The 141,278-nt window shown below is 48.6% G+C and overlaps 5 protein-coding genes across 8 annotated transcripts; 3 read left to right on the top strand and 2 right to left on the bottom strand.

Annotated features, from left to right (window-relative positions):
* The first annotated feature begins 44,843 nt into the window (after positions 1–44,843).
* On the top strand, positions 44,844–49,878 carry FPGT (fucose-1-phosphate guanylyltransferase). Its single transcript, XM_040073008.2, has 4 exons — positions 44,844–44,913; positions 45,340–45,507; positions 46,343–46,435; positions 47,204–49,878. Exons 1-4 carry the CDS (start codon positions 44,844–44,846, stop codon positions 48,664–48,666), a joined length of 1,794 nt encoding a protein of 597 aa, XP_039928942.1. The 3' UTR covers positions 48,667–49,878.
* A 3,250-nt stretch (positions 49,879–53,128) lies between these two features.
* Positions 53,129–79,708, top strand: TNNI3K (TNNI3 interacting kinase). 3 transcript variants are annotated; one of them, XM_040072864.2, is made up of 25 exons: positions 53,129–53,345; positions 53,934–54,042; positions 55,364–55,449; positions 56,900–56,997; positions 57,484–57,594; positions 61,072–61,170; positions 61,489–61,627; positions 64,046–64,190; positions 64,277–64,381; positions 64,978–65,072; positions 65,677–65,826; positions 66,928–67,014; positions 67,387–67,443; positions 68,455–68,547; positions 68,628–68,685; positions 68,789–68,983; positions 69,301–69,405; positions 73,476–73,528; positions 73,689–73,741; positions 74,870–75,002; positions 75,848–75,957; positions 77,515–77,574; positions 77,758–77,927; positions 78,805–78,884; positions 79,001–79,708. In XM_040072864.2, exons 1-25 carry the CDS (start codon positions 53,306–53,308, stop codon positions 79,075–79,077), a joined length of 2,508 nt encoding a protein of 835 aa, XP_039928798.1. In that variant the 5' UTR covers positions 53,129–53,305; the 3' UTR covers positions 79,078–79,708. The 3 variants fall into 3 exon arrangements, with proteins under 3 accessions (XP_039928798.1, XP_039928799.1, XP_039928800.1); XM_040072865.2 differs by having other exon boundaries at positions 53,235–53,345; positions 77,758–77,885; XM_040072866.2 differs by lacking the exon at positions 57,484–57,594 and having other exon boundaries at positions 53,235–53,345.
* A 5,364-nt stretch (positions 79,709–85,072) lies between these two features.
* ERICH3 (glutamate rich 3) lies at positions 85,073–103,845 on the bottom strand. The gene is made up of 16 exons (XM_058421747.1): positions 103,749–103,845; positions 100,854–100,947; positions 100,125–100,250; positions 99,444–99,515; positions 97,630–97,761; positions 96,926–97,009; positions 96,318–96,467; positions 94,958–95,170; positions 94,173–94,347; positions 93,240–93,426; positions 91,030–91,316; positions 89,469–89,648; positions 87,880–88,332; positions 87,458–87,604; positions 85,290–86,704; positions 85,073–85,102 (listed from the first exon to the last, which is right to left on the bottom strand). Exons 1-16 carry the CDS (start codon positions 103,766–103,768, stop codon positions 85,073–85,075), a joined length of 3,765 nt encoding a protein of 1,254 aa, XP_058277730.1. The 5' UTR covers positions 103,769–103,845.
* Positions 103,846–106,964: 3,119 nt separating this feature from the next.
* CRYZ (crystallin zeta) lies at positions 106,965–113,184 on the bottom strand. Of its 2 annotated transcripts, none has more exons than XM_040073121.2 (9): positions 113,117–113,184; positions 112,302–112,426; positions 111,832–111,984; positions 110,474–110,637; positions 109,814–109,865; positions 108,574–108,723; positions 108,079–108,180; positions 107,833–107,928; positions 106,965–107,571 (listed from the first exon to the last, which is right to left on the bottom strand). In XM_040073121.2, the coding sequence occupies exons 2-9, from the start codon at positions 112,410–112,412 to the stop codon at positions 107,410–107,412; spliced, it is 990 nt and encodes a 329-aa protein (XP_039929055.1). In that variant the 5' UTR covers positions 112,413–112,426; positions 113,117–113,184; the 3' UTR covers positions 106,965–107,409. The 2 variants fall into 2 exon arrangements, with proteins under 2 accessions (XP_039929055.1, XP_039929054.1); XM_040073120.2 differs by lacking the exon at positions 113,117–113,184 and adding an exon at positions 112,828–112,847.
* Positions 113,185–113,261: 77 nt separating this feature from the next.
* Positions 113,262–117,909, top strand: TYW3 (tRNA-yW synthesizing protein 3 homolog). Its single transcript, XM_040073122.1, has 6 exons — positions 113,262–113,435; positions 114,087–114,167; positions 114,903–115,001; positions 115,799–115,870; positions 116,132–116,265; positions 116,453–117,909. Exons 1-6 carry the CDS (start codon positions 113,277–113,279, stop codon positions 116,646–116,648), a joined length of 741 nt encoding a protein of 246 aa, XP_039929056.1. The 5' UTR covers positions 113,262–113,276; the 3' UTR covers positions 116,649–117,909.
* Positions 117,910–141,278: the final 23,369 nt, after the last annotated feature.

Genomic DNA, 141,278 nt, shown 5'->3' with positions numbered 1-141,278 from the left:
ACACACCCCAGTCCTCCTCCTGATGTTATCTCCAAGGTAATTGTGCAAATACACCTTGCTAACCTCGTATTTTTTCAGATTAATTTCAGCAGCATCAGCATATTGGCAATTCACTTAACTAATTATTGAATGTGTTTGTTTTCTTCTAAAATATCCCCGGTAATAATTGTTGGCTCTCTTGTTATAAAAGATGCCAGAATCTATTTCAATTATTATTACTTTTAGAGTACAAATGACATTTTTAATATCCTCCTGGCTGCTTATTACCACAGGAAATTGCCACGGGAGTCCAGTGTCATCCTTTCTGTAACTGAAATTCAGATTCCTCTCATTTCTCCCCCGGCCTCACCAAGCACTCCCAGAGCAGCAATCACACCGGACCAGGGAAATCATCCTGTCCTGTTTTACTGAGCTGCAAGGCAATGACAAGAGCAAGAGTTTTCCATAGGACGAAATTTCTGACCAACAGTAAAAAGCATTAGAAATCATCTTTACGGTCCCTTGCAACCCTAGAACCCATTCTGGGATTCTGTGATTCAGCGTGCACAGATCTGCTGTGCCGAGAGCATGAGGCTCAGCCCTGCCTCCATCAGGAGGGTCACAGCTGCTCCACAGGGTCCCCACTGCCCAGGGTGTTTCCATGAATGCTGAGCTGGAGAAATAAATACTGAAAGGGAGAAAGGGACTTGGGCCCTACTGTCACAAGGGCCCCTCATAAAGTTGCTGGGACAAATCCTCATTGCTCCACTGGCTTCTCCCAGCAAACACAAGGCTGGGTAAGTAGAGTACAAAGTGTCCCCCCATCCAAATCACATTAAAATTTGGGTCTAACAGGTGTTGGTACAGCCAGAGCATCGTCTCGGAGCAGCAACTAAAATCAGAGTCCGCAACGAAATTAAGAATCAATACACAAAAATAGCACACTAGAGAAATGCATTGAAAAGATCCATTTTCAAATGCACCTTTTGGTACCTGCACCCGCCTCGGCAGTGCGCAGGAGGCCGTCTGTTCTCCCTTGGACTGGAATTCTGTCTGTGAACTGAAGTGAAAAGAGTGGAGCTCGATGCTGGTGATACGCTGGTCATCACAAATTTCTCACCTCACTGCCCAAATTGCTTTCTCAGGACCCAACCCAAAGCCTATGGAAATAAACGGGAGTTTTCCTATGATGTGCAGTGACTTTGGATGGAGCCTGGCCTCTTGCAGGGCCAGTCGCTGAAAGACATCAGTGCATAGGAATTGAGTCATGATTTTATAAACTGGATATTTCATGAATAATGTTCTCAGGCTGAGCCCCTAAAGCGCAGAAGAGATTGGTTTTATGCAGCTCTAATCATGAAGCCCGGTGTCTCTAATCAGAGAAATGCGTTCTCCTTCCCCACCCTGGGAAGATCAGACCTCCAGCACGTCCCCCCACAGCACAAACTCGTTCCAGCCTCTCTCCTGATTCATTGCTCCTGCTCTGCCCGGGTTGCATTCACCCTGGGCTGTCACAGCCTGGGACAGAGGTCTGGGAGGATGAGTGCTGAGGGTCCCATGTCTGCTCCACATCCAGCCCCCCTGCAGGGGTGAGTTCCCATCCCTCTAGGCGCCTCCAGCCACCTCTGCAGCGCAGGGATCACAGGTGACCCTGCACACAGCGGTGCTCTGACTGTCCGTGGAAATAACAGGTGTTTTATCCATTTTCCTCCAGCGTTTGCTTAGCCTGATCCTCAAACACAGCCCTGCTTGCAGAGGCCAGCTGCTACACTTCAAAAAGAGTCTAACCTCTGTGAGCTGAGCTCAGTAATTAAACATGAGATGGCATTAAAAAGAGAGACTTTCAGTGGAGCTGGCCCAGATTCAGCATCAGGATATGGATTTCAAGCACAAGACCGAGTCCTGTGTCCTACACGGCCTTGCAGCTATTGAGATGTATCTCTGAGCTCCTGCCAAGGTGAACAGCTTTCTACCTAAACTTTGTCACGTCCTCATCTCAGGGGATCTGCTCTGAACCCGGAGCTGTCTGTGGCTGTAACTCGCTGCAGCTGCACGTGTACCAGCAGCGCTGGCAGTGCCAGGCTGGGGCACTCTGAAGGGGCGGCATCAACGCTCACAAACAGCTCCTCTGCTCCCCGAGGGAGTCACACGCATCTGGCAGCCGAAATTAGCTGTGCAGATGAAAAGCTACCAGGACTCTGTCCCTGGGATGGATTGGCAGACTTCTATCTTGTGATCAGCTTTGCAGACTGCCGTGTGAGCTCCTCTCCCTTCCCTCCCTGCTTTCCCACTAAACCAGGCTCACGCAGCACTTGCTGGCAGCAGCAAGGATCTGTCTGAATCCCAAAGTTATGCACACATGAAATCAAAGGCACTGCTCCCAGGTGAACTGGCTTTAATGATGCTCTCTTTTGACATCACTAAGACTGCACCTGCCCGAGCAATCCTTCAGATGCTTCCAAAAGAGGAAGAATGAATGCTGCAGCCCAGGGATGTGTTCCCACTGGCCCCGCCAGGGACAGGGGAAAGAGCAGAAGGAACATCCCTGTGTTCCATTCCTTCCCTTCCTCAGACTCATTTTCTCATTTGTCCCCTCTTCTTCCCTCAGAGACCATTCCTGGATGTCTGTTTGCTGCCTTCTCCATTCCTGTAACTATTCCCATCCACGTGGCAGAGAGGTTGCCTTGCACATCCTTTCCTGACTCTGGGGCTCAGAGCAGTCACACAAGGTGACTTCCAGAAAAGTATGGCACCTGCTCAGCACCCCTGGGTCACACCCTTGCCTGCAGTCCCCTCAGCAAAGCTGGACACCATCAGTCCACAGCAAACAGCTCTTCCCTTCCGAGCCACCCTCCTGCAGGACACCCCACACGCTCTCTTTCCTTTCACATCTCAGTTACAGCTGCAGCAGAGCCCTTGAAGCACACAGTCCTTAAGGCTGGAAATTACCTCCAAGATCACCAGGTGCAACCAAGACCTTTCCTGGCGAAATGGAGGGTGGCTGTGAGTGCCCTTGGCTCAGGTTGTCACTGCTGCAGACCCGAGCTCGTTTCTGCTCCCCTCCCAGAGCGAGCAGGGAGGAGGCAAGCACACCACCTGCAGTGGGCAGTTCTGCTGTGTTTATTCTGCCCATAACTGCTCCAGTTTATTCCTCATGAATCCTCTTGTTCCCTCTCATCTCCTCGGACAGCCCCAGGCACTGGAGGCACAGGTGAAAGCCACCAGTGCCCTTGCACCCGCCCTGACGGCAGCACCCCTGACCCTCCACCAGCCCCCTGCTCTGCTCCTGGGCCTGTCCCAGGGCTCCAGTGCTCTGAAAGCTCCCAGAAAAGCACATTCCTTCATCTCTCCCATGAAACTGCAGCTCAGGGGTGAATGGCTCCTGTCCTGACAGGATCTGCCTCACCTCCTCTGGCACGGCCTTCTCTGATGAGACAGTGCTGGGGACAGAGCGGTGCCACGGTGGGAAATTATTGGAATAGCAGGGCTCTATCAGCCCCCCGACACCCTGACACTCTGACACACTGACACCCCAACACCCTGACACCTTGACATCCTGACACCCCAACACCCCAACACTCCAATGCCCCGACACCTCGACGTCCTGACACCCTGACATCCTGACACCCCGACACCCCAACAACCCGACACTCTGGCTCCCCGACACTCTGACAACCTGACACCTCGATACCCTGACATCCTGACACCCTGACACCTCGATACCCTGACACCCCGACACCCTGACATCCTGACACCCTGACACCTCGATACCCTGACACCCCGACACCCCGATACCCCAACACCCCTCCCGGGTCTGAGCACAGAGCCAGGAGCGCTGAGCACAGAGCCCACGCCTGCTCCCCAGGCCTCCAGGCATCCCTGCCTCCCTCAGGCTGAGGGGCTTCTTCTCAGACTGACACTCAGCACCAGCTGAGGTAACCCGGTATGAAAACTGTTCGTGATGAAAGATGCTTCTAACTCAAAAAACTTCCATCGCCTTGAAAAGTGTGAGAGTTAATTTGCAACCACGTCTGTGCAAGAGGCGACAAAACAGTTAAGTGAGGAAATAATAAAGATATTACCATCCTCTCTCGAGGATCTTCTGTCTCTAATTTAATAGTTTCAAGCTTTTTAAAGCATTTGCCAGCACAGTTTTCTCACTTCAGCTGGGCACAGCTTGTGACCTCCATCTGAGTCGTGTCAAATCACAGCGCTGGTGAGCGTATGAATAAAAACCTGTTTTCTTGGTCTCGGCGTTCTGGACCCCGTTTGCTGAAGCAGCCGTGGCACAGGGGCCAGCGGGGCAGGGCAGGGAGGGACCCTGCAGCTGCCCACACCTGGCCCCTCGGGTCCGTCCTGGGCTGCAGCGGTGACTGCTGCCCGGCCAAGAGGAGGAGCCTGTCCTGGCCCAGGGGTGACCCCACACCCTGGGGGGGTCACCGAGCACCCCCAGCCCCGTGCTCCCTGTGCCAGGGCCCCCGAGGGTTCCCCATGGCTGCACCGCACGAGATTGGGGTCTGGCACAGGATTTGGCAATAATCCCGGAGTCTAGGAGCAGCCTAGGCAGGATACAGCCAGGGTGTAACTGTCCCAGTGTAAAAAGGAAAAGGGGGGGTCAAGAAGCCAAGAAGAGACATTTCACCCAGGAAAACCCTGAGTAAATTACAAGAGCATCAATAAATCCCACATTATTCCTACTCAAATAGGACCCGGCCCCCACTGCTGGTTGATTGCACTGGCTGAGATCAGAGACACAGACAAGGGAACAGAAAAGGGATTTTTCACATCTCCACCTTTATTAGGCAAGAAAAATAGCCCCAGGTGCAGGTGCTATGCACGGGACTGCTGTGCCGATCCCTGACATCCTCCTGTTGTTCTGCCTTGGCTCAGAAGTTTGAAGGATTCCAGTCCTTTACCTTCCTGCAGGAACCTGCTGAGAGAGGCACTGCACTCCTTCTCACACCTGAGGAGAACCTTACACGTGTCAAAGGCACACGTTTGGAGGGGGTTTTCCCTACAAAGGCTGAAGAAGAGGGAACTCAGAGATATTCCCTTTAGACTCTCATTCCTCAGATAACCTCGTGTGAGCAGCATCCTGTTTCCAGGGCTATCAGCAGACTCTGTGCAAGGAGCCAAACCCCACAGGAGGCAGAGAGGGCTCCGGTGAACTTGGGGAGCAGGATTCCAGCACCCTTCACCCTTACGGTGTCTCCAGTTCTCCGTTGTCCCGGCAGAGAGCCTGGAACAGCCCAAATTTGTGCCAAGCCCTCAACTGTCCCTTTCCCCAAAAATGGGTGTTTGTGTGCACGGGGCAGAGCTGCTGCCGCTCGTTACCCCCTCCTTGTGCTGCTCACTGTGAATAAGCAGCAACACTTTGATAAAGTTTGTAAAAGCATAATTAGTCCTACAGGCAGAATATTTTCCCATTTCAAATGCTGCTTCCCCAGCTGTACTTTGCAGATTTATGATTTCAAAAGCAGCTGATCGCAGCCTCTGCTGCCGCTCAAGATATGAGAGGTTTGGGCTTAATGACATTCAAAACCTTATTAAAATACAAACAGAGAGAGATGCAGTACATGATCCTCCATTTTCTTTGTTATGTGCGTCTGTCACAATCTAAAGATGTGAGGGGAAAAAAAATCTAATACAAACACAGACATTATCAGGAATTCTGCTGGGATTCTATAGCATGTAATCTTTTTTTTTCATGCAGTGCTTTATTTCTGTAATGAGCTAAAAAGGAGAGGAGAGGAGAGGAGAGGGAGAGGAGAGGAGAGGAGAGGAGAGAGGAGAGGAGAGGAGAGGAGAGAGGAGATGAGAGGATCTATCTCTTCTCTTCTCTTCTCATTCTCTTCTCTTCTCTCTTATCTTCTCTTCTCTTCTCTTCTCTTCTCTTCTCTTCTCTTCTCTTCATCTTCTCTTCTTCTTCTCTTCTCTATCTCCACTTCTCCCACCATCTCCGTGCCCAGGTGCAGCTGCAGGGGGAGGAGGAGAGCTCTTACCTGGTGCTCTGGTGCTCGCTGACGTGGGGACACCAGTGCTGACACAGTTCAGAGCCACAAGGGTAGAAACTCCCTGGAAGCTGGAGCTTTCGTGGCTGTGAGGTTCCGTGATGTCAGTTATAATCAACCCCCTCTTGCAGAAACAGACTACCACAGTGGGCTCCTTTTCAAACAAACCCAATATTTTCCTGCTTCGCTTGACTTTTAGGTTTATTTCCCAATTGACTTGCCAGTAACAACTTCCCTTGTAGTCAGATTCCTGGGCTCCAGGAGCAGGGCCGGCTCTGCTCAGCCTGTGCTGAAACAGTGAGCAAGTTTTTGTTGATTTTACTCCTCTAAAATGTCAAGATTTAATACAGCTTCACCCCTAGCTCAGCTGCTGCAGTGCAAGAGTTCCTGCACTCTTTGCCAGAGCTGGACGTTCTGACAGCCCTGGCCTAAATCCACGCACGGGGAGATGAGATCTTCCCCCAGCCAGAGGGAATTTTCCAGCACCACTGTGGCTTCTCAGAGGTGCTGGTGACTCCTTGGGGTCCAAACAAGCTTCTTCCAGAGCTGAAAAGCAGCATTTTCCCAAGGATGGTAGGATGGAGTTGACATTGGACAAATTTGTAATGTGCACCACTGGAACAGCCTCCATTTTAATTTTACATCATGTTTAGAGTTTCTTATCTGAAACTATATTTTTTATTGAAAAAAAATATATATTTCCACCTGAACAGACATTTTCATAAACACTCAGCAGCTTCCTTTAACACAGTTCCTGCACTCAGGGTTATTAGAGTAATTCCCTGTGTTTCATATTGGGAATTCTCTGCCTATTCTGAACGCCGGGTGCTGGATTTGGCTGTGCCCAGGTTATTTGAATTCGAATTGTGAGCACTGCCCCTGGCTCATCCCTGGGCCTGGCGAGTTGCCGCTTCCCAGAGGGAACACTGGAACGTGCTCCCTGCTGTCCTGAGCAGATTTATCTCCTGTGCCAGCTGATGGAAGCAGCGATTCCCTTTGGAAACCACGCAGGATTTTGTATTTGCATCTGAAACCCAGGGCTGTTTCTTCGTCCCAGCCGCAGGGCAGGGACGGACAGGGATGCACATCTGCACGACAGACGGACAGACTGACAGACGGACAGACGGACAGACGGACAGACGGACAGACGGACAGGGAAAGCAAAGCTCGCGGTCAGGAAATTGGTGATGAGCAGAGAGGAAGAGACAGAGGAGAGGAGCATTCAAACCAAGAGGAGTTTGGAGAAAGCAGAAACCTGGACAGGTGCTACACTAAACCCGTGCTCCTCTCCTCCAGTTCGCAGACACCTTTTTGTAAAAAATTAAGTAAATAACGCGATAAAATAGAATAGATTTGGGGTGTGATGGTGCCACTCTACCTAATACCTTTACTTTCTTTTTTGGTTTTTTTTTCTGTGACCTCTGGAGGGCCTGGAAGTCCAGGAGCACCTCTAACAGCCCCTTGATGTGGAAATTCCTTGCTGGGAGCACCGAGAGGTAAAGACCTTTCCCCCAGCCAAAACTAAGGAATGGGCTTTCTCCGGGCGGTTGAAAGCGATTTGGTGGCGATTAGGCGGAATCCTCTCTGACGTGTTTGTTTAACTCACAGAGGAGTCTGCTGCTGCTTTCTGCAGATCAAACACTTCCAAAAGTAAAACGACCGAAATATAGCCAGACATTTAAAAAGGAAATTAACTAAACATAGTAAAACGCAAAAACAACCAAGAGCAAAAATAACAAACACTTCGATCAGGAAAAATAACCAAACATTTCCAGGGAGAGGGAGGTCTGGCAGCAGCAGTGGAGATTTACCGCCGCAGAGGAGCTGGACGTTAATTTTTATGAAAATGACTTTGTAAATGGCAGCTTATTGAGATATTTATTGGCGGTAATTATTCAAATGAAGGAACGAAGCCAATAAATTTGGTTCTTCAGGAAATTAGTGCTGATTTGCAGCGTGAATAAACACAAGTCCCCTGTCTCCTCCTGCGCTCAGCAAGGACACAAGCAGCAATCCTGCCCCGCACGAGTTCGGCCGCTCCGGGACGGGCTCACATGGATCTCTCCCGAGAAACATTCCCACCTCAGCGATCAACAAACAGCCGGGGAAGCACCCGAGCCCCTTCCTCCTGCGGGACCCGAGGAGCTCAGAGGAAACTGGGGCACGTTAGGGATGCGTGAATTATAAAGAAGGGAATGCTGATGGATCCCTGCGATGCTCCGCAGTGACTTTAATTCCTCTCCAAAGGCAAGAGGCTTAGCGTGATCCCTGTAAATCAGCACGGAGCACCGGAGTGGGGCCAGGGCCGAACCTCAGCAAGCAGAGCCCAGCCTGGGACCCAGCACCACGAACACATCCTCAGAGCAGCCACAGCCTCCCTTCCCCGCCCAGCCTGGGACCAGCACCACGAACACATCCTCAGAGCAGCCACAGCCTCCCTTCCCCGCCCAGCCTGGGACCCAGCACCACGAACACATCCTCAGAGCAGCCACAGCCTCCCTTCCCCACCCAGCCTGGGACCAGCACCACGAACACATCCTCAGAGCAGCCACAGCCTCCCTGCCCCATCCACGGAGCCGCTTGGGAAAGGCCCAAAACTCAGGGTGCTCCTCCTCCTCCTCCTCCTCCTCCTCCTCCTCCTCCTCCTCCTCCTCCTCCTTCTCCATCCCGTGGCCTCCCGTTTCCTCCGTGTTTAAGGCCATCCTCTAATTATACACACGGGAAATGCAACATCTGAAAGGACGGGGTTGAAGAGAAGCAGACACAGAAGGGAAGGTCCTGAATCTATTAATTAAATATCAATATGGTCTAAAATACAAATATTCTCTTTAGACATGCACAGATACCAGGGTTTCTACGCAAAAGAATGCATGTTATAGGAGTGAATATGTGTTATAGGAATATAAGAGGTTTCAGGTACCTTACTTGATAATAAAAAATAATCTTTTTGTCTAGTTTTTATTAAATTGCCTGAACACCCCAGGCCCAGGTATGGGCTGCACCACAGTGTGAGGCAAAGCATCACCTCGTGTGGCTGACTAATGGGAGCAGTGAGTCCTTACTGTAGATTCCCATCTGGAAATTTATTCCCGAGCAAATGGTAAGTAAAGATTTTGACTTCGGACTCATCAGTCTGTGATGATCAGCAGCCTTAATCATGAAGATAAATTTCTGAGCATGTCAAAACATTTATGGAAAAGAATTGAAGAATTAAAAAGCACACAGTGATTCCTTAGCCGCTCAGGCTGGAGTCCAAGCCACTATCCCAGCTGTAAGATTTAGTTTCGTTTCAGTTTCAATTATAAGATTTTATTCTTGCTATTAATTTACACTGTCATCTGAAATCTAAAGATTTGACATAGTAAGACTCAATTATGGTGGGAACTAAAAACTCCTTCAGCATTTTCTGTGTTCAGTAAAGGGCATGGTTTTAGAATTGAACAGTGAACATATTAGAAAATGTTATACAAAGATGTAGAAATGTGGCTTTGCATAAAAAAATTAATGCTCTTGGTTTAGATGAACTCCCACTTGCATTGCTGACTATTTTCTCTCATCTTCAAATCCCTTTTTTCGTGCTGAAATGGATTTACCCCTGCTGAGTTCCGGTTTGTGCCCACCTTGCTGCTGCTCTCTCCTCCCTCATGCGTGGTTTGTCGCTGCAGCCTCAGCTCTGGGGACATCCCAGTCGCTCGCAGGAGTCTGGATTTTGTGCTCCCTTCCCTTAGAAACTAAGAAATGAGAGCAGAGAGCAGAGAGCAGAGAGCAGAGAGCAGAGAGCAGAGAGCAGAGCTGGTTTCTAGTGCAGATGTAAAGGAGCGGTGACTCCAGACTCGGCTCTCTGCAGGGAACTGAGATCAGCCTTTCCCTCTGCGCCCCGACCAACACCAACCCATTCCCCAGCAGCACTGGGATCAGCCTCTGGATGGGGCCTTGCAGAGCTGAATCCGTGCCAGAGAGAGAGACGAGCACCGGGATGAAGACGCTTTATCGGGATGGAAGCACAAACCATGGGCACATCCGTGCTCCAGGTTGAAGAGGGAATGGGCTGAGATCCACTCTGGAATACTGCTGAGCACAGGGAATGGGCTGAGATCCACTCTGGAATACTGCTGAGCACAGGGAATGGGCTGAGATCCACCCTGGAACACTGCTGAGCACAGGGAATGGGCTGAGATCCACCCTGGAACACTGCTGAGCACAGGGAATGGGCTGAGATCCACCCTGGAACACTGCTGAGCACAGGGAATGGGCTGAGATCCACCCTGGAACACTGCTGAGCACAGGGAATGGGCTGAGATCCACTCTGGAATGCTGCTGAGCACAGGGAATGGGCTGAGATCCACTCTGGAACACTGCTGAGCACAGGGAATGGGCTGAGATCCACCCTGGAACACTGCTGAGCACAGGGAATGGAATGGAATGGAATGGAATGGAATGGAATGGAATGGAATGGGATGGAATGGAATGGAATGGAATGGAATGAGATAGGATGGAATGGGATGGGATGGGATGGAATGGGATGAGATAGGATGGAATGGAATGGAATGGAATGGAATGGAATGGAATGGAATGGAATGGAATGGAATGGGATGGGATGGAATGGAATGGAATGGGATGGGATGGGATGGAATGGAATGGAATGGGATGGAATGGAATGGAATGGAATGGGATGGGATGGGATGGGATGGGACGGGACGGGACGGAACGGAACGGGACGGGACGGGACGGGACGGGACGGGACGGGATGGGATGGGATGGGATGGGATGGGATGGGATGGGATGGGATGGGGATCCACTCTGGAACATTCGGGTGGCAGTGCCCGGGCAGTACTGGAACACTGGGATGCAGGGCCCAACCGTGGAGCACAAAGCCAGGAGCGGGGTGTGGAGCAAGGCCAGACAGGGACAGGCCAGCAGCAGACACTGCCTCCAGTGTGGGTTATAACAAAGTCGTCAGCTCTGTGTTCAAACCCCTGAAGACGTGATCCTGACAACAGAACAAATAAATTGGGTGCCTGATACAAAAACACTCCTGAAAATTTTATATTTACATGGCAACCAGCTTATTATATTTGCATGAACATCTGCTGCAGGTTCCCTAAAATCTTTAAAACAGATGGACATGAAGAAAGAGCTGGTAATTAACAAAGCTATATGTTGATTAAATCAGTGTGTGGTTAATTTTAATGATTACTGATCTTTATTGGGGTCCATAAGACTTCTCATAATCCAATCCACTTTAGCTGCTGTGAGGATGAGGTGCAGAGCTGCAGGCACTGGTGCTGTGCTGCAGTGCTGGGCTGCACCGATGGCTGTGACACCTCTGCAGGTCCAGGCCTGACCCTGCTTCCAGCAAAACTCGCTGGAGGAGGTAATCCTGGGCTCCTAGCCAGGGTGGGCTCCTGTCAGAAGCCTGTGTGGCTTGGACACTAAACTTCACAGGATTAGCTCCTTTCCAAGCACAGCACCCTGTAAATACCAGGCTCTGGGATCCAAAGGCTTCAGCACATCCAGGGAAGGCAGGATCGTCACGGCAGCTCCCACCTCACTGGGGATGTGACACCACGGAGGGAATGTCACTGCTGGGGTAACCACCGAGGGGCTGAGACCATGGCACTGCCGCTGCTGGCAGCAGCCTGGCCTGAGCCAGACAGGTGCTGAATTAGAGGGTGTTACCCTTTATTCAGAAACAAACCACCCTCAATACTTCAAAACAAGCCTGTGCACCCCAGAGCTGCCTTTCACTGCAGCAACAGCCAGGGATTTGTGAGTGAAGTTTCCTCCTGCAGAAGTCTGGGAACGCAACAGGATTTCACAGAACATGAAATCCTATAGTTTTATCAAAGAAGAAACACACAAAACCAGCCTAATCCCTTAGCAAGTAGACAACTCTGATTAAAAGGACGAGGACTTGAAAAAAGCCTCTAAAATGCTAAACTGAGCCATCGCAGATAAGAAATTCTGCCATATGCTACCACATCGCTTCTCTGGCAGTCAGCAGTCACAGGGATCAACAGGACATTGTCAGGAATTATTTCGGTTAGCAGGATGACACTGCAGAGATTAGATTTATTAAACCAGTAAATCCCGTGCACGGATCAAAAGCACCCAAGACAGAGAAGGAAAGAGAGCGGGAGCCGGGAGGTGCCGCCGGGAACATTTGCAAAGGTCCCAGCAAGGCTGGCAAGGCTCAAGGGCTGGGATGAGGAGAAAGAGAAAGGGAAGAGGCAAAGTCCCAGGTAACTCCAGCCTCGGGTCTGACTCGGGCACCAAAGCCCCAGCCTGGAGCAGGGATCCCACCACTCACCTGGCCCCAGTGCATCCCACTGCACAGCCAGGAGAGCTGACCCCATAGTGCCCAGAGCCACCAGAACTGACCCAACAGCACCCAGAGTCACCAGAACTGACCCCACAGCGCCCAGAGCCACCAGAACTGACCCCACAGCACCCACAGCCAGGAGAACTGACCCCACAGCGCCCAGAGCCACCAGAACTGACCCCACAGCACACACAGCCACCAGAACTGACCCCACAGCACCCAGAGCCACCAGAATCAATCTCACAGCACCCACAGCACCTACAGCACCCAAGCACCCACAGCTCCCACAGCACCCACAGCCACCAGAATCAACCCCACAGCACCCAAGCACCCACAGCTCCCACAGCACCTGTGCTGGGGGAAGGGCTCAGCGGCACAGGGGATCCCCTTCTCCCATCCCACACTTTCCTCCCTGGTCAGGAGTCACCCAGGCTCCCCATCCTTTACAATGTACTTTAAAATGTGGTTTAAAACAGACTCTGAGCAAATGCAGTGTAAAATTCAGGGAGGATGTGCCTTGCAGCTCACATTGCACTGTGGCACCCCAAATAAGGGACGCCACGTTAATGACAGTCACAAGTGACAGCTCTCTGGGAAATTAGCAAACCAGCAAAGAACATAAATCACACCAGTACCGTCAGAGGAAATACTCTGGACACAGACACCCAAAAACCCTCCAGAATAAACCTGCAGAACGCATTGCCAGTGGGTATTGCTGAGAGGAAATATTTCACAGGATTCAGAAAAACACGGATATGCAGATTGGTGCCAAAGTGAAACATTTATTTCAGCTGGGAAGAGGATATAAACCCCCCTGCAATGGCACAGAAACACACTGAGAGCTTTTCCTGCAGATAAAGGTCCCCATGATGATCCATTTCTGTGTATTCCTGCGTCTTCTGAAGCATCTGAGCCGGGAAAATTATAGAAGAAAGAATAACAAAAGGGATGTATTGTCAGTCTGATCTCCCGTATCACTCCCTAAACTTCTGAGTAATAAGATGAGACTTAATGGGGGAAAATGAAACCTATGAAGCAAGGGGAAAAGCACATATTGGACAGGAAATGGAAACCTAGAAAAGCAGCAAAGCTGGAGACCTCGGGGCTGGGTTGAGCGGTAAATTAGACATGAAAATGCAATCGAATTTGGCAGTCCAAAAGGTCAATGCAATTTGGAACTGTATGTGCCAAGACTCCCGTCACCAAGCGGGGATAGAGCCTATTACCCAGTTTTAGATTTAAGCAGCTTGAATAAGTTTCAAATAAATATCCAAACATTTGGATGCCTAACCAAATCAAGCCTCAAAATCCTTTTGGATTTTCACTTTGATTTCTAACATCTTTATGTTTGGCCTCTTTTCTGAGAATTCAATCTGTTGTTAGAGCGAATCTCTCAAGATAAGCATCTGCAGTTGCCAAGAGACTGTTGTGTTAAGCCGGAGGATGATTTAGCATCTCACAAACTGGGATTTTGGAATTAGAAAAAATTGCTTTGCTCTTAACAGCAGATATATTTCAATGCCTAAGGAACAACCGTGGCTTCACAGAACTTTTGATTTGGTTATTCCCCCCCAAAACCACAGCTATTTTCCTTAAACAACATTCTTTCTGAGGCCCATTACCCAGCTGGTGGGAAACACACACCAATAAATAGAGAAAAGTCTCTAAACAGACACAAAATAGTCCTTTCCTTTCCAAACACTCTGCAGCGACCTCCCCATCGCCAGAGCTCCGTTTACTGCCACTCCTGGCTCCAGAGCAGGGTGACAGCTCTGCCAGGGAGCAGTTTCCTGCACAGCTCTCCCTGGGAAGCTCCAGGGTCTGGCAGGCTGCGTGGGGACTGGGTTTCAGAGCCATCAGCTGACTCTAGGAATAAGTCTTAACTGTAGTAATGCCGTGTGTATTCAAATATTATGGTGTGGTGAATAGTAAGAATTATTTTGTCTTTGAATATGTATTTGCTGTAGTCTTTTTATAACCAAAATTGCATCTTTCAAGTGCTCATTGTTGCTTGATGTAACTAAAGCTTCCCTGCCAAGGAAGTTAAAATCACTTCAGCCTCAACATTCACTCACAATTTTCTTTGAAGAAGGAGGAAATTTATTCAGTTTGACCTTATGATTGAACAGAGCAGGTTTATCCAAGCTGCCTGCCAAGCTCGACGTGTTTACGTTGGGTGCTCTGAAGTGGCATTAGAAATATTTATTTTAAGTACCAGAAGCTTGGGAAGCTTTGGAATGACTGTTGTGGAGATAAATCCAGGGCTAAAACCTGGGCATCTTTTTGAGTGCGGCCTCAATGCAGGAGGAAGGCAATTCCCTCCGTTTCCCTGGGACGCTGCAGGATCGCCTTTTCATGGGCACTTCACCTCCCCAAGCAGCCGACACAGCCACTTAGAAGATGTGATCACCTCTAAAAAGCGTCTTTTCTGATGCGAGGGGGAAACATTAGGAGTAAAATGCACTGAAGACATCGTTCAGAACGTCCAGGTCAGACGGGGACAGCGAATGGAATGTGCACCTCCCGGGGGCAGCAGGGGCTGGCACCACCGACAGGTTCTCCTGGCATTTCCCAGTGGAATGTGCACCTGGAGCGCAGGCAGCGCTGGGGCAGAGCTCTGCCCTGCAGCTCCCATCTCCCGGGGGCAGCAGGGGCTGTCACCACCGACCAGGTTCTCCTGGCATTTCCCAGTGGAACGTGCACCTGGAGCGCAGGCAGCGCTGGGGCCGGGCTCTGCCCTGCAGCTCCCATCCCTCGGGGCAGCTGGAGCTGGCACCACCGACAGGTTCTCCTGGCATTCCCCAGTGGAATGTGCACCTGGAGCGCAGGCAGCGCTGGGGCCGGGCTCTGCCCTGCAGCTCCCATCCCTCGGGGCAGCAGGGGCTGGCACCACCGACAGGTTCTCCTGGCATTTCCCAGTGGAACGTGCACCTGGAGCGCAGGCAGCGCTGGGGCCGGGCTCTGCCCTGCAGCTCCCATCCCTCGGGGCAGCAGGGGCTGGCACCACCGCCAGCCTCTCCTGGCATTTCCCAGTGGCAGGAACGGTGTGGGGTTTGTTTCCCCACGCCCCCGGCCTGAGGGAGTGAGGATCGGTTCCCAAGGACGTCAGAGCCGCCCTGCTGATGCCACAGCTGTGGCGCTTGTTTCCTTTCACCCATGTTCAAACAAACTCACAATTATTTCTCACCGGTCCAACTTTTTGATGTTCTGGTTGTTCCTTTTGACCCAAACTGCAGGTTAGCTGAGCTGGTTAACCCAGCCTGGCTCCAGAGGGGTCCCAGGTGCTGGCCCAGCTGCAGAACCTTCCCCTGCTGCTGCTGGAGAATGAAGGGGGTTTAGGGCACCAATTTTTTCTCAGCTGCTTTCTATGCCAGAGTTCCTTTGCTAAGTATCAACTACGCTCTGTGACAGCAGCGACGGCTCTTGACTTCTATTCCCTGGCACTTCATCTTCCAGCCACGCCAATCACATCCTCCTGATCGCATTCAAGAGATTCCTGAGATACATGCACATATCATTTTCTCCCCAAGAGCTCTGATGGCTTTGCCAGTTAATTAAAATAGAACTTCAAAGGGTTTTTGTAATAGATTATAATATCTTTGGTTTCATGACATCTGTTAAAATTTACAACTGAGGATGTCATTTTTGGTGAAAAACATGTTCTTTTACACCCAACCCATTTATTTGTGTATTTATTTAGTGACAGAGCATCTCATTTATAAGAAACACGCAAAAGCAATCATTAATCATACTTTTGTCACAAAGCAGCTTCCCCAGCAGTTCGCTGAAAGCCCACAGACAAGCTGCTGGGGTGTGGGTGTTCCGAGAACAGGCGAGGAGCCTTGCCAAGAGAGCTGATGGAGGCACCTCTACGCTTCAAGTGTCTAGCAGGGAGGAAACAAAGAGGAAAACAGAGAGCCGGCAGAGCAGGCACTGCAGTTATCTGGGAAGGACGCAGCTCCATGGATGGGAAAGAAAAGTAAATCCAAGGCAGCCAGTGGGACCAGGATTCTCGGTGTACCAGAACCGCTCAGGATAAATTCACCAGTGTTTTTCTATCACGACACAGCTCACGGGCTGTGTTACAGCAGCGGCTCTGTGCACTCCTCCTCAAGACACAAACAAGTGATCCAGCCACAGTCAGCCTTCTCTGAGTGACCCTGTGCTGGAGGCCACGGCTATTTCAGTACACGGGTATTGCCCGTCCCCTCCTGCCCCAGTGCCCCCTGTGTGTGCCCAGGGTACAGCTCTGCAACCTGTACAAGACTGATTTCAGTACCCAGAAATGCCAGACCCCTCTCTGTGTATATCAGTGCCTCAAGGAACAATCTCACGTCCTCCGGTTGGTGCGGAGCTCCCAGAGCTCTCAGTTCCACCCCACAGCCCCTGGCCCCCAGGGCGGGCAGGGCCAGGCCAGGCACAGGTGGGCACGCGTGGCACTGGGGGCTGGCTCTGCCAGCACCAGCCTGCTGGGCACTGCTGCCACCAGCACCCTCCCACTGCAACTGGAACTGATCCCGTTGTGTCTCTGGCGTTGTGCTCTGCACACCGATCCCGCTCTCCGTGGTGCTGTTCCTCTGTGCCCACCTCTGGAGAGCGTGGCTGCTGCTCACCTGGGCTGGGGACAATCGCTCTCTGGTGTCACCATGCCTCGCCAGGGCCAACCCCTGCCATCAAGAGACGGGCACAAGGGCCATTACACATCTAAGGGATTCACAGACCGATGTCTTCCCTGAGCTCTCCTCTACGCCTCAAAGAATGCACTCAGTGCTCAGCAGGAACCAGAGGGTTTGCAGCTCAGCTGATGAAAGTCATCTTCAGAAATCAGTGAAAGATGAGAAGCCCAGTGTCCATTACCAGAAGGCTGAGATACCTTCACAGAAACAGGGGTAGGAGCCCCTAACGTGCCATCCTATGTCTGCAGGCTGCTGTGTGTGAAATGCTAACCAACCTCGTGTCTGTGCTGCAAACTAGAAATTGTCCCCATCAGTCCTCGATTTAAAGATAAAAGAGCACAACTATATCCAAATCCTGCATTATGAGTTTTAGAGAAAACCAGATCCTGCTTCTAAAACTTGTGGCCAACAGCAGCAGCTCCTTCCAGCGCCATTGGGACTGTGAGTGAACACCCCGGGGTGGTGAGGAGCAATCCAGACCTCGGTGGTGGGTGGCTCTCTCAGGCGACAGCCTTTTTCTCTAGGAGGGGACTTTTGGTCAGTGCAGGGAACAATCCAGAGCAGGATTTCTGGTGGGTTTTGAGGCAGGGTTGCCAAAGGAGCTGGCGTCAAAGGACAGCAGCAAAGTCACTGGTGAGAGCCGTGGGCTGCAGTGAAGCATCACTGGGGTCTGGCAGACCTTGACCAAGGCTGCCTGAGGCGGGGTGGAAGGAGAGGAGCTCCAGCCACCTTCCTGCCCCAGGTCTGACACTGCTTTCAGCCACAAACACAGGTCACACCTGTGCAGCTGCGATTGTCACTGTTTCCCACAAAAAGCTAAAAATATCAGCTGCGTTACAGGCGCACCTCCAAAAGGCAGTAAAGATTCATGCTAGTGCTGTAAATATGTCCCAGGCCTCCCATTTAAATGAGCTGCTTTCAACCTCTCACACTTTGGCTCCTGAACTTTTGTGCTTTTTAATTATGTATCCATGAGAAAACAGCAAAGGCCATCCTAAAAAAAAAAAAAAAAAAAAAAAAAAGTTTGAAACTGAAAACGGGTTGGATCTCTCCTATTCTGAAGTACAATTATAGACAGTGCCAGATTGCCTCGGCTACCTACACCACCTCCATGCATCACAAAGCTCAAATGGCCTCAAACTAGCCAGATCTAGTGGAAAAACATTATAAAAGCATAATTCTGCTTCAGCTACTTTTCACTGGAGTGGCAGGGATATTCACAGCCTCAAACCCTTTGAGCTAATTGTAGATAAGGACTGTGTGAGTGAGGAACGACCAGGAATGATTTGATCAGGAACTTCCCCTGACTATCTCTCCATGCTGCTGCACACAGTGCTGCAAACACCAGATATGCCCAGGAGCACGGAGCTGTAGCAGCGCTCTGGAATCTCTCTGGTACTCTCCTGTGAAGTGAATTGCAACATCTTTTGTGGTAAATAAAAGCAGGAATAAAGCCAGCTCCTAAAGAAGCAGGATGGGGGTACTGGGGATGCTGAAGTAGTTCAGTGGGGCACGTCTTTATGTGACATCAGCACAGGTACAAAACCAACACCTCAGCATCCAGAGGCCTGCTGGGGACAGTGCTGAGCGTGGCACAGGGTCAGTGTCACACCACAGCATGGACACAGCCGTGGGGCACAGGGACCCCAAACAGGGCAGCGTTGTCACAAGGGTGCGTGAGCCCCCACTGAGCCCAGGGGCGACCAAAGGGCCCAGCTCTGCCCAGCTCTTACGGAACTCGCCTTTGAACTGCCAAGAGACCCTCGGGGGTATGGTTTAGGGGTGGTGATGGTGGTGGTGGGTTATGGTTGGATTAGGTGACCTCCAAGGTCCTTTCCATCGCTGGAATTCTGTGATTTCACATGATGCACCGTGCACAAAGGCCAGAGAAACAACCATGGTCATGACCAGCGACCACCACCAGCAGCCTGCTTCAGTCCATGTACGCTGTATTTTCATCCAGTACACAGCTTCAGACCTCCTGTGACCTTCACCCGTTACCACAGTGAGGATTTAAGTGGTGCTCCAGCCCTTGAGAAGGTATTTGTTACTTCCTCCCTCATCTGTGATGCACAGAGCCAGGGCTCCTCCCCGCAGGACGCGCTCAAGCTTTCCCAGGGCACCTCTGCACCAAGCAAACCAACCCTTAGAGCAGTGAGAATCCCCTGGACGGGGACCTTTCCTAGGCTGGGCTCGAGGCTACAGAAATCACAACAGCCTCTGCTGCTCACCCAGCTGGAGGTCACTTTATTTTACAATTTGCCCCTAAACATCCAACCTGAAGAAAAATTGCTGCAAATTAAGGGCTTTCATTCAACCATCTCGTAGAACTTGCTTTTATCTCCCCTTCCCAGGGCAGTTCATGCGTCCATAGATGCAGAAATGGGTCACTGAGGTGAGAGCCCTTGGTGCAATTTCAGTCATTAATCGCAGGCAGCAGATCCGGTGACCCACAGGAGCCAAGCAGAGGTTTGGGGGACGCTCTTACCTTGCCCTTCCTCCAGCACGGAGCCTCCGCGGGCCGGGGGCCTCTCGTGCCACGATGTTCTGCAGGATCAGATCAGGATCAGATCAGCGTTTCGGCTGTGTCGGGCAAAACATACCCGAATCAAAGGGCATCTGAAGCAACAATGTCAAATGTGACAAGGCAGGCAGGAGCCAGAGCTAACAGCTGAGGACTTCCTGACTTTTTAAGCTGTTCAATTGAACATTTAAAAGGTTTCGTCTCCTCTCAGGTCTCGAAAGCACCCCGGGGCAGGCTTAAGTAACTGCGCCATTAGGCAGCGAGCTGCAAATTGCCTATTAAGTCTGACTGAAACTGTAAAATTGCTTTTCACAATGCAAATTAATGTAAATAAGAACAATTGGTTACACATATCACAGACTATCAGATTGACGACAGATGATGCATACTGGTTTTTCCCCCTGAATTAGCATTGCTTTAAAGTTAAATTTAGCGCGTGTTTAAGAGGTCTGGATGTTCCCGTGACAAATTCCACCAGTGCATCACAGATGCACATCGGGATGTATAGCCTCCATTACATGAAATATAAACCTCCTCTTAGGCCAGGCAGCGATACTTGCTTTCGAGCCTAATAGGAGCGCCACAAAGCGAAGCCGTTTGCTCAGCAGCACAGTCAGTCACATCTTAACCTCGCTCTCAAGAGCGAGACCATGAATTTGTTATGAAGCCTTTAGGATGGAGGGAGCAAATCTGTGCATTTCAGAACCATCCACAGATGATCAAAGCTCCATCTGGAGCCCTTGGGCCCCAGTCAGTCACTGGTGGGAGCAGCTGCGTGCCAAGCTCTCCCCGTCATCGCCAGAAGCACTGCCCGGGCATTGCATTTCCAGATTTATTTCCCAAAGATGCAACAGAATGTGCTTCGGAAAGGTAAATCGGGATGTACATCAGAAGGGTAGATCAGAATATACATCAGAAAGGTAAATCAGAATGCATATCAGAAAGGTAAATCAGAAGAGTAAATCAGAATGTATATCAGAAGGGTAAATCAGAATGTATATCAGAATGTATATCAGAAAGGTAAATCAGAATGTACTTCAGAAAGGTAAATCAGAAGGGTAAATCAGAAAGGTAAATCAGAAGGGTAAATCAGAATGCACACCAGAAAAGCCCCTTCTCTGCCTCATTCCAGGCTAAACGGAGGCACCACACACAGGCACAGCCCACGCACCCGCTCGGGAAGAGCAAGGTCTGTGTCAAGACAGACACTTTCAGCCTCGTAGCCACTTCTGCACAAATCCATCCCTCAGGGAGGCTCCTGACAGCAAGGGGCAGCAGCACTGCAGCAGGCAGAGCAGTTTTCCTCTCTGGTGGGGAGTGCTCTTATCAGAGGTTTTGCTTATCATTACTAACATGTGTTATCCGAAAATTTACATTCCCATTAGCTACAGAAATAACTGTTGCCGGTTTATTACAGATTCTCGCATAAATCAGATATCCTGATAGCTCCCTGAGGATTCCAGCTCACCTTGGGGAGGGATGGAGAGCGGCGAGCGGGACAGGGGCACTCAGAGCCCTCGGCGCCAGCCTGTGGCCGTGCCTGGGTGCCCCGGAGAACGGGACTGGGGAGCGTCCCGGGGGAATGAATGCTGAGTCGCCTGCAGCTCCACACGGGCAGGCTCGGTGCAAGCAGCAGATGCCGTGAGACCTGAGGGGAACCAGCGGGGCTGGAAACTCAGCCCAGGGCTCCCAGGGCACGAGCACCTCGATGCAGCCAGCTGTGATTCCAGGCCATGCCCGTCTCCTTCCCCCCTCGCTGTGCTTCCAGCAGCGTTTTCTTCCCTGTTTTTAGTGTTTTAATTGCTGTTTTAAAGAACAGTATTTGGAAAGAGAGTCTGATACAAGGTGCACAGGTCAAATAAATTCCATGTTTGCTTATCTTCCAGAGGAAAAATATAATTAGCCACAAGCTGGGGGTGTTTTCTTTCAGCCTCAGGGAACTTTCAGCAGCAGTCAGCTTTCTGCATCTCCCTCTCATTACCATATAGGCAGATATAGATTAATTAGGCAAAAAGAACTTACACCAAACTTGAAACCATTGACCTGTATTTCAGGACGGCTGTCCTGGTGTCCTCAGGGGTTTGCTCAGGTCTTGCTGTGCTTGGCTGTGCTGAATGCATTAGAATTTTTTGTATCACATTGCTCACTATCTGGACATAACATTCAAAGATTTTAATCCCTGGGTCAGTCAACCCACTCCTCACAGGGTCACCCTGCTCTTCCCCACGAAAAATCAAAAGCCCAGAAAGTAACAAATGCCTGAATCTGTAGGATTTCTGTAGCCCCAGGTCTCAGCTAGGAACTTCTTCAGCCGGGCAATAATTCCATGGAAGCTGTTGCTGTGCTCTGCCCCTGAAGGTATTTCTTTGATGGCGGTGCTCAGCACAGCGCCCGCGCTGCAAACCTGTATTACTCAACAACGAGGTACAAAACGACCCCTGAAAACCACCAAATCTGAATGTTAAAGGCTGCTCCCCGGGCGTCCCGGCATTCCTGTAAGTCACCAGTGCAGGGCTTTACAACACTGTCCCTACAGACACGGGTGTTTATTGGGGTCTGAGATGCTGGAAACAGGACCCCTGCGCACATAAAATCCCAGTGATTTATTTTAATGCGTTTTGTAAGTAAATTCTTGACAGATGGATGAGGCACCAGAAGGGTGACACAAGGGAGTCAGCAGGTGGACAGAGAAGCCAAGAACGGACTGGCACTGATCGGATTATCCACTCCAAATACCTTGAGACAAGCACAATCTGCCCGCACAACAGACTGGCGCTGACCAGATAAGGAGCAGGAATCGCGAGGAGCTGCAGCCCTGCCCAGCTCCAGCCCTTTGCCGATGTGGCTCCTTCCTGGGGCAGCCATGCCCAGGTGCCCAGGGCTGCATGGTGGGACACGAGGGCTGTGACCCCAGGGCTGGCGTGGCCCCTGCCCTGCCCTGCCCTGCCCGGGGCACAGCCCCTGCCCTGCCCTGCCCTGCCCAGGGCACAGCCCCTGCCCTGCCCTGCCCTGCCCTGCCCTGCCCTGCCCGGGGCACAGCCCCTGCCCTGCCCTGCCCTGCCCAGGGCACAGCCCCTGCCCTGCCCTGCCCTGCCCTGCCCTGCCCTGCCCAGGGCACAGCCCCTGCCCTGCCCTGCCCTGCCCTGCCCTGGGCACAGCCCCTGCCCTGCCCTGCCCTGCCCTGCCCTGCCCTGCCCGGGGCACAGCCCCTGCCCTGCCCTGCCCAGGGCACAGCCCCTGCCCTGCCCTGCCCTGCCCTGCCCTGGGCACAGCCCCTGCCCTGCCCTGCCCTGCCCTGCCCTGCCCTGCCCTGCCCTGCCCTGCCCTGCCCGGGGCACAGCCCCTGCCCTGCCCTGCCCAGGGCACAGCCCCTGCCCTGCCCTGCCCTGTCCTGCCCGGGGCACAGCCCCTGCCCTGCCCTGCCCAGGGCACAGCCCCTGCCCCAGCTCTCGGGCACCAGCCTGTGCACACACACACCCGGTGGGAGGGCTCCCCATCGCCCAGGTGTCCTCACGAAGGCCCCTGCAGCGCAAATCCAAACAGAATCATCAGCTGCCATTCGGTTGTTACAAATATTCCTTGTCATTCTGCTCGAATGAAAACATGGAGGGTTTGGAACAGTTACAAAGCTAATCACCAGATATGCCCGTGTCTCCTCACCTGTCCCGTTCAGCCTCGTGCTGACCCCTCCAGCCACCCGTGCCAGCTCTCACCTAGGCCCAGGTGCCAGTCCAGAGGTTTGTCAGTCCGTACCAGCATCACCAGGTGAAGGTGCCCTCCCTCCATCTGGTGTGAAGAGCTGGCCAGGACTCGGGCCTGAGTCCCTGGGGGGCTGAAGGGTTTGAAATGTGTTTCTGATCTCCAGCCTTCCCTTAGAAGCACCAGCTGTGGCGTCCTCAGATCAGGTTATTCCAAGTACATGGTATGCCATGATCACTGTCAGGTCTCCTTCGCCACTTTTATTGCCTTTCCATCCCATTGCCCTACTGAAAAAAATAACTTTCACCTTCCCTGTAACACTGTCTTCAAAAACTGAGGGAACCTGTGGCTCCAGACAAGCAGAGCCCTTGCCCACGCTCTTGATGCACAGCCCTTGTCAGGAATGCTGGGCTTAGGGGGGTCTCAGCATGCAGAGCAATGGCCTGACTGAGAGACAGAGAGGAAAAAACCTCACAGTGTTAGCTGTTCAAAATAAAGAGACTCAAACCCTGCAGAAGAAATCAATCCTTCCGGGTCTGTCTTCCCCTGTAACCATGGCAGGTGTCGGTGTAACCATTACACCTAAGATTCCATTAAAACCCTGTAGCGTGCGTGTCAGTGGCGCCTTGTAACGAGCTCAGCCTGAGGGACAGCCCGTGTGCGCTGTTCCACTCGTTACCTCACGTCTTCACAGATGTCTCTTGACAGGTCCTTCCACAGCTGAACAGATTGTTTATGATGTTCGAGAAGAACAAGAGCTTCGACCGGTGAACCCAAAATCCTAACCAGAACTGAAGGTTTGTTCCCTTCTTCTATCCTTGAAAATAATGATTTGCACAAAACACATTTCCAGAGATTATTACACCCACATTGCACTTCTGCAACATCTCAAGGAGTTTTGCTCACCAACAGAGGTAAGAGCTTCACAGATTGAAATGCAACCGAAGCGAGGCTTGGCTACGAACATTTCCTGGACTAAACCTTGCCTCTCCCATCTTGTGAAGGCAGAGGCACAGGTTGATAGCTCCTGGGGAGGATCACTGTCGCTCCCTGTTTGCACTGCCCCTGCAGAGGCTGCTCCTGGTGCTGGACGCCGCAGCTTGGACCCCTCTGAGCAGGGCCAGCGCCAGGCTCTGCCAGACCCTCCCGAGACACAGCACAACCCTCCCCACCAGCTTCCCAGCAGGAAGAAGCGTGAGAGCACATCACCAAACGGAATTCTGAGCTGCACACTAAGATCACTGGGGCCTCGACTCAGCCTCACCTGCTGCAGACCGAGCACCTCCTCTCGTTAGGGCTGCTCACCATCAGCCCTCACTGAGATGGTTTGGACAGCGCACTGCGCCCTCCTGTTTTGCACATTTACTGCTTTCCTGTGGCTCCTTCTCCCAGACCTTATTTTTCTCCATTTAGCAGAAAGATTGGCCTCATCTGCCTAAAATGCAATTTTCAGCCACAAGTTGTTTATTACTTTCAATGTGACTGTGGCAATATTCCCTGAGTGACAACAGAAATAAATAAATAACACTTTTTCATGGTGCTGTAAAGACCGATTTCTGCCCTTGGCTGAGTTCTCCACATTCATTTATTGACTTAATTCTCAGTGATCAAAACACGTATTGGGTCCAGGACATGGCATTAACACGTGTAAGCTGAGCAGAGCCAAAGAGGGAGAAAATATTGCTGGTCAAGATTTCCAGAAACGATTGGGGTTTTGTGCAACCAGCTTGCAACTTTGTCAGCATGTCATTTCTCTGTTTGTTTGTTGGTTTGTTTGTTTGTTTGTTTGTTTTAAAATGGTAGCTCTCAAAACAATTATTTATTTCAAAAATATTTTTTCTGCCCTCTGGGTGCAAGCAGCATTCCCACTAAATGGGAAGCTCGAAGTGTTGATATTTATGTTTAAGATAAACCAAAGGACAGCCCCAGAGGTGGCGGAGCTGTGGGACACAGCAGGTCCTTCAGCCCCCAGGCCTCAGTGAAAGAGCCCCGTGTGTGTGCCCGGTCACTGCCACCAGGGCTGCTGTGCCACCCCAGCACAGGAGATGCACGGGAAGCCAGATGTGCAGGGAGAAGTAGAGGATTTCCATAAGCTAAGGAACACCAGGATACACCTGGAAAAACACACAGCTCCTACCTGAGAAGAAAGAAAGGAGCAGTAAATGTTATTTGTTGTCACCATGTAGGGAAGAATTCCCCAGCCTGGCTTTTCCCAGGTGATGGGGTGGATCGCTGGGTCTGCAGGCGCCGCTCCCAACGCGTCCCAGGGACTGTGCCATCGCGGGGTTCCAAACCCGCACTGGAGGAGCAGGGAAAAGCTCTGCCCAGGGAGTACAGAGCAAGGACAGAGTGAGCTCTTACATCTGACTAAGTCAGTCTCACCCCTCAGCAGCTGGTGCCAGGGTGACACAGCACCAACCCAGCATTTCCCCTCGCTGATTTCTGAGCACCGCAGCACCCACAGTAAGTGTCACTGTTTGGCTGGACCAGCCCTTCCAGACCAACTCCCCGTGGCTCCGTGGCCAGGGAGCGCCCAGTGACACAGAGCCCTCAGCCTGGAGCCAGGAACAGAGAGCAGCCTTCAGCTGGTGTGTGCTGTGGGGCGGCCGCGTGGCACCAGGGGAAGACTCCAGCAGCTGTGCAGGATGAGCTGCCAGCAGAGAGCTCGTCCTGGCGCCTGTGCACACAGGCGAGCAGGGAATGCCTGTGGGGGGCTGGAACGTGCACCTTTGAGGTGACAGCCTGTCACCCCTCCAGCCCCGGAGATGTGTCTGCTGCAGTGCAGCCAGAGCTGCCATTCATGGATTACGGTTAATCCTGGTAATGGACACCCCAAGGCACCATCCCCTACCAAAACAAAACCCAAAAAACAAACAAATAAAAGCCCTGTATGCACACAACTGCAATGTGTTTTAGCTTTTACACAATAACTAAATCCCAGCTCCCAGGATTCAGGATTCAGGATTCTGTATCAGCAATAATGACTAAAACTATTGAAAGTCATTAAAGAACTTGCTAATCAGTCTCTTAATTGAGGCTATCTGTTTTGCTTTACACAGAGACAAATTAAGCAGGTTAAAGCAGCTCCCAGCAAACATCTGTTGAAGCAATTCAAAATTAATGACAAATAAAACAGAGTTCCCCTTGTGGTTGATTTTTCTCCCAACTGTACCTATAAACACGCTGTCACGGCTTGTCAATTCAAAACAACTTTGCAGCACATTCCCATCCCCTCACAACATCTGGGAATCACAAAATCGTTTAGGCTGGAAAAGCCCTCCCAGACCACCAAGCCCAACCATCCCCCAGCACCGCCAAGGCCACCACTAACCCATGTGCACGCCTGCCACATGCACAGGGCTTTTAAATCACTCCTGGGACAGGCAGCTGTGCCAGGGCTGGACAACATTTCCATGCAGGAATATGCCCAAATACCCACCCTGAGCCTCCCCTGGCCCAGCCTGAGGCTGTTCCCTCTGCTCCTGTCCCTGTTCCCTGGGAGCAGATCCCAAATCCCCCGGCTGTCCCCTCCTGTCAGGAGCTGTGCAGAGCCACAGGGTCCCCCCCTCACGGGTCAGGGCCAGAGAGAGACATCGGTGTGTGGAGCCCTAGACCACAGCAGGTGGGGAGCTGTGCCTCAGTGTCCCCAGTGTCCCCAGTGCCCCAGTATCCCCAGTGCCCCCAGTGTCCCAGAGTCCCCAGTGCCCCCAGTGTCCCAGTGTCCCCAGTGCCCCAGTATCCCCAGTGTCCCCGTGTCCCTGTGTCCCAGTGCCCCAGTGTCCCCAGTGTCCCCAGTGTCCCCAGTGTCCCCAGTGTCCCCAGTGTCCCAGAGTCCCCAGTGTCCCAGTGTCCCCAGTGTCCCAGTGTCCCCAGTGCCCCCAGTGTCCCCAGTGTCCCCGTGTCCCCAGTGTCCCAGTGCCCCAGTGTCCCCAGTGTCCCCAGTGCCCCCAGTGTCCCAGAGTCCCCAGTGCCCCCAGTGTCCCAGTGTCCCAGTGACCCAGTATCCCCAGTATCCCCAGTATCCCCATTGCCCCCAGTGTCCCAGTGTCCCAGTGTCCCAGTGTCCCAGTATCCCCAGTACCCCCAGTGTCCCAGTGTCCCCAGTGTCCCAGTACCCCCAGTATCCCCAGTGTCCCCAGTGTCCCAGTGCCCCAGAGCCCCAGTGCCCCTTCTCTCCAAGCCCTGCCCTCTGCGGCGCAGAGCTGCACAGGTGAGCTGTGCTGCAGGAGTCTCTGCAGCTGCGGGCTGCTCCCTGCACAGGCAGCAGCAGTCAGACAGGTGCTGCGGTTGCCAGCTGCCGAGCAGGAGCCAAAGATGTTTTTTGAAGGAAAAGCAGTGAAATCCCAGTGCTAGGTCCGGTAGGAAAGCACAAGGAGCCACGGGCACTGCTCAGACACTAATTGGGGCCCCGGAGAGCTGGCTGCAGCTCGCCATCGGGGCAGACCTTAGAGGCGTTCTGGAGCAAGGCAGGCGCAGCGCCGCAGGGCGCAGCCAAGGCTCCTGCCCACCTCGGCTCTCCCCTGCCCCACACGGCTCGCTGCGTGTGCTGCTGCTCCCAGCAGCTCCCCACAGGCCTCCTTGCCCTGGAGGAGCTCCAGACGTGTCAGTACCTCAGACAGTCTCCTTGACACCGATGGACAAGTTGTCACGGAGTTGTTTTTCTCTCCGAGGGAGCTGCAGAGAGCTCTGCCCATGGAGCTGGCTCGTGACAAATGGCCCGGACTGTTCATTTGCTTGCTCACGGATTACTTTGCTCGTTAGTGCCTTTGCCCCCCGTACCTGCACTGCCGAGGCAGCACAGCGCCGAGTCCCACACGCCCAGGGCAGCAGCTCTTCTGACAGTGAGAAACTCAAACAGGCGCCAGCACCAGAGAGCTTCTGCAGCAGCTCCTCTGTCCAGCAGACAGCGACAGGAGCAGCGTTCCCCAGCCCAGGAGGATCTCCTCCAGCCCCAGCAAGTCCTGGACTCCTGGCAGCACTGCCTCCCTCCCAGCTGCAGACACAGCTGGGGCTGGGGGCCGTGGCTGAGCCCCCAGCCGGGCATGGGCCGTTCACCTGGAACTCCTCTTGCCACCACGGCTGTGTCTACAAGCCTGGCTTTGGAGGGGGTTGGGTAAAACCCTTGCCCATAACTCCTCAGGTGGATTTTCAAACCAGATCGATGTCCAGCTTGAACAGAAGTTGATGAAAACATTTCTGTTAGTAAGAATTGAACGTATTTCCAGACAGAGTAAGCCTTGGGAAAATCCCAGTGAGCACCTGGCTGCACTCCAGGAGCCCATCCCCTTTTACACCGTGTCTGTCAGTGACATAAACTGCCTGCTCTCCTTGTCACCCTGGTACAAACACCCAGGTAAAACTCCGCAGAGGATGGTGAGGGAAAGGGTGCCCTGGAAGCTGGCTGGTTTTAGTGACCACCGGCGCTGGAGCTGGAAGGTCGCTGAGGTCCCCTGGCTGCCAGCCCGCAGTCCATCGGGGCAGGGGGTGTGAGCATGGGGTGACCCCCATGCAGCCAGAGCTCCCCTCTGCCACAGGAGGTGTTCAACCCTGCTGGTAATTTGGGAATCGTGGTTATCGCTGAAACGAGGTCATTCAAATCCCCTGAATTCGAATTACGGAATCCTGGCATTTATATTTAACAACAGTTTTCCCCTCCCCTGCATGTTTTACGTGTGCAGATGGCTCTGACACATGCTACCCAATGCTTTTTTGTGGATGCAGGTTTTGGGTTGGGTTTATTTGCCTTTGCAAACCAGAAAGCTGCTCTAGGAAACCTGATGCATGAATTGTCTGTTCTCCAACTTCATGGAGCTGGTGCCAAGTTTCCAAGCAAGAGCCATCAGGAAGCTTTCAACCACAACGCTCCAGAGAGAGCTTTCACATGTGAAGTGGGACAGAGATCCCGGCGCTGTCCCAACCCAGCAGGGAGAGGAGAGGCTGCGGCACAGCTGGCAGCAGCAGCGCAGCTGGCAGCAGCGGCACAGCCGGCAGCAGCGGCACAGCGTCACCTCACTGCCCAGCAGGGCTTGGGCACGAGTGGGCAGCTGAGCTGCAGCTGGGCAGCAGCACGGTGAGGAGAGCTGTCCTGGGGAGCGCTCAGCTCCCTCTGCCCGCACACCCTCGGGTGAGCCTGCAGCAGGGGCGCTGGGCACAGCAGCTGGCACGGCCCCGTCCCAGGGCTGCTGCTCACACGGGGCATTTCTCATCAGAGACCTGCCCACGGAAGGAACTGCTGCTAGCACCTTCCAGCCAGAAAGAACTGCCCTCAGTTACTGCCCTACCTCAACAAACAGCAGGCCAGAAGAGCTCCCCAAACCAGTCTCAGCTCTTACCAACCTCATCAGACGCCTACGAGCACGCCCTGGTGCTCAAACCACGAGCTGAGCTCACCTGCCTTTTCCTGGGAGAAGAGAGGGTAAGTCTGGAAACAGGGGTTTATCCCAGTTCTCCCACCGCTCCGGGGCTGGCTCAGGGTCTGTCACTGATACCTGGGTGATGGTGGGGTGGCAGTGGCCGAGGGCACAGGAGATTGAGGTGTGGCTTCCTGCAGGGACAGGCAGAGCCAGCCCTGGGGTTCTGCTGCACGGGGCTCTGAGCCCCCAAACCTCAGGCTGAAAACAGCCCAGGACTGTTCTGGAGCACCGCTCACAGACAGGATTCCAGCAAGAACGAGGGAAGCACCTCTCCCTTCTCCTCTCTTCTACACCAGCAGCGTGCCAGACTGGATTCATGCTGTGGTTCGTCTTCTCCTCCTCCTCCCAGGTGCCAGCAGATGATTTGCTGCCCTCAAACACATCCCAGCCACATCCCAGCTTGACTGCACAGCTGAGACACACCATTTCCTACAGCAGGAAGCTGCTTGGGCATATCAAATGGGGCTAAATAAGAAGATAAAAACACTTAGATGGTGGAAATTCTCCAGCTGGACTCTCTGCTGCGTCTTATTACAGCCTCCATGTCTGGAGAGTTTTGTGTAATCATATTTTACAGAATATTGGATAAAGGTGACAACAGGAGAAACAGTGAGGAAAATGAGAATAACCTCAGGGAAAAAAAAAAAAAAAAAAGGCAGATTTCTGATCATAAAACTGGGACAGCTACAGATTTAAAATGAAAGTTTGGTTTAATTTCTCATGTTCTCCACTCTCACAGATCCCAAACAAAATCTCTGTTTGATTATCTGAAGTGTTTGATTGTTTAGATGAAAAGATGAAAATCTTGGCTCTGAGTTTATCCAAGAGATACTGTTTTACCTTCACAATGAAAGTGCACAAGGTGGAAGCAGCCTGGCTGAGCAGGTCCCAGCACCCCACAGCAATCATCCTGCCTCCCACAGACTGGTACGAGGGATTTTGCTCCTCGATCCACCACGAAGTGTCTGTAACCACTACTTCTGATGGCTAAAAAAAGTTAATTAGAGCTTCTGAAACAATGAGACATCCAGTTTTTCAAATATGATTCATCGTGCGTCTGCACAAGTCTCCCGAGGGTCATTTTCACAGTAAATTAATCTCTCTAACATCAGTCTGAAGTTCTCAGCAGTGACACCACGGCCACAATGGTGGCAGCAGCAGTGGCCGTGCTCAGAGGTGTGGGGGTGACGCTGATGATGCTGACAACATAAAAAATTAGCTTAAAATTAAAATGGCACCAAGTGCAAGGGAGGCTTTTTCAGCCCTGGCCCTGTCTCTGGACACAGCTCTGTCCCCTCCTCCCAGCTGGGATGGATGGGAGTAACACCACCGGGCTGTCCTGCAGTGCTCAGAGGAGACCGGCACAAAACCCCCGATTGCTGCTGCTCCGGCTGTGGCGACAGGAGCTGCAAAGGCTGCTGCTGGAACCTTCCAGGGGGGTGGGGGGCTGCCTGGCCAGCTGGCACTGGGCACGCAGCGACCACGCTGCCCTGCCATCGCTCAGCCACCGAGGACACAGCCCCCGCGCTGCTGAACTAAACATCGCTTCTTTAGCTGCCCTTCCAGCACCGAGCATTGCAGCTGCAGGTGCTGAGCTGTGCCCAGCAGGGAGATTTTAGCAGTCACAACGTGCACTGGGAGCCGGGTAAATAAAATAGAGCAAGTAGCTGTTCTAACTCCTCAGCAGCCCTTGCCCAGGAGACACCGTGCTCCTTCGTGGAGCTCTAGACCATTCCCTGAACACATCCCGGAAGGAAATTTGTCTGCTGCCTGCTTGCAAGCGAGTCAGATAATAGTTCATATTTTTCTTGGCAAGATGAACTTCATAACTGGGTTCTAGCAAATATACTCTGGGATTTATACCCTCATTTCATATGCCGTCGAAATTCTACAGTATTTGACCAAATTTTTCTTTTTTGGCAAGTGCTCTTGCCAGGAGGTTCATTAGCCAGGATTTGCAAAACTGGAGGGAAAAAATCAATGTTAGCACAGGCAGAGCAAATGAATTTGCTGATTAAAGCAGGGATTATTGGTGTTTTCTGGAGCCCCAATTGTCGCTGGCAATACCCTGGATGTGGCAACTGTTGAATCTCAAAGCCTTAGTGTCACTCACAAACCAAGCTGAAACCATTGCCAGGCTGGAATTTCATTAAGGACAGGCAGGTATTTTGCTGAAAAATCCCATGTGAACCGTCATTTTTAAAACCTGCAACATTTCAAAATAAGACACGTGGCCTTTTTCCTCCTGCATTTTCAGTTTTAATTTTCTGGCAGCCTGGGCCCCTTCTTCCCAGTCCTCACTGCTCCATGGCCACGCACTGCATTCCTAGAACTTACACGTGCCGAAGAGGCAGATGGAAATCCTGTAGATGAGAGGTGGATGCATGATGTGAGTGCCAGTGTGTCACATCACACTCCTTGGCAGCACCTGGGAGGAAAATCCTGCCCCAGCCACGCTGCTGGAATGGTCCCAGCTGCACTGACAACTTTAAAACCAGTTTGAGTCCTTGAGGCTGAGCTGTGCATTTGGTGTGCAGGGGATCCAGATGAAGCAGCACAGAAGGAAGCAGAATGACCAGCCCTCCTTCCAACCAGTGTCCAGGCTGGACAGGGCTCAGTCTGCTGGAAGGTGTCCCTGCCCTGGCCGGGGGGGGAAATGAGGTGAGATTTTATGTCCAGTGCAAAGCAGCGTGTGAGTCCATCGTTCCATGGACCAGACACATCCAAAAGGTTGTGCCAACAGTCCCCTGAGGGTGACCAAGCCCCAGGGCCGTGTCAGAAACATTCACCATTCGTGAGACAGAAACCCACCAGAGCCCGAGAGCCGCCCCACCAACAACCACCCCCCTCCTCCTGTAATTACAAAACAAACTATGCAACAAAATAAATGAGGTTGGCAATTTGTTATCGTTCTGCTGCTCCAGCAGCGTGCTGAGGGTTGTAAATTAGGTGCTGTATTAAAAATGACAGAATCACTGCGAGTTCTGCACAGACAGGGGGATTTCACTGAGGTGTTTCTGCATCTCAGCACTTGCACACAGCAACAGCATAGAGAGAAACAGCAACACAGGAACACTGAGAGGCCACGATACTGCTTAATAATGCACAAGAGCAGAAATCAGAGGGGGAATTATTATGTGGGTGCATTTATTTATTGAGGAATTATGGCGCGTGTGTTGGGGCACGGTCCTGACAGCGGCAGCAAGGCAGGAAGGTGATGTGAGGTGCCGGGGCCCCAGGCAGTGGGAGGCAGGCAGTGGGCATCCTCAGAAAGCCACATCCCCACAGAGATCCCTCCCGAGCTCCACTGCTGCTCCTGCAGGAGCAGTTCTGAGCCATCCTCAAGCAGTGCATCACCTCTGTGAATGCCCTTGCCACCCTGGCCCGCGGGGCACAGGGAGCCCATGAACAGCCCGGGGCAGTCAGAGCCGCCACCTGAGCAGCACCTGGGGGGCAGAGCACCCAAGGGCAGCACAAGCACAGCAAAACGGAGCACAGCGACAAAATCCCGACTGCTCAGGATGACGCTGGGACTGCAGAGCAGTCAGCCAGAGCAATCCACTGAGCACGGAAAGCAATAACTGAAGCGCACAGAGCCGCAGCTCGGCTCGTTCAGGAAGCTTTGCACTTCCTGAAGGGCTTTCTTGGGGTGAGCCCACACCCTGAGGCAGGATTGCCCTCCCTGCTCTGCCGAGCACACAGCCCCGGGTGTTTTACTGAGCTCCTCCTTTGCCACCACCCCGGGCAGTGGCAGTGTGTGTGCTGAGAGGACAACCCGCCGATTACTCAATTTGCATGTGCATTATTAACGCGGCACATGGAGCGCACACACATCAGCAGCCCGCGGAAAACCCTGTTTGCTTTAGACTCACGCATTATGCAAAGCAAAGAAATTATCACAAAGAGGGCTTCCCCCCATTTGTTAGCAGGTTCAATTACTGGGCCACTTAACCTGTTTAAATGTTCACCTCCTCCTTGCTCCACACGAAAGCTTTATTGCCAGCACTGCAGTCATATAAATATAAGCTGAAGCCGGAGGCTGCTGAGGAGTTTTGGTTTCAGAGCTGAAGTAGAGGAGCACAGCAAGGGTTACTGAATGGGAGGGAAGCCGGCGTGCACCGTGCTGTACATCTCCAGTGCCACTGCAGGGGACAAATTAACTCCTGGGATTAATAAAGGGTGAAAGTTTTGGTTCAGCTCTCCTGATGCCAGCACGCAGTGAGGCTCAGCGTGGCCGCTGTCCCCACTGTGCACAGAGATTCTGTTTGTGTTTGCCTCTGCCAGCCTCACATACCCCAACGGCTGGTAGAAACTATGGCCACACCTGATTTCTTCCCAGGGATCAAAGAGGAGCTCTCAGGCGCTCTGTGCTGTTTCCCCAGCGAGAAGCAGGGCTGCACTGAAGGATCCCAGTGCCCCCGCCCTGCAGCCACAGCATGCTCACACACACCTCTGGGTACCAGGCTCACCAGGCAGCCCCTGCCCGCCGCTGGGGGCCCACACGGACAGGTCAGCCCCGGGCTGGCTTCGTGATCAGCTGCAGAAATTAAACACATCTCACCTCAGCAGCTCTTTGACCACACTCCTTTGGAATGGCCACTACAGCTTGGTCATACAGAAAACAAATGTTCATCGAAGCATCGAATTCATTGAAGCAGCACCAGAATTTCAATCTGACTCTGTGACTTTCATGCTGTTCCTTGATTCCCTTTTAGACTTCGTTCTTCCAAAGATTTAAGCAGGTGTTTCATAAAGTGCCCTCAGGGGAAGCAGTCAGGAGGGAGCTGAGAGACATAACCAATTCTGGACGTGTGAAACACAGCTGGCACACACGACATTGCTCAGGTGTGCAGGAATCCTGCCAGACCAGAGCACCACACAGGGTCCCAGCTGTGGGTGAGCTCCTGAGGGTGCTCCGAGCAGCAATGTGCTCCAGGAGCTGCCGCAGCCTGACATGGGCTCAGCTGGAACACAGCCCTCACAAAATACATGAAAACTTTTTCCTAAATTTGAAGGGGGCATCCATTTAACGAGCCACAGAGATGGCATCGTGGCTTAGTAGAACAATACATATAAAATCAAAATTTTCAGTAGACTTACTCAATCACACTCTGTGTTTACATATGTAGAAGAGAAAGATCTACGTATTTGTTCAACACTTCACTTTTCAAGGAGTAACATAAGTGAATTGAGAAGTAGTGAAAGCATTAACTGTCATATAAAGATTATTACTCTGTTGCTTGGTCATACAATTAAGTTTAATGTTTGTTTCTCTGTCTCTGTGCAAGACAGCAAGATTTCCCTTGTGAATATCTAAGCAGTGACTGATAACATGAGAACAACTGCTCTGGGTGGCCAATGCAGTTCATTAGTAACCATGCATGTCATTAAAACAAAATTTTGCAATTACCTTAAGTGACCTCAAATGCTAAGCAAGAGAGTGATGTTTAGGTGTGATTACAATAAACATGCATAAAACTATCCCCAAACCAGGATACCCATAGAATTAAAAAAAAAAAAAAAAAAAAAAAAAAATCAGAACTCATTTGAATAATACAGCAATGTAAAGCTGCATCCATTTTTTGTTGTGTGTTCTGTGATGGACTGTAATAAAGGTGTGATTACACCCAGAGATATGAATTTATAGTTCTCATTTCTGGATAATACAGCCAGGAACGCATTAATAACAACTGAGGATCAATCAAAAACAGAAATGCTTTCTGAAAAAGGGGTAATTGAGAAACAGAAAACTAGACACCTACAGCAAATGGTTCTTGAGAGAGAGACATTATTTCTGAAATATGTTGACTGTTACCTAATTAAATAGAGGAAAACATGCCTGTGGCTGGACTCCCAGGAGCCAGGCTCGCCGTGCTCGTTCTGAAGTGCTCATTAGGCAGAGAAGCAGCGTGTGCGCGCTCCAGAGGAGCTCGGTGCCTCGCTGACGCTCACCCCTGGGACACAACGGGCGCCTCTCCGAGGGGCAGCGACCTCGGGGCTGCATCCCCAAGCTGTCCATTTAACAGAGATCGTTCCTCGCTCGCCTTGGGATGTGTGCAGCGCTTCACCCGCTGTGTCTCGGGTTACTTGGGCAGCCTCAGCGCTGTCTCACGTGTCTGGATGAGACCATCAGTCTCCAGCCATGACAGCGATTATCACCCTGTCCCCTGCTTCACCAGGCTGCTTTTCACCAACTGGCACAAAAACTCTGTGATAGCCCTGGCTGCAGCCCGGGCTAACGAGGAATTAGGCAGGCCCCAACCATTGGAAGAAGCTGATCCGATTCAAGTCAGGTCAGCTGCAATTGCGCTGTGTGAATGACCAGGTTTGTCCTCCCAGCAAAGTCGGGGTCTGTGGTGCTGCTCCTCACGCCTGCTTCTCAGGGCTGCTGTCACGTCCCGCAGGCACCTGGTGTAACTATTCCTGTCTGGTTTTCCTGCCCAAGCTCTTCTTTTCCACCCATTTTCACCACAGCATCCCTGTATACCCAGGCCTCAGCAGCAAACCGCCATTGCACAGACAGCTCAGCACTGCCACACTTATTGGATCCATGGAATGCCTCCTTGATCACCTGAACTGTTGGTGATCCAAACTCATTTAGTGTCCCCAGGAGATTCACCTCATCAAGGCAGTACAATATGTGATCTACAGGATGTGACTGGTGCTGTTAAATTAACTACAAGATAATGAGATGCTGATGTCACCATTGTGTCCAGACGACAAGAATGCCACCCTCCACCACATCCGTGTGATTTCTGAGTGACTGCAATGTCACTGCCTTGGAGGTGGTGTGAGGCACCCTGATGGCATGACTGCAGGGCTGCCCCCTCAGGGGGGGCTGTTCAGGTGCGAGCAGGCACCACGGCCGCTGCAGGGTGGAACACTGCCTCACCTACCACAGCACAAAGCCTGCATAAGGGTGAGGACATAAACTCTGGCCTCAAACACGTTAATTAATGTCCCCCCGAAGAATGAGGACACAACCCGAGGTGTTCTTCTACACTGCTTATTTAAATGACAAACACATACAGAAATATAGAATCACTGGCTTGGGTTGAAAGGGGCCCTGAAGTTCATCCAGTTTCACCCCCTGCCGTGGCAGAGCCACCTTCCACCATCCCAGGCTGCTCCAAGCCCCAGTGTCCAACCTGGCCTTGGGCAGTGCTGGGGAGCCAGGGGCAGCCACAGCTTTTCTTGGCACCTTGTGCTTTCTGAGCTGTCTCCCGGGCCAGACACGTGGAATTTCCAGGGTGGGTTTGGGTGGCAGCTGCCTCTGGGAGCCCCATCTCCTCACACCTGCAGGTGTCCCCACCAGCTGCAGCCACAGGACCCCAGCACCAGCCCCTGCCAGTACAAATGGGGAGAGTCCAGACGGCAGCAAACAGCTGGTGTGACCAGGAGAGGCTGCTCCCAAGGAATTCCACACTGTCAGCAAGGATTTCACATGGGTGACTCCATCTCTGACTCCTCACTGAAGCAGCTGCAATAAAAGATTACAATGGCCTTTGCAGCATCTGGACCAAGACCAGCTCCCGTCCCATTTGATCTGATGAGAGGGTAAATGAGAGTTCAGCACCCACCACGCATCCGTAACTTCTGCTTTTATGAGGTCTGATATGTAGAAACTGTTCTCTTTTCTAGCACAAACCTGAAGTCATTTTAATCCCAGTTGGATCTTATCAGCTGTGATGTACCCATCAGCACTTTGACAGAGAAATCAAAGAAAACACTCAAAATAGAAGTAGACAGACATAATATGAGAGAGGAAGGGTTTATCTATAAAATATTATGAACTTTAAACTTTAAATGCACAAATAAATTCCAGAATCCTCTTTTTTTTTATTTTTTAAATAAAGATTTGTTACAGACAGATGTCCTGTTCAGAGCAAACATCATCAGGAGGGGCCCCACTGCCTGAAACAAACCCATTCATACCTCCCCTGACCTTGAATTTAACTGGGGAGTCAATATTGGCCTTGGTGTTTTAATTGTACTCTGAAATCTTTCTTAATTAAGGACATGTAGAAGGCATATGGGCGCTTAGAAGAGCAGACAATCTCAGTCTAACAGATAAATTTTCCTGTAGTTTGTGAGATCTGGGCATGTGCATGACCTCCAGCTCCCCTGCAACACCTCCAGATCCTGTCCAACACCTCCAGCCCCTGCTCAGCACCTCCAGCCCCTGTCCAACACCTCCAGCTCCTGTCCAACACCTCCAGCCCCTGCTCAGCACCTCCAGATCCTGTCCAACACCTCCAGCTCCTGTCCAACACCTCCAACTCCTGTCCAACACCTCCAGCCCCTGCTCAGCACCTCCAGATCCTGTCCAACACCTCCAGCTCCTGTCCAACACCTCCAGCCCCTGTCCAACACCTCCAGCCCCTGCTCAGCACCTCCAGCTCCTGTCCAGCACCTCCAGCTCCTGTCCAACACCTCCAGCCCCTGCTCAGCACCTCCAGATCCTGTCCAACACCTCCAGCTCCTGTCCAACACCTCCAGCCCCTGCTCAGCACCTCCAGCTCCTGTCCAACACCTCCAGCTCCTGTCCAACACCTCCAGCTCCCCTTCAACACCTCCAGCTCCTGTCCAACACCTCCAGCCCCTGTCCAACACCCGTCCAACACCTCCACCCCCTGTCCAACACCTCTGGCTCCCAGGGACGTGGCCTTGCCCACAAACACCATTTATCCCTCGATGTGACCCGTTAGATACACAATTACCACTTTACATTCACTCTCAGCGGGAGCTTTTGAGTGCTGGGCATGTTCAGAGGCTTGACACTAAAACATGCAGAGCCGTGCATTAAGGCATCAAAAAGGGTAACATAAAAGTCATTGCTATGGCTACATGACAACTTATTTCACAGTATAATACGTTCTGTGAAATATGTATGATCCTATTCAATATATATCATTTGGTTTTAGCATTTCATTTCTGGTAATAACCTTTCCATGATAATCATGATCTTTTAATGATTGTAATAATTAGACTTGTATAAATCAACAAGTTTTATGTTAAATATGCTGAAGTCCTTTAAAAATATTTATTTTTCTCTGTGCTTTAGAAAGTGCTTTGCTCATTTGCAGTGTCTGGAATCTCTTTAGAGCCACATTAAAAAGTCTTCCGGGAGCCTCACTTCCTTCCCTGGCTGCCAAAGGCTCCTCATGTCTTTTTCTTCTTCCTTTAAGGATGTGATAAAGACAAAAAAAAAAAAGGCAAATAATAATAAAAAAAAAAGCAGACTTTTTTTGCATCTAAAATGTAATTGATAACGTTCTTCATCTTTTTACTAACCATAAATGATTTCAGGATTATATCCTGGTGATGAACTTGTAAACAAGGGTCTCAGAACAGCAACACAACACTGAAGTTGTCCTGTACCCTTCAGCTCCTCTGACTTCTGGATGCCCATACAACCAACAACAGCTCTTTCTAGATTTTTTCTCCTTCCAGAGGCAATATTAGGCAGCTATGTAGTCTGTAACTTTGTAGTCTGTTCTTCAAAACTCCACATCTTTCAGTCTTTCTTGGTAAAAATATTGAGTTTTCAGTGAGGTCATATATCCAGAAGGGAAACTCATGGTTCATTTGATCTTGCAGTGCCCCAGATTACACTGGGAGGTTTAATTATACGTCTAAGAGTTACTTACTCATTTTTGACACAGCTTTGTTAGGCTTTCATTAAAGACATGGATGGAAAAAGAGAAAATTATTTGTAATTCTCTCCATTTTTTTCTACTTTTAAAGGGAAGAGCAGACGCTGTGGAACCCGCATGTCTGCCCACTGACACAGACCTGACCCATCTCCTCTGTTGGTCACACAAGAGTCAAGATTAATTGTTTTTCAGATAGTTGGGAAATATAGCAAAAAGTTTGAAATGCCCTTTGCCTTGTGCCTGCCCTGCACACCCCTGATGGCAGGAGGAGCAGGACACGGAAGCACATTTCAGCCTGGCCCAAAACCAGCACCTTTGGTCAATATATGTTCTACCATTTCCAATTATTAAAAACTCAGTTTAAGCAATAATTATAGCAGATCCTCTCTATATAATAGCAACGGAAGGAGAACATTGTCACAACTGCCCATGGCAACAACTTGAACAAAAGTGGGTTAGAGGGGAAAAAACATAATTAAAATGAGACACACATGCCTGACTCTGAAAGAAAGAAAGACAGTTTGTGCCTAATGCATTTGAGAAATTGCTCCAGAAGAGCTCAGCGAGCCCCAGGCATATCTGTCCCACACAGGACATGGCACACAGGCTCCAGTGGAGTTGTCCCCCTGGCTGGCCAGGAGCACTGACCAGTCCCAAAAGCAGAAGAAAACCTCCCTTCTTTCCCTCTTTCCTTCCCTGCCTTTGAAGAAAAAATTCCCAAAAGACATTTGTGCAACCAATAGTATATTTAGACAATAGACAATAATATATTTATAACAAATAAGTGCAACAGGAACAAAAGCGATGTACTAAAGGAAAAAAACTGCAGTATTGAAAAGGGAAAGTGCTGGGAATGAACAGAAGATGAGAATATTGATATTGCTGCCAGGAGAAGTACAAAATAATCATTCCTGTCTGCCTGCATCAGCATCACTGTTCAGGGAGCACACCCGGAGAATGCAAAACCAGTTTCTGCTACGAACCCCTCCTTCCCATACAAGTACAAAGCTGCCAGGTCAGACCTCGGGGGCTGCAGGAGTCAGCCCTGCTCATGTCCCCCCAGGTGGGGCCAGGGGAGCCCTGGGGCTGAGCCCAGCTGAACCCAGCATGAGGCCACCACCCTGGCCATGGCGACCCAAGGGGAGACCCTCAGGGGGCTTAAACAGCAAAGAACAACCCCAAACACTTCAAAACTAACAAACGAGGGAGAAACAAACAAACAAACAAACAAACAAATTTAAAAAAACACCTCTAAACATTTCTCCGGTGCATTTGCCATCAGGGAACTTGGATGCAATCCTATCAATCCAACTAAAAGTACCATCACTTTTAGAGTAAAGCCTGGGTTACAGGACCTTATGTTCCCGTAGGAACAAACCAGCCCCACACCCCTGTCTTGTTCTTTTGTGTCTCAGGCCCAAAAAACACACTACAGTCAGAAACAGAGACTTTCTCCCGCTCACTGAACACTCCACTGGAGTCCTTCTGCTGAACTCCTCCACTCTGCTTCTCACCAGACATTTCTCAAAGAATGATTTACACTAGGAGTAATAGCTAATATCAAATATAGAAACTTGTGCACAAGACTGTAAGGATGATACACTGGGCTTCTGCAAACATTTCCTCCACACTTTTTGAATATTTTACTGTAGTTGGGGTTGGGTTTGTTTTGTAAAAGAAGCCTGAATGTATGGTGCCATCTCCTGGACAGTATAACCTAGACCAATGGTTAAGCGTTTTTCTCAAAAAACCTTGAGAGGGTGGAGATCGATTTTACTTCCCAACAGCTCACAGAATCACAGACAGGTTTGGGTTGGGGAGGACCGTAAAGCTCATCCCACCCCTGCCAAGGCAGGGACACCTCCCACTGCCCCAGGCTGCTCCAGCCCCAGTGTCCAACCTGGCCCTGGGCACTGCCAGGGATCCAGGGGCAGCCACAGCTGCTCTGGGCACCCTATGCCAGGGCCTCGCACCCTGCCAGGGAACAATTTGTCCCTAATCTCCAATCTAAATCTCTCCTCTCTAATTTAAAACCATTTCCCCCTTGTCCTATCACTATCTGCCATGTAAAAAGTCACTCTCTCCCTTTTCCTAAGCTCCTTCAGAGGCTGCCAGGGGCTCGGAGCTCTCCCTGGATCCTTCTCCTCTCCAGGTGAGCACCCCCAGCTCTCCCAGCCTGGCTCCAGAGGGGAGCGTTGGAGCATCTCCAGGGCCTTCCCCGGGCTCTTCCAGCAGCTCCACGTCCTGTGCTGGGGATCCCAAAGCTGGGCACGGTGCTCCAGCAGCCCTGCAGTGCCAGGAAGGTGCCAGCTTGCCCACGCCGAGGGAGGGGGAAGGAAACCCAACACCCACCCATAATAGGACAGCACAGCTCAGCTTCAGACTGTTTACATATAGAGAGAGAGACTTTTCTTCTGGGCATCTAAAATTTATTTCAAGCAGGTATCAATGTCTGTTTAATTCAAACATACTGCCCCCTGGGACTCATTAGCAGTTTAACAAACTGTCCGGGTACAAATACACAGCAGATAAAAAGACAGAATCTTAAAATATTGTGTGTATGCCTACAAAAATAATCTGGGTGAATGATGAGGGGTGTCAGGGAAATGCTCAACCACATCAAACATTGAAAACATTCCTGAGATGGGCTGTTTAAATATTAAATAAATACCCTTAACTTCTACAAATGTCAAACGGGAGAAATGATGGAATGCTGTTTTTCCTAATCTGTTTCCCACTGTAATTATGGACTCTATACTCCAGCTAAAAAGATCATTCATCTTCTGCTGAACATTTCAATTGCTTTGTCTCCAATAAATTGCAGATATTACCTTTGACAGATAACTAAGCCCAGCACAGACACAACTGATGTGCCTGAAAAATACTTAATGTTTTTCTTACATATGACTTTAATAAAATGTTTACAAAATGTTTCATCTCTATTTTTGTGAAAGCTTTTTCACCAAATTATGCATTGTTAAAAAAATAATTACTTCTACCCAGAAAGACTAATTTTAGGGAGCGAAAGGTTATTAACAGGCAAATGTTCTGAATTGTATCCCCTTTTTTTAATAACACGGCCAGTGTAACAATGTATATACTAATATACACTAATATACAAATGACAATACATGTAAGTCATTTTCCCATGAGCTGACCCAGCCACAAGCATGCAGTGGGGACATTTCCACTGCGACACAGTTACAGAGATAATTTATGCAAAAATAAACCCAAACCATAAGTAACTGCATGTGTGAGAACAGGAAAACTAATCAAGTAGAGACAGCACTAACGAGCGTTGGCAGCCAGGAACAACGGCTGTGCCAGGCGTGGGGATAGAGGGGAGGGCAGAACTCCTCCGTGGGAACAGAGCAGGGCCACGCTCTGCACGTCCTGGGCACGCAGTCACAGCATCAGAGAGGCTGGAAAACACCTCCAGGATCACCGAGTCCAGCTGGACCCCACCTTGTCCCCAGCCCAGGGCCCTCAGTGCCACCTCCAGCCCTGCCCTGGACCTCCAGGGATGGGAGCTCCAAATCCCCCTGGGCAGTTCTAGTGCCTGAGCTCCCTTTCAGCGAGGAAATTCTTCCTGCGTGACACAACCTAGCAGCACACCTGTTTATTTTTGCCACCTGAACCATGTCGGCATTTCCTCCCATTTTTATGCAGCATTTAAAATCTAGTTCTAAGAAAAAGGACCAGTGAGAGCACAGATTGACAGCACTTACCAAGGCATTTAATTCGCCTTGAAATACCAGGTATTTACTGTTCTGGGTGGGATTATAGGAAATCTGAGCTAAATCAGAGGCTTTAGCAGTTGTTTTTTGTTGCTATTTAAGCCAGGCAAAGCTGAGCAGCGGGTTGGGAGTTACAGGTCCATCACTGCTGAGAACAAGTAGTTTCTCATTGTGCCTCTGCAAGAGCTTAGATTGTAAAAATGACATCAAATCTCAGCACTTCCATAAATATTCAGAGCTTGAGCATTTTCCATCTGAGGTATTGGAGGGACTCAGGCTCTTCCACTGGTAGCACAGGTCACTGCTGCTCACACCACAGGCGTGGGAAACTTCTTCCTGACACAGTTTGGTGGAATTTAATGGAATAAGTGTGCTCAGAAACAAATGCCTGTGCTTGTTTTATTACTGCATTGTTCTAGCACGGCAGCGAGTGAAGGGTTTCCTGTTTAATGATGAATTTAGCTTGGACTGTGTCCTTTGTAATCACCACACAAGCGCGGTGCCAGCGCTGTGGGGGCTGTGCAGGGACGTGCACTGCCAGCACATGGAGCAGGGAACATCCCGGGGATGCTGGCTCCAGCTCCCCAGTGCGAGAATGACAGCGATGCTGCAGATACTGCTGAGATACTGCAGCAGAGATAATGCACTGCCCGGCAAGGGGCCACAAATATGCGGGGCCTGGAGAATCTGGGCTCTGAGCAGAAAAAAAAGATTCCCAGGAAAGCCAGGACTACTGGGCAGCATTGCTGTCAGCGATGAAAACCCAGCACAAAAGAGCAGAGGTGTAGTTCCAACAGAACACACCATCGTCCTTACTGGAGCGAGTGGAGAGCACAAGGAAGGATCAAACGGATCTTTGTGGTGTGCGCTGCTCTGATGAGGACTGTTATCGCCTGCATCACAGCCTCACACTGAGAAGGCGCAGTGAAGCATTTACCTTTTTTTTTTTCTTTAATCTTCTCTGTCAGTGGTTTACAATCATGAAAAACTATGGATTTATCGTACATTTTTTTAACTTCATAAATTCTTTTTTCTTTTTCCTCAGTAGCTCCTACTGTGCTTTTACAGCTACTTTTTATAGTAATATTTGTGTATAATGAGATCTTATCACGACAAAGCCTTCTTTCATTCCCCTCTGATTGCATTTGTTATCTGTAATCCCAGCAGACTCTGAATACAAACGGAACCCGCAGATCAAAACACACAATATCCGAGGCAAGGAACCGCAGAGGGAAAACCTTCAGCTGGGAAAACCTTGAGCTGTGCCACTCCTGCCGGTCGCTCTCAGAGCAAACAGGCGCAATAGCAGCCTGCACTGAGCGCTGGTGGGTTCCGCTCCCCAGCTCCCGGAGCGCCCCGAGCGCTGGGGGTGAGCCGGGAGCGGCCCCAGCAGGGCGGGAGACGGTGGGCAGGCGTGAACGGGCCAGCTCAGGTGCGATTCGGACCCTGTTCCTCACCGGATTTACAAACCGGGCACCCGCCTCCACCCCCGGTGGGTGCACGGAGGTGTCCCCGAGCTGCGCCCGGAGCCCGGCAGATCCTTCCCCGCCCCGCCCGGAGCCCGGCAGATCCTTCCCGGCCCCGCCCGGAGCCCGGCAGATCCTTCCCCGCCCCGCCCGGAGCCCGGCAGATCCTTCCCGGCCCCGCCCGGAGCCCGGCAGATCCTTCCCGGCCCCGCCCGGAGCCCGGCAGATCCTTCCCCGCCCCGCCCGGAGCCCGGCAGATCCTTCCCCGCCCCGCCCGGCCGGGCGGTCCCGAGGGCTCCGCTCCGCCCCCGCCCCGCCGGCGCTTCCGGGCCGCGGTGGGGCCCCGCCGCTCTCCCGGCCATGGGGGAGCGCAGCGCGGCGCGGCGGCGAGACACGGCCCGGCGGCTGGCGCGCTTCGCCGAGCTGCGAGGTGCGGCGGGGCCGGGGCTGAGCGGGGCCGGGGCTGAGCGGGGCCGGGGTTGAGCGGGGCCGGGGCTGAGCGGGGCCGGGGCGGGGCTCAGCGGTGCCAGGCCGTGTCCGGCAGGGCTGAGCGGGGCCGGGCAGAGCCGGGGCTGAGCGGGGCCGGGCCGTGTCCGGCAGGGCTGAGCGGGGCCGGGCCGTGTCCGGCAGGGCTGAGCGGGGCCGGGCCGTGTCCGGCAGGGCTGAGCGGGGCCGGGCCGTGTCCGGCAGGGCTGAGCGGGGCCGGGCCGTGTCCGGCAGGGCTGAGCGGTGCCAGGCCGTGTCCGGCAGGGCTGAGCGGGGCCGGGCAGAGCCGGGGCTCAGCGGTGCCAGGCCGTGTCCGGCAGGGCTCAGCGGAGCCTCTCCCCCCAGGGCTGAGCGGATCCTCTCCCCGCAGGCGCGGCCGCCCGGCCCGGCGAGCTGTGGGACGCGGTGGTGCTGACGGCGGCGGACGCGGCGCAGGCGGACGCGTTCCGGGAGCAGCTGGCGGAGAAGCTGCGGCGGGGGCAGCTGCCCGCGGCTGTCCGGTACCTGGTGTGCGCCGACCCGCCGGGGCCCAGGATCGGTGCGTGCGGCTGCGGGGCTCGGGGGGTCCCTGCCCCGGCCGGGCCGCGCTCGGATCCGGGCAGCGCTCGGTGCGGGGACGGCGCCGGGAGCAGCGAGGGGCCGGGGAGGGACTGCAGAACGAGCGGCGCCGCTCCTGAGAGCGTGTCCTGTGGGTATGGGACAGCGCTAACCCGTGCGTTAGGTATTCGTGCTTACCTTGAGCTGCTCGTTTAAGCAGTTTGGTTATGTTTTAGTACGCTGCCCAATGGTGGTGTAAAACTGGTCTCACTGCTCATAATACCGTCTTGTAATTCTTAATTCCTGTTCGGTTTGATGTACAGAGTAAGTAATCTCAATATTATCAGCAGTGTAGAGTAATGTTCAGAGGCTAATTCTTGGGAATCTGGCAGTTTTACGTTGTAGGAGCCCATAAAAGTTCCCAAACCATTTCCTCAGATCCCAAATATTCCTTATTTCCATATGGTAAATGTCAGAAGTACTTCAGAACACTGCCTTGAATGCATTAGAAGGCTTTTATGTGACTTGTTTCTTACAGGAGCTGGTTTTTGTGGCTGAATTATGGCCTATATAATTGATTAAATGCTTCAAATGGTGGGGGTGTGCAGAGGTGACTGGGAGGGGAAATCAGAGTTTTCCCTGGAGCTCTCTGCTCAGGATGAAATCCCCTCAGAGAGCACAGATTTCCAGAGGGACTGTCCATCAGCTTCTGTGCGTGATCTTATCAACCATGATACGGTAGAAAGACAGCCCCATCTCTCTGGCTGGGCGCCTCAGCTGTCAGGACAGGCGCTCCTGGAGCTCTTCTCACAGGTGCTAAAATACTTCTTCTTTAGGAAATGGTGGATCAACTCTTCATGCTCTTCAGTGCTTGGAGGAGCAGTATGGTGATCAGTGGGCTTCCTTCACTGTGCTGCTAATCCATTCTGGTAACTTCAGTTTTATGTATTTTGCTTTAAAATAATACCTTTTCTCTTTTTTTCTTGCTTAAAAGAATAAAATGGCAGAGGAGCTGGAGGTCCAAAGTACAGTTCCTTGAGAAAAGTGACCCATGTGTCTGATTGTTTGAAATTAGGTTGGTGCTTACAAGCTGTTACTGTCACTTCAGCATTTCTTCTCAGCGCTGAAGTCGCTCAGTCAGTGAGAAAGATGTGATTCACAGGTGTGATTTAAGTTTCTGCCTTGAAACATCCATTTAAGGAACACAACCCTTCCTTGGGGCACCTTGGGCTCCTCTTACCTCTGGGCAGCCTGAATACTTGCCTTATCCACTGAGTCAGGCCTCTCCCAGATGTGGAAGAACATCATTTCTGTAGAAGAGAAGGAAACTAAGTGATAACAAGTGTTGTGAGCAAACGTTTGCCTTTTTGACTCTTCTCTGGCATAAAATTCCCATCAGGAATGTGGGGGTTCTCCTCCAAGCAAAAAGTATTGTCTGGGTTATTGCAAAAAGTATTATTTGGTATTGTTTGCTTTTGTCACTTCAGCGACAGATAGCTCTGAAACAAAAAGGTAACAAAGCCAATCACAGTTTTAATATGAGCTGGGTTTTGGACATAAGGTCAGATCTGCTTTGGGGTTTGGTTTATGACCAAGGTGACAGGTTTTTAATGCCTTTGTGTACTGTGAAATAGCTGCCTCGGTTTAGTTTTTTGCTCACTTACAGTGTCTCTGCGTAACTAAAAGTCTTTTTCCAGGTGGTTACAGCCAGCGTTTGCCAAATGCAAGTGCCCTGGGCAAGATCTTCACAGCCCTGCCCTTCGGGGATCCCGTGTACCAGATGCTGGAGCTGAAGCTGGCCATGTACATCGACTTCCCCCGTCACATGAAACCAGGGGTGCTCATCACGTGTTCGGATGACATCGAGCTGTACAGCACTGCAGTCACAGAAACCATCACCTTCGACAAACCCGGGTTTACCGCGCTGGCTCACCCCTCAGACGTGGCAGTCGGCACCACGCACGGGGTGTTTGTGTTAGATCCCGCCAGTTTTTCAGGAAAAGGAGGACTGGAATACGGATCCTGCCGTCGTTTCCTGCACAAGCCTGACGTGGAGACCATGCAGCAGAGTGGTGCAGTGTGTGTGAGGGGGCACTGCCCTCAGCTCCTCTCCCCTGGGAACTGCGGAGACTCGGGCACGGCCTCGGAGTGTGTGTACACGGACAGCGTGTTCTACATTGACCACAGCACTGCCAAGCAGCTGCTGGGGTTCTACAGGCAGATCGGCACTCTTCGCTGTGAAATAGATGCATATGGTGACTTTCTCCAGGCCCTGGGGCCTGGTGCCACTCCAGATTACACCAGAAACACAAGAAATGTCTCCAGGGAGGACTCAGGGTTGGTGGGAGTGCGGCAGCAGCTGTACTCCCTCCTGCAGGGCACCCCCCTAAATGTCATAGTCCTCAACAACTCCCAGTTCTACCACATCGGGACTACTCAGGAGTATCTGTTTCATTTTACTGCTGAGAGCAAGCTGAGATTTGAGCTTGACTTGCAGCCTGTGGCTTTCAGCATCTTCCCTGACACAGCCAAAACCTCGGATGGGTTGAGCATCATCCAGAGCGTCCTGGAGCCCGGGTGTGCGGTAGGGCCTGGCTCTGTCATTGAGTACTCCAGGATTGGGCCTGAAGTCTCGGTAGGGAAAGGCTGCATTGTTAGTGGGTCCTACATAAATTTCAGTGTAGACATTCCCTCAGACTGCTTCCTGAGTTCAGTGAGTGTGAAAATTACTGATCAGGTGGAGTATGTCACCATGGTGTTCGGGGTGGGCGATGACTTGAAAAAGAGCGTGAAATCTCTGTGTGATATACACTCCCTCCAGTTCTTTGGAGCCAGCTTACCAGAATGCCTTGACCTCTGGAGCATAGAGCCTTCGGACCAGCTCTTCTCCAGTGAGGACTCACGCTTGGGGCTGTGGACCGCAAGGATTTTCCCTGTTTGTCGTACCCTGAGTGACTCGGTTAGGATGTCACTGGACATGCTGAATTCGGTGCAGCACAGGTCAGCTCTCCAACTGAGCTGCTTTCAGCTTCTGTCTGTTGAAGAAATGCTCACCTACAAAGATGTGAAAGACATGCTGAAGTTTAGGAAGCAAATTTATGATGAAATCTGCCTACAAAGACAAAAAGAGAAGTCTGATTTTAGAATGAACAGTACTTGAACAAATCTCCTGTTTTCATTTGTGGATTGATTACTTCCCAGCATGTAAGAATCCTAAGGGAAAAGTACACAGATCTCTTCTCTGATCTCATTGAAGTAGAAATAAAGAAATAGCATAACATTGGTAAAGCAGCAAATGCAGATAAACTGTTCTTTTGATTAAAGTAGGGAAATATTTCGGGTCCGAAAACACTAACTGGTGACTTTTTGTGGGTTGCATGTTATGTCTTGTAGTTTTTGTCAGTAATGATATGATGCAGAAAAAATAATTGTCTATTTGGCTAAAAATTGCTTTAAAAGCTTTTAAAGGGTAGAATATTAGCTCCAGCAATGTGAAATAATACAACCACTTATGTTTCTCTCTTTTCATGGTGCCATTTTACAATACATTTTCAGTTAGGTAAAATTATTTAAAGTGCATTTAATTCAAGACATCTTGTCTTAGGCATTAATAAATTATTCTCTTTTACTTTGTAAATTTTTTGTCCTTTCCTGGTTTTCATCAGAGATTATTCTTCCCCTTGTGACTCATAGTACCGGGCTCAACACCTGCCACAAGACATACTGATTTATTTTTTTTACTGGTAGTTGTTGGAAGCTGGCAGGGTGATGAAGAGGCTGCCAGCTCTTTGTTACCCACGGATTGGATGTGGGTAACAGAGACTGTTGACTGATGTGGCCATGCAGAAAGCAGCATTTTGTATTTCTCTGAAGCAGCTCTGGGGGTTCATCCTCCTGCGGGGCGGAGCAGCCCCCAGAGAGGTTCACTGTGAGTGGCACCGCAGTACCTGTCTTCAGAGGAACTCTCTTCCCCTTCTCCCCTTCTGCAAATGAAGTTTACAACAAAGTCCTCCTGTTTCTAGTCCAGATGCCCAAGATCCAGCTCCAAAGGGGCGAATCTTCTATTTTTGAGAGTATGCTGTGGAGTGTATCAGAGTGATTTGTCTGTAAACATGATGCATTATTTTCTCTTCAATGTCTCTGCAGGTTTTCATGTTTTATTTAATGTTTCATGATGACAGTGTTTATCTCCCTGCTGACTGAATTCCCAAATGGCACCTTTTTTATGCCACCTACGAGGCAGCAGAGGAACATCCCCAGGGCATTACCCACCCTTCTTTAACCTGCACTGGGTTTCTTCTTTGTTCATAAACCTTCCAAGAAAAAATACAAAGAAGCTAAACGTGGAGGTTGGGAATTGCTGGAGTTGACTTCAAAGGAATAAAAATTTCTGAGTCTAAAAATCAGTATGAAGTATTAGTTAAACAACAGAAGCAGCAGGTTTGGGAGCACTCAAGTCCAAGATAATCGCTTTAAATCACAAAGTGGAAGTAGTCAATACAGCATGGAGTCATTGTATATCATTCTGTGCGCATGATTTATTCATCTATTGCTATACAAAAGATTTTAGGAGAAACGTGTTTGACAGACTTTGCATTTTGAGTTGGAGACCAAACTTTGTTTGGCACAGACTTTCCTGAGGGTTGCTGAGCTGCCAGGCGAGTTCTCTGAGTGCCTGGTAACAGCAAAATGCATCCTTTTAACATGGTTGTCCACTTTAACTGTTGCAATTGCATTTGTTCTGAATTCCCTGAGCACCAGGTATTGATTTCATTCGTGAAAGCAAACTGGATAAAAATAGGAAGTGGATTTGTATCCGGTACATAAGTATTGGGAAAAGAGGATGAGGAAAAGCGGTGACGGAACAACTTGTGGGAAAGGTTGTGGTAGGGTGGGCCAGCAGCAGCTGCTGTGGTTTAGGGAGCAGTGTGAATTCCAGGATAAAAAAAAAAAAGGAGTGTCATCCTGGTGTTAGCCATGGACTAGCACAGCTAGCCCCCAGGTCAGATCTTGAGGCAAAGGTTTTAATAAAAAAGAATCTGTTGTAATGGAATAAGCATAGATTTACCAGGTAAGAAACATTACACTGCTTTAAGTCTGTGTGTCACCCAGTGCTTTCCTCTTACTCTGAACATTTTTGTCTCAAATTGAGAAGGCGGATTTTGGTCAGTTTTAGCCCTGGATAACATCAGCAGGTTTAATGGATTTACTCCACAGGTATGGGAATATCAAGTGGTGTGCCATTCTTCATTTTTAAACTGCAATCAAGTTTAATGTGAAATGTTATGAAGAACATTACAATATGTGTTTTATTTATAGACAGCTATATTGAGTATTTTCCCATATGGAGGGATTTAAAAGCCACGTGGATGTGACACTTGGAGGCAGAGGTTGGTGTGGCCTTGGGGGAGTGGTTGGACTTGATGGTCCGGGAGAGCTTTTTCAGTCCAAGTGCTTCTCTGATCCTACAGTTCTCTGTATTGCAGCTATTTACGAAGTGTGTACATTTTTGGCTATAACAAATTGCCATCCTTAGAGCAAGGGTCATGTCACAGTGTGAGTACATCTTATTAAAATCAAAAACCTGCAGACCAGACCCTTCCTGACAATAATAATCCAATGCTGATGTATTCAATCCGTGTATGTATTTTATCTGTGTTGCATTTACAGCTCCGGGTATTCTTTGTATTCCACAGTCTGCTGTTAATGTAGATGACAGCAATATTCTCATGCAGCCAGCTGGGATAAGTGTGTCCCAAGCTGAGAAACTTGTGTGAGGCCACCCAGTAAAACTTCACAGCGAGGTCAGTAATTTGGGGTTGCTGGTTTCCAGTACCAGGCTCTTGAAACAAGACCATCAGAGCATCCTGGCCCATGATTTTCCTGCAGTCTGCATGATGAAGGATGCAGTCCTGAGAGTGCCAGGCACACAGGACCTCTGTGGAGGAATCATCTCCTGAAACCTGGAGTTGGATTTTGGTTGATCCTCACAGAATTTCCCAGATGGGTGCAATGTTCGTTTGTCCTCTAGATCACTGGCTCCATCTATCCTGAAATGCAGTTCGGGCTGGTACAATCTCAAACAAACTCAAGATGAGCTTCTAATGGTTTTTTTCATGTCATCTTTCTTTATTTAATTAGTTTTGCTGTGTAGTACAATAATAGGGCTCATAATGAACATGATTGCAGTGATTTCCCTGAATGCCTTGAGCACGTGCCGTGATCAGCAGAGGTTTAGCCCTGCTGTCTGTGTGATACTGGAACCTGAGAGGGGTTATTTCAGTGACCTTTGGAGCAGGAAACTGAAATCTGAGAAATTGGGCACTTAACAAAGAGCACAAGGGAAGGCAGCTGAAATAAAAACGAGCAGCTGAGAGGAATGTGTGCCAGAGGGATCCGGGGAGCTGTCGAGAGGAAGTAAGCTCCAAGGATCAGCTGGATCTGCAGAGCAATGTTCGTGCCTTGTCAGGGTATTTCTGCTCGAGCTCAGAGGTTCCAGCCTCTCGTTCCCAAACCTCTGATGCAAGAGCTTCATTTTTTGCTCTCTACAATCGAGCCCCCATGCAAAGGCCTCCCTAATGTTGTGAGAGCAAAAATACCAGCACAGAGCTGCTGCTGCTGTTCATCTGCTGCCATGGGGGAGCCGCTGCAAACACCTGCTCCCTTAGCAGGGCCACAGGGCTCCTCTGCTTTCTTCTGAAAACACCGATTTCCTTTTAGCACCCTTTTCATGTCCTCGCACATACCTGAATGTCACAGAACGGCAATGAAGTTTACGGGAGCAACTTGAGCAACTTACAGCTTCTTCAAGTAAATGATAGGTGTGGATACATGTTAATTGTGGATATGTTCTGATTAATTTGAAATAATTTCGAAAGACTTACTCTTGTAAACTCCCCCTGGGAAGGACATTTAAGACCTCAGCTCTCCCAGTTGTTTGGTGACTGGATGTGGGAATCAGTTGCCCAGCTGGAGCCTTTCTTTAAATCATTGGTGAAATATCGCAGGATGCATTGTCACAGCAGTTCAGACTCTTCTGAACTAGATCCTTGGACTCATGTGTGAATTTGTGCAAGGAAAGGGACAGGCTGGTAGTGCCAGGAGCTGCCAAGGCACGAGGTTATTACAGCGGGATGCAGCATGTGGGAGGTTTTAGAGGTGTGTGTTCTATTGGCATGTCTGCTTGCCTGAAATCCTTCACTGGGATGGGAGCTCACACACAGAACAGCTGCCAAGGTCAATCACCACACTTTAAATGCATAAAAATATAAATACATCTATGTAAATATTTATGTGTGTATATTTGCATTTCACTTTGAACGATGTATTCCTAAGGGCCATCCCCAGATGCTCCCGGTGCCTCCCCTGTGCCGGGGGGTCTGAGCTGCAATCATCCCCGGCCTCTCTGAGCTGGGGACCCCCTGCACTCCTCGGGGACCCTCACAGAACTCCTGGGGTTCAGCCGCTGAAATTCCCTTTTCTCTACAAAATCGCTAGCAAGCTGCCAAATTCCCACTTCCCACTAGCTGCAAGTGTTCAGCAGATGAAGGCAAGTGCCTGTGTGGGCATGAACAGGAGATTTCTGAGCAAGCTGGGGGGGTGTTCCTGTGCCTTTACCTCAGTGGACTGCACAGGCTGTTTCACTCCGTGCTATTGTTGCGTGACATTCCTCTTGGCACAGTGTTTATTTTTAGCCAGAGACTATCACAAGTATTTTTCAGCAGGAGTGTCACTGCCCCTGAACAGGGAATCATATTACTGCAAGAACTTTGCTGAAACAAAGAAGATATATTGGACAAATGGGAAATTATAAATCTAGACCAACCCAGACTTGCACGGGTAACTAATGTCACTTTTTTACAGGCAATGTGCCATCCATCCATCGGCGAGGAGCAAATGGTATTTCAGGAGATAACTCATTCCTGCTTTACTCTTGAGTTCAAGGCTCAGGTATTGTTCTTGACTTAACCCAGATACAGGCTGTGAAAAAGACAAAAAAGCCAAAAAAGCTACTGAACTAAATTTATTTGGGCAGTTACATAAGGTCATAATAACTTGTATGCTATGTTGATTTAACTCATACTTATGAGAAAACCTTTAAATCTCCAAGCCTTTTTCTGCTCTGTGTCTGTTGAGGAAAAAAGAGCTAACAATTGTAACCTGAGCTTTAAGTTTTCTCTTGAATACTATTTAATATTAAAATATTTCAGGTAAGGATTCATACATACAGACTGTCTCTGAAATCCTTGTATATGTTTCTGTATTGGCTGCAGCAGGAACAATTTAATAGCTGTAATATTTTAAACTTTAATAGTAATATATATGAAATTGTACAATTGGGTGTTTAAAAATCGAGTGTTTTGGTTACTGGGACATTATGATTTTGGTGCTTTGCAGCGTTTTATCAATTGGGAGTTTTTGTTGTAGATGAATGGAAGAAGAAAGTCAGTGAATCCTATGCCACAGTCACGGAGCGCCTGGAGGACGACCTGCAAATCAAGGAAAAGGAGCTGGCAGAGTTAAAGCATGTTTTCAGGTAAAATATTCCGTGGATCTGTTCATTGATTTCTTTCAAATGATTATTTGCTACAAAACAGTAATTTCAGGTGTTTTATGTGGACGTAGTTTCTCACGTGTGGAATGCATGTTCCTTATGTCTATTTTTGGGAATACGTCATCACAGTGCTGGGCAGAGCCCCACAGCAGAGTACCAAAATTAGTGGCTGCTGATTGTTAATGCCAATATTTTACAACAAACGCCTATATACTTTTGTAAAACAATTAGCTCCAGTACAGTGTCTGAGTCTGCTGTGCACTTTGCAGTTTTGCTGATGTGTTTCTGCAGCCAGGAATATTGCTGAAGTGCACCAGTGTAAGCAAACACAAAAGTGGTGGGTTCAGAGCCGGGATTGTAGTGGTTTTCTCAGGGTAGCTCATGCGGCTGAGTAAAGCACCGACGTGTTCATTTCCTGCAAGCTCCAGGGCAGCCAACAGCCGGCTCACAGGCTGGACATGAGTTGAGAAAAGTACTGAAACATCACTTTTTTATAACTGTAACCTTGTTAAATATGTTCAGTGGCTGCTCCTCCCTCAGCGTGGGTTTATAGCTACAGAAATCCAAGTGTTCTGCAAAATCAGGGTCGTGGGTGGGCTGATACTGAATGGAAAATCCCAAACTTCTGTGGGCAGGCCAAAAGCGAGATTCTCCAAAGAAATATTAACTGTAGCTGTATTTAGTTTTCAATAAGTGTAATTACTTAGAGTGTTTGATGGATCCGTAACAAATCAGTCTGTGCTGAAGCAAACTCGCAAGGCTCGATGACAAAAGAATGCCCAAGTATTGTCTCATTTAACAACCTGTAAGCAAGCACAGTGACCACTGTCCCTGTGATCTCATTTGGGGAGTATAAACTCACTTTTTGATAGGCTTTTCCTGGTTATTCTTTTCATTTAGCAAGACGGCCCCTGCTCTATGCATGTCCTGTTCACCATTTTAAAATCAATACAGGCATTTTAAAAATACTTCTTAGCTATGATTGCATTAATACAGAAGCTGAGCTTTGTAGGGATTGTTATATTTTTAAAGAGTCTTTCCTCTTATTTCTCCTAGTTTAGATAAATTTAGAATGTATATATTGTGATTGCATAGCAGGATTTCTCAGAAAACAATAAATCTGGACCACTCAGCCTGATAGTAGTAAAGTATTTCTAGATTTACAGACTGTAAATTTGGTATAAATTCGGCCTCGTGTCTCAAAAAAATTACACTGAGATTTCTCTTTTAAATGTCTCCCACATGCAAGAAGCTCTGCTGAAAGATGAAAGCAGTAATCATCTGTAAAATGCCTTTTTTTCAGCTCTGATGAGGCCTTCTGCAAAGTCAACCTGAATTACCGCACGGAGAGCGGGCTCTCGCTGCTGCACCTGTGCTGCGTGTGCGGGGGTAGGTGTCAGAAACGGGCTGAAGCCCTGGGACAGCCGCTGCACTGCCAGAGGGCTGGAGCGAGTTACAAAGAGCCCTGCCAGAGCTGGTTCTTCATTCTGAGCAGAGTTCTGCTTGGTGATGCAGCATGATTTACTGCAGGTGTTCAACTCGTCCAGAATTGCTGCTGTGTGCATTCCTTAGCCCAAACTCATCCAAACAGAGCATTTCTGGCTCCACATTTCTGGATTCTGCCCGTGGCTCAGGCTCCAGGACAGGGACCCTGTTGTAGCAGCACTTTGCTATACTCACACCACCACCTTTTTAACTGTAATGAAAATATCTGTACTTTATTTCACATTGATTAAAAGAAGAATAACTGATGTGCTTTAGTGACAAACATCAGCTGATGGGGCTTTTCCAGACAGCAGATCAGAATACACGAGGGAAGAGGGAAAGATGTGTTCTGGGATGCTCATAAAAACATACTCATGGCGGGATTTTCCACTTGGATCCACACAGCTGCTCTGTTATCCACACCAAGTCTTTCGTTCATGCACTTGCTTTGCTCTTGTTTTACAATTTTCAGCAGAAATTGGCTGAGAGAGGCAAAGAGACTTTTACCCTGAGGTTTCAGTTCTGCAAAGTGCTGACTAATGACATGCATAAATGATTTTATCAACCTTTGTTAGATGTTCACCGTGAGGAACAACCTGATCCTGCCACTACTCAAAAATGAGTGGATCCTTAGTTGTCATTTTCGAGTGCAAGATCCTTCCCAAGGATGGCATCAATACATGGGAACATCAGAGCAGTTGGGGTAGCTGAGAGGAAGTTTAAGAAAACACACACAAATTATTAGTTCTGGTAATGCTTGGAGGAGGGCAAAGAGCTACTAGATCTGACACTGTCCTTGGTCACTGTCCAGAAGGCAGATGAATTTATGGAATTTATGTATTTATTCACTTCAGTGCATCAAAAAGGTCAGAGCAAAGCTGCTTGCCTGGACCACATTAATGGACTCACACCAGCACTCCCTGAAATGACTGTCCTTGTGAGGATGTCCTGTGTAGGGAGGGAAACGCTCCAGTTCTGAGAGGGCAGAGGAGCTCAGTGCCTGAGGAACCAGAGGTTCCAGAAGCACCTTCTGCTTCATGGAGCTCTCTGCAGCACGGTCTGGATGTTAAAGGAGGAGTTTGCTTCTCTAGAAGCTCAGCTGCCCCTACCAAACCCTCATTGAAGTGTGAACAAACAGTGACCTGGTCTGTGGCCAGACCCACAGCTGTCCCGGCCAACGAGATATTCCCATCAACCTCATCATTTCCAAGTTTCAAAAGATATATTTTATTTCTTGCCTCAGGTCAGCAGTTGAGGTATCTATTTCTCTGCTTTCAAACTCACACAGGAGCTTCTTACCTCATCTGCATGTACTTTCCTGTAACTGACTTTTTTTCCACTTTTCTCTCTAAAGGCAACAAATCACACATCAGAACGCTCATGCTGAAAGGGCTGCGCCCATCCAGACTAACGAGAAATGGATTTACAGCTCTGCACTTGGCAGCTTATAAGGTAAAGTATTTTAAATAGGATTGATGACAGGAAATCAGAACTGAGCAGCTGACTTGTCTGAACTGTCTAGATGAGCTCTCTAGTCATTATTTCAGGTGCAAATCTAAATTCCACATTTGTGGTGCGTAGGAAAATGCTCCATAAAGAGCCCGTGCACAGGAATCAGCCCGTGCTTCTGCAGTGTCATCCATGGGGTAGGATAACGCTCCGGGATTACTGTTGGGAACATCCAAACAACTCGAGGGAGAGGAGCTGTCCGGTGCCACCATAAAATCAGAGACATTTTTACATCCAGGCTTCAGTACAGCAGAAGAGAGGCAGCTCAGGTGCCCGGGGCAGAGCTTGCCCAGCCTCTGCTGCACTCTGAGCCCGGGTCACGGCTGGTCCCTGCTGTCGCGGTGTCACGGAGGCCAGGGCTGGAGCCGCTCCCTGCAGCTGTGGGAGCCGTGGCCCGGGGGTGCAGCGGGTCAAATCCGTGTGTTTCAGGACAACGCGGAGCTGCTGACGGCGCTGCTGCACGGCGGGGCTGACATCCAGCAGGTCGGGTACGGGGCGCTGACAGCCCTGCACGTCGCCACCATCGCCGGCCACCACAAGGTCCGTCCGTCCGTCCGTCCATCCGTCTGTCTCTGGCTGTGCAGGGCTGGAATAGGGGAGGGCTCGTATTGGCAGGTCGTTCTGGTTTATGTTGATGTCTTTCAAAGGAAAATTCAGAACTGGTAAAGTACAGCTGGATTTTATTTAATTTTTTCCCGCATTTTGGGAAAATCACGTCTGTGCATATATTTTTACACTGAACAAACATGCACAGAGGACACAGATCAGAGGCTGGATTTGATAGGTCTCAGAGGTCTTTTCCAACCTTGGTGATTCTTTGATTCTGATAGCTGTGATGGTGGAGCTGTTAACCTGAGCCCTGACTCTCATTCACAAGTATTTAATGTCTCCTCTGTGGGCAGTGCCGAGTGGTCTTGTCTGAGCACTCTGGGGTTTCAAGTAATTTCTAAAACATTTCTGGGCCTTTCTCTGTAAATTCCAAAGGCAGACCTGCTATTGCTCCCATGTCCTGAGCTCCTGCTGAGGTTATGGGTAAGTTTGTGTTCTCACAACCCAACAAGGATGAGTCTATTAACTCAGTAAGAAATAAACAATTAGTAGGATTGAAAAGTTCCTTATTTCTTCCTTGGGAATGATCAGCTCTGTATCAGAAGCATCTCCATAAATGGAGTGGGACTCCACATAACTCATTTGGTTCATCTGCTGCTCTGGGGACCAAGGATTTATAGTCCAAGCTCTTGCCTTCCTTCTTTACATAGCTGTGAATTTTTCAGTCAGCTTGGAAATTCCTCTGACAGATAAAGTAGCTTGTTTTATCCACAATTTCATTAATATTTATGGAAACATGGAATAATTTTTTCAACCCCTCTTATAAGGATGAGTTTTTTATCCCTTGCCCTTTTCCAAAACACAAAGTCCTTGTATCTGTCTCATGGGGTTTTTTGTTGGCTCCTTCTAATCTTCAGAGTGGCTTAATTAATTGTCTTCGAAGTGAACACCATTGACTTGAGTGTTCAAAAGACTTCTGAATAAACCTTTTTAAGGGAATTTTAAGAAAAAATGCAAAGTAAGCCTATTGTACAAGTTGTTTAAAGTATTGTTTTGAAATAACATTTGGTTGTACAAGGGAAGCATTAGTTCCCCTTGTTCTCCAGGCTGTGCTGGTGTGAACCCCGCTGCTGGCTGCCTTTGACCTGCCCACCCAGCTGCTTTCTCTGCAGCTTGGGAATGCCCCCTGGGCTACAAGCTTCACCTTCACTCACTGTCTGTCTCCTGAGGATAAAAATCTCTCTTTTTTTCCTCCTTAGTTTCTGAAGTATTTCTATCCTTGCACATCCCTGCAGCATAGCCTCCTACTTGTGATGCCTCTGACAGCTTTCAGTGCTTTCTAAGACTCCTTTTTTCTTTCCTAGAAAGACATCTTGTCTGCGAGACTATCAAGCCTGTCTCTGTACCCCTCTCATCATTTACACTTGAGTGGAGTTTGCTTAGTACAGCGCACAAAATTCTATTTATCAGGAGATCACAAAGCAGCGAGCACGGCTGCCATCGCTGCAGCCTGGAAAATGTGTCAAAACCCATATAGTTTTATGTTCATCATCAGGGATGGATCCACATCACTCAACACAGTTTTTTTATCATGAAGATCCACCTTGAAAGCCTCTAGATGAATCTAAATTTTGAATTCCAGCTCCCTGAGAGTTTAAGGAGAATTGGAGTTTTGGTCACGTCCCTGAATGTGTTACAGCCTCACAGTTCATGGCTAAATTAAAATCAGGCTAATCCAAAGACATTTCAGTCATATTAGTGTAAAAGCCACAGGCCCAAACGTCTCTTTTTGGAGACAACAGCCACAACTTCAGTTTTATCATGGTAGTTTGCTGAAAAATGTCTTAGACGATTCATTTGAAAGCCACCAAACCATTAAATCCCTGGCTGGCTGGCTCTTGTGTTCCCACGTCTGGCCCTCCAAGATATTGAAAATGGGCCAGACATGAGAAACGCAGTGGAGAAAGACACGCAGTGAACTAAATAATTGAGTGTGTTCTTTATTTCCTACCTGAGCATATTCCCACCCATGCTGTGAGTGCCTGTTGCTGGAGAAGAGCCAGCAGCTTCTTCAAAGTTCTCAGAGGACCTTTCTGGAGATTTTTATTATGTACTCAAATGCTTTTTTGAGATTGGCAGTAAAAGGATCCACCGCAAAAGGATGCCAACACACGTGACATTTAGCAAGGGAAATGGTGACTGTGCATAAAGGGGGATCCCACTGAGAGTGACACAGCGCTGGGAGCATTCCAGGGAGGGTGCAGAACTTCCACCCTTGGCCCTGCAGTGCTGCCTCCGGGGGAAATCATAGCTGATGCCATAGAAAAATGGTTAAAACTAGTGGGAAAGGGACACATTTACATATGTTCAGGGCACAGACTTTATGCAGAAAATATCTTCAGGCCATCATATGAAAAAAGAATAACTGAAATTGCGTAAAGAAGAAGTCCCTGTACACTGATGTTGCTTGGGAAGAGTTTGTGTTCTCTGAGCACTGGAGAGTTGCAGGGATTGAGCTGACTGTCCTTGCTGCTGCAGGTTTGACACGATTTGGAGGTCCCAGCCGAGAGCAGGTGACAGAGAGCATCATTACAGCTGGCACAGCTGGCATCCTCCGGGGGCTCTCTGGGCAGGCACCGGGAGAAGAGCACCGTGCAGGAGCCGCCCCTGCCCCATCCTGCTCAGCCCTGCACTGCGCTGACCCAGGGTCCAGTGCTTTCGTCATCGTGACATTCAAAGCTTTGCATCCATCAGACTGATATGCAGAACTCCTGAAGTAATCCCTAGCACAAGCCCGTGGTGTGCCCAGGACTCCCTCTGCTTCAGAAGAACCAGCTGCCCTCAGGCTTCGGTGTAGAACCCAAAGTGGTTACATTCATTTGGGCAGCTGTGCAGCAAGGCGTTTCTTGAGGGTTCATAGATTTGCAGAAACACATGGGCCTCCTGAAGGACCAGAAAAAGAGTAGAAATTTGAAAAAAAACACTTAGGGTTATTTATTGAAGCCAAAGAGCTCTTATCTTCTAAAATACAAAGAAATCCTTCCATGTTTGAGGATTTACCTTCACACATTTGAATTTAAAAGGATCTTTCATTTTGTGCTACTTTTTCACTTCTAAAATCTCTGATATATTTACAGGTCTTTGTTCATAACGGCTAAAAGAAAATTAAAGGTTGTTCTGAGAATATCCAGCCAGCCATTTCTGCGCCTTACTTCATAGATCAGTTTTTTCAGTGGCACACCGATTTTCAGGCTCATTTATAAAGCATCAGTGACATTCAGTGTTCAGTTCAAGTACTGTAAGCTAATCGCTTGTACGTGCTGTACACCTTTATAACTCGTTTGTTTGGGGCCGTTTGACCTTTTTTAAGCTGGAGGCATGCTGTTTCAGAGTCCCGCTGTACCAGCTGAGCGCATTTCATGCAGGCACAGCGCTCCTAACCGGCGTGTGCTGCTGCTTTCCTCGCAGGCTGTGGATATCCTGCTGCAGCACGGGGCCTACGTGAACGTGCAGGACGCCGTGTTCTTCACCCCGCTGCACATCGCTGCCTACTGCGGCCACGAGCAGGTAACGGGGCATTCCCCCCCCTGCCCTGGGGGCACTGCGGGTGTTCCCTTCTCGTGCCGGTTGCTCACCCACACAAACGCGCCTGGTGTTCCCTCACCTCAGGGAATGTTTATCAGGGTGAGCACGAGCCTCCCTTTGAGGATTTTAATATTTTTATAGACACGTAACTCAAAAATCAGTTTTCCGTTGAGCCTCTCCTCCCTGTTTCAGCTTTACCGAGGTGCTCACGTATGGTATTTCCCGATGCAGTATTGTATCTGGTTTTGTCAAAGTTTTATTTTCATGGGATCTTTTAATTAGCCTTAATTAACTATTTAGGTAACCCACCTCTTACTGAAGTTCGGAGCCGATGTGAATGCGAGTGGTGAAGTTGGGGACAGACCTCTCCATCTGGCTGCTGCCAAAGGCTTTCTCAGCATCACAAAGCTTTTGGTGGAAGAGGGAAGCAAAGCTGATGGTAAGAAAATATATTAAAAAATCATCTTTAACATTGTGTTTTCTAGACAGAGTCTTAGCTTCTTAACACACACTCTTTGTTTGTGTGTCTGTGTATCATCTTTGGACAACTGGAACAAGAAAATGGCCATTGGAGTTTTCCTTGGTTGAATATGCTGTTTTGTCATCTCACGTTTACTCTATTTTCAGTAATAAGGTAGAAGTGAAAACCAGGCAGAAAACAGGATTCAGATTAATATACAGAGGTGTCTCATTATTTAGACATTGATCCAGGCAGGGAACATGTGGCCATCTGGTGCAGATATGTAGTCAAAGTGATTCCAATGCACAGAGAACTGTGAATGAGGTACAGGAGAAGGGTTTTAAGTCAAAATTATGCAACAAGTAATTTAAAATAATTCGTATGGAAGTCAAAATTCCACAGAAAAGGGGATTTTTTAGCGCATGATTTATTATGCTACACAAGCTTCCCCCTCTTCACTGTGAGCCGTTTTCTGTCTGAGAAGCTGCCTGTGTGAAGGCTTGGTGGGCTGGACAGACACAGAGGTCTCTCAGCACTCTTTGGGCGTTGTGTGAGCTCTTTGTCCGGGTGGCCTCACAGTGATGTCACCGGGGCTGGGACATTGCCCTTCATTGCTTACACTCTGCATGAGTACAATATTTAAAATGCATTCTCCTGTGAGCAGTGTCAGTGTGCAGCTGTGGTCCTGCTGCGTTCTTCCTCTTGCTCCGTTCCCTCTGCTTTTGCTGTGTCAGTGAGGCTGAGGGCACCAAGTGTGCCACGCTCCAGGCTCCCTCCTCCATTGCTGTGACACCTGTGTCACATCCCACAAGGGCATACAAATGTTACAGCCCAGAGGTCACATTTCACCATGTTGTGATTATCAATGCAGAGATTCTTACCTGTACCTAGAGGAGCCTTAAAGAAAGATGGAGAGAGAGAATTTGCAGCGGCCTGCAGTGCCAGGACAAGGGGAATGGCTTCACACTGGCAGAGAGCAGGGCTAGGTTAAACACCAGGAAAGAATTCTTCCCTGGGAGGGTGTGAGGCCCTGGCACGGGGTCCCTGGCAGTGCCCAAGGCCAGGCTGGACATTGGGCTTGGAGCAGCCTGGGACAGTGGGAGGTGTCCCGGTCCACAGGGAGGGACCTTAAAGATCAGCATCCCTTCCAACCCAAGCTGTTCTATGATTCTGTGAAATACTGAGCAAATTTCAAATTATTTAAGAATTAATTTCTTTTCCTCAGAGTAAGAGACAGAAATGGTTTTTTGGAAAGTAACAGTACATTTCTTGGAAGCGTACTGCTCTTTAGTACATCAGTGCACCACGTTCTCTGTGAGCCCTGCTGCAATCACACATCCTCCTCATGCAGTACAAAGCATGGAGGGAAGCAGCATGGTCAGGTCTGTGCGTGCTGTTTCCAGTAGCAAGCTCAGGGCGTTTCAGCCTCGTGTGTGTGGACTGAGCTGATATAACTGCAACAAAGGGGGGAAAAAGAGACATCCTCTCATCCTGACAAGGCAGTGGGAGGTTTGCTCTCTGTTAGAGAGTTTATTCCAAAAGGAAAGAATCTGGGGCACCATTTCAGGTCCTGTTCTTTAAACTCAGAATCTTCAGCACAGAAAAAAAGAAAAGGGAGCCTGGAAGCGGGAAGCCTTTTGCTCTTAAAGTAGCACACTTTGAAACTTGCTGTAAATGCAGCAGCAGAGGAAAAGTCTTTAGTGCCCAGAAATGAAAGGAACTGGGGAAAAAACATGAATAAATTTGGCACTGTTCAGTGCAGACCAGTAATTGGGGTCACAAACTTGAACTGTTTCTTTTAAGATAACATGAGTCGCCAGCCAGCCCAAAACCGCGTCTGCTGCCCGTCCCGTGAGCAGGCAGGAACCTCCCTGGCATGGATGTGCCAGGCAGCTGCCAGTCTCCAACATCCCCACCTGCAGAGCAGGGATCCCCCAGGGACACTCTGTGCAACTGCCCTTGGAATATTTTGCTACTGCTGGTAGATGCCAGCAGTTCTGTGCTGCCTGGACTTTCCCAGTTCTGTTGAAGTTGTTATTATCTCGCTGTTGCTTCAAAATTGCTCTTTTGAAGGGCCATTTGTAACTCACAATTCCCTCATGGGAAGTTTAGTCAAAAGACTCAGTAAGTTTGCAGCGGGAGGAAAACAGTCACGCCCCAAGTTCAGAAAATCACCTTGACAGTGCACTGCAGATGGCACAGAGCAACGTGGGTTTGATATACAAAAGATCACAGAAATTTCAATTGTAAACAAATACATCCACAAACATTTTTCCAGGAGGTCTCAAAATGCATAGACACAACGCATAAAATTCTACGAAATTTCTGAAACAATCCCAGACACGCTGTGTTAAGGATAAAATCCTTTCTCTGGTCTTTTTCTGGGTCAACCGGCAGTGAATGCTCAGGACAACGAAGATCACGTGCCTCTGCACTTCTGCTCTCGATTTGGGCACCACGATATTGTGAAGTTCTTACTGCAGAGCAGCTTCGAAGTGCAGCCCCACGTGGTGAATATCTATGGAGACACACCTCTGCACCTGTGAGTGCCCCGAGCAGCTGCTGGGCAGGTCTGGGGCTCTGGGAGGGCTGCCTTTGCTAACACCCCTCTGCTGGCTTCCTCTTCAGTGCCTGCTACAACGGGAAGTTCGAAGTTGTCAAGGAAATAATCCAGCTCTCAGGAACGGAAAGTCTCACTAAAGAAAATATATTCAGTGAAACAGCTTTCCACAGGTGAGGTGTTCAAGTGCCATCATCAGTAGAGCTCCACTTAGACGTGCGTGCAGCACAACGCCCAAAATCACAAACGTCTCACCAGCAGCCGGGTGAGGAGGGGCAGAGCGAGCAGGGAGCTGCACAGCCAGGGCGAGTTTGTGTCAGGAGATACGTGACAGGGCACGAAGTAAGAAGCAGAACCAGGCAGTGGAAATCAGGTTCACCTGCACCTGGTTCCTCTCCTCGTCCAGTCTGGGAGCTGAGATCAGAGCTTGTTCCACCTGGAGTTCTGCTGGAGCCGGGTGCTCTGAATGAGAAACCAGGTGGCAGAACTTGGTTTGGTTGGGGTGCCGGAATTTTGTAAAGAGCTTTTTAAGAGGCACTTTGCAACACAGACTGCACAAGGGTGCAAATTGAGGAGATTCAGCAATAATTAGAATGTCACTGAAACAATAAAAATTAATATGCTCTGGTGGATTAAACATGCATTTGCACAATTCTAATGATCCTTTCTTACTGCATTTTTATCTCTGTGTAATTCTTTGTAAATTTTTGGCTACCCAAAGTAGTTCTTTTATGGACTATAGCACTCACCTCTCCCTGTACATCTGCAGCGCTTGCACCTATGGAAAGAACATAGAACTTGTCAAGTTTCTCCTTGACCAGAACGTTGTAAGCATCAATCACCAGGGGAGAGATGGGCACACAGGTAACATCATCATACCTACTGTGTGTGAGGGTATATACCAGCACCAAAATCCGGGGAGGCCGTACACCATCAGGATTTCCAGGGTAATTCCAGCACCCCAGTGCCCTTCAGACAGAGCCCAGCTTTCTTGAAGCAGTTTTACAGGAGGCACGGAAGTGTTAAGACTTCAGTGAGGATGTATCGGGCTCATTAGGGTGCATGTGAGTAACAAAACCTGGTGTAAACTGTTCCTCCCATGTTGGGGCTCTAAGTAGTGTTAGAAATTATTCTGCAAAGAGATGGGCTTCTGGAAGGCGGTGTCTGAAGGGCTGCACACCTTTCTGTCCCCACTGCACAGAGCTGCCTTTGTTTCCGTTTGTTTTTTCTCACATACAGGGCTGTTAAATGTGGTTTGCAGGTGGCAGAGTAAATGGTGGCACATTGTGCAGAGGCTATAGATTAGTTCTTGCGGCCTTAATGTTTAATTTTCACCTCTTGCCTCAGGTATTTTTTTTTGACAACATATGTATTTATTGGGGAGATCAATTTGCACTTTACCGTTGTTGCTGCAGTCCCGTTGCCACGCTCTGACAGCTGTGCTCCTCACACTTCTCTGATGTTCCAGGGCTGCACTGTGCTTGCTACCATGGCCATATTCGCCTTGTGCAGTTCTTGCTGGATAACGGAGCTGATATGAATCTTGTAGCTTGTGATCCCAGCAGGTCCAGTGGAGAAAAGGATGAGCAGACCTGCTTGATGTGGGCGTATGAGAAAGGTATTTCAGTTTTCTGGTTTCTGCTACAAAACCCACAGAAGCTCTGTGGGAAGGAGAGGGCAGCATGGGAAGGAGATAATGCTGTAAAATAACCTGCCAGTGCCTGCAGAGAGAGCTCCTGCCATCTGCTCCCCAGGGAATGGCACCAAGGGTTACAGACCCCTGCCCTTCCATTTGTCATCTCAGATCTCTGTTAAAGATCTTTTAATCCAGCACAAACCCCAGAAGGAGAATGTTTCTGTGCTGCTAAAGCAGGAGACACACAGCCTGTGCAGCAAGGGCTGCTCTCCTCTGCATGCACGGGTTCTCATTTCATTGCTGAACACTGTGAGGGGCGATGAATCAGCCAGTAATCCTGAATTCCTGCAAATCTGGGTCGAAGTGAGGCATCCTCTTGTACTGTGCTGCATGTGCAGCCAGGTAGCAGCTCCCATCTTGTTTCTGAGTCTGTAGCTTCTGGGACATTTCCCCGCAGTGCCTTGTGTTGTGAGAGTGACTGTGACATATTAAAACTGTGAGTGTGCAAGGCTTTTCAAAACATGATTATTGGCAAAATAATGCATATGAAATTACTGAAGGAAAACTCATCTTGGAAGGGTTTAGGAAAGAATTTTAAATGCTGCCGGGCAGAGTTCTGCGCATCAAACACCTGAGCAGGTGACCCCACTGCCAGCTGGTGTCTCCCAAGGGGCAGGGGCAAGTGTAGATTCCATCTGCAGCAGTAGGTGTGCAAACTTCTCTGGGTTAGGACTACAAAAAGAATGTTTACAGGCACTGGTTTTCCTTGTCAGGCCCACTGAGGACTGTTGTCAACTTCCATTGCAGGATTTCTGCAGCAGGGTTTTCCTTTGCCGTATCTTGCATTTTTAGGAGTAGGTGGACTCTTGAAAATAACATGCTTGTTTTTACTGGCTGAAATTTCCCATATTTCTCCAGTTAAGTGTCCCAGTAGCTTTAGATTAGCACCACCATGTCTTTGCATATTTTACAGGCACATTTTACTTTTTTTTAAACTCTCCTGATTTTGTATAATTTTTTTTTTTTTTTTTTAAAGCCTTGTGAGTTTCCTGCAAATCCTTGTATTTCCTCTTTCTTTCCTAGGTCATGATGCAATTGTGACTCTCCTGAAGCATTACAAGAGACCTCAGGACGAATCCCCCTGCAACGAATACTCCCAGCCTGGAGGAGGTATGGGCTGAGCAATCATTTTATTCCAAGGGTCTGATCCAAAGACTGCTGAATTCTCTGGAAGTGCTCCACCCATGTCAGAGAGCTTTGTGTCAGTCCTGTCTGTCACAAATAAAATCACTGTCATGGGACTCACCACTTTCTGGCCATAGACAGGTTCCTTTTGAGGCTGCAGCCATACAGCACCCCAGTGTGCTGTGCCTAGTGGGGAAAATTAACTGTACCCCAGCTCCCATCAGAGGTGTTGGTGTGTTTATCTGGATGCTCACCTTCATTATTAATTCTTTCTGGCATCACTGACTCATTAATTTATCAGCACCATCACTTTTGTTGTCGCTGAACTCCATCATTTCACTCTGTTCTTTATTTCAGACGGTTCCTACGTGTCAGTGCCATCCCCTCTCGGGAAGATTAAAAACATGACAAAAGGTATTTGCAATGGCAGGGGAAAACATGAACTTTTGTTGTCCTTTTATCCAATGTGTTTGTCAGCCTGAACATCCTACACAGGATTCATTATTCCTGGGCTTTTTATGGTACATTGTTCCATTTCCCTGGGCTAATTTTAGCAAACAATATACTTAGTTTTGTTACTCAGTATATTGACAATTCCTGTATTTGCCTTGTTTTCATTCACTTTAAAAAATATATGTTTCTTTTTATTTCTTTGAGAAAAGACTGTGATGTGAAGTAGCACTAATGAAACACCCACTTTACCGTGAATGCAAATAAATATCATTTAAATCACACTGTGAAATGCATGGATTATCCTTGTAAGAAAAAATCTGTCCAAAGATAATTTGTGTTACTCTGAAACAAATACAGCTGAAACATTCAGATAATAATTTAAGGTATTTTAAGATACTTCTTCTTTGTTTTTAGGTGGTACTTTCAATTTTCCACTTTAAATGCTCACTCTGGATATAATCAAATCCTTACATCCTTTACAATGCTCTGTTTAGATATATTCTGATAAACCTTATAGCCATAAACTAAAAAGATCAACAGGATGGAGACATTTGACAACTAAATTCAGTTGCAAAGTTCAGGTTGCGCATGTCACCAAGAGGCAGTCGGCTCCGGAACAGCATCCCCAAGAGCAGCAATGAGCACTGGCTACACAGAAGGAAGGAATTAATTCTCCCTGAAAGGAATTCTGTGCTGCCATCCCATGGTACAGCAGAGTTTGGGAATGTGGGACAGTGCTCGCTGCTGAGAGGCGCCAAAAGCCAGGAGTGCCGGGAGCACCTCTGGATTGCGAGGATGTGTCTGTGTGTCGCTGGGCTTTGCTGCAGCAGGCAGCAGGACCAGCAGTCAGTTTGCAGGGAAGAAGCAGCTTTCCCCGTCCAAGTTCTGTGACCTTCACTGAAGTTCAGTGCTTTTGTGCTTGGTCCTCTCCTTGCCCGCGTTTCACAGGTGGGATGGGTGTTTCTCTTGCAGAAAAGGCCGATGTCCTCCTCCTCCGCGCTGGTTTGCCATCGCACTTCCACCTCCAGCTCTCCGAGATAGAGTTCCACGAGATTATCGGCTCAGGTACCAGAAAGTGCGTTCACTTCGAAGGTTTGGTGTTCATAGCAAACATATTTGAGCTTATTTGTTTTAAACCATTTCAGGGTCTTTTGGAAAAGTCTATAGGGGACGATGCAGAAATAAAATTGTTGCCATCAAACGGTAAGTTCACATCCTGCTTGGCCAATGACCTGGTTTGAAGTATTTCAAAAGCCCGTATTTTATGATACCTTTGCCTTCTGCTTGCTCTCCTGTGAATTGTAAGTTACCGAGCCAACACCTACTGCTCCAAGTCCGACGTGGACATGTTCTGCCGTGAGGTTTCCATTCTCTGCCGACTGAACCATCCCTGTGTCATCCAGTTTGTGGGGGCCTGCCTGGATGACCCCAGCCAGTTTGCCATTGTCACCCAGTACATCTCCGGGGGATCGCTCTTCTCCCTGCTCCACGAGCAGAAGAGGTATTGCCCTCATCCACCTTACACAATTTGGAAGAGGAGGGAATCTGTGCTGACATAAATGCTCATTTCAGCACAGGACAACAGAGAAAGGAACACACTAGAGAATATTGAGCTTTGGTTCAGTTTATTGGGTGTACACGGTAAATGAATAAGTGATCACAGAGTTATTGGCATTATTTTACAGTATGTAGATTTACTTTACACAGATTATGTAACATTTTGTATGTAAAACAATTTTAAACTTTCCATTATTTAGAATAATAATTTTCAACTGTCTATTAACTTCAAGTAATCTTTTATTTTTTTACAAAATACAGAATTCTTGATCTGCAGTCTAAATTAATCATTGCTGTAGATGTGGCCAAAGGCATGGAGTACCTCCACAATCTCACACAGCCCATCATACATCGGGATTTGAACAGGTCAGTTTCTGTCTTTAACCTAAAAATTTAGACAACATGAAAGCTCAAATCCACAGGGAACACCCTGCAGCCTCCTGCAACCCCTGTGTCTCATTAGCACTCAACTGAAAATAATCTCAGAGGTTTTATGGAAACCCCAAAAGTCAGTTTCGGAGCTGTGATTGTCCTTGAAGGCTGCAGTGTTTACCTTCTTCTGTTTGTTTTCCTGAATCTCTGTTTTCCACTGCTCAGTTTCAGCCTAACAGCTGCTGTCAAAGAGCACTTGGTCACATTTCCTCCTCACTTCATCTCCGTCTCTTTGCTTTGTCTCTTTCACTGTAAATATTTCCCTCTGGTCATGGAGTTGGGTGTTTCTCGGTTTGCTTGGCTCCTTTGTTACAGCTAACAGCAGCTCTGATTGCTCCCCTCTGGGAGCTGAGATCTCCCACGGGACTGGGACTCATCCATCTCTGGTGGTATCCCAGCGGGAGCACTCGGTCCTTAGGTACCTGCAGGGAAAATCCTGTTCTCTCTGTTCTAGCTATGGAGGGAAATCCTGATCTTTCTGTTCTAACTATGTAGGGAAAATCCTGTTCTTTCTGTTCTAGCTATGGAGGGAAATCCTGTTCTTTCTGGTCCAGCTATGTAGGGAAAATCCTGTTCTTTCTGTTCTAGCTATGGAAGGGAAATCCTGTTCTTTCTGTTCCACTATGCAGGGGAAATCCTGTTCTTTCTGGTCTAGCTATGGAAGGAAAGTCCTGTTCTTTCTGTTCTAGCTATGCAGGGAACCGCCTGCTCTTTCTGGTCTAGCTATGGAAACTGTCTTGTGCATGTTTCAGCAACAGGGGATGAAATACCTGAGCTGCACTGATTGCAGGATTGGAGATGAAAATGATCCTTTTGCTAAAGCCAAAACACGATCCTTATCTCTGTCAGCCCTTGAGAGCAACAGGCACGCTGGAATGGCATCCTCACTATCCTTCGAGCCTCCCTCAGATCCCTGCATCCCTGCCCAGGCCTTCCAGGCCCCAGACCTGTGTTGTTCCAAGGGAGAGCCTTGCTTTCGGGACAGTGGCAGGAGCCCAGAGCCCCGTGCCTGACGGCAGCCTGTGGAACAGCTCCAGGGCAGCCAAGGCTCGGAGCTCCCAGCGCAGCTCCCTGCCTTGGTGGCCATTAGAAGAACAGTTCTGCACTGAAGGATTTTAAATAATGACCTCCACAAAAGAAAACCCAAACCAGCATCTTTCTGGAGAGCCGGAAAGCCCCGCAGAACTCTCACAAATGGTATTTGTGAGGGTCAGAAGAAAATGTGCTCTAGGGTCGTTGGTGCCATTGATGTGTGCTGCTGGGAGAGCTCAACTTCTGAAAGTTTAGTGCAAGAGCAGGGGTCATGTTTGCAGCGTGGGTCCCAGCCAACCCACAGGCACAATTACCAGATGAAAATCTTTGTGACAGCTTAAGAGAAAGACTAAGAGTAAAATTCCATGTTAAGTTTTGCCAGTGGCTTCACAGGGGCCTCATATTTTTTATCTTAAATTTTCACATAACTCATAGCCACCTTTGTGAGTTCTGAAATCTAATGCACTGCACACAATGCATTAAATAAACCTGGAATATGGCTTGACAGCATAGAGAAGAAAATTAATCTTTCGTGTCTCTACCCTGGAAAAGGGGTTATCCTTCCATTTGAAGAATAATTGGGAGTTTTATTTTGCTTTTCACTTCTGACAGCCATCAGAAATGGTGACATGCATCAATTTATTACTACTTACGCCATGGTGAGGGATGGCAGCCACGATGATTATAGCACTTTAATAAAAGAGAGACCATTTTAGTATCCATTCAATTTAAGCCACAGCAGCTGAACATGGCTGGAGGAAGCCTTTGAGCCACTGACCCGCTTTTGATGACTCTAACTATCTGTGAACACTTGTGAGAGCTGCTTGGTGAGGGAGATGAAAGAGAGGATGGCAGCCTGGTGGTAATGGGGATGGAGTCTGCGACTCCTCTTTGTTGAAATATCCCTTGTGAAATCTTAAAATATCCATTGCTTTTCATTACACCCACAGCGTCTGAAAGGCAGAAGGATCTCTTAATGGCCCGAATCCCTGGGAAAGGGACACGCTGAGCCTGTCACTTGCCCTGGGAGAGAGAAGCCTCCGTGCCTGGCAGACCCCAGAACCGTGTCCTTTCACAAAGCCAGGATGATTGCACACTCCTCGTTCTTATCTCGTTTTCCTCCTTCATGAAGAGAACTATGCCTGCTCTCACTACTGCAATGCCTTGTGTGACCTGAACAGAAGAAAATTAATTTCTGATTTTGCTGGATTCAGTCTTCTGCCAGCTCAGTTCAGCTTGGATTTTTCTTGCTGTATTTCTCAAAACACAAGCTTAAGAGTAGCTGCTTCATCCGAGGTTTTCAAATGCTGCTGGGGCAATAACAGCATTTTAAAGATGCATACTTTCCAAGCCTTATCTCTGCAAGGTGTATTTTTAACTTGAAAAATCAGTAGCTGTAGTGTTCCCTGGAGGTACCAGACTGACCAAACACTGCCAGAGCCTGCTTCCTGCTCTCAGTTGTGCCCATCAGCGCACTCAGCGCCAAGATGAAATATTTTGGCACCCTTTGTTGGTTCCTGGGCCAGGGGAGGTTCAAGCTCGGCATCAGGGAGAATTTCTTCCCTGAAAGGGTGGCCAGGCATTGGAAGAGGCTGCCCAGGGCGGTGGTGGAGCTGTCCAAGGAACAACTGGACGTGGCACTCAGAGCTCTGGGCTGGGGACAAGGTGGGGATTGGTCGCAGGTTGGACTCAGTGATCTTGGAGGTCTTGGAGATTTCCAGTCTCAGAGATTCTGGGATTCTATGAAAGGCTGAGGCGTGCCATGAAGAAGAAGGGAATTTCAATTGATTTCTCTGCTTCTCCACAAAAGCTGTCAGCCTAGGTCTTGCTTATGTCTCGACTTGTCAAGTTGGATTTATTGAAGTCTACAGAATCCTGGAATAGATTGAAGTTGAAGCTAGGGCTGAGTGCAGTTTATTCACATTGAGACATGGTGATAATTTTTGTCCCTACTGACAGAGGCCGAATTTGAGCAAAGGCCACAGCAAAGGCTGTGTCTCTGTGTGGCTCGTGTACCTACACCCAGCCTGGGGCACAGCCTTCAGGAGTCTCTCTGTTCAGCCTTGTGCCCGATTCATATTTTCATTTGGCGTATGCTGTGGGTCTCAAAACAATTCCATATGTTGTACTAAAATCACGTCAATATTTTGATGGAAAGTACGAATGAGAGCTAAAATCAGTTTAAATATAAATCAAGAGAGCCATGGTTACATTTTTATGATTAAATTTATCATCCCAAGGGCTGGGTTTAGGTGAAGGTGGAAATCTTGAAGACAGTGATTTGTAGGAGTCCTGCTTGGGAGAGCTTAAATTTTTTCTGTCTTAGAACTGTTATCTGGTAAAATTTGTGTTCCTCACTTGAGTGTTCTTGTTTGTATCTGCAGCTTTAATATGAGCAAGTTGTGCTTTTTGTAGAGACCATCAGTATTACTTCCATTTTCCCTCCTCATGTAAACTCTCGCCAACTTTTTCATTTCGGTTTTTCATACACTTTTCACTCTTCTGAATTTTCTTGGCTCAGTCAGCATTTGATAAATTTCCTGAGAGCTTTGTTGTGTCCACATTCCTGCACATCCGTGTTGTGATCTGCTCAGCCCTTCCACTGCCCTGTGCCATGAAGGTGTAGTGACTGGGCAGGGAAACCTTTATCTCCAGGGGTTCTGGAAGCTCGTGGCCTAGCTAAAGCAACTTGTGGATCATTCCCCAAGTTTCCATTTTGTTTGAAACCCTGTGTTTTTGTTGCCAGTTTCTAAGTCTCTCCCTGGATTTGTTGCACACAAATCAAAGGTTGCTTTGCCCTCTCAGGGGTCATGTGTACTTTCTGGCAATAACTATGAGAGGCACCTGTAGACATTTAGCTACCCAAGGAGGTGATTTGAACTCAAATGCTTAGCTGTGACCCAAAAACTGTAACATATTCACCATCTTTAAGACACTATCAAACAATTACCTACAGTTTTCTTTTTCCCCAGTCACAATATTCTCCTGTATGAGGATGGTCATGCAGTAGTTGCTGATTTTGGAGGTAAGGAGGTTTTATGAAACACTTATAAATTAACCCCAAATTCTCTAAAATTAAACACGTGGTTACTGAGAGGGTCCTGTAGGACTTAAAATGGGACTTTTGTATAATAGGGTGTGTCTGTATTGGCCTGAGAGTAATTCTTTTTCTTGCTCTGTTTCAGAATCTCGATTTCTTCAATCCCTGGATGAAGACAACATGACAAAACAACCTGGGGTTTGTTTCTTGTTTTGTTCCACATAATTAATATCAAACATACAGGCAAACGCAGTTTAGGAGAAGAATACATTGGAAATACGTTTGTTGGAAAAGATGGACTGGTGTAGTATTTAATCTGTCTCAAAGTTCCTCTGTCATGGTTTTATTTTTTTCCTCTGCCTTTAATAGCAGAGATGAGGGATATAACATCTGCAGCAGAAAACAATGCTTTATAAGGCTGTGTTTGGAGCGCTACTGCTCCAGTTCCTTACTAAAGAGTTATTTTTAATCCCCTCTTCCCACTCACATGTTGCTGGCAGGTGGTTTCTCTTTTCTAACAGGGAATTAGTTACTCAGCACTGGTTCCCTTATTTTGCTGTTCTTTTCTTCACAATAGCCCATTGCTCACAGTCAGATTTACAGGACAGTTGTTGTCTTCATGGGTCTGAGCCCAGATGTGTCCTGTGTGTCCCTCCTTGGCCAGGAATGTTCACATCATCCCAGCTGTTAATGTGGGGTGGGATGGGTGATGGATGGGATGGAGTGGGCAGTGCCAGACGATGCCTTGGCAGCCAGCCCTTACACACTCTGTAGTGGCACTCACTGTGTGGGTGGGGAGCAGGGAGCACAAGAGCTCTATAAATCCACCCTGAAGCCGTCACCCCAGGGAGAGACGGGTGGTTTGTGAGGAGCCTCAGCACTGGGGTGTGCAGGGAGCAGCAGGACCCCAGGAGAGCAGCCCCCAGTCCAATGCAGCTATTGTCAGCCTTTACCTCTGCAGTGGGTAATTCCCATTACGTGGCATGTATGCATTGTCTCTCACACCATGTGATGTGGTCTCCAGATCCTGAGCCTGGGGCTCTGTTCTTATTCTCACTCTGCTGTGTTGTTCAAAGCCAGCTCAGCCTGGCCCAGTGGAGCTGAGACAGCACCGAGCCAATGCAGTTACACGTCATGCACAGTGACACAGAGACCAGATCTTGCAAGCCAGGTGAAAGTTCTTCCTGGCACATTTCCAATTATTTCATGGAGTGATGGAGGCAGGAAATAAGGAAACAGAGGAAAACAAACGTACAAATACAGGGATAGGTGCTTGTGTGAGGAAGCCAACCCTGCTGATGTGTGATTGGTGTTTCCTGGTGTCAGAACCTGCGCTGGATGGCCCCCGAGGTGTTCACCCAGTGCACGAGGTACACCATCAAAGCCGATGTCTTCAGCTACGCTCTGTGCCTCTGGGAGCTGTTAACAGGGGAAATTCCATTTGCTCATCTGAAACCAGGTAACATGCTCAATGAATTAATATTTAAAACGTTTCTAAACTCGAGAAGTGGCTACACTGTGTCATTTTAAACAATGACTTGCTGAAGTGTGTTATTAAGTGCTGAGATAGTGCGTTTGGTGGAAAGCACAGAGCTCTCCTGTCTGGGTCTAGGACCAGGAACAAGACACTGACTGCAGGATGTCTGTGTCTCTCATGATGGTTGGGATTGCAAAGCCATTTCTTGGTACACGTCCTTGGTGTGCCTCGGGACAGCTTCCACAGACTGGGGAGGAAGGGGGTGTACAACAGCAGAGCAGCATTTCCAGGGCTGCGCTTTGCCCTCCTGAGATTGTGAGCCCTGGATGTCTGACAAGAGTTGTTAGAGGTCACGAGTGCTGCAGGACGGGGTCAGAGCCAGCACAGGTACAGAGAGAGGGTTCAGCCCCCTCTGCCAAAGAGACCCTCGCTGCTGTCTGACCTGAGCAGGGCTGGGCCTGTGCCCATGGTGGTGGGCACGTCACTCTGCTCTTGGTCGGATGGCAAAAGCCTCCTTTAGCCTCCAGCCTCCATCCAGCCTCCTTTATTCATCAGCTGGATGGCCCAGCAGCAGGTTTACGTATCTGCTGGGTGTCTCAGCGGTGGGTAGGGGGGTTCCTGGCTCCTGTGGATGTTCCTGGGTGTCTCAGCAGTGGGTAGAGGGGTTCCTGGGTGCTGATGGGTGCTCCTGGCTCCCATGGGTGCTGGCGGCTCCCGTGGGTGCTCCTGGCTCCCGTGGGTGCTGATGGGTGCTCCTGGCTCCCATGGGTGCTGATGGCTGCTCCTGGCTCCCGTGGGTGCTGACTGTCTCCAGCTCTCCCCTGCAGCGGCGGCGGCGGCTGACATGGCGTATCACCACATCCGCCCGCCCATCGGCTACTCCATCCCCAAGCCCATCTCTGCCCTGCTGATGAGGGGCTGGAACGCCTGTCCTGAGGTGAGTGGCCCTGGCAGAGGGAAAGCGGGCACACTGCTCTGCCTGACACCCCCAAATCCAAAATCTCAGGCTCTGGGGGAAGGGTCACTGCAGAACGCCCCCAGGCAGACAATGGGGTGTGTCGGGAAATAGGAGAGTTGGTGAATTGAGGAGGAAAGTAAATTAACATTTAGCCTTTTGACAAAACTTAATTAATTATGTATTGCCGATTATGACTTGAGCTTAACTAGAGTTACAGAATGAGTAGAAAATTCCTTGCTGCTCTCAGATTTTTGTAAGGAATGGCTAATGATGGAATGCAACACACATTCATTTTGAATTTGTTAATCAGGTGTCATATCAAAGCGTTGACTTAAGCGAGCACTGAGACGGGTGCAGTCCCTGGGTCTTGTCAGCATTCCCACAGCCACTCTGCCAGGAGAAACCATTTTTTCAGGTCCCAGTGCAGTTTGTCACCCATCAGTGTGACTCCAATATCACTTCATCTTGCCAGTGTTTTAGAGACTCAGGACAGAACTATAAAACACTTGATGGCTCAATCAGCCCATGGATGGCCAGAACTTTGCACAAGACGTGAGCAAAAACTTGTCAAAACTATTTCTATTAAAAGTTTTTTGCTACTGTTCTTTATTAGGCTCTATTTTGCTTTACTAAAAGTGTTTTGCTACCATTTGTTATGGAAAAAGGGTGAGTTTTGGGGCTCAGTGGGTGCTCACAGGTCAAAACTCTCCACAAGGTCAGCTCAGTTTAGAGAAAAAAAAAGGCAGAAAATGGAGCATACCTGGAGGGGTTTTGCTATATGGCCATGAAATGCCTCCAAATTAGAATATATCCTTTTATTTGTCTTTAATTTCGTTCAAGGCTCATCCCGGTTGAAAACTAGTTCCCATGTGCCATGTTCCTGTTTCTATTTATCAGGTGCTTGAACATCTGTTTCCCAGAAACTTTTGACAGCAGCTGTTTCTAAAGGAGAACTGGTGATTAGAAGATTAGCAGCATCTCCTGAGAAGCTTTTTTTCATTGGCTAATTGGATTTGTGAGCTTTAATTAAAGCCAGAGAATCTGCCATAAGGCCTGAGCTCTGTAAAGAAGTAAACATTTAGCTTTATCAAGTGCAACTCTCATGGACAAGAGAGGGAGGAGGTTGGCCAGGAAGGTTGGCCAGGAACTTGTCCACTGCTCATCACTGCTGCTGTTGTGTCTGCAGCCCTCTTCAGGGGCAAAGAGAAAGTCAACCTAAACAGCAGAGCCAATAATTTATTGGTAGTATTTTTGTGAACTAGTCATCATTAGCTCAAATCTAATTGTTACAGAAAAAGAGATGAAGTTGCAGTTGAAGCTCAAATGCACACACATCTTCATGTTGTCGCTCAGCACTGAACTTGAAGATTTCATCAGATCCCCGAAAAGACTGACACTGACAGCGATGCTGTGAAATTCAGAGAGGGGAAATGATGGGGACTGTGGCTCATCCCTTCCCTGTGTGCCAATGTAATCACATCACATCTGCCACCTTCTGTTTTTAACCCGGCTCTGCTTTTCCGGTTGTGTTCACAGGGGAGACCAGAGTTTTCAGAAGTGGTCACAAAGTTAGAGGAGTGTCTGTGCAATATTGAGGTGAGGACCCGGCTCCCAGCGGGGGAGATCTGTGCGTGTGCAAGCAGCGGGGAGCGCAAGCGGAGACAGGGACAGCGGTGGCTTTGGAGCTGCTGGAAAAGTGGGATACGACTTAGAAGAGAGATGCGAAAGGGCTTGCAAATATACAGTAATGATACTTTTTTTTTTTTTTTTTTAATCTAGTTAATGTCTCCAGCCTCCAGCAACAGCAGCGGGTCCCTGTCGCCGTCCTCCTCCTCGGACTGCCTGGTGGCCCGCGGTGGCCCCGGGCGCAGCCACGTCGCCGCGCTGCGCACTCGCTTCGAGCTGGAGTACGCCCTGAACGCGAGAGCCTTGGCCGCGTGGTGCCAGGGGTGGGTACGGGCAGACGGGGGGCTGCGCCGCTGGGAGCCGGCGCTGTGTCCATCACAGAGCCCCGGCTGCCTTCGGGAGGGCGGCGGGGGAAGGAGACAGTGTCCTTGCTGGGAAGGGAAGGGGCAGGTGCACAGACAGACAGACAGACAGAATCCAGAGCCTTCCAGCAGGTGCAGAGGTGGGAGACAACTGTGTAAGGAAGGAACTCACAGAGGTTCGTGGGAGTCAGCGCTGCTGGGAGTGCCCCTGCCAGGGTACATCCTAAAAGCTGGGAATCACTCATTTCAGGGCTGCAGGACAGTAAGAACTGCTGATGTTTCTTAAGGCAGGGACACACATGGGCTCTATATTGTTGTACTGTTCAGTAAATACCTGAGGTATTATACCCTGCCTCTGGGAGAACTGATTTCAAGGGCACACAGCAATTCTCATCTCTAGAATCAGGGATGAACCACACTTTGGCAGGACAGTGGGTCTGGTCCGTGACTGGAAGATAATTCCACAATCTTCCTTGCCTGAGAAAAGTATTTGCAAGAACCTTTTAGCAGTGACACATAAAATACATGTCACTGAGCCCGGATTGATGCCTGGAGTTGTTTCCAAGATGGCAATCCAGAGAGAGTTGTGAAGCCCCAAACTTGGGGGTATTTGCGGGCAGTTATCTGAGAAGGGTGGCTGAGTGCAGCATGCCTGGGGGTCATGGTCTCACTTCATGACTTATTCTTGCTTTTTGTTTACACACCAGCTGTGGTCGGGCCCCAGGCTGATGTCTCATGGTACGGTTCTTTCCTTCCACTCTGGAAGAAAAGTTCCCATGGTGTGGAGAGGTGCCGTCATCAGTCTTGCCTAAACTGACACCTCCTGTTTAAATTACAGCACTGGGCAACCCCCTTCTCAGGGTCTGTCTCTGGATGACATGAGAAGGAACTTCCAGTACCCACCCGTGGACAAGAACGGTGAGGTGCTGCAGAGAGCTCCCGGAGCTCTCGGAGCCTGGGACGGGTTGTTGTGCTGGCACTGCAGGGCAGGGAGCACGCTGCCAGCTGCACCCACCCTCTCTCTGCCCCTGCAGGGTACGTGTCGGACCCCTTGAGCACCATGAGGTTCCACTCCTGCAGCAGCAGCGGCAGCTTTGAGGACAGCAGCTGAGGGAGGGAGCGTCCACCTGCCCCAGCCCGGCCATCGCCCTCCCCACGGGCCCTGAGTGTCACACGGACATCCCTGGCATGAACAGCTTTAGTGCTGATGACAAATGTCCCTGTCCCGCATTCTGCTTTTGCATCCCCCTCAGCTGACCACCCCCTGCTCTGCAGCAGCAGCTCTGACCGTGGGGCATTCAAACAGAGAAGAGAGGCAGGGCAGCAGAAGTTGAGCTCCTCCTCTAGAAGCAATTACAGAGTTAATCACACCGTTATTTTCTGGGGTCTTTTTTCAAGTTAACAAAATTCTGTTAATTTTCAAATTAACAAAATACTGATCCCTGGCTGAGCAGGAATCAGTATTTCCCATTGAAGGCAGGGTTCTGTGATGTTAGTGAGGACGTTGTTTTCTCCAGCCCTGGTCCCTGAAGCAGGTCTGCAAGGAGGCCTCGAGCAGTGTGGCAGACATGAACTGCACGGTGCGCTGTGACAACACTTCTGACACGCCTGCCCTTACCTCAGTACTGCTGAAGCAATAAAAACGGGGAGGATTTCACTAAGCAAAGCTTAGAGGTCGTTTTCCATTTGTTCAGTTTCCCCTGCTGAAAAGCTGAATGGGGAGGAGCAGTTTCAGCTCTGTTACAGCTGTCCCACCACTGCCCCGGTACCAGTCAGGGACCACGGCTGCTCCGCCGGGCTCGTGTCTCGGGTGCGGTTCCATTTACACCAGCAGCTGCTGGGACAATAGAAACGTCAGAATAAATGCACAGGAAAGCCTGGGATGGGGCTCACAAGGAGACCTGCTGCACCCTGTCTGCCATCTCCTGGCCCAAGAAGTCACGAGATTTCCACAGAAGGGTCTGAACAAGAGGAACTGTAAAGCTCCAGCAAACCACAACAAAACAACATCCAGATTTGTCCACAGCTGGAGGAAATCTGTTGTGTTCTTCCTAGAAGTCCAAGCATGGTTGGTGGTTTGCATGCTGTGAGGGAAGAGGGGCAGGGCAGAAGGGGGAGGCTGCATCTGGGGTGCAGATGAAAGTTACTGACCTGACTCTAACTGGCTGCTGATGATCTGCTCCACACAGCCGAGATACAGAAGCACTGGCGGGGAATAGGGCTGATGAAGCTCTGGGGACAGAGATTAGGTCTCGTTCCTGGCTCTTTGATCGTCCAGAAGCACCAGTGGTGCAGAAAGGATCCATTCTCATATCTGAAAAATCAGTTCCAGCACTGACTCTTTTTCAAAAGGAATTTTTTTTTTCTTACAAATATCTCTGCATTCTGTCTTTTTCCCTTGCTTAAAGTAACCATGCAGTGACTCTGCATTTAGTGACTGGGCCTGAAAACCAGAAACTGGATTAGAGAAACAAAAATGGAGCAAGGAGGCAGACTTCATGTGCATTAATACCTCTGTGTACTCACTGATGCCTGAGCTGCTGGTGTCACCCCTGAGCACCTTGTCAGAACATGTCAGAGGGGAACACATGGAAACAAGAACAAAAAAATACCAGAATGCAAAACCTTTTTAGTTTAAAAGCTCTTTACAAAGACAAGTGCTTGCAAATAATTTTAATACTAATTAAAATTACTGGTTCCTTGAAGGGAACAATGTCTTAGTTAATTGCTCTCTATAGAAGAAAATCAGGCTCAGGGGGAAAACATGTTTCATAGGAGTGATCAGTTCGTAAAACAAACAAAAACTCTGGAAAATGTAAATGGGTAGAACATGTTCCAGAGCAGTTTGTGGGAGTGCAAGTGGCCTGTGCTGTTCCCAGAGAAGCCCCAACACCGAAATATTTACCAAGAATGAGATGCTGAGAGGATTCCTACCCTGCTTTGGAGACCTGCCAGTGCCTGGCAGCTGTAGTGATATTTTAAATTGTTTAACATATCAGCAATAGGTGATCTAGATTAAAACAATCTGCTGTCCAACCAGACAAGGGTTTGGAGAGCAGCCAGAAATGAGCCCAGCATCCCTGCAGCAGGCCCCAACACTCCCCAGCACGGCACAGCACAGGAGTGCTGGCATGGTCTGGCACAGGACAGGACAGGATAGAGCAGGATAGAGCAGGACAGCCAGGAGAGAACAGCTGGGACAGCACAGGACAGCACAGGACAGGATAGCACAGGATAGAGCAGGACAGCACAGGACAGCTGGGATAGCACAGGACAGCACAGCACAGCTGCGACTGCACAGGACAGGACAGGATAGCACAGGATAGAGCAGGACAGCCAGGAGAGAACAGCTGGGACAGCACAGGACAGCACAGGATAGCCAGGACAGCCAGGAGAGAACAGCTGGGACAGCACAGGACAGCTGGGACAGCACAGGACAGCACAGGACAGGACAGCCAGGACTGCACAGGACAGCACAGCACAGGATAGCTGGGACAGCACAGGACAGCACAGGATAGCCAGGACAGCCAGGAGAGAACAGCTGGGACAGCACAGGACAGGACAGCACAGCTGGGACAGCTGGGACTGCACAGGACAGCACAGCACAGCTGGAACAGCTGGGACTGCACAGGACAGCAGAGCACAGGATAGCTGGGACAGCACAGGACAGCACAGGATAGCCAGGAGAGAACAGCTGGACTGCACAGGACAGCACAGGATAGCCAGGACAGCTGGGACAGCTGGGACTGCACAGGACAGCACAGCACAGGATAGCTGGGATAGCACAGGACAGGACAGGATAGCACAGGATAGCCAGGACAGCCAGGAGAGAACAGCTGGGAGTGCACAGGACAGCACAGGACAGCTGGGACAGCACAGAAGAGCCGCCCCAGAGGCTCAGCCCCAACAGGCAGGCAGAGGGGTCAGTCATGTCTGGTTTGTACCGCTGAGCCTCAAAACCACTCAGGCAATTCCCAGCAGGAAACCCACCTTGCAGCCCTCATTCCAGACAGATGGGTGAGCTGCCTGTGCTGTCCACACCCTTGGTGGTGTCTGTGAGTCACCATTCCACACCTCTGCTAGCAATGCCAGGGCTTTGTGCCCAGTCCCAGGAGCTGGACTTTAAACTTTTCCCATCCTGTGTCCACAGCTGGCACGGTTTTGAGCTGATGAAATGCATCTCTTCTGTGGAATGTCACCAGGTTCCAGCTGTGTGAGACACATCTGAGGCACAACCATCAGGAGCCAGCGACAGGCAACTGAAAATACCTGACACTTCAGGGAGTTAAAAAATCCTTCCTGATGAGCCAAGAATGAGTTTTGCCAGGGGCAACACTGTTGGATAGTTTGCTTTGCTCACATATGCTCGCTTTAGTAATTAGTCTTTTTTTCTTTTTTCTGCACAACTTGTTTTTCCCTAAGTGCAACCTACTTTTCACTTTGAAGTTAATTACTAATTAGCACCACATAGGAGAGCAGAAAGGACCATGGGAAGCTTTTCCAAACCTATACAATTATCCATTTCCATGATTCTGCTTATCACCAAACTTCTGCCTGCTCAAATGACAGGGACACTAATGTTTTGGAAGTCCACATATGTGTTCCTAACCACAGGATTCTGACTGTTACAACCATACACACAAGTGACACTTATAAATATTTCAAGAATGTTAAATAATGAACTGCCAGCAGTCCAGCTCCTCACAGTCACACTGCTCTGTTCATCAAGGCCCTCTCTGATGCTCTGGGTCTCCTGCAGCCCTGGAGGGGCTCCCAGGGAACCTCTGCAAAGGCAAATCCCTGCATGCCTCTCTGTCCTTGCTCGCCTGTAACCCTGGAATTGCTGCCCCTGTGTCTGAACGCCCAGGTGTGGCCACGCCCGCAGCCCTGGGCACGAGCTGTAGAGAGGTACCTGCACAAGGTACAAACACTTTGGTGGCACGAACACTCAGCCTAACATCAGGCAGCTCATTGGCAAGCAGAGACAGACACCGAAGCTCAGGCCCTGCCCCACTAGCAGGGGTTATTCCTCCAGTTAAAGCACCGGCACAAACTGAATGAGCTGCACAGACTGGTACAGGTATTTAATAGACCTGAGTGTAGGTGTGGGTATGGACACAGAAAACACAAACCTCTGAGACAGTCCTCAGCACGAATGTGTGCAGACTGAACGTACAAATGCAAGCATCTCTAGTACAGGGATGTCTCTAGGAGCTAACACACAGCAAACACTTGATCACATTTGAGTTCCCAGTTCCGTGTATATTGATCTGAAGTGACTCACAGCACCAATCCACTTGAAATCCTGCTCGTTCCAGTGTCTTTTCCCTACCTGAAGATGCAGTTACAGTCCCGCACTGTGTGGGGCTGTGTCTGCTGCACGCACCAAGCTCAGAGTGCCTAGAGGCTGCTGCACACCCACCCCAGTGCCTGGCCCAAAGGGGTCCTCGGGGCCCCAGAGGTGCAGCAGAGCTGAGGAGAGCCTTGGGCAGCAGAGCTGGGCAGCCGGGATCCCCCAGGAGAGGGAAGCCCCCAGAGGGCCCCCGGCACAGGGGGCACTGCCATGCAGGAGGGCTCCACTCCCCTGACATGGGTGGGGAGGATCCCGGGATAAAAGCCCTGCCCACCTGCAGGAGCAAGTGGTGCCTGGGGGAGGAGGGGAAGTTCAATCAGTCCAGTATTTCTCCGGTCTTCAAGAAAAACGAGCCAGAGAGCTGTGGAACAATCCCTGTGGTTACTGTCGTCATCCTTCCGAAGGAGTGCTGTTCCCTGGGCTGGCAAACACAAGCTGGTTTCAGTTGTCCGCTGCACGCTGAGGAGCTGCTCCAGTGAAACGGGACAGGTGGTTGTGGTACCCACAGAGTAAAGAGAGGAGTGACATCCCAGCGGGCACAAACCCGCTGAGTGCATGTTGAGGGACACAACACTGGGGAGCTGCAGAAAAAGCTCAGAGCAGAGTTTCCTCCCCATCCCGAGGCTGTCCTGAGGACACGATGAGCGGGTCAGGGTTTGCACCGTCCTACAAAACAGTGACCAAACATCACAAAAAACTCGGAGCTACTGAGGTACTGCTGTGACATCTCCAAGGAGAGGCCAGAGTAGCAGGGAAGCCGAGTGCTCCCAGGGTTCACCCAGTGCCACCAGAACGGCGACGTGCTGGGCAGGGCGAGCTGCTCCGCACGGCCGGAGGGCGGAGGGGAGGTGAGAAACGGTGCCACAGCAGCGAGATTTATTGGTACGGGATTTGGGGAGCAGAAAACAATGCAGAAGCCACCACCCAAAAGGATTTATCATCCCTTGATCCAGCTACCATCAGCAGACGTGTAAGGAATAGGTAAAGAATAGGTAAGGAATGGGTAAGGAATGGGACGAGGTGGTGCATCCCCTGTCTCTGACAGGATCCGGCCTGGGGAGCGCTGGGGCCGGTGCCTGACCCACGCAGGACTCACCTGATGGGGACTGCGGCTCCTCTCGCCCCCGTCAGCCGCTGCCGGGACCCCTGGGCCCGCTCCGACGGGACCGTCCTTCCTCTGCTCCCCGGCTCCAGCAGCGCTCCCCGGCCACATCCCTGCGCTCTCCGGCACATCTGCCACCTCGCCCTCTCTGGTGTCTTCACAGGGGCTCGCCCGTCCCCCCTCGGCTTTCACTCCTGCCTGCTCCATCCCGTCCCTGCCCGGCGCTGTCCCTGTCTCTGGAGCTGCCAGCTGCGGCTGTGTGCCCAGGCACAGCCCCTCGCCTCCCGTGGACCCTCTGCCCCTCGGTTCCTCTCGCCCGCCCCCACGGGCAGGGCTGCTCGTGGGGGTTTCTGCACTCGGCCGTTCCCCCTGTGACATCGCTCCCAGCACCTCTCCGTGCCGTGGGGACCCGAGCCGCCCTGCGCCCGACCCCCGCTCCGCCTCGTCCGGGCCCCCGGCTCCCGCCAGCATCGCTGCCCTTCCCTCGCACCCTCCTGCTGCCTCTCGGCTCGCCGCTCGCCCACCGGCCACAGATCCATCGGCCACCCCCTGCCCGTCCCTCCCAGGCCCCCCCGACCGCCGCCCGTCCCTTGGCTGGCACCTCCTGTGCCACTGCAGCCCCTGTCCCGTTCTGTTCCCCCAGCACTGCTCCTATCGCCCCCTCCCGTGCCACTGCAGCCCCTGTCCCGTTCTGTTCCCCCAGCATTGCTCCTATCGCCCCCTCCCGTGCCACTGCAGCCCCTGTCCCGTTCTGTGGCCCCAGCACTGCTCCTATCGCCCCCTCCTGTGCCATGGCCCCTGTGCCCGTCCCTGCCACTGCCGTCCCCGCGGCCAGGGCTCCTCTCCCGGCCAGGGCTCCTCTCCCGGCCTGGCCGCCCAGCACAGCGATGGCCACCAGCCCCGGCTCCCCTGCCCGGGGCCCGCACAGCCCCGGGGGCGGCAGCGCCTCCTCGCCCGCCTCCCCCCGTCCCGGAGACCTCCCCTTCCCTCCCAGCTCTCCACAGCCCAGCCGTCTCTCTGTCCCAGCTGCCGGCTCTTCTGAACCTGCTGCTCTCTCTGTGGCCTCTTCACCTCCCGGGCCCGCTCCGGCCGCCCCTGCAGACCCTCCCACCGCCTCTGCTCCGGCTTTCCCGCTCCCTGCTCTCTCTGTCTCTGCTCTGCTGCCCTCAGACGGGTCTCCGCTCCGAAGTGCTTCTGCCGCACCCTCCTCCTGCTGTGCTGCCGGCGTCTCCTCCACCTGTACCGACCCTTCAGTGCCAGGATCGCCCCGAGCACTCCCCGGTGCCCCTAACGCAGCTGCCACCTCCAGTACAGGACCCTTGCCAGGCTGCACAGACTCTTCCATCGTGTCCTCCACTCTCCGGAGGGCGTTCCCTCCCACCTCCCGTGCCTGGGCACTCTCAAGTGCTGCTGCTCCTGTGACAGCTTTCCCCATCTCCATCCACTCTTCCCCGGACGCTTTCAGCTGGGAAAACTCACTTGGCTTTACAAACCCTTCCCCTGCAGGCACTGCCTCTCCTGTTTCCATATCTCCCAGTGCTCCCCAGAGAGCCCCAGGCTTTCCCACAGCCCCTTGTCCCTCGGAAATATCTTCTTTAACAGCCTGTTCTCCTTCAGGGCCGACAGCTCTGGCAATCCCATCTGCTGCCACGTCAGCATCCTCCGCAGCCTCCTCTCCCGCTGTGGCACCCACCGCAGCGTCCTTCCCCGCAGAGCCTCCCTGCCCCAGGCACCGCCCTGCCTCGGGCACCGGCTCACCCACCTCCTCCTCTCCTGGCGGCCCTACTGCTCCTTTCAGGCCTTCCTCTGCAGCGTCCTCCTCCTCCTCAGTGATTCCCGCAGCTCCCTCCTGCCCCCGGGGCAGGGCTGCGTCTGCCTCCCATCCTGGCAGTGCCCCAGCTGGCCCCTCTGCCCCAGCTGCTGGCTTTCCCAGCGCCACCTCTCTCTCCATCCCCTCCACCAGCACCTCCTGCTGCCCAGGTGACACCTCTGTGCCCAACTTCACTGCCTCCCCTGCTCCCTTTCCTTCGGGGTGCTCCTCTGCCACGGCGCCTTCCCCGGGTGCGGGTCGCTCCAGCGCAGCCCCCGTGCCTGCCCGGGGCAGCGAACGCCCCGTCCGTGCAGCTTCTCCTCCGGCCTCTCCGCCGCCAGCTCCTCCCTCGGCAGCACCGTTCTGCTCCGGGGCTTGTCCCGGCCCTGGCCCCTGCCCCTGTGCTGCTCGTCCTGCTGCCTCTTGCACATCAGGGCTTCTCTTCCCTTCCGCCAAGAAACTTCCGTCTGGTGCTGCGGGAAAATAATCAAACGTTGGTTTAAATATTGGTTTAAAATAATTGAACCACGTCCGTGTGACGCGTTTTACAGGGTTGGTGCTAAAGGCGCCGTTCCTGCCCGGCCATGAGGGACATCGGCCTGGGCACCCACAGAGAACTTGCTGTGCCTTTAGTACCGCTGTTCTGGCATCTGGCATAAAGAATGTAAGTGGAAATGTAGATGTGAGGCCAGCCATGCCTGCTCTGCCTCCCTCCCTGCCTGCAGGGAGCTCGTGTGTGTGTGTGTGTGCAGCATCTATAAGCTTGACAGTGACACTCAGAAAGTCAGAAATAGCTGGCAAATTGCTCCTGTGAAATATGCACACAAAGGAGGATAACATTCAGCTTCCTGTGGATTCTGTAATTGCACCAGGGAATAACACAGGGCTGATTCCATCCCCTGGGAACCAAGGCATTTCCCAAGGAGGCTGCACACTACCTGGAAGCACACGGAACCTCACTACATTTCTGCTTTCCACAGCTATTTTCCTGACTCACAATTTTTTCATGGCCTGGATTCTTCCCCTAGAACCCTTTAGCTGCCAGGAAAGCATTAATTACACATGCCTACAGATGCCAGCTAGTCATAACCTGATTTTTCACAAGTTTGGAAAGAAAAAAGCACAAGGAGACTGATAGCCAAAGGAAAGGGAAAGGGCAAGCACTTCTGTTAAAATACTTCAGGTAAGCAATTTAATCCTTGTCCCTGACAGACAGCCAATCTTACCTCCACTGGCATCATGCTCTGTATTTGCTGCATTCTTTTCTTCCTCATTGACACACAAATCACCAGGTTCAGGGTCAGAATTGACAGGATGATCATTTCCAGTTGCTTTTGCTATTTCCTCCTGGACTGGTCTGGAATCTTCAAAAACTATCACAAAGAAAACAGAAAGCAAGAAAGAGAAACCATTAAAGAGCAAAAGGGGAGTAGAAGCCAACGAGCCATCTCAGCCTTAAAATGGTTTAAAATTCATTTTTGGACAAATCCTCACACTTGAAACACTGGCAGAGAACCAGTGAGCCAGTGTTATGTTGTGAGTGGACGTGGACCTCACAGCAGCTGCAGCAAGTCCCCGAGCTGCAGCATGGACAAAGGCAAAAGCAGCTGCACAGGCACGCAGAGCCGTGCAGAGGGACTGTACTCACCACCTCCTTCCTCACACCAAGGAGACTCTTCCTTGCCATCCTCCACGTTCAATACCCTGCTTTCCCAAGGCACTGGAGGACATTTCTCCTCCTCATTCATGTCACCTTCTCCCAATTCAGTCTGTTTGATTTCTCCATTAACCTCAGGACCGTGATGCTGCATTGCCATTATGTTTTCATGAAAATTTCTAGTATCTTCCCTTGTTAGAGCTTCTGGGTTTGCCTCTTCTGCTTCATCTATCCCTTTCTTTTCCAGTGCGGAAGTCTCCTGATTTTCCTCCCTTCTGAGCAGTTTCTTCTCCCCATTCTCATTTCCATAGTGTGCGTGTGCTGCACTATCAGATGTACTTCTGATGTTGCAGTCCTCTTTGCCATTCACGTTGTCTGTCATCGTGTCAGGCTCAGCGCTGCACTGGGCGCTCGTGGGTGAGAGAGAGTCTGCAGGCCTCCTCTCTGAAAACAGCAGACTCGGTTTAGTATTTGTCCCTGACCTTCTGCATTCACCAGCGCTCACAAAGGGACGCAATCCCATCCAACAGGATGATTTCTCTGAGCTACACCATCTGAGGATATCGTGACAAAATTCCAGAAGGTGTAAATAGAAGAACATTGCCCAGATGTATGAAGTATTAAAATCGAAGCCATTTAATGTGGAGGTTTTTTCTGATAATGGAAATAAACCAGAGTAGTTCTATCAATCACACAGAAATACACCTCCAAATGCACCTCTGAATATAACTCAGGGTTAACACAGACCAACACCTTCAATTTTGATATCTCATTTTGATAAAAGACTTCAACCACGGCAACAATGCCTCAGTGCCCTTCTGTTAACTCATTGAATATTAGAAAGATCTCCAAAACCATGTGTAAACCCTTCAGGATACACTGGAGATGAAGTTCACTGTCTCCTCTAAGAAAACATGCAGGCATCATCATATTGCAATCATAAAAGGAAAATTTGAGGGGGAAAAAGGCAGTAATCCTTCATTTGACAGTGAGCTGAACAGCAGAGCTGGCTGCTGCACAGCCTTGCTGCTGTCCACAATCTGCATGGGCTCGAGAGGAGATTGGTCTAACTCAAGGCAGAAAAATCCAGTCAGGCTGAGTAAATAAAAGTGTCAGAACTATAATCCACGCAGAAGCACATGTTCTGAAAAGCATGTTGCACCAAGAAACCTTACAGCCCCTGTTCAAAGATTCCCACTCAGGGTACTGCTCCTCCATCCCAGGAAAATCCGAGTGGGTTCCTCTACAGACAGAACCCTAGAATCACAGAATAAGCTGAGCTGGAAGGGGCCCACAAGGATCAAGTCCAGCTCCCAGCCCTGCACCATCGCCTTTCCCTTCAGACAATCTATTTCTAGGTCTCTGGCACAGCCAGATAAATGAGGACCATACTCAGGGCCCTTAAAGACAGCACGTTTAAAGCCCAGGGTGGCCTGTCAGGCCTCCTGGGACCCCTCAGACTCAACTGGACACACACAGAGTGTAAAACACACATCAGGTCAGCTTCTCCAAGCCTCGTTATGAACAAAACCAACCTTGTTGATCATCTTTAGACCCCCTGTCATCGGAATATCCATCACCTTCATCTTTCTCGCTGTCAGAAGCCTGCAGTGCCTTCTGGGATGAGGTTTCACTCTCCTTTCCACAGTCTAAATTACGGTTTTTATCATCTGAGGATGGCTCTGACATTCCATTCATTTGATCACCAGTCTGTCCCTCTTCATTAACTTCTTCATCTGGTTCAAAATCTTCATCATAATCTAAAACAGAAGAATTGTAGTGTGAGACAGGAAGCAGAATTCACAATTAATAAGCCTCTTTTTAAGCAGATAGAAGTTTATGTCACTAATCTCCTTTTGCCCTTGAATTTGCTCAGTCTTTTTAAAGCCGTGAGAGAATCTTAGAGCACAGATAGGAATTGTAAGAGCATATTATCATAAAAAGCATTGTGTTCTTCACAGAGTGGCAAAAGTGCAGCAAAACTACAAATATGATTAATACATTAGAACAAAAATAAACAAAATTACCAGCCATGGAAAGTACTAGAAAAATTTAGAGCTGGGCAAACTCAGAAATTAAACGGAAGAATCTCTTATTACAGGAGAAAAACTGGTTGTGGTGAAAAAAACTTACAAATAATGGAGAAAGCTGGAGAAAGGTAGTATACTGTAGTGCAAATATGATAAATGAGTATTGACATGGCTAAATAGCGAAGAAGTGCCTCATAAGCTCAGTGAATTTAATGAACTCCAGCCAAAGGGCACTGCAGAGGCACTCTGTTATCACATGGCTCTAACACACTCCTCCAGGGCCCAGGACAAAAACCTGCACAGAATCACCTCTCACATCCCCATTCGGGACCCCGGGCAGGCGCAGCCCCACCAGCCGTGACACCCGAGAGGTCACAGAGCAAGCTGAGCTGCAAGGGATCCCCCAGGATCCTCGAGCCACAGCACTTTGCCTGGCTCTCCAGGTGCACACCCTCTTCATGCAGCTGCATCAGAGAGGGCTCCCCTTCCCACCAAAGCCGTGCTGTGCACATCCCAGGCACCAGCACGGGGGTGTCGGTGACTCCCACCCAAAACCCAGGCTGCAGTGCTCCCTGCGCATGCAGGGAACACACCTGCACCGCGCAGGGGAGCTGTCCCTGCTGCCACAGCAGCTGCCCCTTGTGCACACCATCCCTCACTTCACAGAGTTTATTGCTGCCCTCTCTCCTTCCATCAGGGCTTTTACCACCCTGGAGTGACAGAACACCGAGGACAGAAATGAAGAGTTCCTGATGCAGAACCAGTTAGGCAAACAGACAATTACCAAGACAATGAGAACTAAGGGAATGAGGAGATTTATTTTTCTGCGTTAAAAATCAATTGAGATTCCAATTGCAGCGTTAGCAGAGAGGTCTCTTTAGGTAACTGTCAGAAGGGCAGTTCCTCCTGAAGGAAAAACGCCTCATTAATCCCAAACACACATCCGGAGGGACTAATAAGCGCCAGATGAGCAGCAACAATGCAGAACTGTGAAAGCAAAAATAGGAATAGGAAGTAGGAATTAAAATCTCTCTGTAAATGTGGTGTGATACAGACATCACCACATCCTGTCCCATTTCTCGTCCCCTGCTCATGTTTGGGAATACTATACCACTACTGCTGGTGGCTGTCTGGCTCTCTTCGCTCTCCTGACTATACTGGTTTTCCACGTCTTCTTCGCTGGACTCCTCCAGTGTCTCCTCCACAGTTTCCACGCTTGCTCCATGAGCCGGTGCGACGACTGACACTGGACCTTCCGTTGATTTCTGCTCAATGCTGTTCTCACATGGGTGACAGTGCACAGCGTGTCCCCAGCAACACACGTGCTTGTGATGGCACCTCGTCCTCCTCTTCTTGGGAGGGGATAGCTTTTTGTCCAGACCCATGGCAGCAATGCACCTATAAAATAACACAGATCGGAAGTATCGCGTTTTTCTTCCTCTGAACAACGGAGGGCAGCAGACACAGCGAGTCCAGCTTGTTACTGGCAGCGAGGCCAAGCACCCATCTGCCTCTGCACTGCCACCACGGCTCGCAAGGACAAGCACCCTGAAACCCCGGAGGGCTCCCCTAACACAGATGCAGCTCTTCCTTGAGGGACAGTAACGCTGCCTACACTTACAGGCAACGGCTGACATGCAAACAAAACCAACATTATCACAAGTGCCCATTAATTTGAAGCTGCACCAAGCGTTGGCTGTGAAGACAGAACCACTGAGAAAGGCAGACAAGCTGTGAGTGAGACGAGCTCTGGATCCAGGTCCTCCTGTAACTCCCAGCAGTGATAACTGAGGGTTTGTGCGTAAGACTGGGGGTTTCTGAACTTATCTGCTGGGTCTAAGAACTGCGGGGGAAGAAGAAGATTGAAAGTTAATAATTTTCTGTTTCTGTTCTGTTTACCTACCTAAAAGAAACCCAAACAGATGGAAAGCAAAGCATTTTGAATGAGCTGTTGAGACTGCTCCTCTAGTATAAAACGGAGTGCTGTGCCCTCTCTCTCTCTGTCTCTTACAGTCAGGAGCTGTACAGAAATGCTGGACCTCGGCCAGCAGAAAGCTCTCAGAACAAGGCTTACAGCATGGCACAGAAATCACTGCAGCATCACCTCGTTGTGAGCCAAAGCCCTGACCCACCAGGGAAAATCACTGGGACCTTTACTGGGAACCAGAGTGGGCATTCAGTGTATGTCACAGGGCAGGAAACAAACCCAAGTGCACCTGGCCTGAAGGGATCTGAAAATAGTTGTCATTTATGGGGAAAATCAGGTTAATGGAGATGGGTTTTAGTCATCAGATAAAGCCGGCTGGATTGATCAGAGGCAGGAAAAGAGGGATATCACTAAGAGGGAAAGGGGGACAGAAAGGGGAAGTAACTTAGGAATTAATTAATCCAACTTTTGGGTACTATATTAAATTCAGAAAATTCACTTCAAATCTTTCTAGAAATCACAAAAAGCTGAGATTTGGGCATTTCCTAAAATCTATAGCTACTAGATCCATTCTGAATTCAGATGCTTTTCACTCCTTTGAACATGCATTTACATAAATCATGTTCATTGTTAGACTGGAGTAAAAACTATGGTACAATAAACTGGCTTTTTTTTTTTTCCTTAGAATTCAGTCCTTATCTGAAGGAACAGAGTACACCTTTGTGGAGCCTCTTGTTCCAACTGCTTGCTACTCTTTAATAAATATAAAAAAATAAATAAAAGAACATAAAAGATTTTAACTTATCCACATGTCCATAACTTCACTTGTATGGCCTGAATTAACAATTACAGAAAATGAAGATTTTATGAATATTAAAGCCTCTTGGCAGAATCGCAGCTGTTGGCCACAGCAGTGACTTTTGCCCAAGCCCAAGACCTTTCTGCAATATTTCATTTCTGAATAATGACAAATATTCAGTGCTGCTTTATTCTGAGGCTGGGGGTATCACAACAGAATCTCACTTCAGAGGCAGAGCTGTTTAAAAATCAATTATCACCAAAAAAGCCTCTGGAAACCACAGCTCACTGAGCAGCGTGGTCGATATTTGTCTCACGGCCACTGTGGCCACGTGGGTGGCACACGTACCCCACCCCAGAGCCACTGCCCGCTGCTCCAGCACAAGCACTGTCCCCACCTGTGCAACCCCACGGGGACCCCTGGGATGTGAGACCCTGACAGGTAACCTCCATCCTGCACCTTCCCTGGGGCACTGAGAAACACAGCAGGCTCTACAGAGCTGTGTGCAGCCGGAGAGATGAGAGGAGAGAAGAGAAGCAAGTCAGAAACTCTCTCAAAAGGAAGTCCCAGTGAGCAAAGTGTACTTTCTCCATACCTGTAGCAAGGAGGTGCCCCGGTCACGTGCAGAACCCTGAAGTAGCTGTTTGTGCCTCGCAGCTGGGAACACCTCTGATATCTGTACTCACAGCAAGAGCTCAGCCTCTCAACTTGCAGCCCGTTGAGATAAAAGGTGAGGCTGAACGGGAAACCCAGGTGCCTCTTGGAGGTGAACTGGAAGGTATCTGCAATCACAGAAAGAGAGGGTTCCAAGAAAAATATTACACTTCACTGTCAGCCTGCTGCAACTGCTGGATCTCAGCTGCATCACCACAGCACCCAGCCCGCTGTGGACAGGCACGGGGGTTCTCGGGTCTGTTCAGCAGCTGGTTAAACTCTGCTCCTACACACACACAGCCCTGGCTCTCGCCAGCCCCAGCACCCTAAGCTGGGACAGCTAGGACAAGAGTCACACTCAGCTGAGCCACTCACTGCTGCAGCAGGACAACGGCCAGAGCCTCCCAGCCATTTCCTGTGTCCAGTTTCCCAGAACAAAATTCATCTTTTACTGGTGTGATGGAATTGCACTCACATAAAAAGAGACAGGAACTGGGCTCCCACTATATACTTTTCTTTCTGTAACAGTGTTCACTGATGTCTTTTAGCAATGCAGATGATCCCTTTTCAAGGACAGTTTATTGCTACAAATGCTCTATTAACTATATATCTCTATAGAAAATTAACCTAATCCACAAGTATTTTGTTAAATCAATTCTCTAAATTCTTCTACCATGATTATAAAAGTAGTTGTAGCCTCACTTTCAATCATGGGACAGTAGACCCAGATTTAATGTGGAAACAGATGGTATAAACATCCCTGCATGCGTCTATCTTGACCAAGCTGAGCTGAAATCATTCTGATGTCAGGGCAAAGTTTCAGCAAAAAACAACATTGCCAGAATCAATAGGAACTCTCTGACTCCATCCTTACCTCCTTCCAAGAGCTCGCCCCTGTAGACACAAATGTTTTCTGTTCCACAGTGTTGCTGGTAGACTTTGATTTCATCCTTGTAGTCACGGAGAGACACGTGCTTACTCTTTCCTCGGTAGACCATGGTGACAAAGGCGTTGCTGCATAACGGGGACTTGGGGTACCCTCTGGTATTCTGCAGCAGGAAATGCACAGAAATGCCTTCAGCTTCCAGCTCCAACAAGGGGTGAAAACAAAGCTCACACCTCTGCAGCACACACTTGAGACTTACAGGCCTTTATAACAAGTGCTGAGCTGATAAAATCGGAAAGTGTTTGTAGCATGCAGAAGGTCTGGGATATATTTCCAACTGAAAACCCAATGCATTGAATAGCCCTAGATTGCAGGGACCAGGTTTAATGATCCATATCATCCCTCCCAGTCCTGGATTCCTACAGCTTTATTTACAGGAGTTAAAACCAGCTCGAGAGAGTGTAGCTGATGTGGTGTTCATACTCTCGAGGCATTTCACAAACCCCTGAGATTCTAGTGCCAGACACAGGATCAGATTGACTGAAGTGGAAGGCTTTGAATAACAGTTGCCCTAGGTTGTTGTTCAGCACCTCTTTTCTCCCCAGCCGATGACAAACACCAAACGTTTTTGTTGACAGAGGCATGCATAGCAGTTACATATTTTAATAGCTATACATTTTCTTCATGCAAACTAGGTAAGCACACCTTTCAGCACTAGGCAAACGCAGCAGCGGGGAATGTAATACACCCGTGCACGGACAGGGACCACTTACCCTGATCAAAACCTGTTCATTGAATGCAGTGGTGGGGTAGAACCGTCTCCCTGTGGAGGGCTCTGGCCGGAGCGCGAGGCCCCGGCGGCGCCTCCTGCGCGCGCGGGGTGGCGGCACCAGCACCAGGCAGCGGTTGACAACGGGGAGCCGATAGGGCGACATCCCAGCCATGTACTCCGCTGGATTCATCAGCCTCAACTCGTTCCTGTGCCCCTGGAAAAACATTTTAACCAAGTGGCACAGCTTTTGCAAGACCAACTCCCGAGCGCACGGAACTGCCCATGCCCTGACTTTGTGGTACATTGAGAAACACGCATCTTTCTGAAACAGCTCCTCAACTCAGGGCCGGAAATTTTGCTCATTAAAATACTTCTGGGCTAAACCCCTTCCTTTTAATTTGCAAGGCAGCATTCATATTGCATGAAAATGTCACGCTCAGAGATAGACGCAGCCCTGCACACCAAGCCCTGGCTCTGGCCCCACCGAGGTCTCGTCTCTGACAGAACCCTGCACAGCCCTGCAGCACCGCTGCTCCCCTGCAGCTGGGCAGCACATCCCCAGAGCAGCCAGTCATCCAACAGAAACATCACTTGGCATCACTTGTACAAGATGTGCTTCAAAACACTGCCTCCTCCTCTGCACAGAGATTGAGTCCTCTTGCAGAATGAAATGGACCACGGCCCTTAAGAGTAAGACATCACTAGAGAACAAGTTCTGTAAACGCTGCATGCTGTGGCTCTGAGTTGCGCATCGTGTTCTCAGAACTGACATCTCGTGTAGCTGTTTTGTCAGCTGTGAGCACTAAAGAAACCATTAAATCACCCAGAATTTGAGTAGACATAAACAGGACCAAGCAGCAAATTCTTGGAGAAAGAGTCATGGCCATCCTGATACACAGCAAACAGAGATCAGAAGGGAGCTGTTTACAGTGTCCGCCAGCCACTGGTAGCAGATCACAGTCCCACTCCAAAACCCTCTCACCCCATGGAACGCATAACACAAAACCAATTACATCATGTTTTTCTAGAACAGAAGACAAGTCCAAATATCACTTGAAAGTAACTGTGAATTTATCAAGACCATGTTTGACTCTCATTCTCCCAGCCCACTAGTGTGATTTTATACTATGAAAAGTAAATCACCACATTTTTACTCACTGTGATCAAGAACTAGGCATTAGACCAGTAAGACAGTGTCTTGAAAATTGAGGAGAAGTGAAAAAGGAAGGTTTAAATAAAAGTTGATGCCATTTGAAAGGGATGTTCCCTGTTGTATACAGTTCTGGGAACTACAGTACTTGAACAATATTATCAAACCATCCCCAAAATGACATTATTTTCAGTAGGAAGTACGGCCTCACCCCACGGGCAAACTGCTGGTCATGTTCCAGTGCATGGCACTTCTGTTTGGAAGCCTTTGGTACAGACCTTGGTGCAGCCCAGCCGGGAGGGGGCTGGAGGTGAGGGGACGGCTGCATATTTCCTGGAGCTGTATTTGGTCGCAAGGAACTCTACAAAAGGAGAAAGAAAGCAATGACGAAATCTCAGTGTACAGACTCCAGTGCAGGGCAGCACTGTAAAAAAAATAATAGCACTGAGGAAGATATCTGGAAGTGATGAGTGATTTCAGGTACCTACAGGACATGACATTTTCTAGTCTGCCTCCAAAGAGCCAGACCCCTTTAGGCACCTCTAACTGACCATCCAGAACTCCAAAAACTCTTGGCCATAAATACAAGGTTTGTTACAGTCTCTTCATCACACAGCCTTGGAGCAAACACAGTGAACTCACAGAAACCACAGCAGTTTGCTATGGACTTCAACACAGAAAGAGTGCACAACAAAAAAGGACCTATTTTTGTTCAATATTCAGCTTTTTTCTGACTGTTTTATTTCATTTCATTTCTTTGTATACCCTTCAGAATACCAAGTTAAAATGCTAACACCTGTTTCACTGAGGTTGACTCACCACCTTAGAGGGGGCAGGCTCCCTGGTTCGGTGCTGATGAGGATAATGTCCACCACCATAATCAACTCCAAGTCCAGGTGCCCTCTATATGAAGAGAAGGTCATTCAGGACTCAAAAGTTTCTCTGAAATCTGCACCAATTATCATTATTGACATAGAGAACCATTTGAAACTGAGCTAGATATTTGACTTTTGACTTCAGGCTTTAGTACCATTATATTTCAAGAGTATATTAACATTCATTCTTTGCTGTTAACAAAGGGCAAAAGCCAGCCCTCCTAGAACACAGCCCTCTGAAATGAGCTCCAGTCTGCCTTCATCCCTTCAACTCTGCTTTCTTAAAGACCCCACCATTTTCAGTGCTTCACAACAGGTGTAACCTTGTCCATAGCCCCTGTGTCCACTGACAATGTTCAACACACTGACACCGGCTTACCTGAGGTCACGAGGCAGCTAAAAGGGAAAGAAGCAGGTTTATCAGAGAGCAAAGTTTGGGGGTTTTTTCCTAGGTTCTGATGTGTCATTCCTTCAACACTAGCTTCTGGAGATCCCTCTTTAACAGAACTCGGCAAACAGGAAATCAGCCTCAAGTGATCAAGGATGAGGCCCTAATCCAGGATGACCCAGGCAGTGAATGCTCTGCACTAAGGTCCATGTGCACACTTTCAGCTGTCTGTGCTTCCATGAGGAGCTGATGGAACTCACCCATCGTGAGCGACCCGTTCGTTCTCCAGACACTAAAGGACAGAGCTCGTGATGATGGCACCTTGGAGCGAGTGGTGGATGTGGGCAGTGCATATGGATGATTTCTTCCACTGATCTTCTTACTTGCTCCGTCTGAAAGAAAAGGAATTTATGTCTCTGAGGCACTGAATCCAAAAACAGTGATTGTCTCATTACGTCTGTCTTTCACTGGACAGCTGTGACAATCAGCTGGCCTGGACCCAATGGAACAGCTGGTTAAAGAAGGAAACAAAGTCATGGGAGAATGTGAGGGACAAGCAAAAAGACTTGTCCCCACCTCTGATTCATTTTCCTGCAGCTCTCTCCAGCTGCTGACCCATCGGATTCAATCCATGTCTGTTTCTGTGTATCTCACAATTGTTTGTTTGGTTGAAGGTCTCTTTCGTTTTTGAATTTGAATGCACCTGCCACTTCCCTGCTGTGACTGCAGCCTCTCCCCAGCTCCTCTTCTCACTGACCCAATGCTGGCATGGCTGCCCCACTGGAAACAGACAGCTCTGTCTCTCACCCTCCCTTGCTCAGCCACCTGCCTTTCTCCTTTCCTTTCAGACAAGCGACTCAGATGAATTCACTGAACGGATGAGGTGAGAATTAAATTACACGGCTGGCTCCAGCCAGGCTCCTGCAGCCCAGCACAGCACACACAGATCAGGTATCTGCAGGCGTCCTACTGAAGGAAGCACTTCACTGGTTTACGTTCCAAAATTATCCAAGCCCAGGACCCCCAACAAGGTGCCAAAATCGCTGCTTCCATGGGGTGATTTCCTACCACAGGAGTTCCATCAGTAAACAACACCTTTGCGATTTCCATTGTGACCAGCGTCTTTCAGGAAAATCTCCTCCTTTCTTTACCCTATGGCTTGCTTAGAGATGTATTATTTACAATTTAACAGGTCTGACACTGTTTACCAGCTGCTCAGTGAAGCAGACACCTTCTCAAGACACTCTTCTCAAAGCGTTCAGGTTTGAATTCGAGTGATTGCATGGGGAGAAGAACTATTGACTTCTGTGGGATTTCCATGACTCTAACTACAGAATCAAGTTCAACCTACATGAGACCTAAACGAAGATTCCTAAAACCTCTTTCATTGCCCACATGCCAGTTCTGCCCAAATCCTGCGGAGAGGCAAACAAGCAAACACAAGAGCTCAGTGCTCATCAGCAGTCAAAAGCAGAGAGGTCTAGAATTACTAGGAGGAGAACGTATCTTGAATTATTCATTCTGTTATGGTTCCCCATTTCAAAACAGAAATAGTAGAATGAGAGAGGGTAAAAAAAAAAAAAAATAGCAACAGTAATGAGAAGCCTGGAATGGCTCAGGTAAGAAAAATTCAGACTGAGGACCTTCAGCTTGGAAAACTGAGAAGGAATGTGAACAACGTACGTAAAACCACAGATGCCTTGGAAAAATAGAACATTTAATAACTTCTGTCATACTGAGAACAAAGGAAAATTGAACAGACATATCAGCACATACATTTATTACTACACAGAAATGTGAGGAGGTATCATTTCATGCAATTCATGATTAAATCACTCAGCCAAGAACACTGCAGAAGTAGAAGAATAACTAGATTCAGAAGGAATTAAATGCATAAATGGAAGTTCCTGAACTTCTGGACAAAGGACAAAGGAGGTGTAACTGGGGCAGGATCATCCTCTACTTGCCTGTTTCTTGCACTTGTCTCAATGAATCACTGGTCAGGCTTATGGTTATTACTCACCACTGCAAAACTGACAGGTGCCATCAGCACCCAGCAGTGCTCAAGCTTTACCTTGACTGGAGGCATCCTGTCGTTCCTCATACAATATCCAAGCCTCCTTCTCATCTCCCGCTGATGATGACGCTATCAGTACAAGAGGAAGAGAAATCCCATTACTGGGCACTATGAGGTGTGTGTTCAAGAACTCTTGCTTCTGCCCTGCTTGTCCCATGCCTTCTCCCTGGCCACTCCCCTCACTGAGCCCTGTAATAAAACTGCTGTGGTTTGCATCTATTTTCATTTCACCTGCATATATTCGCACCACCAAGGGAGCGACTGAGCACTGGTAAAGCTTTAGGAACCAACTCCATTCCTGATACCCCCAGGAATGTGCCCAGATTTTGTACTCAGACAATATATATTAACATGTTCAAATTGGCTTGTTTTTATCAGGATTTTTTTAAGCAAACTAGCCCTGTGAATATCATGTCATAATCTGAGAGCTGTCAAAAAGCAATAAGGAAGCCAGGACAGTGCCTGATCTCACAATAGCATGGTTTGACAATGAGAGGCCCCATGGAGGTTTCACGTGGGGAATGCCAAGCAGAAAGGCTGTCCTTTCTCCCAGCAGGAAAGAGCCTTCCAGGGGAGCACGAGGGCACGGATGGAAAGCAGTCCAGTACCAGTTAGCAGCCCCTGGCTGTCAGCGAGGAAACGCCGGAGAAGGCTCACACACCCTCAGGAAAGGCATACCTCCATGTCAAGGATCTTATGAGATATGGCATCAGCCAAGCAGTCCAGGACGTGTCTCTGGTGGTCCCTCCTCATGGCATTCAGACGGTATTCTTTCTCAGGTATTATTCTTCCACTCCTTGAGATCTGCCATACACAAATACAACGTTACTGAAAAGGAGATGAAATAAAGGCTGTTTTGAAATGGTACAATTTCCCAGAAGAGCACTTCCTCCTCCTGGTTAGTTTCCATCTCTGCCCCTGTCCTGGTGCTGGAACTCCCCTTCCATCACTGTATTATCTCTGGCCCCATGAGCTCCACCAGCCAAATGAAGGAGCAGCAGCCACATTTCTGATAGCCCAGGGCTCAGCCTTTCCCTTCACAGGCCACTGCCCAAAGGGATGGAAAGGATTAAACCCTTGCCTCCCCGCTGCAGCTGCCTGTGCAAAAGAGAGTTGCACCCAGGAGTGCGCCAGTGGTTTTAACAAAATGTTCCGCGCATTCGCCTTTACAAAATCCTTTCCTTTTCCATTAAACGCTTCTGAGAAATAACACTGGAGCTATTTGAACAAGTCAAATATGCTTACATTCCACAGTGTAAAAACCCTGAGTGAATCAATATGAAGCTGTGTATCTGCAAACTGAAACACTTTGCAGAGGGAAACTACAATGAGCAAAAGGAAATATGGAAAAAAGGATAAAAACGTTCTGAATAGGATGTAGAATTGAGGGAAACTTTTTGGTCTCACCAGTCCTGATTTCTGAAGATGTCGTCTTATCCTGGCATTGCTGAAATATCCAACCAGGTGTTTGTCTTTAAGACTGTTATAGGTTTCAAGAAATCTGCAATAAAAAAATGGAGATGTTTATAATGCCCCTGACTGACAAACTATTACAGTTCAAGTTAAATGAGCTACCCAATAGTTTGCCACACAAAATGCTGCCTTAGTAAATCATCCTGGATTTGGTCAGATAAATGTCCATTAGATTACATAAAAGCAATATCTTGTGGCCTCCTGGAAATTCGTATCAGAAACCTGTGACGCGTCCGCGAGGCCGAGAGCCGAGCGTGGAGCAGCGCTGCAGCACCGCGGCGTGGGGCTGAGCGGGCAGCCCTGACATCCCTGACAGCCCTGACAGCCCTGACAGCCCTGACAGCCCTGACAGCCCTGACAGCAGCTCCTGGGTGATCCACGGGCAGGGCAGTGCAGCTGGGCTCCAGCCGCACAGACACAGCTCCCCGGCCACTCGGCCATGGCAGGGACGCCTTCCCCTGTCCCTCGCTGCTCCAAGCCCCCTCCAGCCTGCCCCTGAGCACTTCCAGGGACGGGGCAGCCACAACATCTCTGGGCAGCCTGTACCAGGGCCTCGCTACCACCATCACAGCTACCAAAGATCAGAGCTTCAAAAAACTGAACCTCAGATGTGAAAGTTGAATACAAAATCTGAAGCACCCATAATTAGCGGTTATATTTTTCAACTATTCTTAGCACAACCATATATTACTTCACCCTCTGGAAAACAGGACAAACGGAGAAGTCAGTGACACTAGGATGCAATACTCTAAATCCTTTCACATTTGTACAACTTACACACTCAGGTACATGTTGCATAATATGTTCAGACTGACCTCTGGGCAGGATGTGCTTTTAGTTACACAAGAGACTGATCTCTTTTGTGTTCTCTGGCTGAAGATTTAAATGCACTGTGCCTCTTTTACATCCCTTTCAGCTGGATAATTCAGTTATATTTCTATTGTTACGCTGATCTGCCACACACAAAAGCATATTCAAGGCAAGAAAGGACAAATTTTTTAAAATAAAGACATCATGGATTTACAGGAATTTTATGCGGGGTTTCACAATAACCTCAAAGGTAGCTGCCAAGAATAAATTAAACAAACAGTATAGGTTACGTTTTTATGCCTGTTGGTCAAATACTGGTATGATAGCAACTGTTACTTTTTTATCCAGAATTTGCATTTGAAACTGCCAGATTCCATCAATTTTGCTAAGTACTCATTTATGGTATCACTTGGCAACTGCACGTTGAGGCAGAGAAGAAACTCAATCCAGCTCCTTTTCATTCACTTCCTTCCATCTAAGATATCCTGGACTAGTCAAAACCAGTTAGATAAACATATCCTACAACTAGCTAAAATGCAACTCCCACTTGAACACAGCGATGTGGCAATTTCAATTTCACCAAAGTCTCAAAACATGCATTTTCTCATTTTAATTATGAAAAGGCTGGCCCTCAAAAATGTTGAATTAAATTCGGAGTTCAAAAGGGTATTAGAGGAAATAAGGAAATGTGTTTGGCCTGGATCAAAACCTGTTAAATCATTGGAAAGAGTGCAAGCCCACACTGGGGTCTGGCTGCACCGTGCTGCCCATACAAGCATCAACTTTAAAACCTCTGCAAAAGAGAGAAGTGCAGAACTGACAAAATCCATGTTAGGAAAAAACACAGCAAATTGTGAAAAACACATTATTGTGCCACAGTAATCATATCCCTTTTCTGGACTCCTTTTCCTCTGCCCATTTACCCTAATTCTTCTCTCTAAAGAAGAGAGAAGAATTCATTCTTCTCTCTAAAAATCCTGGGGTTTTGCTAGGATAGCAGACAATTTTCCTGGCACAGAACCTAAACTGACTGATCTGTAGGTTCCTGGAGTACGTCTGAAGCTCCTCTCAAGATGAGTGTCATGTTGGCTTCTCTGGTATTGCAGCCAATGACAACATGTCACTCTCAGGTCAGTAATTTTATATTTGAGGTTATTTAGGTTTCTGTGATCATTGACACCATTATTTACTAGCAGTATATTTGTTCTCAGCTGGCAGCTTACCCAAAGGACTACACTCAGAGCCAGAGCTGTGTACCGTGGTAAATTTTAAGACCACTCTCACTCATTTGGAAGGATATCAAGACAAAGCCACAGCAGGCATCTTATGCGTTTTGTAAAGCAAATCTTCCCAGTTAATATTTCAGAGAGCAATTAAACCAGTGATCACCAAATAAACGATGTGAGAGAGCACCGAGGTTCAGCTATTAATTGGCAGAGTCACAGGGGATCGTGGTGCCTGAGCTCTACCTGGCACCGGTCTGCCATTCCCTCTTCCCCCGAGGAAGTCTTAAGCCTCACAACCCGACACGGAACCGGGAGCCAAGGGACTGTTCTGCTTCTGATTTCCCGTGCGTCCCAGGAGCAAGTTCTACCACGGCTTCTTTACTCGGATCATTGCTCACTGTACCGGGATGTGCCAAATTTTGTCATAGAGACCTGCAGAGATTCTGTGCTCCTCACTGTTTGTCTGTGACATCAGCTCGGGGAAGTCGGGATTCTCTGAATCTGAATTCCCTGCAGGTCCGCAGGCAGGTAACCAGGGGATCCCCTGCGGCCGGCAGCCCCGCTCCCCGCGGCTCCGTCACCCGCGCAGAGGGCGAGACAGCGGGGTCCGCTCGCCCGCAGCCAGGCACGTTCCCGGGGCGTCTCTGGGGGCACCCGGAGCCCCTCTCTCCCCCCAGCCCCGGCGCGGGCGGCAGGGAGGAGCCGCTGCCGGCCCCGACGCTGTCACCATTGCCGCGGAGCCGAAAGGCCGGCACGGAGCGACCCCCGACCCCCCTGCCCCCGCCCCACTCACCGGGGCTGCGGGACGCTCATGGCAGCGGCGGCGGCCCGGCCCTGCCCCGGCACCGGCCCAGCCCTGACCTGGCACCGACACCGAGACTGGCACCGGCACCGGCACCGACACCGGCACCGGCCCCGGCCCAGCCCTGCCACGGCACCGGAGCTGCCGCCGCGTCCCCGGCGTCTCCAGGAGACGGCGGGAGGGAGGCAAGGACGGATGGAGGAACGGGAGGGAGGGACTGGAAGGACGGGAGGGACATAAGAGGGAGGGAGAGACGGGAGGGGGCCGGTGCTCCGCCCGCCGCCGCGACAGGATAACAGAACCTCCGAACTGTCGGGGTTGGAAGGGACCTCTGGAGAGCCCAAACCCCAGCTCCTGCCGAGGCAGGATGACACAGGAACCAATAGAGGTGGGTTTGGAATGTCTCCAGAGAGGGAAACTCCACACCCTCCCCAGGCATTTTCAGGGATCTGCCACCCTCCACGGAAAGTTCTTCCTGATGCTGCGGTAGAACTTCGTGTGCTTTAGATCATGGCCATTGCTCCTCATCCTGTCGCTGGGCACCACTGAGCAGAGCCTGGCACCAGTCTCTGACACCCCTCGGAAAAATCTGTTTGGGCTGGGGAGATCCCCTCTCAGCTGTCTCTTTCCCACACTCACCACGCCCAGCTTGGGCAGTCTCTCGGCGTCAGAGAGGTGCCTCCGATGCGGTACACCTCATTATCTCCGCGACCCTCTGCGGGACCCATCCTCTTGTAGTGGGGAGCCCAGAACCGGCCACAAGACTGCAGCTGGGTGGGGCTGGCGTGGGCCTGATATACCGTGAGGTGACAGGATGCACTTCCAATATCAATCCTGATTTCCATCTCTCAGCTCAGATGACACGAAGCACCAAAGTGTGCATTGGCAATGGACACCTGATTTACTGAAATAAAGGACTTACAACCACCCTTCTATGCTCGTTTTTCCCTTTTTTCTGCAGTTCTTGTGAGTCCCAGATGAAGAACAGACTCACAGGGTAATGCTGTCAGGGCCACAGAGTGACTGATCTGAGCAGAGATCCCTGCAGTGAGGAAGAGCAGGGACAACCTTCCCTCCCGATGCATCTGTTTCAAAATGTTAGACTTCACCATCCTCAAGTTTTCTGTGGCATTATCCACCCACACAATATTGATCTGCCTTCTCTGTGAAGGGAGCAATTATTAAGGACACCAATATTCTCTTGATATTTTATCTTCCCAACTCTGTAATTAAAGTCTCAGACTAACTTATTATATCATCCTGCAGCACAGGAAGAAGTCAGGAACAGACACGGGACAATTACAATAGAGAGGCAATTACACTTCTAATGACTAGAACATGTAGGCAGCATTTATTTGGGGCACAATGAGATTAAACAAGAGCAGCTGCTTTTCAGAACAATCCACTTTTCTGTTTCAGAAACACATAGAACAGTTTCCAGAACCTCACATTGTGCACAACTCCTCACTTCGAACCCCCAAACCTCTCCTGCAGATGCCAAAGTCAGCACAAGTACAAGAGCCTGTTCCACCCTTCCAACCACCCACGGCAGCACCAAGCAGGCTGCAGCTGGGACCCACTGCCTCCAGAATCCTGTCCAGTCAAACCAGGAGAAGATTCTTAACAAACTGAGAGAATTATTCTGCTAAATTCAATGGTCTGTGGCCCTCATCTCTTCCTCCATCCTTTTCTGCACTTCCAAGGGGCATGTCCCAAAAAGAGAGCCAAACCAAGGACTCTCCAGGGTGACACATTCTCTAGATGGGTGACTTGCACAAATCAGACACACCTCAGTCCTACATCATTAGTTCCAATTACATTACTTCTTCCAAAATTAAAAAAAAAAAAAAACAACTTCAATTTATACAATTGGAAACTGACAGAAGAATAAACGTCGTATGATATTCCCAACAAGGCAGTTGATATTCCCAGTTCTGCTGTGCCATTCTGCCAGGTCAGCTGGCAGAGAGCAGCGACAATGAGGTACCACGGAACTGCTCTGACACCTTCTGGTGACAAACTCCACTACAACCACGGCCCTCGAGACAGAAACGATGACAGAGCAGAGACTTGCTCTGAAATTCTCCTCTCAACATCATCCACAATGCAGTGGCAGCACTAAGCAAGAAAGGAGCCACTGCAAACCATCAGCCTCTCAATCATGTCATAGACGCCTACTAAATTAAGACTGAATAAAAATAATTTAATATTTGAACACAGAATATAGAGAAAAGGTGTATACTTTGATATGCACATCATCTCCACAATCATATCCATCATTAACCATTTAACCTGTTTAGTACTTTGATATTAAGAGATGTTTGACTTTCTCTAACAGCATTGTAAAGAGGAACAGCAGATTCCCAGAATGGCAGCACTGCTCAGGCCACATTCTGAGACAAGAGGAACAGTCAGCACCTTTCACCTGGATAATCAGCTGAAACACTACCTACACACATCACTTACACCGGGTGAATCACTTAAATCTTCACATAAAAAACACAGCTCTCCACTCCTGCGGGAAGTGCTACAAACAAGGAAATCGGCTTCATTCCCCTCGGGCAGCCTGGGGGGAGGAAGGATTCTGCTGCACCTTGGCAGACAGGCTTCCTGCTTTCCCACAGCTGAGCTGGCCTCATCCTGCTCTCCCCAAGCAGCTTTCTGAAACCACTCACTGAAACACTAAATTGAAATCATTAACTGCAGAAACATTCCATCACCTTTCCTGGCAGCACCACCTTGTTGTGCAATGGATTTAAGGTTTATGAGAACAAGACACAATGAAATGACCCCAGTGTAATGGCAAAGTGACCCCACACAGACACCTGCACACAAGCCTCAGTGCTGAGGCTGTGCCCTGCCTGCCTCAGTGGATGGAGCTCAGGAATTTCACAGGAACTCTCCCTGCCACAAAAGCCACGCAGCCTCTGCTCCCTGTGCAGCCAGGGGTCCAGGAGACTTTAATAAAGGTCATAGGGAGAACTGAAATCTTCACAAGCAGCCATTTACCATCTAGGAATCAGCTGCTCCAGTCACAATCATCAGTTCCAAGAGGCAAATCCCAGCATGCAGCTCCAGAGTGACAGTCCCTAAGGATGAACCGGGACACTGCCACCTCAGCCTTGGAGGCACAAATAGAACTGCCTCTGCTCCAAACAGTTCATGTCTGAGAGATTCTGCCCATCTTTGGAGCTGGAAAGTGAACTATTTTGTCAGTAAAACCTTTTATTTCAAGTAAATTATGTGACAAAATTTGAGTACAAATCTTGTGGCTAAAAGAATTTACAGCTCTAATTAACACACATAGTGAGTTATTTAATTTTGTGTATCTGTAAAAAGCAGCTTTATTCTGTGTTACCTACAGTGGCCTCTTTCTGCCTTGCCATGGACCATACCCTACCATCCCCTGCAGCACAAAGCACACCAGCAGAGAAAATTTATTATTTCCACATCAATCAAAGCCACCAAAATTACTTTACAGTAAACGCAACTCTGCTCATTACAAAAAGAAAATGTTAACTAATTCATCTAAGTGAGCATTTTCTGCTACTGTCAGACATGATCAAAGGTGCGTTTATAACACACATTCAGTGAACATGTAAGCAAAGGTGCACTTAGAACAGCTACAAAATAAATGGGAAAAGGTGCTCCTTTATAGAAGGAGCACCATCTTCCCTCGGGCACCACTGCTACAAATAATGTCTTCATGAGCCTTGGCTACTTTCTCCAGGGGATATTCCAGGCCCACCACAGGTTTCAGCCAGCCAGCTTCTATGCCATCAAGGACTGCTGTGGCACATTCACGCCTTTCCTCCTGTGTGTAACAAACACAGTGTTTATGACAAGGTCTTTGCACTTTAGAATGACATTGACAATTTATGCAAGAAGTAAAGCAAATTCCACAATGCAAAAATGTTTTATGATGTTCTGAGATTGAATCAAAACATAATGGAATGAACTAACAAGTTTGTTACAGTGAAATTATTCTTTCATTCCTACAAATAATTTTAACTGTAAATACAGATGTGCTGGAACAAGCCAATAAAGCATACTTTAAAATGGAAATGTTTCTTACCTCAGTTGCAAGAAACAGACTCACTCCAATTATGCTGGACTCTTTGCTCATTGTGTCTCTTGGGTTTATCTCGATGCGTCCTCTGCAGCCCACCACCTGCCCAAAGGAGTCCAAAGCATCGAGTCAGAGCTGTTCAGTGTGATGCTGAATGCACAAAATCAGTGGCACCAGCACCCATCATCACCTCCCTGCCCAGGGACACGAACTCTCACTGTCACCCTCCTGGCCCAGGACGCACACACTCACCATCACCCTCCCTGCGCAGGACAGCAGCTGCAGGTCAGCATCCAGGTTGACATTAGAGAGCATTTCTATGATGATATCGACTCCCCCCGGCCCTGTGCATGCCTGTACAGGACACAGGACGTTATCTTAGTGCTGGGTACCACCACTTATTTTAAACACTACAGAAAGTATCCATTCTACAGCTTATTGTTTACATTTTCAATACAGCCTTTGTACTGCAGCTGACAGCCAATGAGCTGAATTGTAGCACATTTTGCTGTGACTTAGGATGTGATCCCACGCTGGAAATTGCTGAATGAAATAAGTTCTAAATGCCACTGCCTGTGAGGAAAGCTCGGATCTTCCAGCCTGAGAAAGTTCTTCCTCGTGTAGAAATGAAAAAGGCAGTACGCTATTGCTCCTACATAAATCTCCTTTAAAGTCCTCTGCAAACAACTGTTCACACTTTGTTAAGAACAACACAACCTGCATTCTTGAGTCCAGACACATTCCTACCTTAATTCTCTCAGTGTAATTCGGGTCTCTGTGATTAAAGGCTTGGTGAGCGCCGTTTCTCAGGATCACATTCATGCCCTCCTCAGTTCCTGCTGTACCCAAAACCTTCAAACCACAAGCTCTGGCAATCTGACATGCTGCTAGTCCCACCTGAAGGGAGGGAAAAAAAAAAAAAGAGAAAATTATTTTACCTGCTAGTCTGGTGAGGTGTTTTTTAGCCAATAATTTAGATCTTAAAGAAAGCCAAATACTCTTTAAAAAAGAAAATACATTTACAGAGGCATGGTAATTTTTGAGGTTTTTTTAAAGCTATCAGCATTTGACATACCTCGATGTAGAATGCTGAGTATCTATCAAAGCTGGGACTTTTTTTTTATACAAATCCAAGGAAGTTCTTCTTTTCACAGAATCACCTGCTACTAGTAACAGCATTGTACATTGCTAAGAAAATCTGCAGGCACAAATTTTATTAACAATACTTCTTTAGAAAGTAAATTCTCAGTGTCTCCTACCAGCTTTGCACTCCAGTAAGAAAAGAAGCACTACATTTAGTTTATGAAAAACTTTAAAAAGAGTTATGATACTAAATACCATTCTAGTATCCCAGAATAAGATATGAATTAATCTTTTTGTTGTCTAACAAATAATTAAGGAATCTTTGCCTTTCACAGCAGTTGCTTGGTGCATAACCAGAAACTGCGCAAGTGCAGAGTGTGGGAGATAACCTAGAATGTTGTGTCATAGAGATCTAAAATAAATTTGTCATGAAAACCCAAAGAAAACTAGAAGTGCAATGTCATGTAGTATTCAGTCACAGGTTTATATATTCCAGTACTTTTCCTTGTGCAGCCAGCTGTTGGCCCATGGGTAAAAACATCCCAGAAATGCACAGTCACCCTGAACCAGTGACTTATTCTCAGAGGACTGAGAACAACTTGCACATATTGGAAAATTAGAGCTTTCAGCTATCAGTGATAAAACTTCCAGATCAACTACCACCTGCAGCAACCACCTGTTCCGAGTGTGATCCTCTGCCTGGGGATCTCACAGCAGCATTCAGTCTCACAGTTATTGGGAATAACAGGATTTGTTCTAAGAAAGTGGATCCTAGAGTATCTGAAGTAAAAACTTAATCTGCTAATCTATTGATACAAATATGACCATAACTGACATCCCAGGAAGAAGCAGATGCAAGGACAGAGAGCAGTGTTCTCTACTACCTGCCTCTTGCGATACTTACCCCTCCACTAGCACCATGAACCAGCACGCTTTCCCCTGCTTTGGCACGGCCTCTGAGCGAAGAACACAAGAAATACTGGCACTGTGATTGCAGGACATACTGAGTACGGGGTTGCACATACTGACATCAAACCTCATTGTTCACGCAGCATTGTTTCCAATTTATGTTCCAATTATGTTCCAATTTATGCCTAAACAGATATCATAAGCCTTTTCAGGAGAGCAAGGAGGGAAAATAAATCTTGTGATTGATGACTTGAAGCAACATGCAGCCAATGAGAGCCTGGTACTGAGCCTCAGCTCAGGACTTTGGCCTGTCACGGCAAAGCAGTGGTTCTGCTCCACAGCACGCGTCTGCTTGCTGAGGAAATTATAACTACTGCTCTTGTTCCTCCCCAGCCAAAATACCAGTGAGTACTGAAAAGGAGCCACGTGTTTTATTCTATGAAGCCTTTCCAGGTGGGTTCTCTCAAGAAAAAAAGACTTATGAGGAAAACACAGTCACAGTCTAGGTAACAATTATCTGACAATCCCATCAGTGTAACATTTTTAAACATTTCCCACTCATCAACCTCCCCATTTTACAGGACAGTGAAAATACGAACTTTGGTACTGTAAATATCAAAGATCAAAGTGCACAAACATGGATTTGGTGCCTTACTTCTGGAAAAGGGCCCGGTAGGCAGTGAAGTAGGGCACTCCAATCGCTGCTCCCTGCCTGAAGTCCAGTTTGTCCGGCAAAGGAAAGACTCTGTTGGCTGCAGCAACTGCATACTCTGCATATCCTCCAGAAACCGTTTCAAGCGTGAAAACTCTGTCACCTTTCTAGAACGGTGGGAGAGAACACAGAGAAATCAATAATTCCCCTTACTGTTTCCTTAATAAATTAAGAAGAAATTTACAGAGGTTTAGGCTATTGTTAGCAGCTCTCCTATCAAAAATAACCAGTTATATTTGTCAAAGAAATTTGTATAAATACTGATACGTACCATCCATGCGACACAAAATGTATAATTTCTTATACCTAAACCTAAGTATCATAATTATTACCCCACCCTGCAGTGTAACAAACCAACCTACTGCCTCATTAATATGAACCTTAATGAACTTGGACTGAAGTCAGGAGTTCCATCCACAGATTCCAAATGCAAAACCTCAAAAGCTTTTACAAACAGAAAAGGAACATTTCTAAATTATTTAAATGTGGAAATGTGTATCCTCTAAGACATGTCTCTCTCCTTCAAACCAAGAGCATCACAGTTGTCAGAGGAAGCAAAAAGCCACACATAGCAGATACAGCAAACTGCTAAGAAAATATGAACAAAGATGATTCTTCTCTCTTGATAACCCAATCTCTCAGGTCTCCCAAAATTGTTACATAAATTCCAAATCAGGAAATTCCAGCCCAATTTTGCCTACAATTTTTATGTTTGTTTGGGACCAAATGTCTAATGCCTTAAATGGGAGAACCAATTTAAAAACTCAGTTGATGTCATAGATATCTTTTAGCAAATTGATATTCTCCTTTCCCACTGAGGAATCCCAGTAAAATTACTAGACAGGAGTAATACAGTATTTGAACAGTTTTAGCAACAAATAACAGAATTTACAGAGCTTTAAAAGTAAGCAATTTCCATTTCTCAAATACTTTACAGAAAGATTTTCCATTCTACCTGAAATTACAACTCCCAGCTAGAAGCATCCAACCTCAACTTTTTCTGCAATGCCAGAAAAATAACTGCAAACCCCAACTTTTGTACACCAGATATCACTGCTTTAAGCAGACTGCAGTGCCTCTTCTGAAACCTCCGAACTTGAGGAGGGCACCGCATTCCTCACAGTCCCACCAGCAGATTGGGTTGGCAATGGGATCCCAGTGTGCTGTTACAGTCCGTGAAGGGGATTCCCCCCTTGAACAGATCACACGATTATAAGCAACAAAACCAGGTACAGTAGCACAGCAACCAGCCAAAGAGGGCCCATTAAACAACAGTAAATTACACCCCAGTGTGTAAATACCTTGAATGCAGTCACGTGTTCCCCAACACTTTCAATCACCCCAGACACATCCGAGCCAGGGGTGTAGGGTAAAGTTGGTTTCCTGGCATAAGTCCCAGAACGAATATATGTCTCCACAGGATTTACCCCACAGGCATGGACTTTAATTAATACCTAAAAGAAAAGACACTTCTTAAGCAATAGCTAAAAAGATTTAGCGCTTGAATTCACAGCACGGCATTGCAGCATTTTTACTGAATTCTCGAACAGTTACAATCCAGTGTCAAACCAAAGCTAATTTCAGGAAAATCTTGATGTGGAATATACAGCCCACCGCAGAGTAAAGAGCGCACTATCTCAAGCAGTATGAACACACTGACCAAAACCCATGTACTCTAGGTGTAGGGTTCTGGGTTGTATCCCTCCTTCTGTCTTGCAGGCACCTGTTAACATTCATTACCACTATTTCCCTTCATGGAGCTCACATATACCTGGTTTTCTTTTGGAACAGGAACTAACACATCTGACTGAAGTTTAAGCACTTCAGGGCCACCAAATTCAAACACTCGGACCGCTCTCATCACATTCCTGGTGGCTGCCATGACGACCAGAGGATCTGGTAAAAGAAACAACGAGATCCCTGCTACCTGTTCAGGTCTGGGGGAGCCTGAGCCACCAGGAGATGCCCTGCGGACAGCGCCTGGAACACGGCAGACACCGCAGGGCCGAAGTGCGGATCGATCCTGTGATAATGAACCGAACCGGAGGGAGGGGAGGGACCGGGGACAAGGGAAGGCCCCGAGCTGCTCTGGGCTCCCCGCCCGGAGCACCTTCCGGGATCCCGGGCACGAGGAGGACGGGACGCCCAGCCTGGACCCCGCGGCCAGCGGGGCGGGCACCGGGTAAGAGGGATCGGGGCCGTGCCCGGCACCGTGCGGCCCCGACACGACGGACACGGATCGGACACGCCCCGCCCACTAACGCACCTGCGCCTTTAGGCCCCGCCCACTAACACACCTGCGCCTTTAGGCCCCGCCCATAAAGACATCCGCACCGCCAGGCCCCGCCCACAAACACACGCGCCCTGCCGGGCCCCGCCCCTTGAGCCGCCTCGTGGTCAGGCCGTGCCCCGGAAGCGCTCCCCACGATCAGGCCCCGCCCCTTCGAGGCGCCCCCGTAGCTGTCGCCGCTGGAGGCCCGGCCGCGTCCGCCGTGGCTGTGGAGCCCGGTACGGATAGCGCCGAACCGCCTCCGTTCCGTCCTGTCCCCCGGACGAGCGCCAGGGAGCCCCGCGCCTACCGCCTACCTGCGGAGCGCCGCTACCCCCGCGGCGGAGCGCGGAGAAGGGCGGGGGAGGACGCGGGCGGGGCCGTACCACCGCTCGCTCCGCCCCGCCCCGGCCCGGCCCACCCCGCCGCTCGTCCGCACGCGGAGATATGTCCCTCGTGGGCCGCCGTCCCCCCGCGATGGCGGCGTTCGCGCGGCGCAAGGCGCAGCAGCTCGCGCGTCCCGACCCCAGCCGGAAGCGCGCGCTGGACGCGCGAGCCGCGGAGCTCGTGCGGCTCCTGAACGCGCGCGAGCGCTTCTGCACCACGAGCTCGTGTGACGGGAGGGTCACGGTGACGGTGGGTCCGGGACCGGGACCGGGATCGGGATCGGGAGGGTCACGGTGACGGTGGGTCCGGGACCGGGACCGGGACCGGGAGGGTCACGGTGACGGTGGGTCCGGGACCGGGACCGGGATCGGGAGGGTCACGGTGACGGTGGGTCCGGGACCGGGATCGGGATCGGGAGGGTCACGGTGACGGTGGGTCCGGGACCGGGACCGGGACCGGGATCGGGAGGGACACCGTGACGATGGGTCCGGGACCGGCATCGGGATCGGGAGGGTCACGGTGACGGTGAGTCCGGGATCGGGATCGGGAGGGACACCGTGACGGTGGGTCCGGGATCCGGGATGGATATCCTGGGGGATGGCTGCCGGGATGCCGGGGTGGGGGTTCCGCCCCTCCGCGGGTTTTGCCGGCACGGGGCTGGCGTCCTGGATGTTCCCGGTGCCTCCTGGTCCGTGCCCCCGTTGTTCAGGCGGCTGCGGGGGCACCATCCCGGGCACCGGCCCGGAGCTCGGGCGGGCTGAGCACACGGACGGGCGCGGGTCGGGCGCGGTGTCAATGGGCTGATGCTTCGAGGGGACGCTCTTTATTTCCAAAGACCGTTTTTGTAACAGCAGCATGAAACCTCACCGAGCCATTTTAATGGTTTCTGTTCACCACTAGGACACGGACGGCACGGGGACCCAGAAGGAGAACTGCACCTGGCTCCTGGTAACGCATGACCCGTGTGTCAAAGGTGATGTGGTAAGGGCACAGCTGATGCAGCCTTTTTATGTGTTCATGGATGTGCTCCTGGTGTCATGGAAAACATATCGTGTCAAACGGTTTTTATTCCTGCTACCAAGATGAGTTTATACTCTACTCTCAAAATTAACTTTTCCTTAGATGTGTTGCTTAATGCATTCTTCAGACCCGCTTTAAGAGAATGCTTTTGAACTCAATATCAATTTCTCTGTATAGCTACAAATGCAGCTGTTATTCCAGAAACTTACATAATTTCTTACTCTCTGTAGTCATATTTAAAACTCTTGAGCCCAGCTTGCTGAGCTAGCAGACAGACATCTGAAAGTGGTGTAATGAGGAGTCTCTTATACTGCATTCTTAATTTAGTATCAATAAATCCTCTGAAATTAAAGAAGTCTGTACTACAGGGTTTTTAATTTTTAATGTGCTTTCAAAATAACCTACGCTTTGCATATATTGCTTGGTCCCACAAAAGAAGCAGTTGCAATGTCAGCATTTTCTCACTCAATTCGTAGTTCACTTTACCATACATATACATTCTCACACGTGCACAAAAGTACCCTCCAGGATATTTGTTTTCATTAGTATTTGTTCCAGCAAAGCAACGTGTGCTAAAATTTCTATCAGAAAATTTCAGGCCAAGGAAGATGTAGTGGTGCATTGTTAACTCTTATGAGAGGAAATACTCTGATTTTTATAGAAACATTTTGGTCATTTTATATAAATGTTTTCCAGATGACAGCACTAGAGAAAGCCACTGGTGATGTTGTGTTCAAGTTTGAACCGTTTGTTCTTCACGTGCTGTGTCGGGAGCTGCAGGACGCACAGCTGCTGGTAAAACCATGTCAAATACAATGTGGCGTTGTTGTTCTGTTGCATTCCTGCCTGCAAAAATAAAAGTATTGGCTCCTGGGTAAGCAGTTGCACTTAGAAACAGTCCCAGGTGTTCTGTGTGTTTCATAACTAGAGTAGTAAAGTGAGCTGATGAAAAAGCACGGCTTTAAACTTGGCAAAGGTTTTACTGTACTTAGAAAGAAAAATGACTCACCTGCAGTTCAGCCTTCGAGCTGAAGCAGACTGCTGCGTGAAACACTACCTGAGGGGCCTGGGCTGCTCTCACTGGCTGAAATGGATGGATTTTAGACACTACTTTGCTACCAGCCAAGCCATTTGGCTTCATTTTCAATGCATTGAACGATGCCTGTGCCTTCTGCTATTCCATGACTGCAGAGAGCAATGTGTGCTGTGCTCGATTTGTTGTTAGTGCAGAAGAGCTGAGGAGCTCATGGGCAGTGCAGCTGCACTCGTAGCTGTAAATGGGTGACACAACTGTCTGTGAAGTTCCAGCTCATTGGGATAAAATTCTTCACTTCCTAGAGAGGCATTACATCCCTTCTGCACTGGTGGATTCAGATAATCAGGATCCACCGTGGGCCCCTGAAAACCACCAACCATTTGTGAGTTTGACCTTATAAAGTATTTTAATGTAACTATTTTTAAGTAAGTCTGGGTAGATGGTTTGAATAAGTTTTTTTGCAAAACCGAGATTGTACATTGCATTGCAACCCATCCATAAACATTTTTGCTGTGAAAGTGTACAAGACCTGTTTAAGCATTTATTTTTTCTGCAGCATTCAGTGGCTATTGACTCTGGGTTCAGGAACTCTGGTATTACAGTTGGCAGAGGAGGAAAAATTACGATGGTAAGGACTCTGCTACTGGGAGAGATGTAACAAAGCCATATTGTTACTTTAACCTTGATTTTTGTATGAGACCTGACTGGTGCTTAAGAGCTGTCATGGGAAATGCTATAGCAAAGAAATGGTTTGCTGCTTTAGGTGACAGCAACCTAAATAATCATATGGATAAGCAGTTTTTTTACTATAATGGACTCCCTGCATTATTTAAATAACCTTCATAAACTAAAAAACTTTATTCCAGGTAAATCATGTGTGTGCTTTCAGGCTGTGCGGAGCACTCACTGCTTAGAAGTTCCGTTGAGCCGCAAAGGGAGATTGATGGTCTCTGAAGAATATATTGAATTTCTGGTACATGTAGCCAATCAGAAAATGGAAGAGAACATAAGGAGGATTGACAGGTTTGTAAGAATACACCAGTTCTGTTCATGACATGTAATTTTTCTTCAGTATTAAGTAAAATATTAGTAACCACTTTTCTCCCCTTGCACGTTTTGATTACATTCTAAAAGCATTATTTTCTCAGAGTAATTTGCAGATCCTGAGCAAATCTATAAAAACAGTAATTACAGAATTGTTTCTGTCTAGGTTCCACAAAGGCTTGGAGCTGGCTCTGGAAGCTGCAGACACCCTGTTTCCCAAGGGGGCAGAGAAGAGCCGGTCTGTGTACGTGCGCAGGAGAAAGAGACGGACTGCTCAGGAGCAGGCTGATCCCAGCAGAGAGCTGGAACCCCAGGATGACACTGAAAGCACTCTTGATCTGTTTGCTGAAATCATGATATAGACTAAGACATTTGAAAGCAAATGGTGAACTGAAAAATGATTGTAAAGCTCCTTCTAAGAGGTTTATATACTCCTATGCTCCAGGTAGTAATACTTCCATGGACATTGACCAGAAAAAAAGGTAATTAACAGAATAGCAAGCAGGTGTAATTACAGGACACAGAGAACAAAGCTGTAGGATGTTTTGGGAGTTTTTTAGGTGTACTGTTGAATTAACAATGTGGTACTCCATCAGTTATCCCAGAAATAACTGGTTTGCTGCAGCCTCATGCCGTGTTCTCTGTGGCAGCATTTCACTTCCAGCTCCCTGGGTTTTGCAGAGCCAGCTGGCTCTGTGGGTTTCTCCTTCAGGGAGGGGAAGAGGTGCTGCGGACAAACACTGAAGACTGAAGACAATCCACTGAAGACAGCCAATACCTGAGGTGGAAATTCCACAGAAACCTTCCAAAGCAGCGCTGCGTGCACCGGTCTCAGACCTCCTGTGCGTTTGGGCAGACTGGTTAAAGTATGACTCAACCCAGGGGCATAATTTCTAGCAGTGCAGAGCTGCTGGCCAGGAGCTGTGTGAACAGCACTGGAGTCCCACGGCCCCTGGGGCAGCAGGCAGGTGGTGGGAGCAGCCAAGGCTCCCACAGTGGGGACATGGCTTCTGCCACAGGCATCACTGGAGCATTGTTGGGATGCTGGCTTGTGTCACACCTTTGCAGTCACTGTTTGCCACAGACCTTCCTCACCACTCTGAGGCTCAGCTGCCTGTCTGGGCTGAAATGAAACCTCAGGGTTTCCATCAGCAAAAAGCAACATCTGCCTCCATGCAGAGGGTCCTCCCCAACCCTCTTTAAGGGCTGCTGCCTTAGCAGAGCCCTGGAGAGCCTCTGTTGCCATCCCTGCTGCTGGGAGTCCGCTATTCCTGCAGATCCCTCTTCTCCATCTGGGGGCACATCTCGCACACAGAGGAGGTAGTTGTTGCTTGTGGATTTCAGGCAGTTTGTTCAGAATAGTCTGAACCCTCCTCTGCATCTGACATTTCTTAAAATGTCTGGTGCTGCTCTGTTGGACGTGGCTCGAGGGACTGAACACCAGCACCGACCACAGGCCGTGCCCACAGACCCTGCAACCGCCCAGCCCTCGCCCCGTGTAACAGCACTACAGTATTTGCATTCTGAGGAATACAGTTTGCCAGAAACTGATGTGTTCCTCTGAAAAATGATAAAAAATTCAGGAAGACTTTTTGGCATCTTAACATAAAAATGTTACCCTAACTGTTGGCATCTTGTTGCTTTATTCCAGTCATCTCCAACAGTTGAAGACCATTGGGGACCTCATACTAAAACTAAACAAGACCCTACAACAAGAAAAATAAACAAAGATCAGGGAAACATGTTACTTCAGTATGTGGAACAGTTTTTGCAAGGTTTTTCTGTTTGGGGTTTTTGTTTTTTTTTTTCACTTCATCCAAGTTGCACAGGGTGATGGTGAGGTGGTTTCACCACCCTGACACCGTTCTGAGACCAGCAACACCTTCCTCCATGCACCTCTGCCCTTACACCAGGGGTCACCACACCTTGCCCCACCTCACCCCAGTTCCACCAGCTTGTTTTGAGGCTGATTTTACCAAGCTGTGTTTTATTTCCAGCTGCTGTATGGGATTCTGTTGGGCTGTATATGTGCAGAGCCATTGGCAAGAGCATCCAGAGGCAGCTGGAGACAGCACCCCTGAAAAGGGGATTCTGGGGGTTGTGGCTGAAGGGAAATTCACTGATAAGCAACAAGACTCCTAAAACTCAAATCTTTACCATTTGTAAGTGTGCTTAGCCACTTAATTAATCTAAAAGGTATTTTTATACTTGCTCTCACTGTGTTAAATTTTTTTAAATTACAATTTCACTCTCGGTGCACTCGGTTGTTTCAGGGGAGGCAGATGGGTTCATTCACTCCAGGAGCTGATTGTCACTTCTCACCCCACAGCATTTCACATCCACACCAGGAAACTACTCAAATCAGCACCACAGCATTCCCAGCTGGTTGTGCCGCAGGTTCTGAGCCAGTAGTGCTCCCCAGCACATCCATGCACTTGGGCACCAAGTCACTTGACCGATTCGCTGGGATAATTCTGTGCATGCAAATCACCAAAGCACAAGTGTTCACCTGAAACAGCTTCTTCATCTGAAATTCAGGTATTTAAATTGGTTTACAAGAGCATGGCAGTAACAGCTGCAGAGTGCAGTGAAATCAGCATTTTCACATAGGGTTAAACTTCTCCAGACCAGGGCAGCTTTGCAGCTCAGCCTTCGCTCCAGCCAGAGCTTCACTTGAATTTAACCAAGTCTCAATTCAGCTTTAATCAGTCTCAAGTTTTGTGAATTTATCATATTAAATGTATTGTGCATTGGCAGCTTAGCAGCTCTTCAGTACTTTTGGTTTCTGAAAATACACAATTATTTTGCAGTATCTTGTCAATTCAATTTTATGTAGTGGAATATTATGGGAAATGTTTCACTTCTGATATACCCATAGCTGGAACTACTCCAGGGGAACATGCTGGGTGTTTTGTGAAAGAATCTCTGAAAAGTAATTTGTCTAAAAAATTACATAGAAGCCTAAATTTCCTGAGCTGCTCACTTCATATCTTTGTACCATGAGAAAATTAGGCCAGTAAGAAATGCTGTCAAGTGTGCCATGCTGGCAGTGGTGTGACAGCAGCAGCTACCTAGGATCAAGGCTGGAGAATTCTCAGCTTTTTCAGTTTTTAAAATCAGAGAATGACACCCAAATTCAATATAGAGATTACATGAAAGATCTTATTCTGCTTTCAGGATGCAGTTTATTTATGGTACCTGAGCAGATTGCTTTTTTGGTCAATTTTATACTGGAGGAAAATATCTTATTTTCATTTTCTGCAGGATCCAAAGAAAAGAGAAATGTTTTTCTCAAAATCAGGTTTTATAGTAGTGATTGCGATTTTTGCAGAGTAATTCTGACAGGTCAGAGCCCGGTTGTTGGGTGCTTGACCCGGCTGGCAGAGGACACCCGTTCTGCCCCAGCCCTTCCCCATCTCGAACCCCCGGCTCTGTCCCGTCCCAGCCGCCCGGGTCTGTCCCGCCTGGAACCCCCCGGCTCTGTCCCATCCGGAGCCTCCCGGCTCTGTCCCGTCCCGAACCGCCCGGCTCTGTCCCGTCCCGAACCGCCCGGCTCTGTCCCGTCCGGAACCGCCCGGCTCTGTCCCGTCCCGAGCCCCCGGCGTGCCCCGGCCCGCCCCGGGCGGTGGGCGCGATGGTGCACGGGCAGACTCCGATGCTCGGCGCATCCCCTCGGTGCCCCGGTGACGCCTCCCTCTGTCTCGGGGATTCGGGGAGAGGTGGAAGGTCCGGCACGACCCGCGCTACAGGCGGGTGAGAATTCATTCAGGCACCGGAGTTCCTTCCCTGTGTACCAGAACACGATTTTTCGTTTCTCTAAATAAGGACTTAATAAGTTCTGTTTTTAGTATTTTAACACTGCACGGGGAGCGCAGCTCTGCGCGCCTGCCCTGATCCGCGGGTTCCTCCTTGACTTCACGGCCCGGTGGGTGCCTGGCGCCGGCGGGACCGAGGGCGATCGGGACCCGGCCCGGGGGTCGAGGCCCAGCGTGAGCGCCGAGCGGCGGAGCCGAACGAGGGCTGAGTCCCCGCAGCTGCAGGTCCCTCTCCCCGCGCCGGTGAGATCGGGCCCGGTGAGATCGAGCCCGGGGAGCTCGGAGCCGGGGAGCTCGGGGCCGGGCAGCTCGGGCCCGGTGAGCTCGGAGCCAGTGAACTCGGGGCCGGGGAGCTCGCCCGGCGTCCGTGCGGGGAGAAATCAGCACTCGTGCCTCGCTCCGCTCGCGCTCCGGCTGATAGCAGGAGAAATTTAAGCTCCCGAAATGCCGAACAGCTGGCAAGGAAAAACTTGTTTTTCTTGAGATGATCAGCAGTTCTCCGCTAATGGAGATAAAAACGGCCCCATCTCTTCCCGACTACTCGTCCCCGATAGATTCGGCATCCGTGTTACACGGGCAGCACTGCTCTTTATATTCTGCTCATTTAAATATTTTTGCATAACATTGCTAGCAAAAATCAAGGAATATCTACAAGGGAAATGCACCAAGAGTTTATGCTTATAATCCACTTTTTTTTTTTTTCCCCCTGTTATTTTGCATCCCTTGATGCCTTTAGAGTTTTCTTCAATTGCACTTAACCTGAGCCTTGTTTTATCTCGCTGGAAGTACCTTGAAAATACTGCAGCGAGAGTGCTGGGGAAGTTAAATCTACTAGGATTTTACTTAGAGCTCTGTGCAGGGTGTACTTGTTTTTCCCGCAACATATTCACCTCACAGTGACATACAGGATCCAGGGACATATCAGTTTTGGAAAACACGCAGGAATGTTGTGGGTAGTTGGCCCAAAATGTGCAATATTAAAAATTACCATTTCCCCTTCATTCCCATTACCTAGATATGAAAGTTCCAATTCAAGAATATGTTTTCACATCTGCAGCACTCTGGGGTAATATTAAATGAACTCTGTTTAATAAAACACATTCCAAGTTGCTGTTTTGATTGAAGCATTATACTTCTTGTCTTGCTATAAGTAGTTCAGATTTCACTGGGTCATTGAAAAATTTTGAATCAGTTTCTTTTCAAATCATATTTAAAATACAGACATAAATAACTGTGACAGATCCCTTCACAGCACAAACCAGGAATAAGGGACTCAGCGCTGCACAGCTGGTGCTGCAGTTACCTCCCAAGATAGGAGGAAATTTTGTCATTCTGCAAACACACTGATCCTACCTTTCATAAAACATCTCGCATTCATCCAGGGAGACAATGGCATCCCATTTTGTCCTTGAATCATTGAAATAAGAGGTATTTTGATCACAAATGTCTGCTATTATCAAAACACCATCATGATTTCCACGGGATTAGAATAGATAACCCAGGTGAAGCCGTGCACAGGTCTCCCCCAGCACAGGTCCCCCCTGGTTCTTTTTTTCTGCATCAAGTTTTATCTGTTTTTAAACACTCTGTCATTGAGAACAGCAGCACCAGGCAAAGTCCCTAGTTCTGTCCAGGGCAGCTGTGGCCCTCACAGGTGATGGCCAGAAGGAACATTGTCCGAGTCCTCTGTTTTGATGTTTTCTCCCTAGAAAACCCTAGAGTCACAGAATTGCTTTGGTTGAAATAACCTCTAAGATCAACTCCGATGTGCATGTGAAAATTACAACAGACTTTCAGAAGATGTTGGAAAAAATATTCACATAAATACTGAAATATTTACAGATGCAGTTCTCCCTGCTTGAACCAAGAAACAAATGCAGTAAATGTAGTTCAGGTACCAGGGTTCCAGACCTGGTACTTCCCGTCAGGATAACCTGTGGGTTAAGTGGTTAATGTCTCTCTGCCTTCTCCAGACAGTCCAGGCAGGATTGGGACGGCAGAGCACCAGCTCCATCCAACTGGGTGGCCCCTGACCAGGGGTGGGCAGCAGGCTCTCGCCGCACCAACACCCCAGCATCACCCATCCACCTGCACGGGTGATCCTCTTCCTTTCCTTTGGGAAGTTCCTAATGCAGAAGATTTCCCACTCCATGGAACTCACGCAGGAGCCCCTGGGCTGGGAACAATGCTCAGTGCACCCCTGATCATCCCTGCATGAATCTCTGGGCACCATGCAGTGGCAAAGGGAAGAGACATTTCACCCCTCTGTGCTTCACATAAACTTCTACTTGTCAGAGTCCCACAGTCAAAGGATCCCTCCAGACTTTTCTTTCTTACATATTTCCACTGTACATCACTTCCAGTAGGAGATCAAGGGGAAAAGGGGTGGTGGAAGTAGGAGAGCAGTAGCAGGAAAAAAATGTCTGACAAACAGCAACAGCTCCCCAACACCCCTTTAAAGTAATGACGATTTACCAAATGGTTGGGAAGTTGTTATAATTCCTTTTCCAAATTATTACTCGCCCTTTAGATTAGAAATGAGGCCAGGGTTAGCAATCAGCCATAAATGGTAGGATTTCTGAAGTAGAAGCACTTGTCTGATTGTGAAGTGGAGGCCATTATTGCCTTGATTGAGTCTTTTTTTTTCTGGGTGGTTTTTTTTTTTTTTTAAGCTTGCTTGATTTGTGGCTGAGAGCACACATTCACCACGGTACTGGGAGCAATCAGTCTTCTCTGCTCTTTTTTGCTCAGTGATTTAGGGTCCACTACTTTGGCACAGCTGCCACCTTTTAGCTTCCATCAAGCAGAGATATTTTTAAGTGAACTGCATTTTGTTTTTGTCGTTTATCCTCCTATTGCCTTCCTCATGCTTTTTCTTTTTTTCTTTTTTTTTCCTTTTTTCTTTTTTTTTTTTTTTTTTTTTTTTGTTTTTGTGTGTTTTTTTTTTTTTTTTTTTTTTTTTTATTTGCAGTTTTTAGTGGTTTGTTGGTTTTTTTTTTTTTTGTGGGGAGAGGGGGGAGGGATAGCTGTCTGTGAAAATATTGTGTGAATTTTACTTCCAAGAATGAAGTTGAGAGAAGGCAGCTGAAGCTGGCTTGTTGTCATCTTGTCATCTGGCTCCATGTACATATCAGATCTGCAGTTACTTGAAAAATAGGGCTGAAGTCATTTGCTCAAGGCCTGAAGTAAGCCAGAAGCACCTAATGGTGTTTGGGTGCTGGAACTGAGTTTCGTTTGCCTGAAACTCAGAGTTCAGCCAAGAATTTGTATTTATACCATTTATTTCCAGAAATAATGTGTTTTGTTAGCGCATTGTGTTTTAGAGCTCCTCCCAAGCTATCTCTGGAGGTGTGAAGCGCAGCTGAGGGGGCTGCTGCCTGGCAGACCCCAGGGTTCACCCTGGCCCCAGCCCATACCTGGTGGCAGCTGGAGAAGCCTGTGCAGAAAAGGCAGCAGAGCCACACCAGGGCCACCCTGCTCCAGTGCAGCCACGGAACCCACCAGCACTTTGGGCTCAGGAACACGTCAGCACATCTGCAGGAAGCCACAGACATCGAGCTCATTCCTTTAATTGCTACCGCTCTGAAGTAGCTGAGTTTTGCCTCACAGTCCATTTGCAGGCAGGAACTCTCTGTCAGATAACTCAGTGAAACACACTTCCATGGGCCACTGGCACATCCCTACAACCATGGTGAATGGAAATGCACCAAATCTGCAACTCCAGGGGTGCGATAGGCCCTGGGAGCACAGGGACCAGGCTGTGCCATGTAATGCCACGTGAATTGATGTAACATACACCATGTGATGTGATGCTGCTCTAGAAGGCTAGTGCTGTTGACTGTGCAAAAACAGGCAGTGAAAAAATAACAAAACAAATGTTTCCTGCTGCTGGAAACTGCAAATGCAGCAGGAAAGTTATTTAGTGCATGCCTGTCACTCACCTGTTCCTCAGACATGTTTTTAAAGTGTCAGTTTGGGGAGTTTAGAGCATCCCTAACATCAGCTACACCACCAGTTCATCTGGGTGGGTCGCAGGAGAAGTTGCTCCAACAGGTTGTGCGTCTTTCTAAGAAATCCCATTTGGAGCCAGAGAGTGGATGGGTGCCAAAACCACCCCTGAGGCGAAACTGGAGGCAGAGAGCAGCAATGGTCACAGGGCCAAGTTGCCCCTGTCCATGCAACATTCCCCCGGGTGTATCTGCTCATCTGACAAGAACCTTCCATCAACTGAAAAAAAAGTTACAATTTGAACAATCCTCAGTTAAAGTTTCAGCCCAATTGAAATCTTGGGGTGGATGCTGTAGTTATTTGTGTGGAACAATTATCTAGTATTTTTCCAGGGATTTTTTTTTTTTTTTCTAAATTTATATTTCAGGAGAGGTTCTGTTAAAAAGAAACACTGAAAAAGGTTGGCCAGTTGCTGTTATGAATCAGCCCACTCAGAGATCTCTCCAGCTGTATTTTGTCAGCTCTGAGGAGTTTGCCCGTGGGGTGTCTTATCAGATCCACGTCTTGTGCGTTGGTCAGTTTTATCAGTTGAAGGATGTTGCTCTGCAAGCACTATGGGAGCAAAAGGGAACGGTCAATTTTCCACATGTACCCCTTCTCCAAGATTATACCCCTCCTTTTGCTCGCATCAAGCTGCTGTTTTTCCAGCCAACACAGTGGCCGGCCGGCACAGGACAGGCAAAATTCTCTTGGTCAGCCACAAGGTCCAGCACCAGGAAGGAATGCGTGTCTCACTCCCTCCCTGCAGCCTGAAGCTGGGCACGTTTGGAGCGCAGTGGCTCAGGGCTGTCACTTCACATTATCAGCTACATCTCCTGTACTCCCCGCAGCCCCACAGCAGAGACGGCGCTGCAGGGTGGCAGCCTGTCACCGGGGCTTCCAGGGAGAGGGATAACCATCTTGGTACAAACTTGACATCTATAAATTGATTACATAAGTGGGCACTGGTGGTCCTTTCAAGTATGTTCCTTTTGTTTCAGTTTTACAGTAAAATTACCAGCAGCGGTTTACAATTAAAGGAAATAATAATAACTGCATACGCTTTCATCTGCACATACAATTACAATAAACTGCTTGCTTTAATAGGATTGTGAAAAATCTATGTTTGACCCCTACAAAAAAGTAAACATTCTTGTTCTGGATACTATATCATTATCACAACAAAGGGAAACTCCTGAAATCTGATGATTTAAACATCTGGAGAATGTTAATCACTTCAAAATGACGGATGTTTTTTATTTCAGCTTTTGACAGACACACTCCTTTCATAGATAGATGATTATTTACATAAATTACATCACCAATCTGAAAAAAAAATCCAAAATAACTTCAAAGGATAAAGAGCATAATTAAAAGGAGGCTTTTACATTTCTTCAGAACACAGAAGAAATAGAAGAATTTGCAAAGAGAAAATGTAACGCCACCCTTTTAAACGTTTTGCAGTTTGGTTGTTGGCTTTTCCCCTCTGTGCGTGGGCTATGGGGGTGCACTTTGGAGGAGGCTGAGGTGCAGTCACAGCACTGCAGGAGTGGCCCCCACTGCCCCTGCCCCGGGGAACAGGGCGTGCTGTGAGATGGGCAGGCGGCCGAGGGGCAGCTCAACTTCTCAAACATCTCTGCAAAGGCTCTGCAAAAGTTTCGGTGCCACTCTGGCCAGTGCCTGCAGCTTCCACTGCCCTCTTACCATCAATTCCATACAATGTAAAGCCACTGACTTCAGCAGAACTGTTCCTCACCAACTCAGATTTGTTTGGCTTCACACGTAAAAGTAAAATAAATAATGTCAAATATATAACAAATACATAGTAGGTTCTGTATAACATAATGTGTTCTATTATAACATACAGATCTACAAAGAGCAGCACCGAGGTGCTCATCAAGTGTGGGATTATGGGATCTGCATCCAGTCCTTCAGTCCTGCGCCTCAATGTCACTCATCAGGAAGCAAATTCAGCATCCTCCCCCCTGCCGTCATGGATGATGAGAACAGGCTCAGCTGCAAGCTTTCAGCTCCCAGCTACTTGTAAGACAACAATTTCAAAGAAGGTTGCAGGAATGAGCGAGAGGACCACGCAGGAGAATCTCAGTGTGTGGCACCTGCAGAGAGCCTCCAGCACTTTGGGTTCAGCTGGGTAACACTGCGTTTCCCAAAAGCGGTCTGGAAGGCCGCTGCACGCTCGGTGCAGAGCCAAAAGGATCCCTGTGCTGGTGTGATGCACAGTCACTGCTCCAGCTGAGTTCCTCCGACTCCAGAAAGGCTGGAATTGGCCGCAGCGCAGCGCGACCCTGCTGGCGAGGCGCCGGGCTGCGGGGCCGTGCCCACCGCGCTCGGCCGGACCCGTCGCAATTTAGCTGATCCGCTACAATTTCCTCCTACACGCTGAGCTGATCCGCACGCTGACCTTAGCCAATTTGTCTTCTTTCTGGCAGAAATGTCCTCCGAAAGGAAGTTATTAAGTCAAGGAGGTAATTCTGCTCCACTGTATAAACAGAACTTGACCCAGGGTAATTTATTTCTAGTCCTGCACAAAGGTATGATCAATACATCTCGGGATCTAAATATGCCAGTGAAGGCCAAAATGTAAGAATTTTAGGCAATACTCGTGAGGAGTTTTCTGTAGTACTAGAAACTGAGAAACAAGAGTAAAACAGCCTTTGGAATCTGAAGAGATTTGGAATCTGTATTTAGGAAAATAAACATCTGCAGACAGTAGAGTTTTGAGAGATAGTAGAGGCCTAAAGTTTTGCTAACCAACTCTTATTTCGTTTCCTACCTAATGTGTTAAACTACATTGATCCCCCCCCCCCCACTTTACAACATTGCAAAGGGGACCATTTGTTGTCTTTTTTCTTTACCAACTTAAAAGAATGCTTAAAAATCTTTTTTAAAAGGAGGCAAAGTGTGATAAAAATACAAATTCCTGCTCTCCAATGTAGAAAAAAAAAAAAAATTGGAATGCAGTTGGAGGCCTGTCTTCCTTACTAATATTAAATTAATATTTGGCTTAGCCTAAAGCAATTTCCTTACCCAAGTCCAGTTCTCAACACATCCATGAACACAAACCATCAGCTTTTCTTACAGAGACACCCGAGAGCTGGTGGGAATCTGCTGCTCCCAGCCCCTGCAGTGGCCAGTCCTGCCCAGGCACAGCCCCTCGGGTTCCGGCCAGGACCCTGCATCCTGGGCAGGACGGTAGCCACAGTTCCCCTCTGACATGCCACGGGCTGGACACCCCTCCAGGCCGGTTCTAGGAAAGAACCCAGGTGTGTGAAGGCAGGAAAATCACCAAGATGAATCTGCAAAGAGCAGCTGGGAACAGCCCCCGATTTGGGGCAGGAGGTGTGAGGGCTGTTTTGCAGGCAGAAGTCAGCTCACATCTAGTTTTTGGCAAAAATATAGGCAATGCTGTCACAGTTTCAAGTTATCAACAGAGCACAGAGGGCTAATGCCACAGTTTCTACATCGTCAAACCCTTTCCTGGTGTGCAAAAGTATGAAATGGTTAATTGTATTTGCATTGGGAATGCACACGTCCTCCCGAGCTATGAAAAGCAGCTCCCTTTCTTGCCAGGTATTTATACTTACATTATATAACTCACTTTCTAGAAATACCAGCATTTGAAGTTTAAGGAACGTCAGAGTATCAAATATTTCCTTGATGGCTGCACCTGGACCCAGATGAGCTCATTGTATACAACTACAGCCCCACTCAAATGCACCGCCTCCTCTGTTTGTTTTCACCAGTGAAACATGGATGTATGTCTCCAACACAGAATCTGCTTTTTGTTCTTGCTCTTGCCACCCAAAAGGGATTTCACAACATATTGTATATTATCAACCTACTTGAAAATTACTTATCCTGACAGGAATAAAAAGACAACTCAGTTTATTCATGTCTAATCACCACATTGCTTTTGGGTCCCCCACCACCAGCTAGAAAGGCTTCTTCACACTTTGTGCCAGAGAAGTGAGTCTGTTTCTTGGCATTCTTTGTACATTCTTCCCTCCTTCCACATATTTCCACTTGAAATTTCAAATTATTTTCACAAGGGGTTCACTTTATCTGCTGAAGCCAAAAAAATCCTTTTTCCCTCCCAAACTTTATTCCTGACACAATGCAATGAGCTGTTGTTCATTTGGGGTCTGCTTCTGCTGGGATGACTCACATCACACAATTAGGTGTCTGGCACAGAGAGCAAACCTCGTAGAACACAACACACTGCTGACACACGGCACTGGACTTGGCCCCAGGTCAGGACAGGGCAGGTCCTGGGAACTCTGACTTCAGGGAAAACCTCACATCTTTGCTTCGTGGGTCTGGCTGCAAGAAAACTTTCATATTCTGCGTGAGGCAACATAAGGGAGCAGTGTGGGACACTGAAAACAGGTCCCTGGACTGGAGCTTTCTGCTCCCAAAGGAGAAGCCCAGGGAGGTGCCCATCAGAGAGGATTCCATCTGCATCAACCCAGCCCAGAGGAGGGAGGGGAAAAAAGTGTCACCCCAAAACCTCTCTATGAAAGGTGTTATATATGTGTTATCTGATTTTTATCAGTTTTCCATGGTTTAAACCAGTTGGGTGAAGCTGTAGGATCTAAAGTCCTGCCTGCAACATGAACCAGAGCACCACCTCCAGCCCACCAGTCAGGGTAGTGGTCCTCTCTTGATTTGCCCTTAAGCTGTTTCCAGCCCGTTTTAAACAAGAATAGAGTTTAGTCCCATATTTTGTACCATTGAATGTATCAATCATTCCTAGTTTTGATAAATAATATCTGAAAACAGCTAATAAATAATGTGTGAAACTGAGCACATTTCCCATTTGTGTGAAAGCTTGACTTTGGCACTGCCCAGAGCTGGCAAAGCATGAGACTGTTGGCACTCCAAATACCCCAGCTCTTCTGGCAGCGAATAGGTGAAAGCAATGAGCTCTTCGATGATCAATCTGTCACAAAGTATTTCTGTGGGGAGTTAAACAAACTTCTTCCATGACAAGTAGTGGCATGCAATGCCCACTGGAGCTAACTTGAGCTTAATAAAAGAACTACCAATCAAAATCAGAGAGGAAAATTGACTCAACTAGACAGTTCAGGATATCAGATGAACAGCAGTTACTGATCCCAGCAAACTGACTGGTCCACAGGAAGTTAAAACACAAGCAGACACCATTCTTTTCCCACTTTTGTCAGTTTTCATGGGTCTGCAGGGGTTGTCATTGTGGAGTTCTCCAACCTCTGCAAAATCAAATAATGAACAGTATGCATTCAGAGTTGTCTAGGAGCAAGATGTGTAACTACCCCATACCAAGAGTGTTCAGAGGGTTAGAGAAGTGACTTGCACTCTTTTAGAACTGGAACTAATAAAAAACTCAGGGTAGAAATTTCAAACAGCCTAAAGTGCCAGACATGTTTGTATATATCTCTATAAATCTCTCGGCTGAGGTTGTAATTCACTGAAGCCAAACAGCACAGGTCTTTCAAGTAAGTCTGTCAATAGCAGACTCATGGCAACCTGATTCCCTACACGTCTTCCCTCATCCCTCCTGCCATTTTAATCTAATTAGGGGCTTTTGTAGTGCAGGCACTGAGAGATCCTGGCAGTTCACACTATCCAGTTGTTCATTGCCATTGAATTTAACTATTCTGGGAAAGAAGACGAAGGTTTCATCCCCCTGACTCTGGAGTTATCATCTACCACTGACTGATGAGGATCCAGGTTGGGTGATCAGAGCACATGGTAAACCCTGCTTCCAGCCCCTTTCCAAGAAGAAATCTTTGGGCGAGCTTGACCTTTCAGTCATGCACAATTTCTAACATGTGTTTTCTGTGGTCAGAAGTGATAAGGCGAAAACTTTTCTAAAAAGCAAGAGACAGAGAGTAAAGCTGAATCAATCAAAGCGGCATATGGAGATATGAAACCCGTCTCCAAAACTGAGCTAAAGAGGAATGAACACCCTATGGGCTATGCCCAAATCCTGCCAGGCAGCTCTACCACTGCACAGTAAATGGGTCTCAGTGCCAAGACACAATTTCCTAGTATTCACAGAAATTAATGTTTGGAAAGAAAGAAAACCACCTTGATGATTGTAATTCTGTCTTCAATATCTGCTATTGACTTATTTGGCTTCAATTAATGACTGAAGCAGTTGTGTGAGCATCCCTCGATTTTGTCCACAGTTTTTTCCACAGTAGCTTCAGAAACATGCTCTAAAGAAACATGGAAAGGGCAAGAAAATTGGTTTTCAGGGAAGGCAGCACAAGAGAGATCTGAACAGAAGCAGAGGCAGAGGGAATAATTTGGGTTCTGGTAACAGCAGCTCACTCCACAGAAGTGAAACAGCCAAGGCTATTGACATTGGAGTTCACATGTTCAAGTCCCTGTGCACTCTGAGAATGTTCTTAGTAATTTTCAACAAAAAAGGTGCAATATTATTAACCTTGGGTAAAAATTATGTCAAGGAAATCAGTGGCACAGTGCTGTGACCTTGGGAAAAGTAACTACTCCACATAAAAAAAAAAAAAAAAAAAAAAAGGTAGAGGAGAGCCTGAGAGCTCCCCGGGGCTGGAGCAGCAGCTCAAGACACAGGGATGGGCAGGACAACTGCCACGGTGGACAGATGCTCAGCCCTCGCAGGGAGAAAACAATAATTAAAAAAACAAAACTCCACTGCCCTTGAGGCTTGAAGTGAATTGAAAATAGACCCTGAGCAGGCCCCAGGCTTATTCAGACCCCTCCTGGGACTCTTCCCTCTGCTGGCAGCACAGTCTGGGGCCTGAAGGAACACCCAAGTGAAAAACTGATCTCCTGCAGAATTAAATAGCAAAAAACTAGTAGCAAGGATGAAAATAAAGTTGTTTAATAATTTTCACAAAGCAAATGTAAAATGAGGTGTATGAAAATTAAAAATTAAAAAAAAATTGAACAAAGATTCCTGCTTATATAGATGAATCCCAAGTCTCCTATTTTATTTGGTTGTCACATAAAGTCATGATATTTTCAGTGAGTTTCATGTCAGACATGCCTCAGATTTGTCTTGCAGTTGATAGTACCCATCAGTTCTTCATATTATTATCATAATAATTGTTTGGAATGATCATTACTATTATGTATGCAGAGAATAGAAAATTAAAATAGCACACAAATCAAATGGGAAAATGCATTTTAAAAGAGCAGAATTCAAATCTAAAGTGACAGGCACAACAACACTACCTCTCTGTGGAAAAGATGTGGGTCTTCTTCACAGCTATAGATGAGGCACTCCAGAAGATTGTTCATCAGTTTGCATTTTAATACAAGCTTAAAATATTAAAATTAGAGCTGGGTGAAAAGTGCTCAGCCAAATAATTTCAGTTCTATCTGTTTCAGAGCACAAGCCCTTCTGTTCCTTTCTTGTTACCTCAGTGTCAGCCGCAGACAAGGTGACAACGGTGTCACCCGTGAGGGCCCGGCGTGTCCCAGGGAGTTTTACATCCTTCTCCAGCTGCAACACAGCCAGAGAGCCCACTGCTGCAGCACAGCTGGGGGCCTGGACTCTCCTGGCACCAGCTGCTACCAGCCCTGGACTAGGTCAGAAAGAGGATTAAGGGCAAAACCAAAGGAGGACATTTCACAAACAGATGTTACTTTCTTTTGCAGACTTCAGTGATCTTTTGTCTGACAGTAACAAGGACGGTTCTGAATTCTTCTGCTGCATTAGCAGTTTAAATACATGTGCCACAAACAATCAATACACAAACATGGCACACCTGTCAAGTGACCAAGTCACAGTCTTAGATCTGGACCAAGATACGTTTCCAGTGAGCCAGAGTCTGGCACGGATATCAAAACACTTCTGCTTAGGTCAGTCCTCGAGCAAATTGAGGAGAATTGGTGGTTTCCAGTGGGATACTAAGGCTTAGTAATTTGGTGGAGAATGTACAGTTGGAGAGAACAAAAGTAAACTGCAAGAAGCGTTTCCTGGGTATATAAATAAACATACAGAGTAACACGAGTGGTTTTATCACGGCAAGTGCAGCAGGCAACGAGCCATTGCGCTGCCTCATTCCTGCCATAGGGAGCACTGAGACCTCTAGGGATTTAACCAAACAAGCTCCTGATGAAAGTGCAAGTAAAAGAGAATAAAATAGGTTTGCAATTGTAGTTGAGGCCCCCGACTTGAGAGAATTGATCTCTGTCTTTTGCTTTCCGATAGATTCTCTGTGTGACTCAAATATATGCCCCGTTTTGCTCGTCTTTCCACAAGCAAGTGACAGTTGTCCTTGTAACATGAGCTTTTGCCTCAGACAGTGACTGTAGTATGCCCAAAGCAGCAGGTAAAGCACCTGCTGCTAGCTCGCAGTACCGAACACCTTCACCTCACACATTTCTCTTGCACCGCCCCACGGTCTGTGAAGGTGCATCCGGAGCAGAGCCTCAGGCAGCTCTCTGCAAGCACCGGCCACTGAAACTTGTCAAGGGGTCTCTGAGGCAGGCTGAGCTGCTACAAAGCCTGCCCAAACTGCAGTCCTGTTTGGGGGTGGCTCAGCCTGAGCTGTGGGTCCCTGGAGCCAGTGGTGCAATGGAGCCCTGTGGGTGCTGGCTGTGCCGCTGGACACAGACCTGTGCATCTGTGTGCAGAGCTGACCCCAGAGAATGCCCAGGCAGACACACAAATGCTGGCTTTGAGCTGCAAAGGCAGCTGATACTCAACCAAACACTGCAATCCATTATTACTCACTGCAGTGCATTATTACTCACTGCAGATGGAAACAGTGTAAGCTTACACTTTTCACACTACATTTTGACTCAATACCAGCCAAAGACCAGAGCCAAAATTCTGTCAAGACTCTGTTCTTTTCAGTTTTGATTCCTTGAGAAAGAATCTGAGGGAACAACACGACTAGGATTCCTTTAACCTAATTAAAAACGTATGCCCTCTTACAAATGAATAGGAGAGATATAGACAGTGAAAGGAAATGTCATCAAAATCCCAGGGTTCCAACAGTCACAGGGATGTGAGCAATCCTCTGGTAACCCTATAGCTGCATCAAAAGCAGCCAGTGAGCCCCAGGCAGTATCGCCAAGATGATTACTCAGTTCCTCTTGGAAGCTTGCATCCAGCTTCATGTCTTACGTGCCCCATGCTCCACATTCTGCAACAGGTAAAAGGAAACTAAGCCATGTGTTCCTGTTTTAATTACAAATCCAACCCTTTCAACTCATTCCTGGATGACTTAATCATGCTGGGAGGCTGAGCAAAGCTGACAGGTGAATGTGAGTATAAGGAATGTACAGTTGTTAATCTAAACCTTTCCTCTGTGCTGGGGGACCATGGAGTCCCACCATCACTGGCAGAAGTGAAGTGCTCAGGGACCTCAGGGAGGACCAGGGCAAGGCTCAGGTGGACACTGCACAACTCCCTGTCTTTAGTATATTTTCCTTTGTAAAATCCCTAAGAAATGCAGTTGTGAACCATTTTGCAGAAAATGAATGGAGTCATGCCCAGGGACTGAGCAATTTTCCCAAGGGCACACAGATGTCATGGCTCTGCAGGGGATTGAATTTTCATGTCCAGAGCTTTTGCCTTCTTTGCCAAACACAAGGGCACTATCCATACAAATCCATGCCCAAAAGCATGTGCCATACAGCAAGAACCAACAGAATAGCAGAGGCACGGGGTGTTTAAAGCCACCTCCGAGCTGTCACCACACGTGGTTCAGCAGGGACTGCCCTCGTGCCCAGCATGTTATCACGGTCAGTGAACAGAGCTCCCTCTGAAGCAGGACTGTGGCGAGAAAAGCAAAGGGAGGATTGACCTTGTTCAGGATTATCCTTCCAACATCCATTACCGCATACACCATAACACCCAGTATCAAACTGAGATCTCCTAGCAGACTGATGATGGAACATTCCAGGCCCTTCTCAGCCCTTGGGATAATAGCAGATGGCTCTGTACTTCACCACTCAGATGAAAGCCCATGGGTTCAGAGGTATTTCATCTCTCTGCAGCATGTCTCAGCTTTTTCTTTAGCAATGATGATTATTCAATAAAAGTTTGTAACTGCAACTTCATATCCACAATATAAATCAGTTTTAACTGCACAGTCTAAATATGTGAGTGTTCTGGCAACCAATTGGAAACAGATAAGTTCCTGCTCACAGCTCCATGGCAGTGAAAACCATGACAAGCTGAGGAAGGTATGTTCAGAAAGGAAAATCTCACACCAGTGCTCATATGGAAATGATTTTTTCAAAACTCTGTGGTATAACAAACCCAGCCCAATAAACAGCAAGGTCACAGTAGCATTGTTCATCGTGGCATCTCCTGTAAAATTCAACTTATTCAGCATTTTTGACTGTCAAGACCCTATTTGTTCTTCAGTGTTAGAAGTTAACAGCTGAACAAAAGAGTCATCTTTGTCACTATGAATTATTTCTAAAGGCTATCGAACTCAGGAATCAGGCCATACACTCCTGAGCACTGGAACCTTACCTATAACACAGCTGCCTCGATACCAACGTGGAACATCGCAAACTTGCTACTTATAGTAACAAAAAATAACAACTTTATTAGTTTGCCTCAAGCCTGCCAGTGCTTAAGAACTCTTTGAACAAAGCTCGCAGATACATGGTTTAACTTTCCGGTTGCTCTGTGTGGAGTCAGGAGCTGGACTCCAGGGTTCTCCTGGGTCCATTTTCAGCTCAGGATATTCCATGATTCTATGCATGTTGTTGGGCCAAGACCAAAGTACCCATGACAATATGTTCAAAAGTCATGCAAACGTGTCAATTTACATAGGTCTTCTTGAGAGCCTGTGTGGGCTGCATGGGATATGTCTGTGGCTGGAGAAAAAACCATGATCAGACACATACATTTAACTTAAGAGGCAGGAACAATTACATAAAAAATTCCTGAGTGAAGGTTAAATTTGGTCCACTTGGAAATTTCATTAATACAATGTAGTGATGAGCAAAGTGACCAAAAAATAAGATGCCTCTACCCAGTCACCCGGCTCTGAGCAAAGGCTGACCACCTTTGAGTGGCTTGGAGGATGCAGATGCTGGCTGGGCTTCCTGGCAGTCATCAGATGGACAGGCAAGCATTCCTCTGCTCAGGATACTCCAGCTTTTTGCACAGGGAAAATTTTCCAGCTGTTGCCGTGCCAACCATCTTTTTGGCTTGCATACCCTTATACAAGACACTTTATCTGTTTTCAATGGTTCCTAATCCAGGAGAGGAATCAAACATGTGCTTAAACACACACTGAAGTCCCATGGAAGCAGAGAAAAGCTCAGGAATCAGTGCCAAAGCAAGGAGAATTATTTCAGTGGTTTGGGAAACAGTGGGGTTTTTTGGTTTTTTTTTTTTTTGTTGTTGTTGTTGTTGTTGCTCTTCCCTCCTTTGCTCCGAGCTGTCTGCTCTCATCCCAGCACCTGGCCCCGCTCTGGGCTAGCAAGGCTGTGTGCCACTGCCAGAACAACACGGCACCAAAACCCAGCTCCCATGAGCAGCACCACCAGTGTCACTCCAGTGCTTCACTGTGCTTTTATCACAAAATATATCAGCCCAGGGAGCCTTGAGTGGAGCTCAAAAGTGCTCAGTGGCAAGGACCACATACTGCTTGAAGGCTGGGAGTGTATTATTCCCAGTGGACCTAACTTGCAAGAACCATCAATAGGGTGAGAGGAGATGACCTCAAGTTGCACCATGTGTGGTTTAGATTAGATATTAGGGAAAAAAAATCTACCCAGAAAGGGTTGTAAAGCCCTTTCACAGCTGTCCAGGGCAGTGGTGGAGTCACCATTTCTGGAAATGTTCAAAATGCATGTGGCTGTATTACCTAGGGACACGGTTTGGTGGTGAGCATAAGGTTGATGCTGGGTTGATGATGGTTGGACTTGATGATCTTAGAGGTTTTTTCCAGCCTTAACAATTCTATAATTCTGTGATTGGAGTTTCTTCTCTGTCATTTGGAAAGACAAACCCATTACTATATTTTTCATTGGGGCAGCTCATTACGGACCATCATGATGGTGTCACACTGGGAGGGGCAAAAAGCAGTTCCAGGAGCAAGAGGGCTTCTGTGTCTGGTGAGAAGGAGACAATCAGCTTCATCTCTAGCAGAAAGAGGTGAAGTATTGCTGCTACCAAACAAATCACAGATGTGACTGAGCAGCAGCCATAGAACTGGCTAGAGCAGCAGTCAGCCTTTCACAGAGGTGCTTGCGCATCACAGGCAAAACCAGCAGAATTCAGCTGCTTACAGCCCTGATGGTTCTGGATATGCAATTTTCCTGAAATGTACTTCTGCCATCCAATTGTTTATTAAATAATTAGCCTAAATTTGGTCTTTGAGGGGTTGTAGGTTTTGGGGGTGAGTGAGGGTTTCTAACAGCTCATTCCTGTCCTCTCACTGACATGCATAATGAAGCAAGGGTGAAGAAAGGGAATAAGGCAGGGATCTACAGCACTGGGGTGGGCCAGGGCTGAGCACCCTCCAGAGACAAACCCCCACACTGCTGTGGACACTCAAGGATCCCTCAGTTCTTCCCCATGTGTTGTGGCAAGCACTTACACGTCCCACTAAGGGGCTGTGTTCACTGATAAATACCAGATTGCCCCAACATGGTTGTTCTGGGACTCAAGTTTCTTGAAAAATGCAGCTTTTATTGAAGATAATTAAGCACTGTTTTCTTTGGTGTGAGTCACTGAACTACATCATGTTCTGCCTGTGCATTTTGGATGATCAGTATGATGACACTGGGAAAATATAATAATTTTGATTACCACAGCAAGAGCAAGGGCAACAAGTTCTGGTCTTAAATTTCACAATGCACATCTATTACTACTCCCGTATTAACAAAGCAGAGCCCTGAACACGTTCATTTTTTACTCATGCTCCTTGGGAATATTGGAATAGCTATTGTTCCACCCCAGTTCTTAGATACCACAGCTCTGCAGTTTACCAGCTCAAGCCAAATTCATACTGACTTCAGGAAACTATTAGAATATTCCAGCCAATTTTCCTCTAGCAAGAAGTAATCACTTGGGAACAGAAAGGATTAAACTCCATCTTCAATGGGGTCTAAGCGGTTTTTTAGGCACTTTTTCAGGAACACCATGCTGGAGAAGCCAAGATTCATAGTCAGTCTAGTAAAAGATTTTGCATCACCAGTGAAAGGATTTGGAAGTGAACCAAGACTTTGCTGTCATTTAGTGAATGGAGCCAAATCTTTGTCACCTGTGCAGCAGTGGGGGCAGGATTTGCCTCCAGCCACTCAGGGGGAGCAGACACTCTGAATTTGGGGCTCATACACAAAGGCAGTGCTCCAGGGTTTTAGTTCATATCAGAAATGCTTTTGGCACAGTGATGCAGAGGTGTTATACCAAAACTATTTCATAAATTACTTGTCTTTCTTTCCTGTTATGATTGCTGGCTAATTCCCAGGCAAAAGTGGGCACTGGACTACAGGCACACTAGAGTCCACCTCCCTCCCCTCAAGAGCTGCTTAAAAGTCAATTTTTACTTGGTAGAATTTCTATTAGTTTCAAGGTCTTGTGCCTATTGCAAAGGTAAAAATCTGCCTATTAAGAATAAAAAAGTGTTAGGCATTATCAATTATCAAATTATCAATATTATTATATTCTTTCAGAGCCTCAGAGGCTCTGCTGAAGCATTTCTTGTGACCTATCAATAAATGTTTCATTCTCTGAGAAAAAAAGACTCTCACTTTTGTTGCTAAATACAGCTCAGGCTTATACAACCTGTTCAAAATACACTAAACCCAAAATAATGAAGCAGTTGATTTGATTCCACTTCCATACAGAATTTCTGTGGTCTGATCTCCAGCTGATAAAAGAGGACCATGACCATCTATGTGGGAAGAATCTGCTCCACGATGGGAAATCTGCTGTGTCTAAGACAAGAATGTCCTGCTACTCAGGCCCGTTACCCTGTTTTGCAGCACAGGTAACAGCTCTCAGCTCACAGCAGTATCAGACTTGTGAGCATCTCTGTTCCCAGCTGAGGCAGCTGTCAGAGGATCGCTGTGGGAAGCTTCAGCCTTCGTTCCCTTCTCTTGCATGTTCAGATTTCAGAAGGCTTCAGGGCTTAACAGGTCCTTGAAACACTTGGCCAATTGTTTTTTTTTTTTTTTCTTTCGTGTATTTAGATAATGGAGACTAAAATGGGGAAGAATCTTCCAGAAAAAGACAATTATAGTTTTTCCGATGTTTTTTAATTATTATAAAAATATTAACATATATAGAAGAGTTAAATTTCATATGGAAAATTATTAATTCTCTCTAAAACTTGATTACTTAAACAAAATACATCTCTGTGACAAAGCTTTCCAAAGCAGTCCAATTCTACAAGACAAAATCACCAGAATTTCTGAAGAGATTGGTTTCAAAACCATTTTTAGTCTAAACTAATTTTTATTCCTAATATCTGCAATATATTATTTTTACCACTTTTTGAGTTACAGGCTGCCACAAAATGATCAAGCCACACTACTGGAATAAAGCACTTCAAAGCTTACCATTCTTATGAAGTATTTTGATTATGTTATTCAATTGGACTTAACATAAAAAAAAAAAAAAATCACGGGGAAAATTCTTGTCTGGTTCAATGCCATATTCACCTGGTTTCAGCTTTCGTTTTTGTCTTGAGTTAAAGCTATATTTATTAACTTGAAAAAATACACTCAAACTTTTAACATATGTGAGTCGAATTTGACCCGATATCCTGGTAGAATCCCTAGTAAGGTGTTACCCAGTACCTTATTTTGCTTTCACAGATGTACAACAACTTAGACATCCACAGACAATGCTAGTGCCTCTGAAATAGTGCAGATATATTGAAATTTACATTAAAACACAAATATGAGGCTGCCACAGCCTTACAAAGGGTGCCCATGTTGCCAGCATTCACATTGAAACTCCAGAGTAAACATTGGGATGTCCTTCTGTGCTGAAGGAAGGTGGAAAAAGAAAGGACAAATGGGTCATCAGTTACTAAATAAGACGCTGGATTTTCTTGAAGATGTGTGACTGTGCAAAGGCCATTTTTCCATAGGAGGGACTTTGCAGAAGCACCCTTCTTACCACCATGTAGTTTGAGTATGAACCTTGAAGGTCTCCAGGGCATGGTGCACAGCCTCTGTCAAGGGAGAAAATGAACCCTCACAGTGTAACCTGGTGTTCTGGACACCCCTCTGCCTCTTCAACCCCTAAACCACAAGCCAGGATTACATTCCTGGCTCAGTGTTGCCTTGGTCACACACAGGCCACTGTCACAGAAGTGCTCACTAACAGCAGTGTCCAAAACAGTCCCACACTCCCCTGAATTTAAAGCAGGAGATGATTTTTGAAGTGTTGTGGCATCTCACAAAAACAATTAGTTGTTCTCAACATTGGCTATTCTATTGTATTGTCCAAGCCTTGAAAAAGATCTCCAGTAGTTTCAGTGAAAATTCCCTGAAGTACATGTCTGATGGCACAGAAATGTAGTTTAAACACTGTTAACTGATCACACGCTGTTTGTGAGAACTCTAGATTAAGTGATAGGGCACTCCTCGCTAAATGAAACCCGATTTCTGCCAATAACCATAAGTATGACTGTGCAAGTGCTTAGTGCAGATCGCAGTAGCTACAAGGATAAAAACCAGCAAGGGCCAGAACCCCCCCAGACTCCCCTTGCAGGGGCAGCAGCACCTCAGGCTCCTCCGGCTCTGTTCTCCAGCCAGCGTCCACCGGCGCAGTGCACGATTCCACAGCAGCTGGGAGCACACACAGAGCACCTCTGTGCCAGCGCCAAGCCAGGGGCACAGCACCCAGCGTCTGAACCTGCACACATAAAACTCTCACTCCAAAACGCTCATTTCAGTTTTCACTGATGTGGCAAAAAATCCACAATATAATGCAACACACTAAGGAAGCCAAAAGAAGTATCTACAGAAAAGATTTGCAAGATAATTTTGATTCATGGCAAAACTGAAGAAAATCCCAACTCCCACAGTACACATACCAGGTCCAGAAATAAATTTCTATCTCTGCACACACGCTCTCTATACTTACATTGTCTGCCAAGTGGTTTTAGAGAAACGTTTATGTAAAAAAATGTGCTGATTCAGCAACAGTAATTTTGTGTGCAGGGAAAAAGGTCAGTTGTGAAAAACTGACAGTTTCAGTATCCAATCCAAAATCCAATTTCAAAAGTCTAAATTAATGGTTCCAAGTTTTTATTCAAAATCAGTGTTTTAGTATGAAAAACTGATCATTTCTTCACAAATTTTAAAAATGTGAAACAAGAAATAAATTCAGAACAAAATATTTTAAAATATCCTAAGCAAGCAACTGACGCCCTTAATTTTTGTGTTTTCAGGTCTTCCTCACATCTTAATGGTACATGCAGTAATATGGATAGTGGTCTTAAGCCTTTTCTCATTATTTTTTCCCTGCAGCATCCCTCCAAGTCCTATCCATAGATGCCAGAGCTTCCTGTCAGCGTGATTCAGGCCGACACAGAGGGCTCACTTTGCGGGGAGTCAAACCCAACACACTGAGGCGCCCCCGCCAGTAACAGATCCGAGGAGCTGCTCTGACGAACATTTCCCATTGCCGCGTCCCTTACCCTCTGCTAATGCTCCGTCACAGCGTGGCACGACGGGGCAGCCCTCTGAAACCGCCTTCGGCTCTAAGATTCATTTAGGAGCTGATTTTACTTACCCCAAGCATTCATTTTGTTCCCTTAGCAGCCGCCGCAAGCCAGCGATCGCTAACGAATGAGCCCGGTCTCCTTTCCTGCTCTCCCCTGCCGTTTCCCCCCTTCCCGGGAGCGCGGCTCCGCAGCCGGGCTCGCAGGAAGCCTCTCTGCCCTGCCGTGGCCCTGCCGCGGCCGCTGGGAGCCGGCGGAGGGCTGCGGGAGCTCCTCGCCACCGCGGGGTGAGGGTGGGCCGCCAGCCCCTGCCAGCCTGCCCCGTCAGCACAGCCTTTCGCTGTCCTGCGGGGCTCGCCAGCAGGGAGACGGGCACCTCTGGGACCCTCATCGCAGAGCTGCGCGCACAAAGTCATCTACAGCTCAGGGAATTACAGCGAGTTACTGAACACTCTGCGCTGCGCCTCGTCCTGAGCCACCAGCAGCAGCAGCAACCCAAGGACAGAAGCCTAGACTACAATTTGCTTCTCCATTTTAA

The sequence above is a fragment of the Hirundo rustica genome, chromosome 9 (genome assembly GCF_015227805.2).
Source record: "Hirundo rustica isolate bHirRus1 chromosome 9, bHirRus1.pri.v3, whole genome shotgun sequence".
NCBI lineage: Eukaryota > Metazoa > Chordata > Aves > Passeriformes > Hirundinidae > Hirundo > Hirundo rustica.
Note: the sequence above shows the minus strand (reverse complement) of the source record. Positions and strands in the feature narration are given on the sequence as shown.

Bases quoted from the DNA above. Each gene is read 5' to 3' on its own strand.
- FPGT (XM_040073008.2), top strand. From the start codon at position 44,844: ATGGGGGAGCGCAGCGCGGCGCGGCGGCGAGACACGGCCCGGCGGCTG. The intron at 44,914-45,339 runs GTGCGGCGGGGC...CTCTCCCCGCAG, and splicing joins GCGCTTCGCCGAGCTGCGAG to GCGCGGCCGCCCGGCCCGGC. The intron at 46,436-47,203 runs GTAACTTCAGTT...GTCTTTTTCCAG, and splicing joins TGTGCTGCTAATCCATTCTG to GTGGTTACAGCCAGCGTTTG.
- TNNI3K (XM_040072864.2), top strand. From the start codon at position 53,306: ATGGGAAATTATAAATCTAGACCAACCCAGACTTGCACGG. The intron at 68,984-69,300 runs GTATTGCCCTCA...TACAAAATACAG, and splicing joins CTGCTCCACGAGCAGAAGAG to AATTCTTGATCTGCAGTCTA. The intron at 69,406-73,475 runs GTCAGTTTCTGT...CTTTTTCCCCAG, and splicing joins ATACATCGGGATTTGAACAG to TCACAATATTCTCCTGTATG.
- ERICH3 (XM_058421747.1), bottom strand. From the start codon at position 103,768: ATGAGCGTCCCGCAGCCCCG. The intron at 94,348-94,957 runs GTAAGTGGTCCC...TTCCTGCTGCAG, and splicing joins ATGAACAGGTTTTGATCAGG to AATACCAGAGGGTACCCCAA. The intron at 87,605-87,879 runs GTGAGTACAGTC...TCTTTGTGATAG, and splicing joins TTGGTGTGAGGAAGGAGGTG to TTTTTGAAGATTCCAGACCA.
- CRYZ (XM_040073121.2), bottom strand. From the start codon at position 112,412: ATGGCAGCCACCAGGAATGTGATGAGAGCGGTCCGAGTGTTTGAATTT. The intron at 110,638-111,831 runs GTATTTACACAC...CCACCGTTCTAG, and splicing joins AACACGTGACTGCATTCAAG to AAAGGTGACAGAGTTTTCAC. The intron at 107,929-108,078 runs GTGAGTGTGTGC...TCCTTTGGGCAG, and splicing joins CCTGCGCAGGGAGGGTGATG to GTGGTGGGCTGCAGAGGACG.
- TYW3 (XM_040073122.1), top strand. From the start codon at position 113,277: ATGGCGGCGTTCGCGCGGCGCAAGGCGCAGCAGCTCGCGCGTCCCGAC. The intron at 115,002-115,798 runs GTAAAACCATGT...TTTTTTCTGCAG, and splicing joins TGCAGGACGCACAGCTGCTG to CATTCAGTGGCTATTGACTC. The intron at 116,266-116,452 runs GTTTGTAAGAAT...GTTTCTGTCTAG, and splicing joins AACATAAGGAGGATTGACAG to GTTCCACAAAGGCTTGGAGC.